The 108,631-nt window shown below is 42.0% G+C and overlaps 2 protein-coding genes and 1 non-coding gene across 3 annotated transcripts; all 3 read left to right on the top strand.

Moving 5' to 3' along the window:
* Positions 1–3,712: 3,712 nt before the first annotated feature.
* Positions 3,713–7,220, top strand: TMEM169 (transmembrane protein 169). The gene is made up of 2 exons (XM_047085124.1): positions 3,713–4,071; positions 6,421–7,220. Exons 1-2 carry the CDS (start codon positions 3,801–3,803, stop codon positions 7,041–7,043), a joined length of 894 nt encoding a protein of 297 aa, XP_046941080.1. The 5' UTR covers positions 3,713–3,800; the 3' UTR covers positions 7,044–7,220.
* A 5,116-nt stretch (positions 7,221–12,336) lies between these two features.
* XRCC5 (X-ray repair cross complementing 5) lies at positions 12,337–103,839 on the top strand. Its single transcript, XM_047083864.1, has 21 exons — positions 12,337–12,417; positions 16,479–16,592; positions 20,051–20,234; positions 21,149–21,197; positions 22,490–22,612; positions 25,626–25,817; positions 28,143–28,257; positions 29,734–29,872; positions 32,855–32,967; positions 37,525–37,587; positions 43,214–43,351; positions 44,396–44,486; positions 46,845–46,978; positions 53,600–53,796; positions 62,322–62,415; positions 64,100–64,169; positions 88,869–88,978; positions 90,912–91,008; positions 93,038–93,105; positions 102,774–102,848; positions 103,613–103,839. The coding sequence occupies exons 1-21, from the start codon at positions 12,397–12,399 to the stop codon at positions 103,625–103,627; spliced, it is 2,202 nt and encodes a 733-aa protein (XP_046939820.1). The 5' UTR covers positions 12,337–12,396; the 3' UTR covers positions 103,628–103,839.
* On the top strand, positions 48,677–48,839 carry LOC124516869 (U1 spliceosomal RNA). Its single transcript, XR_006963255.1, has one exon. It is a non-coding gene; the product is annotated as a U1 spliceosomal RNA (small nuclear RNA).
* Positions 103,840–108,631: the final 4,792 nt, after the last annotated feature.

Here is a 108,631-nt window from a genome sequence, read left to right as displayed (position 1 = left end):
TTTTGGCATTTGAAGAAATATGATATAGAGTCGGCCTTGTCACATGATAATATCAAAGATGCATAATTTTAATACAGGAGCTTTGCTTCAATTTGAGTAGCGCTTAGAGCCTAGTTAGATTTTTTGGTCTGTTATTTTTGCCCCCCTGGCAGAGCCAGCCCACTAAACATTAGGACCATTTAATACAAATGAGAGGAGAAGCCTTGTTACTGAGCATAAAGAGAAACCAAGGAGTGTGCATGTGGGATTGAAAGAGAGGAAAAACTCAGAGACCACTGAAAGAAAATGAAGACTTGGAAATTGAGAACAAAAATAACAGAAAACTGGCAACCTGGAGTCATAGAGAGTGGCCAGTGTCCAGGATCCTGGGGTGGCAGGGTTATGAGTAGAATCTAACAATTCTCAATGAGTTGTTTGTGAACCGGGGAATTTGCTAAATAGTTTTTACCAAGTATAAACAGGTATTTATTTGGTAAATAGTTTAGAAATTTTTCATATTAATAGAAGTTGTTGTTGTAGTCAGATATTTTCCCAGTATAATTACCAATCATATTGGATAACAACAAGGCTGTTTGCCTCCTCTACCCAGTTTAAAACTGGGTTTGTTAAAAGTGCATGTGAGGGGGGCACCTGGGTGGCTCAGTTGGTTAAACATGTGACTCTTGATTTGGGCTCAGGTCATGATCTCACAGTTGGTGAGTTCAAGCCCCACATCAGGCTCTGTGCTGTTGGTTCAGAGCTTCCTTGGGATTCTCTCTCCTCTCTCTGCTCCTCCTCTGCTCTCTCTCTTTCTCTCAAAAATAAATAAATAAGCTTAAAATTTTGGGGGGGCACCTGGATTGCTCAGCCGGTTAAGCTTCTGGCTTTGGCTCAGGTCATGATCTTGTGGTCCGTGAATTCGAGCCCCGCATCAGGCTCTGGGCTGACAGCTCAGAGCCTGGAGCCTGCTTTGTATTCTGTGTCTTCCTCTCTCTGCCCCTCCCTGTTCGCACTCTGTCTCCCTCTTTCTCTCTCAAAAATAAACGTTAAAAAAATGAAAGTGCATATGAGTATTCTGGTTAGTAAAGGAAGAAGAAATAAGACAAATGGAATACCACTATTTTGTAACTCCTGATGAATTGATGGGTCTAGACAGTGATCATCAATGGGTACCAATTTCACAAGAAATGGCCAAATTGCCATTAGGTGCCTTCACATGGTAGTACAAAATGCCCTCTATAACACTGTCTGGCCAAAACAACCAGCCAAAAACATTCTAACATGAATCTGATCAAGCCTATCTAGCTACCAATTTAGAGGAAATACATGGTTCAGAGGAACACCTTACAGGAATGAGATTAGCAAAATCTAGATCATGGCAATCTGCAGGATAAATGACCTGCCTTCTTTAACAAGGAAATGGGAAAGGAAAAAATTGGAGGGTGAGCATATAGACCTGCACTGTCCAATAGAGTAGTCAGTAGCCACATGCGGCTATTTTTAAATTGGTGAGAATTCAATTAAAAAAAAAAAAAAAGCAATTCCCCAGTTTATGAGTATCATTTCTAGTGCAATGCAGAAATTCTAATGGACAGCATTGCTATAGACAAACAATTATAGGATCTGTGTGCATTGCATAGACCTTATTTGGATCCCAATTCTAGAAAATAGACTTTAAATTGTTAAACAGAGAAATTTTAAGTGACTCGATATTTGATGACATTAAAGAATTGTTTTTATTTATTTAGAGTGGGGGGAGGGACAGTGAGAGAGGGAGAAAGAATCCTAAGCAGGCTCCACGCTGTCAGCACAGAGTCTAACGCAGGGCTCAATCCCACTAACTGAGATCATGACCTGAGCAGGAATCAAGAGTTGGATGCTCAATCAACTGAGCTACCCAGCTGCCTCAAGAATCATTTTTAAAAAATGAGGTGTGATGGGGTGCCTCGGTGGCTCAGCTGGTTAAGCGTCTAAACTCTTGATTTTGGCTCAGGTCATGATCCCACAGGTTCATGAATCTGGGATGAAGCTCTGGGCTGTCAGTGCAGAGCCTGCTTGGGATTCTTTCTCTCCTGTCTCTCTGCCCTTTCCCCTGTGTGTGCTCTCTCTCTCAAAATAAACTCTACAAAGAAGCTCTTTTTAAGAAATGAGGTGTGATGATGATATTGTGGCTTTTTTTTTTTTTTTAAGAGAGAGAGAAAGCATGCATGCGTGCAAACGCAGGAGAAGCAGAGAGAGAACATTAAGCAGGCTCCAGGCTCAGTGCAGAACCTGACTTGGGGCTTGATCCCATGAGCCTGGGATCATGACCTGAGCTGAAATCAAGAGTCAGACACTCAACCGACTGAGCCACCCAGGCACCCCTGTGGTCATCTTTTTTTTAAAAAAAGAGTCCTTGTATGTAAGAGGTACATACTGAAATAGTTAGATAAAATGGTGTCTGAGATTTGCTTTTAAATAAATTGGCTATGAATATTTTGATTACAGTTGAAACTAGGTGAAAGGGACAATGAAATTTCATTAAAATTGTTCTCACTTTTGTACAGGTTTGCCTCTTTCTAGAATAAAAAGGTTCTCCATTTACATATGTTTGAAACTGTTCATAATGACATATTTTTGAGTTTCTGTTTTTGTTTGTTGTTGTTGTTTCAAAAAGCATATGAGCACCTAGCTGCCTCAATATGACTAACTGGGAATTTGCTAATTTCCCCCTCTTTAGTAGCAGCACTGAAAACATTTCTCTCCTCTTAATGGTTCAGTGTACCCAAAACACAGGCCAATCAGTGTCTTCTTTAAAAGATGTTATACAGGGGCGCCTGGGTGGCGCAGTCGGTTAAGCGTCCGACTTCAGCCAGGTCACGATCTCGCGGTCCGTGAGTTCGAGCCCCGCGTCAGGCTCTGGGCTGATGGCTCGGAGCCTGGAGCCTGTTTCCGATTCTGTGTCTCCCTCTCTCTCTGCCCCTCCCCCGTTCATGCTCTGTCTCTCTCTGTCCCAAAAATAAAAAATAAACGTTGAAAAAAAAAAATTTTAAAGATGTTATACAGACTTGCCTCTGTCCCTACCTCTCTTTACCTGGAGGACAGAAAGAGGAGAGAGAATGTTAAAAGCGGAAAAGTATACATCCTCTCTACTGGTCTCCCAGAATGTGATAGGACAGATATCAGGAATTTTCTGGGATCTTGGGCCAACAAGAAGCCAGGAGATGCGTGCCCTTCGTAGAATAATACCATGGTAGACATGGTTGGTGATGTTGTGCCATCTTTGGGGAGCTTACTGAAAGTTGCTTTCATCCACTTGAGTGTAGTTGTAATGCAGGTCTCGGCAGCCAGAAGCCTGAAGTACTGGTCCCCGCCATCCAAATCGCCATGTTTGGTGGGAGTGACAATAGTTTTTAACTCCCATTTATCTATAGGGCTTCCTCACCCAACTTCCTTTTACTCAGCATCTGGCTAAACTGAGGAGTTTTGCATGACTTTACAAGGTTGTGTAAATGACAACGTATTATTGCAACACACATACAATTTTATTCACAGGAATCCAATTTTGTGAGAGTATTTCCGCAGCACTCCCAAAATACAGTGTTATGAGACGCAAAGGGAGGAGAAGGCTTCTGCCAAGTTGAGAATCATTTCCCAGACCCCTTTCCATCTCACCCTACTTGCTTCCTGTTGATGGCTTTGCTTTCCTATTTTATGTGGAACTTATTGGTGGAACATCTTTGCATAGCCCCATCCAGGAAGAAGCTCTGTGATGTGTGCGTCGTGAGTTTGCTCAAGCAAGTCAGACTCTTCACAAGGAATAGCGAGACGTGGGGACTGGGATGGAAGAGCTGGCACCAGTAGAAGTCCAGGGACAGCTCCCAAGCCCCCACCAGGGCTCTCTGAGGAAGGCCATGGCCGCTGCCCTCGCCCTGGATGGGGAATCCACAATGGGTCGCCGGAAAAAGAAGAGGAAAGAGTCCCGCCCAGAATCTATCATCATCTACCGGTCAGAAAATGAGAAACTGGATGAGGAGCCTGGGGAATCAGAAGGTGGAGACCGACCTAAAGAAGAGGAGGGGGATGATTTCCTAGACTATCCTGCAGATGATGGTAAGTCTCTGGGGCCACTTACTTAAAGCCACAGGAAGGAATGAGGATTCTCCAGGAGATAGACAGGGATTCCCTCAATGACCTATTTCTTCTTGTTGATACAGTTCTTCTCACAATGTTGCAGTCTTCATTCAATAAAGGGACGGTATTTATTAAGCATTTACTATGTTCTCTTCTCAGTGATACGGAGACCTCTGTCCTTTCTGAACTCCTAGTGTAATAGAAGAGACTGACTTATACACAGAAATTAGTAACACAAGGAGATTATGCTAATTGTTTAATACACATAAGATAAAGAAGCTGATAGTTGACTTTTACAAGAATCGGGAAAATGCAAATTATAACAGCAAGAAGTTATGATATCCCTTTACACATAAGTTGGCCAAAAGTTGGGTAAAATATGATAACATCAATCTGAGAAAATGGATATACTCTCATATACCTCAAGGAGAAATGGAATCTGCTTTACCCACTTTGTAGGGAAGTTTATCAGTATTTATTAAATTCCAAATATGCATATCTTATCGTCTAGAAATTCTTAGTATCTACCCCATGAAACTTATGCCCATAGGCATAAGGATGCATGTATAAGAATGTCTGTTGCTGCTAATGAAGCCGTGGACTGTCTGGATTAAGCATCACCACGCAGCAGTAGACAGATGAGGTATATCTATTTGTGTAGATGCTCTAATCTCTAAGACATAGGCCCACAGTGGACAAGGCAAGCAATGTCCCTGCTCTCATGCAGTTTACCTCCTAGTCAAGAGAAGACAGACAGTGAACAAGTCAGTAAGTAAAAGGTAATTTCAGGGAGTGATATGAGTTGCAAAGACAATCAACCATGGCGATGGTGGAGGGCATGGGGGGAGAGATTGCATGGCTGTGCAAGGGCCTCTGAGAAGTGACATTTGAGCTGATATTAAGGAGCTAGCTATGGTCTTGGGCAGAGCTTGTAGAGGAGGGGGAGCAGCAGGGGCAAAGACCCTACGATGGGAGCACCACTGGCCTATTCAGAGAATGGAGCTATTTCTGTGTAGGGAGTATAGGGAACTGTGGGAGGATGGGCAGAGGTGTTTAAGAGGATTATGCTGGGCCTTGAAATCATAGTAAAGAGTTGGGGGTTGGTTAAAAGTGTAAGGGGAAGTCAGTGGAGGGCTTTTAAGCAAAGGAGAGACACCATCCCATTTATATTTCTAAACAACCACTCTGGCTTCTCTATAAAGAGTGGATTATAAAGGGTAAGAGTGGAAGCTGATGAGAGACTGTCGTATCACTGCAGCCACGACGGCACTAACATAGAGGCCAGGACAGGTGATAGCGGGAGAGACAGCTAGGGAAGAGAGGCAATGTGGAACTTGTTAACGGATCAGAGGCAGGTAGCGAGAGATGGGGAAGAATCAGCAATGATTCCACAGAGAAGTAGGTGGTGGTGTCATTTACTGAGATGCGGGAGATTGTGAAATCCTTAGGTTCTGGGGGAGCAGTACAACTCTTCTATCTGAATAGTCAGAGTCCCGGCCATTCTCCCAGGACCTGCTCTTTAGGTGGGTCCATTCGGTCCCTCTTGCAGTCAGGGAGCGAGAAGTCCTGCCCATACTCTCCCCCACCTCCACTCAGAGACTACTTTCACATATGAAGGACCACAGACTTCCCTGTTTCAGTATCTCCAGCCTCACTCCAGGATGGATGGCCGAAGGATGGCCGTTTAATGGTGGTGGTGGTATGTGGGTGTGTGCGTGTGGAGGGTGGGCATTTGTGATACGGGTGGTGTATGTGTGGTGTGTGTGTGTGTGTGTGTGTGTGTGTGTGTACAGAGCTTGGGTATGAGGGCTGAGATGACCCCAGGCATGTGAGGAAGCCTTTTCTCATGGAAGCACAGAGACAGGGCTGAGAAGGGAAGGGGAGCAGGGTGCCCATCAGTCTATACACACACGATGCCATCTTCACACACGCTAGTAGACGCTCCCAAGCAGTATTTTCACAGCACTTATACACTAGAAATAAGATCATTCTAAAGCAGTGTCTGTGGCAAAGTCCCTCACACCTCTTCACATCACAGAGACTGTGCCAAGATTGAGGCCCAGAGAAGTGGGGAGACAACACTCTCCTGCTTCGCCGTTTTCTCAGGGCCCACCCGTTTGGAGGGAGAGTTGACTGGGGGAGTAATAAGACCAGCGGTCACCTTCCTGAGGGAGGTCCACTCAGTCCCTCACTGAATCACTGACTCTAGGACTGGGCCAGGTGCTATGAAAACAGGAACCCTTGTACCCAGCCCCCAGCTCAGGGGATGACACTGTGATGAAATGCCCACTCTTCTGACCTTGGCTTCACCTCCTTAATGCCCTGCAGGTACGTGGAACATGCCTTTGGACAGCCGCTATGTCACACTAACCGGGACCATTACTCGAGGGAAGAAAAAGGGCCAGATGGTGGACATCCACGTCACATTGACGGAGAAGGAGCTGCAAGAATTGACGAAGCCAAAAGGGTCATCAAGAGAAGTAACGCCCGAAGACAGAAAGGCCTGCCAAATGGGAGTTGACCGTGGGCCCCACGTGGTCCTTTGGACGCTGGTCTGCCTGCCTGTAGTCTTTATCCTCTCTTTTGTTGTCTCGTTCTACTATGGCACGATCACCTGGTACAACATCTTCCTCGTGTACAACGAGGAGAGGACCTTCTGGCACAAGATCTCATGTTGCCCCTGCCTCATTCTCTTCTATCCAGTGCTCATCATGGCCGTGGCCTCTTCCCTGGGCCTCTATGCTGCTGTGGTCCAGCTCTCATGGTCCTGGGGAGCATGGTGGCAAGCTGCCCGGGACATGGAGAAAGGCTTCTGTGGCTGGCTCTGCAGCAAGCTGGGCCTGGAGGACTGTTCTCCCTACAGCATCGTAGAGTTGCTTGAATCTGACAATATCTCAGGCACTCTCTCCAACAAGGACTCCGCCCAGGAAGTAGAAACTTCCACCGTCTAAACTTCCAAGAACTTATTTCCTTCTGTGGTCCCAATAGCCTATATATCATCTTCCAATTCCAGAAGATTTGTTCTTGACATTAGCCCCCTACCCCTCTCAGTTCTGGAAAATTCTAGCCTGCACTCTTCTGTCCTACCATCTTGATGGTTCCAGGAGAGCAGGGAACAGAAAAAGCAATTTATGCCAAAGCGATCCAGCCATGGGTGAATTCTTCTCATTCCTTGCTCTAAAATGACCATCTATCTGGGACAGGAAGCTTAGTTGTGTGTAAGTTCAGGAGCTTGAAGATACTGGTGCCTGGAACCCAGGGGAGTATGTGACACAAGGTGACAGGGTGAAAAGAGAGGCTCCAGGGAGACCAAGTTCACCAAAAAGAAGTAGGATGGAGAGAAACAGGAAGCAGGGCTACCACAGTGTAGCCGGGATAGTGTAGTAAAGATCTCTGTGTACCACTTAGATTTTGATTTAGTGGCATATGATTAAAACCTTAAAATATCTGTAGTTCAAATAAGATGGAAGGTTCTTTACTTCTTGTGCAGAAGTCTGGAGGCAGACCATCAGGGGACCTGATGAAGTCATCCAAATCCCAGGCTTTATTCCCCTACCATTAGTAGGAGGTAGCCCTCTTTGTCCTTGTCTTCAACACCTCTGTGCTGACTCCAGCTCCGGCCATCACACCCACCTTTCTGGCAGGGCAGAGGAAAGGGCAAAGTGCCTATCTTCCCTGTTTAAGGAGACTTCCCAGAAGTGTCACTCAACAGTTCTTGGATCTTATTGGCCAGACCTTAGTCACATGACCTCACAAGCGCAAGAGACTGGGAAATGTCTTTTGGTTGGGCAGCTATATTCTAGGCTAAATTTTTGGGTTCTGCTAATTTAAGCAAAAAAAGAAACATGGCTATTTCGGCAGGCATGAAAGAATCTGCCTCACAGTAATTACTTAAATATATCCAGATCCCAACGTGCTAATATAGTTTTATTTATTTATTTATTTATTTATTTATTTAGGCCTGAATGTTACACAGAGAATTTATACATAGATACTAGCTATATATACTATGTATATGCTATAAATAGATATTAGCAGCTCATGTACTTTGCAATTAGTCTGTAATGTCATGTGGTTTCAGGGTTTTTAGGAAGGAAGAGTGAACAGTTGAATGCAATTGGTAGCATAACTTTTTTCCTGGTAGTGAAGGCAGGACTGGGCAGTGATATTTAATCTAATCTACATATTAACGATTGTGTAGGGAGGGATTGAAAACTTCCCCCAACAGGGATCAGTAGCCCTAAGCATGTAGAAGACAGAGTTAGCTTTCTGTCTTTTGGCAAGACCTCACTTACAGCCTCACTCACTCAGACCTTTCTGGAGTTTAAGGAACAGTGGCTTTCCACTGTGAAGCTTGTGTCTTCCTGGCCACTAGGGGGTGTAAGCCAGATGAATACAGTTTGATAGAATCTGAACCTTTTTTCCTTTTTTTAAGGTTATTTATTTATTTTGAGAGAGAGAGAGGGAGAGAGAGGGAGAGAGAGGGAGTGCATGGGAGGGGCAGAGCCAGAGGGAGAGAGAGAGAATCCCAAGCAGGCTCTGCATTGTCAGCACAGAGCCCAAGCACTGGGGGCTTTGACCCACGAACCTTGAGATAATGACCTGAGCCAAAATCAAGAGTTGGACGCTCAACCAACTGAGCTACCCAGGTGCCCCAAACTTTTTTTTTTCCTTTTTAAATTTATTCTTGAGGGTGTCTTTCTAATTTCAAAGAATTGAATCCCAAGAGGTCAAGCAGATTTTGGAGGTTGGGATCCTCACAAGAACAGCTGGTGCCCATTTCTTGTTCATGTCTCAGGAAGAAACTGTGGAAAGACCTGCCGTGAATCAAACCAGATGAGTCAGTAGTGCCCTCTCACGGAAGGCCCGGGACATTTGCCTAATGTATGGCGAATGCCACCTTCAGAAGAACCCCTTTTGAAAACAACGACAAAAACTTAGCTTCACACGAAACGAAACAAAACTTTGTCCAGCATTTTTGAAAATAAACTTGGTGCTCTCTGGTGCTTTTGCAGAAATGTAAAAAATTGAAATGAAGACAAAGAAAATAAAAATAAAATCTAATTAACATTTGTTCACATAGCCTTTGAATGTCTCTAAAATGGCTTTGAGTGCTTCAGCCTGCAGAAAACGGGTGAGTGTGGTAGCTGTCCTATATATGTATAACCATCTTCATATGGATCCTTATATCTTGAATCTTTCCACTAATTTAAGGGGATTTACCTAAGCCTCCATTAGGAAGTTGCAACCACACTTGTCACATTTTTCTGGGATGAGGGAAACCAATGGCCAAGGCCAAACATAATCATGATTAGGACTAGGGTATAGTGGCCATGGTGGCATGGAGGAGGATGGGGTGAAGGTGAGGTTCAAGGGATTCTTAGATGAAGAGGACATGGCCTTCATCCTAGTTAGGCTCACAACCTAGTGAAACAAATGGGCTTATAAACTGCAATCATTCAAAAAGGGCTCTAACAAGGTTTGTAAAAGCCTAGACTAGAGGCAGGAAAAGTTAAACAGATCTAAAGCGATCTCATCTTTGCTGTTAGCAAATACCTAGAGAATAAATACCATACAGGAACATTCTGTTAGCTCATAGTTATTCAATCTTCATGGTGAATATCAGGAAGGAAGACTATGCTTTCCAACTGCTTTGCAGCCATAATACACTGAGCTGGGTAAACTATAATTGATCCAGCATGATGATATTGCTATTTCTAAACCATCCTGTCTATTGACATTAAGCAACACTTTCATGTCAGTTCAAGTCCAAGGGGGCATAAAACCCTTATTCTGCAGGATTTTCATTTTTTTTAATTTATTTATTCATTTTGAGAGAGAGAGAGAGAGAGAGGGAGAGAGAGAGAATGAGTAGTGGAGGGGCAGAAAGTGAGGGAGAGAAAGAATCCCACATAGGCTCTGCGCTGTTAGCACAGAGCCTGAGGCAGGGCCCAGACTCAACAAACCATGAGATCATGACCTGAGCCGAAACCAAGAGTTGCATGCTTAACTGACTGAGCCACCCAGGCACCCCTCCAGGATTTTCAATATAACAAGATGCTAACTTTTAAAAAGTTTAGATGACCTAAAAGTTTCCTTGTGCCCTTGATGGCCATCCATTGCAACAGCTTCCTGGATGACATAATTCCCCCTCCCCCCTCCCCTTTTAAGATGCAAACAAGCAGAAGTACTAGAATCTCTTATTCCTCCCAGGAAAGGAACCTGTACTGGAGAATGTGTGGGTGTGAGAGAGTGGGGAAGAGGGAGGAAGAGGAAGAGAAAAGAGAAGAACTAGAAACGACATGCAAGACAAAAGCACAGACATTGTTGACACAAAATGAACAAACCTTTTAGAATCTCTAAAAGTAAGAAAGACTTTTATTCAAGCCCAAGTGATGACATGCTCTTTGGAGAATGAAGTTTTTACAGAGATTCATGCTCTTTGGGAATGAAGTTTTTACAGAGATTCATGCTCTTTGGAGAATGAAGTTTTTACAGGGTTATGTACTGTAAGGCACGAATCACCAGCTTAAACGCAAAGGGATGCAGGGAGTACGAGTATTGATCGATAACTCAAGGACAAGATGGGTTCCGTCATCCACAAAGCATATGTATGATGTACATGTGGCAGCCCATAAATCAGGTTACATACAGTCATGCTGACTTAGTAAGAAACCTAGAATGGCTTTCTTTGTCTATCAGGCCTTTCGAGAGTTTTTCTCTCATCAACATGAAGGTTACAAATTTCCTTCACCATAGTGAATTTCCAGTAATTCTATCTACTTGTTACATAGAAAAAAATTTTTAAATATTTGAGTTTTAAAAGAACCCCTTGGGTTTGAACCAAAAGCTTGAAGTGATGTGACATGGGCTGTGAGCACATGATCAACATTTTTGTAATTAAAAAATGTTTTTATTTTTTTCATTAAAAAACGTTTTTATTAAAACACAAGGACCAGACGTGTGGGCAGAAAAAGGTTGGGATGGTGAGGAGCAATTGGTTATATACTTTTAAGTAGGGGGGTAGGTGGGTGAAGACAAAGGAAGATTCTAAAATGGATTTTCATATATTAAAGATGACTTACAGGATCTTAGAGGTCTGGCTATTGTCAAGCTACAGTTGCTTTTTGCCTCTATCACAGCATTGACATTAAGGCAGTTGTGAGTTCCTTGAGGAATGTCATCCTCTGCCTGTCTCAAGTATTTGTTAATGGACTGCAAGTTGTAAGGAAATTTAATTTTACTTACATCTTTTTTGCCTTTGCTCTCCTCATCATGAAGAGCCTCCCCAGTTCTATGAGCACGCTCTGAAAATGTCTGACTCTACTGGCACCAGTGGATAACACTGTCTCCCTCCAGGCCCCTCCTTCCTCATGGTATCCTTATCTTTTCAGCTTCAGTTTCTGCTTATCCCAGGCCCATCTGCAAGAGGGAGAGAATCTGGTTGGATTTGATTCCCCGGTTTGGACATAAGTTTGCAGCTATTGTGCAGATTGCCGGACCCTTCGTGCAATCACCTCTCAGCTAGTTGGTCATTCGGTATAGAAGATCGCTGTTTCTGTGCAAGGCTAAAGCAAGCTGGGCACTTTCTTTTGAAAGGGGCAGTGAGCATGTCAGGCACTGTGACTGATAGCCCCCAGATCTAGAACACCTCCCTAGATTTGCTTTTGGAATTAAACCTCACCTCCTCCCTTCCAAGCCAGCAACACTTCAGACTACTGGGAAATCCTTAGCGGGTGCTATGTCCTGCTTCCTGGCCTGTGCACGTCCCATTTCCTCTGCAAAGAAAGGAATCAATCCCACTCCTGATTGCCTGGAAATCTTCCTTCAGTAGTTGGTTCCAAAGTCATCGCATCTGTTTACTCTTTCATTAGCCCCTTTTTGAAAAACAAAACAAAACAAAAACAAAAACAAAAACGCCCACAACAGGATTTTAGAGAAGCTAGGTGATTTTCTGGATTCATACTCCTACCCAAAGAACTCGAACTCCAGAACTCTGACACTAACTGCTGCAGGGATTACTCTCAATAACGGCAAAGGGAAGCGAATCTTTGACAGCAGCGATCCATCTTTACCTAATTCTAAAGACCTGAGCAGCTCCAGGTCCCCAAGCGCCTCACCAAGGCAGGACGCAAGGTATCTGCGCATGCTCTGAGCGTCAGCGCACAGTTTCCCCGCCTCTTCCAGGCTCCTTGAGTTGCGGCCCTTTTTACGACGCCCTGCCTCCGACTCCGCCGGACCTTTGCAGCGGTGCGCGGGGTTCCTGCCCGGAAGAGGTGGCTGCGGCACCCGCGCGCGGACAACATGGCGCGGTCCAGGAGTAAGGTAGACAGAGCGTGGCCTTGGGTTTTCCTGGTGCAGGGCATCCGGAGAGGGTGGTTCGGAAGCAGGAATCATGGGATCACCGCGGTGCCAAGAATGGGGGAAAGAAGAGGTGATCGCGGCGGCCCGTGGCCGGATCCCGAGGGCCGGCCCGAAGGCTGCGCTGAGAAAAACAGGATTTGGAGTCGGAAGACCTGAATTTGAGCCTCGTCTACTCCAACCTCGCTCCACCTCCTCGGCCCTCCCATCCTCTGACTTCCTCCTCATCACCTCCTTGTCCCACCTGTTCCCCACCCTCTTTCTTTCTTAGTCCAACCTCTTCTCCTCCATCACTTCTTCCAACTCCTCCATTTCTGAGCCTTAGTTTTTATAAAATCTATACGAGAATGAAAGGTTTGATAAGCACCTACCCACAGACTTGGAGAAGTTCAGAGAGGGTCTGTGAGTAAAATACGTAACTTAAAACGTAAAGTGCCATGTTATTACCTCTGTAACAATCTTTCACATTTATCGAAAATTTACCCTGTAAGGCACTGATGTAAATGCTTTATTCTTATCCCATGTAATCTCCACAACAAACCCATGAGGTGAGAACTGTGATTCCCAGTTTACAGTTGAGAAAACTGGGGCATAAAGAAAGTGAAATGATTAGCCCAAGGTTATCCAGTCCGTAAGAGGTGGAATTCATACGTGACCCGAGGCTGTCAGGTTTCAGAGCCCTATCTGTGTTGCTAGAAGCCTGTGACCCTCAGTGTCCCACATTAATAATAGACATTATGATGGAATTTTTAAATGACTTTTTTCAATATAGGCAGAGAGTGGTGGTTGTCTCTGAATGATCACTAGAGGGAGATGTGTTCCAGGGAATTGTTTGTTCATCCATTCAACTATCCAAAGGCTAGGCCCTTTACTAGGCATCCCGTATACAGATAAACAAGATAGGAATTTCAACAACGATCCCTAGTCCCCTCAAGTCCCCATTGGGAAATGTGGATTAAAGCGATTATGAGCATTCGATGCCACTTACCTTTTTGTTCCTTCCTTTCAGTTGCTGAAAATACTGCAGCTCTAGTGGAGCAACTGTTTATGGCAGGTGGACTTGCAGCAAAATTCTCACAGTCTGTATTGTTTCCGTGTGTTAATGAAGAGTTACTGTGTTGCTCAGTTTCCTTTCCCTGGTTTTCTTATTCCTTGCCAGAAAGGAAGTTGGAAGTGTTACACAGACCATTCTTTTGGTTCCGGAAAGAAGTTGCATATTTTGAAGCCCCTTGATGCCATTTTTTTGGATACTTGATTCCTACTAAAAGACTTTTAGTCCTCTTAGAGTTTTCTGGTTTAAAAATAGCTTTTATGAATGTGTATTAGATAAATGCAGCAACATATTTTGGGACTCTTAAATTTTTTAAAGATTCTTATAATCAGGGCATTGAAACTATGGGGTGTAAATTTTGTTGTTCTCAAGGGAAGTTTGTAGTTTATTACCAACTTTTCTTCAAACGTACTGTCTTTACTCTAGAAATCTCTTCATATTAGTGCATTTATGTTCAGTGCTTTTTAAACTAGGGAAAAACTTAAGTTTCCACGTGTTACCTGAGATATAACCAAACTTAGAAATCATCTGTAACTTCTCTGATAGGAACTCATCTAGATTTTTCTGACACTCCTAGGATCAGGAGATCACTGCTTCAGAAAACAGTGGTTCTTTTATTGATCACTTCTTAATGTTATTTTTCCTCTTTTCATAGAGTCAAACCAGTCTTCCTGTAACTTCCATATGTTGATCCTATTCTTGCTCATTCTCTCTGGCCAATTCTTTTATAGCACAGGTGCCAAATATTTGGGCAGAACTATCATGTTCTCCTAAATCTTCTCATCTGGCTCAGATACCTAGTTTTTTCAAACTGTTCCTCACATCACATTTTCTCTAGATCCTTCTCTAATCTGCTTATTTCATGTTCTTTTGTAATTAGTATTTCTCCTAAGATAGGGTGCTCAGGACAGCTCACAGTTTGTCAAATGTGGTCTGATCAGTACAAAGCACAGGTGAGGCTGTCATTGCTAAAGATTGTTAACTCTGGAAAAGGCCTTGGATCTCATCTAGTTCAACAACTGCTTCCTGCCTCTGAATTAACAGTGAGGTTTTATGTGACATTCCGAAGGACTCAGAGCTAATTTGTAATGAAGGTGGGACCTGATGGTCTCCGGTTTGCTAATCTAGTCTTTTTTCACCAGAAGAACTTTGTTTTCCTTCTTTGAATTCAGTACACTGTTGATACAACCTAAAATATTTTGGAGGATGGGATGAGATAGGTGTGGGAGATGTAGTGCTGTAGCCATGTCATACTGGTGACTCATTTGTATAATCCACACTGAAATTGTGAGTTGCTATTTGTTCAGATCTCTTTCAGCTCATATTCAGTTGAATTCTGGATGTCAGACATAGAACTTTACATGTAACCATTTTATTTTAGTTTATTTCCCCTATTTCCTTAGTCCTCTATGTATGTGATTGCTATCTAATGACTAGGTGTCTTTATTTATGTGGTTCCTCTACCTGTAACTCTCCTTATTCACATGATTAACTCCTAAACATTCTTTAAGACTCACCCAAAAACCACATCCAGAAACCTCTTCTGCCTCCTTACTCCTCCTCTATCCCTTCTACCAGTCTTGGATAGATGATCCTCCTGTGTATTCTTTTAGTGCCCACTGCCCACATCTGTCATGGAATATTGTGCTGGTATTATTTGTTTATGTGTCTATGTCCCCTACCAGAATAGATTTGGTGTCTTAGTCTTCATTCTAGATCCCCAGTTCCCAAACTGATTTAAATTGCTGGGGTGTATCATTTTAGTACATAAAGATTGTAGCAGTCTCCTGTTGCCACAAAAATGCTTCATAACAAGCTATCCCCAAATCAGTAACTTACAGAATAAGCATCTGTTCTCTGTTCTCATGCTTGTGGTTCTACAAATCAGCTGCAGTATGTCTGATGTATTTTGGGCTCAGATGGGCTGGATTTAGCTCTGGCCTATGGGTTTTCAGATTTGCTTCCCATGAGTTTATTCTTGGGCTCAGGCCAAAGGAGCAGCAGCTTCCTGGAGCATGCTCCTATCCTGGCTTTCTATCTTTTTTTTTTTTAAGTAGGCTCCATACCCAGTGTGGAGCCCAATACGGGGCTTGAACTCACAACCCTGAGGTCAAGACTTGAGCTGAGATGAAAAGTTGGACGTTTGGGGCGCCTGGGTGGCGCAGTCGGTTAAGCGTCCGACTTCAGCCAGGTCACGATCTCGCGGTCCGTGAGTTCGAGCCCCGCGTCAGGCTCTGGGCTGATGGCTCGGAGCCTGGAGCCTGTTTCCGATTCTGTGTCTCCCTCTCTCTCTGCCCCTCCCCCGTTCATGCTCTGTCTCTCTCTGTCCCAAAAATAAATAAACGTTGAAAAAAAAAAAATTTAAAAAAAAAAAAAAAAAAGTTGGACGTTTAACCAACTGAACCAGCCATGTGCTCCCTGGCTTTCTAAATAGGCTCCATGCCCAATGTGGGGCTTGAACTCATGACCCCTAGATTAGAAGTCGTGTGATCTACTGACTGAACTAGCCAGGTGCCCCACTTGCTTTCTATCTTTTAGAAAATATTAGGGCAATTTTAAAGTTTCTCTGTAGTGGGGAGCCTGGGTAGCTCATCAGTTGAGCATCTGATTTCAGCTCAGGTCATGATCTCATGGTCTGTGAGTTCAAGCCTTGCTCTGTGCTAATAGCTCAGAGCCTGGATCCTACTTCAGATTCTGTATCTCCGTCTGTCTCTCTCCCCCTCCTCTGCTCATGCTCTGTCTCTCTCTCTCTCTCAAAAATCAACATTAAAAAAAAAAAACAAAAGTAAAGTTTCTCTGTAGTAAACATTTACATGTCTTACATACACTAGGTGGAACACCCCCTCCCCCCTTTGCCATGCGTCCCCTAAGTTCCCTAAAGTACAGGTTCTGTGGGTGAAATAAGAAAAGGACATATCTGTTTTCTTTTTTATGACCATTAACATTTTCTCACTCTTTGGAACTTTGTTTCTAGGCAGCTATTGTGCTCTGTATGGATGTGGGGTCTGCCATGAGTAACTCCCTTCCTGGTGAAGAATCTCCATTTGAACTAGCAAAGAAGTTGATGACCATGTTTGTGCAGCGACAGGTAAGTTTCAGCCTGGCCTTGAGCTCGTAACTCATGTTTTAACTGGTTGTTGTCTCCACTTAGTAACACAAGATACCAGCCTGCTTATGATGTCTGGCCCCAGTGTTTGTGGGAATCTGAGGAGGTTTTTTACATATACTTATGTGTAAGTCCAACTAGCACTAGAGCCTGACATTTTTTTCTTCCTTTCTTCTGGCCTCTACAGTAGAAATTACAGTTTTCATGAGAAACAAGACAATGTAATAATCTCTGGAGCCAGGTGGCCTGGGTTTGAATCTTTGCTCTGCCGTGTCATTTACTAACCTGGTAATCTTGAACAAATCCTGTTCCAGTTACCTTTTGCTGGTAACATACTATCCCAAAACTTCATGTCTTAAATGATTTTTTTTTTTTTTTGAATCAGTTCTCATGGTTTGGGGATGACTGGGTGGCTCAGCTGGGCCTCTGTGGCCTCTTGTGTAGGTCCACTCAGATGGTGGCTGGGCTGAATCATTTGAGGGCTAAACTGAGCCAGACGTCTCACATGGCTCACTCCCATGGCTAGTAGTTATGTCTTCTGGTGGTTTTGAACTCAGCTGGGGCTATCCATCAGAACTCTTACATGTGGTTGTTCCATGGAGCTTGGGATTCTCACAGTGTGGCAGCTGGGCCTAAGAGGGAAAGTCCGAAGAAGGAAAAATTTTTTTTCTTCAATTTAAATTTTAGTTAACATACAGTGCAATATTAGTCACAGGAATAGACTTCAGTGATTCATCACTTCCATACAACACCCAGTGCTCATCCCCAGTGCCCTCCTTAGTACCCGTCACCCATGTAGCCCATCCCCCATCTATCACTATCAGCCCTCAGTTTGTTTTCTGTCGTTGACAGTCTCTTGTGATGTGTTTTTCCTCCTCATTTTTTCCCCTTCCCGTATGTTCATCTGTTTTGTTTCTTAAATTCCACGTTTGAGTGAAATGATGTGGTATTTGTCTGTGTCTGATTGACTTATTTCCCTTAGTATAATACATTCTGGCTCTATCCATGTCATTGCAAATGGCAAGGTTTGATTCTTTTTGATGGCTGAGTAAATATTTCATTGTAGATATATATCACATCTTCTTTATCCACTCATCAGTCAATAGACACTTGGGCTCTCTTCGTAGTTTAGCTGTTGTTGATAATGCTGCTATAAATGTTGGGGTGCATGTACCCTTTCAAATCTGTATTTTTGTATCCTTTGGGTAAAGACCTTATAGTACAATTGCTGGATCATAGGGTAGTTCAGTTTTTAGTTTTTTGAGAAACTCTGTACAGCTCTCCAGTGTGGCCGCACCAGTTTTCATTCCCACCAACATTGCAAGAGGGTTCCTAAGAGTGACCTGTCTATGTGGCTTTTTATGACCTATCTTTAGAAATCCCAGAAAGTCATTTCTGCTGTTGTTAGTCTAGCAAGTCACTAAGACCCACTCACATTCAGCGGGGCAGGGATGGGAGGTGGGTGGTAAATGACATTCCTCTCTTGATTTCTGTCCCTTCTACCTGGTACGAGTGCTACTTTTGCTAAGTCCACGAAATTCTTCATTCACTGGCAACTGCTATTCCTCCTGGACACCTGTTTGCTCTGGGTGTTGCCCTTTTCACTGTGACACTGACACCCTACCTGTCATCCTAGATTTTAACAAATTCTGATGACCTGGATTCCTTAATGTGTCAAGAAGAGAATGTTCTAACTCCATTCCTGGTTATAGTAATTTGTATTAGTTGTATTTCAGTAATGCTGCCATGTACCCCAGTGCATAGATTTTTTTTTTTTTTTTTTTTTTTTTTAAAGAAACTGTGCTTTCAGTTTTTATTTTTGGCTCTGCCTATTCCGTGGCAGTGTGGATCTGGAAGGCTAGGAGACAATACCTGATGCCAGTCTCATGCTGCACTCAGAATTGCCTTCCCTCTCCTGGCTGAAGTTTTGTTGTTGAGCAGGATTACCTGGCTTTAATAGGAATCCTTGCCCAGGATGCAAATAGAGTTCTAGCTGGCCTGCCCCATGGTGTGCTGGACATGTTTGAAGCCCAGCAGCTGGAATTTTTTTCTCCAGGTGCAACCGGGGATGTATTTGCAATTCTTAACACACTGGGGAACTTAACAGACCAAACCAGAATGAGGAAAGACACAATTCCATCCTCTGTCTACACAGCACTCTTCCCACTGGTGGAGAAGGCTACGGTTAAGTAGGTGGGAACAAGACTGTGTTTTTGTTAGATCCTGTTTTTTGTTTTTGCATTTTATTATGAAATGTTTCAGGAAGGAGGCAAATACAGAGAATACTGTGATGCAAACCTATTTTCCCATTGTCTAGCACTATACAGTACTCAAGTTTTTTACCATATTTGATTTCTTTTTCTTCTTTTAAATGTTTATTTTGAGAGAGAGAGCGAGCACACATGCGGGGGAGGGGCAGAGGGAGAGGGAGAGAATCTCAACCATGCTCAGCACAAAGCCCAAGTGGAGTTCAATCCCATAACCAAGAGATAATGACCAGAGCTGAAACCAAGAGTCAGATGCTCATCCAACTGAACCACCCAGATGCCCGTCTTTTTCTTTTTTTGCTTAAAAAATAATAATAATAATAATTACTGATAAACTTGCGAGTCCCTGTGTATCCCTTCCCGATCCTCTTTTTCCTTTTTCTTTCTCTCTTTACTTCAGGATTTTCATAGTCCTTACCATGTATATTTAATAGTTTAGGACATAAGTATATTCATAAATATTTACTATTGTATGAAGCTTTCAAAACATGTAATGTTATAATATGGTACATATAATTCTGCAACTTATTTTTTTTCAACCACAATTATAAGATTTATTCATACTGAAAAACATGCACAAATTATTCATTTTTTTTTACTGGGGTGTAATATTGTATAAATATTCTGCAATGTGTTTTTGCATTCTGTGAATGGATGGTCAGTTTCTACTTTTTCTCTGTTATAAACAGTGCTGAAGTGAACTCTCTTGTCCTTGTCTTCTTGAGTACATGAGCAAGAATTTCTCTATGGTATATATACCTATGAATGAAATTGCTGGGTTAGAGGATATGAACCAGTAATTTTTTTTTTTTAGTCCTCTGGAAAATACTTCCAAAAAGAGTAAAAGCTTTTCAAATTATCCATAATTAGTTTTCATTGAGAATTAGAGTCTGATTGGGCTGGAAGTTATCAAGAGTAGTTAACCACTCTCCCATTCTCCCACCTGTAATTCTGTTGAAATGAGAGATGGGACCTATAGTCAACGGAAAAGTCTTCTTAGAACCTGTGAATTGTCATTGTCCCATGGGCCATCTAGCCCAGTATTCTGTTGTTGACAGTGGACCCAGGAACATGCCATAGGGAGGTATGGTTGTATTGCTCCTTGAAGGTTAGGTATCTACTGCCTTTCAGGTGGTAGTTTATGATTCTTAACCTTTGAACATTCTTCTCTAGGTGTTTGCTGAGAGCAAGGATGAAATTGCATTAGTCCTTTTTGGTACAGATGGTACTGAGAATGCCCTTGCTGGTAAGGATCAGTATCAGAACATCACAGTCCACAGACACCTGATGCTACCAGATTTTGACCTGCTGGAGGACATCGAAAGCAAAATCCAACCAGGTTCTCAACAAGCTGACTGTATCCTTTTTCAGCCAGAGAAGACTCTTCAGAAATTTCCTTTAATCTGAGGAATCATAATCCAGTTTGGTGAGGCTCACTAGAAGCCCACCTCTGAGTATATGGGCATTTTTTGGCTCTGAAGACATGGAGATGATGGTGTGTGTTGGGATTTATTCAGGTTGGGTTGGGTATCTGCACTCCTGACCCTCTAGCCACTTGCCCCTTCTCTGCACTAGTGGTACTGAGTGGTTCGGAGGCACCATAAGGGAAAGATACCAGTGGGTATATTTCTGTATTGTTATTTGCAGAAAGTTTAGTGGTGGTGATGGCTGGAAATGTTTGCATGTAAAGAACATATTTGTAGAAGAATGTAGCATTAGCATTCCCTATGCTTTCCTGGATGGAGGGTATTTTTGTGTCCAAAATCAGACCGATATCTAAACTGAGATTTCCAATTTCTTCCACGTGTACTATGATTTTAAGTGGTTACTCTTACTTTTCTAAACCGTAATGTTCTCCCTGATCACTGGGAGGTGCTGCTGTGCTAAGAGTGACTTACAAATGCCACATTATGGCTCAGGTCATATTTAAGAGTGGACTCTAATCACGAAAAATGGATTCTAGATATTGTAAAATGACATCATAATTTTTGTTTCAATGCATGGTAATGTGTTAGATTACTTTGGGCTTATTTTATTTTTCCTGATTATATGTTTCAGGATATATACTGTGATATGTGATTACAGCATATGTGATTATATGTTAGTGAAATAAATGTTGGAAAAAGCACTCTTTGGCAAGTGCTTTTAAATCCTCACAGAGTCAGCCCAGAGTTCACGGTTTCAAGCACTGTGGACTTCACTGGAAAAAAGCTGCATGGTCTTGGGATAAAGGGACTGTTTAGTGATATTTTCTGCCCTTAACTAGCTGAGTCCTGGATGCACTCATCGTGTGCATGGATGTGATTCAACAAGAAACTGTGTAAGTGTCTTCAATTGAAGAGAGGTGGAAATGAGTCATTCTGCAGAAATTGTATGTGTTGCTGTATTCTGTACATGTGTGATTCATTGCTAATCAAGCAGTATGTTTGTGTGGCTAAAGAACCATTTGATAGAATTCAATGGTTCAGTTCAGCCTCTCTTTTTTAAGTTTAAAAAGAGCAAGGGCTATAGTTTGTGGGAATTTCTCTGGGAGAAATACATGTTTGGCTTATTTCAACTTCCTTCCTATTTGACTTAATTACCAGGAACTTTAAAAACTTCTATATGGTATTGTTCATAATCTGACTGAAATTAAATGTATGAAACTAATATAGCACCATATGTTAACTAACTGGAATTAAAATAACTAAAAAAAATAAAATTAAAAAAATAAAATTGTAGTATTAAAAAAAAGAAAAAGAAAATGCCTAGCTCTGACCAGCCACCTGATTCATTATTTAATTATTTTGCCTTTAAAATATGGGTCTTTGAATCTATTTACACCCACCCATTCCTTGACTGTTAGGAAAAACATTAGTACTAAAATCTCAGGCCTCAATTTGTATTTTCATTTCTCAATCTCTGTACATTTTGTGTAAAATCCTGCCAGTAGCCCTGTGAGTGGAACTGAGCCAGCATGTTTGGAAAGTGAACCCTCAGGAGACCAAAGTTGTAGTTACTGGGAGAGTTCCTTGTTTATACTCTGCCTAAGTGGAGGCTGGAAAGGGATCCTTTTCTTTAAAAAAAAAAAAAAAAAAAAAAAAAATTTTTTTTTTAACATTTATTTATTTTTGAGAGACAGACACAGAGCACAAGCAGGGGAGGAGCAGAGAGAGAGAGGGAGACACAGAATCCAAAGCAGGCTCCAGGCTCTGAGCTCTCAGCACAGGGCCCGATGCGGGGCTCGAACCCATGAACCGCAAGATCATGACCTGAGCTGAAGTCAGCTGTCCAACCAACTGTGCCACGCAGGCACCCAAGGGATCCTTTCTAATCACAGTGACCATATATTTAACTGAAGTTAAAGTTGGGAGATCAGGGATTTAATATCCACAATGCTCAAAAATTTTGCCCAAGATGCTAAATGTATGAATTGTAACCAGGCTGACTATATGTTTAGTAGAACTTAACTGAGCATCAGTGATATGTGGGGTTCTAGAATGTAATCACATTTCTTAACTGTATTGAGATTCATTTCTTAGCCTGTCTCTAAGTCCAGTGACCAAGTGCGTTTGAGTTTGTAAGCGATAATTCAGGAGAATGATTTCTTATTGTGATAACTTTCTCTTTTAGAGGAAAGAAGTTTGGAAAGAGGCATATTGAAGTGTTCACTGACCTCAGCAGCCCATTCAGCCAAGATCAGCTGGATATTATAATCCATAACTTGGAGAAATCTGGCATCTCCCTGCAGTTCTTGTAAGATCATGAGAATAACATCTGAAGACCAATCCTGTGCTCTCATAACGCAGGGAGTAGGGCCCCTTTCTAAAGCTCTTGGTTCCCGCAAGTCTTCTGTTTGCGCTCACAGTTGAAATATGTTAGATGACTGACCTCAGCAAACATTCACTGAGTACCCTTAATTCCAGGAACTCTGAGTTTTAATGGTAAGGGGATGAAAGTCACAGTGACACAGAATTTTAGCTCAGTAGTAGATGGTTTGTTCATGCTTCTTGGACTCAAAGAATTCAGGAATCTTTGGAGGATATTCAGTTTATTTCTTGCTTACATAGAAGACTTTATCCAAACAATTACCAGATTGATGGTTTCTTTTCTTCAGCAGTTCCAGAGTACTGTTTTGCGAGCAGTAGATGTTTTTAAGGTAGAGAGGAATGTCAACCTGAGAATTATTTTAAACCTGTAGAATGCTTATTTTTTAACTTTTAAATCTAAAGGATACACACACGTACATAAGATGTAATTTGCTTGTGTGTATTTAGGCATGGGGTATGCAGATTCTGAGCAAAAATGTTCACAAAATATCTCATAATTTGTTGCAAGGCAGAGTCCCTCCTTCCCCAGGCATTTACTTTCTTTATCTTCAATCCCTAACAAGAAAGTTCTTTTTCACCACACTAATCCTTCCTGTTGCATTTGAAACCTGTTTTTCTTGTTTTATTTTTGGTGAAAGCAGAGTGATAATATAGGATGTTGACTTACCAGTCTTCTGAGTACACTCATTTTTCAGACTGAGAGCTATACCAGGAAGCCTCCAGCTCAGAATGGTAAGCCTTCGGCTTCTTTGAAATGCCTGCCGTTGGAAATTAAGAACCTCTCTTGCATGTATGTACCTCTTAAGACTGCTGAGGGGCAGCTCCTTTCTGTAGAACTGTAGAGAAATAGTTCAGAATAACCCATCAGACTGATACTTGTTAAGATAGTACTTCAGAGAAATTAAGTGCTTTTTAAGTGACACTTTTCGTCTTATTGAATTGAGGCTTTCTAAGTACTTCAAAAGCTCTGCCTGGCTTCTGTTCCCTGTTCCTAATTTCAGGATGCCTTTACAGGGTTGAAGCATCCTGCACTTCTGTCAATGTCATTGGAAAAGGCTGCTTTTTTGTCTGAGTAATACTGCAAAGCGTGTTGAAGAGGGAATGTAGCCTTACCACTACCTGCTTATTTGGCTGTTTTTTTTTCTTGTATTTGTGCTTGTGCTACAGATCTCTGGCAAACAAAGTAGAGTTTCTGGTTTTATTGTTTGGTGTAGCCCGTGGATGATTGTTGTAATTGGAGTAAACAGAATACCAGCAGGTCTAAGAACCACCGTGTTCTGAGTAGGCTCATTCCTTGGACCTCATTTTTAGTTTGTTCTGTTGGCTACTGAGAAAGTTTATATCTGGTCAAAAGCATGGTAGAAAGAACTGTTACTGTAACTTCTTTTTCCAGGATAACTTCCTGACTCTTCATGTTCATGTCACTTTTCCCATCTTCCAGGTCTGTTTTTTTGTTTTGTTTTTTTGGTGCAAAAGGGTGTTTTTATTATAGCACCAGGACAGGACCTGTGGGCAGAAAGAGCTGCATCTCTCTTCTAGGTTGTTAATGGAAACAGCCACAGCCTGATGTGAACCCTGTGTCCCATGCCCTGCTCTGTAGAAGCTCTTTATCTGATAGGTCATGCAGGATGTGCGTATCTGTCATGCTGGGTATACGTCGACAAAATTAAACAGGAAGCTTTATTTTAGTTATAGCAGATGAAATGGTAAAGAAATCACCTTAAAATAACCAGCCACACAGAGTTGACCAGTAGGTGATGTTGAGGGAACTGCAAAGGTTGCTCTTTGGGTTTCTGGGGGCAGTGCTGTGACACACTGCGGGTGCAGGAGCCTTGCCCTCTCAGGTGACCGAGTCCTCGCTGCACATCGCTCACTGGCTGTGGCTCGGCCGGATTTTGCCATGCAGCTTCGGCTTCTTTTTAGGAAATGGAGGTAGAAATTTTTATCCACCTAATGTGTAGGATTAAATGAGGTTGTTTACATGAAAACATTTATGAAGTACCATGTAGAGAATTATCATAAAATGCGCTTGGTTGGTTGATTTTTCAATTTGTATATTGATTATTGAATATCTCCATGACTGGTAACCCCATCTAGTAGTTTTAGTCTCATTTCAAACAGAATGAAACACGGGAAAGAATTGGTTTTACCTATTTCCAGCAATTCACTGATGTCTGTCTGGGAATTCTAAATGTACAGTAATAAAGATAACATTAAGTATATTATACACATTCTGCCATTTAATCCTTAAATGAGGGATTTAATCCTTAAATGAGGGATTATTAAAGGTGTTTATTTATTTTATTTATTTTATTTTTTATTCTTCTTCTTTTTGGCTGCCTAGAATATCACCTGCCTTTTTCTAGGAAGCAGTCCTTCCTGCACTTTAACCTCCTGGCTCGAATGAGAGCGAGCATCTTCTAGATCTGGTCCCCAGGTTATCACTGATCCCTGGCTTTTTTGAATTGAGAGTCGAGCATTAAACACGTAGTCCATTCCTCTTTGGTAGCAGAACCAGCAGTGTGTGCTTGAAAGAGCTCAAGGGTGACGCGGAGGGAGCCAGTGAGAGAGTGGAGCCAGCACAGGGGCACATGGAGATGAAATGGACAGTGAGAGGGTTGGGGTGGTCCTTGAGGCATGCGAGACTGCGTCCAGTCATCCGAAGGTCACGTGCCACCCTGCACTTTGAATTATTTGGCTATGTAAACCAAGAAATTCCACTCTTTTAACCAAACCAAGAAGGCTTCGGTCACTCGAAACTGATAGGATATTGACTAAGGGTGATAAGTGCCATTTGAGAGAGGAGGGATTGAAAGCTCAGGTGAGTGGCATGCCCATTTTCTCATAAGCCAGCGAGTGACAGTCACAGGAGGGGAACCAAGTTTATTATTTGGCTTCAGAGCTTGTCTTATGAACAACTGCCGATCTTTTCCTGATAGTTTGCCATTCCCTGTTGGCAAGGAGGATGGAACCGGGGACAGAGGAGATGGAAACTCCTGCTTGGACCAGCATGGACCCTCCTTTCCTCTAAAAGGAATTACTGAGCAGCAGAAAGAAGGTATTCGGATGGTGAAAAAGGTGATGATGTCTTTAGAAGGTGAAGATGGGCTGGATGAAATTTATTCCTTCAGGTAAGAGGTGAAAACATTGATTCTAACTTTCAGTCATAGCCATATAAATTTCTCTTTTGGTCAGAGGGCTCCCTAATTAGCCACTCTTGAATTAGCAGTTATTCTGTAAGAAATATTCTGATTTTTATGGACGAAATGGTGTACCAATCCCTGATCCCCTTTAAGTTTTTTGAGTAGTTAAGGGTATATATGCTCTAATTTGTTTTCCTCAATCACAATTTTAAAATATTTCTTGTGAAATATAATTGACAAACAGTACGTATTGATTTTCTAAATATAGACACCCTTGAAATATTGTAGGTAATAGAATTTTAGAAATTGAATGATAGTTTCCCAAGGGGTTGGCAAAGGAATCAGTGAGGAATCCTGTAAAGTGACGTTTCCTGTCATAACGTGTGTTCTTACTGTAGCATGTGCAAATATATATTCCTAAATTGTTTATTTCAAATTTGGACATGGCTTGCTCTAATGCGAGAATATGTCTTAAGTTAACATATTCATCATGGTATCATAAATAAAAATTGTAAGCCAATATAAATTAATGTTAAAAAAGTTTATTTTCCTGGGGCGCCTGGGTGGCGCAGTTGGTTAAGCGTCCGACTTCAGCCAGGTCACGATCTCGCGGTCCGGGAGTTCGAGCCCCGCGTCAGGCTCTGGGCTGATGGCTCAGAGCCTGGAGCCTGTTTCCGATTCTGTGCCTCCCTCTCTCTCTGCCCCTCCCCTGTTCATGCTCTGTCTCTCTCTGTCCCAAAAATAAATAAACGTTGAAAAAAAAAAATTAAAAAAAAAAAAGTTTATTTTCCTGTATCATGGCAGGGAGGGAAATTACTGTCTGTGTATGTGATGACACTCACAGTTTGAAGCTACTTTGGTGTTGGCTCTTCTGTGAAGATGTGGAGCAGAACTTTGCCATGTGATACAGTAGCCGTTATCCACATGTGGCTATTTAAATTTAAATTCATTAAAATTAAATAAAATTAAAAATTCAGTCAGTCACACTAGCCACCTTCCAAGAGCTTGCTTAATAGCCTATTGGATTGGCACGATTAGAAATAGAACATTTCTATCATTGCAGAAAGTTGTACGGGAGAGCACTGGGCTAGACTTGTTCTTATCTAGACTTCTACTTGGGGAGATTTAAATCTACTGCAAAAATGTTCCATTTGTTCTCAGATGTTATGTATTAGATGCTAGTCTTTAGAACTTGCCCTGGGACAGAATTCAGACCTCATGGTGATTTTAATGTCACTCAAACTAGTGAGGTCCTATGGACAGGTTAGACCTGGTTCAGACCCATTCATCCCCCAACAAATCCAAAGCCAAGGCGTATCATAAACTTTGCAAACAGGGCAGCAAGTAGAATATCTACTGTTCATTATAGACTATTTCTGAAAGTTGGAGCCTCTTGAAACCTTTTTGTCCATAACTCTGAATGGTGTCAGATAATTCTCTTTACCTTTTTGTAGATCTGTTTTCCATCTGTACTAGGAGGATTGATCATAGTCTGGATTATGTGCTTTGCGTGTTTGGTCATTGATTCCTTTCTCAGTGAATACTACAAATTCCACTTATCTCCTCTAATCTTCTCTGCTGTGTTTGATTAGGGACCAGATAAAAATAGAATTGATCTTGACTTCTGTTCAAATGAAGTAGCACTCTACGTTGTGTTGGTACTTCCCAATTCTCCATCCCCATCTATAAAAAGCCTAGAGTTATCCGCATTACCTTAAGACTAAATATGGACTAAATACCTTTATCCCCTGGAGAATATTTAATACTCTCTACTATGTGCATATATATGTGCTTTTTATTTAAGGGTGATTGGAATTAACTAATAAATTACAGAGTTATGAACAGTGATGTTAAAGGATGGTACCTACTCTTTGATATTCTGGAGCAGGGGTTCTTATCCCCAGGGTGAATGGTTTTCAGGGAGTTGGTGAACCCTTTAAATTGTGGGCAGACTCTTATGGGTGTGCTTTTATCATATCCTCAAAATATTCTTGGTCCTGAAAAAAATGTTAACCACTGGCCAAGTTGAAAGAGAAGATTGAGTAGGGGAAGAAAGAGATGCTCTTTTTTTTACCTGTCAGTAATGTAATTCAACTTCTTCCTAAGCCAAATCAGTTGTATTCTGGCTGTCTCCTCACTTGGGGTTGTCATTTTCCTGCTGTCCCCTGCTGTTCCTCCTTATCATCAACGACAACTCCGTTCTCATTCTAGAAAACTTGAGTGCATCATCCAGTGCAAGTTAGTGTTTTAAAATTGTTGCTTTTGGTGTGTGTGTGTGTATATAATTTTTTTTTTTTTTTTTTTTTGGTGAAGTGAGAGTCTGAGACAACTGCGTGTCTTTAAGAAAACTGAGAGGTATTCCGTCCCTTGGCTTTGCACACTGACCATTGGCTCCAATTTGGCTATAAAAATTGTGGCTTACAAAGCGGTGAGTGATACATTCACATTTTTTAAATTTTATTTTTTTAACGTTTGTTTATTTTTGAGAGAGGTAGTGTGAGCGGGGAGGGGCAGAGAGAAGAGGTGACACAGAATCCAAAGCAGGCTCCAGGCTCCGAGCTGTCGGCACAGAGCCCAACACGGGGTTTGAATGAACGGTGAGATCATGACCTGAGCCAAAGTTGGACACTCAACCGACTGAGCTACCCAGGTGCCCCCATACATGTTTTTTCAAGCAATGTGCCAGGCAGGCAAATATGCTTATTTAAGGAACTGACAATTCATGTGTGGGTTATTCAGTACCATAATTACTGCTTCTCTAACTGCTCTCCTTGTTCCTCCCATCTCTATTTAGCTTTTATGTAAAAAAGCATATTAGGAGAGGAAGTTTTAAGAATTGTCTATAATCCAGGTTAATTCCTTCCTGTCTCTTTTTTGTTTCTTTCTTTTTTTTTTTTTTTGAAGGAAAGAAAATGGAATACATCAAGTCATGTCACCATAGTATCATAGCAGAACTGTAGATATACACTAAAGAAGTCCAGAGTTTTGGACACTCAGTCTCACCCAATCCAGTTATTAATGATCTGGTAGTAACAGCATCCATGACGTATCAAAAAATACTGATTTGTCAGGGCACCAGTCTGGCTCAGTCATTGGAGCATGCAACTCTTGATCTTGGGGTTGTGAGTTCAAGCCCCATGTTAGGTGGACATTACTTAAAATCTTAAAAAACATAGTGACTTGTTACTCAGAAATTGCCTTTTGTTATATATGCATGTTTGTACATAAGAGCATGCTTTTAGAAATAAGGTGCATTTGGTAGTTATTTGATGGGATTCCAGTTTCAGTATGAGTCTGTGCTCCATGTTTTCCTGTGACTCTGCTTGCCTTTTTTTCTTAAATGTACAAACTAAATACATAAAAAGATTTAAGTATAGAAAATATACAAAAACATATGTTTATATATTCAGATGTTTTTGTATATTCTAAGACTTAATCCCAAAACACATGCTACACCTGTGAAAACCTTGGATGCACTTCTTTGTTTCAGCTGCCGTCAAGGCCTAGAATAGAATGCAGTCTCATCCTGTTCTTTTTTCGAGTTTCCTTTTCAGATTTCCTTACTGATTTCTGGCTCCTGATAGATGGCTCTCCCTTTCTTCTTTATTGGAAAACTGTAGTAACAAATTGTATGGTCCCATTTTATTAGCCTGCAGGTTTTGTATAAAAAGTATTTATGTACATACAAATACTAATAGGTATCTGGCAGTTACCTTGGGGGGAAAATGAAACATAGAGTTACGAAATAAACTTAAAATTTCCACAATAGGCAAGAGCAAAGCAGTTTAGCTAGAGTAACTGTTCTGAATTTTTTTCCTGTAGAGAGTAGATTTGATTTTCATTTTTTATTGATTAAAATCCTGGCTTTCTTTGTTTTCCCTTTATTTTTCTTTTTGGAAATAAGATTATGCAGGAGAAAGTTAAAAAGTCTTGGACAGTTGTGGATGCAAGAACCCTAAAAAAAGAAGATATACAAAAAGAAACAGTTTATTGCTTACAGGATGACGACGAAACGGAGGTTCCAAAAGAAGACACTATTCAAGGTACGCCAGCAAGAGTTTTCACTTGTGTCTAAGAGAGGTTTTCGAAGGCCAATGTGAGGCCGATGAGGATCTCCATTGTTATTTTTTGGAGATATTTTTCTGAGTACTAGAGACACAACTGTCGGCGGGATCGGTGAGATGCTAGGTCCTAACTAAATGTAGCTCATCGGGACCTAGGCAGGACCGTTCCCTGGAGGGCACCCGGGCACTCCATCTGAGTTTGAAACGCCCAAGGGACAGGAGTTAATACTTGGTTTTATTTATTTATTTATTTATTTATTTTTTAGTTTTTTTAAAGGTTCATTTATTTTTGAGAGAGAGAGAGTGAGTGCACATGCGAGCTGAGCTGGTGGGACAGATGATCTGAAGTGGGCTCTGCACGGACAGCAGAGAGTCTGACGTGGGGCTTGAACTCACAAACCGTGAGATCATGACCTACGCCAAAGTCGGACACTTGACTGACTGAGCCACCCAGACACCCCTACTTGGTTTTATTTTGAAGTTGGAAACATACTAGCTAGGAGAATACTTCTATTAATGTGACTGAAGCAAGTTGTTTTGTTTATTTTACTTTTTATTTCTATGGTGATTAGTCCTCTGAGTGCCAGTTTCAGGCATTCTGGATCTTGCCAGCTTTCTCCTTTAAGGTAATTTAGGGGATCTGGAACATTTGTGTTCATTATATGGCTTTATGTTTGCTGGATGTTTAAAGTTGTACTTCATACATTATATCCATTTGATCTGTATGGCGTGTCTAGACAGCAGCTCTATCCAGAGGGCTTAGGAACTAGCTGAGAGTGTCTGAGTTTTCAAGAGCTAAAACGGCAAGATACCAAATGATGGGTTAAGGTAGAAACTAGAATTTTTAGATAAATTAATTGCCAGGCTTTATGATGCCCAGTATAGTTTTAATTTGCAAAGCACTAATATGCTTGTGTATATTTATATGTGTGGTGGGGGAGAGTGGTTAAGGTGATGGAGATTGCGATTCTTTTCTTCTGGTTACTTATGGGTAGAAAATGTAATTATAGGATCCTGCAGTCCCTACTAATTCAGTTTTGTAGTGTGGTTAAGAACTCGAGTTTTGGAGTCAGACCCGAGTTAGAATCATGGCCCCCTCACTTGCTAATCTTATGATCCTCATATAATGACTGAAAAGGAAGCATGGTTAAGTGGAGGGCTTCTCAGTGATATCAAGTAATAGAGTTGATGTGTTGGGCATACACAGTTTAGTACTTGGCAGTGGTAGCTAATAGCCTGAATTTTCTCTTTTAATCACCACAACAGCCTAATGAAGCGGGCATCCCACTCTTGTTAATGCCATTTTACAGATGAAAGAATTGAGGCTGAAAGACATTCATTAACGTATTCAAAGTCATGCAGCTAGCCACTAGCAGAATCTGAACCCAGGACTGTCCTACTTCAGAGTCTGTTTCTATGTACTCTTCTGAATTAGGAAGGGCTTTTTGAATGACAGGCGGACTAGTTGATGCTTCATTTTGAAATCAACCTGGGGCCGTTTATAGTTTTGAGGCACAGAGTGTCACTGAGGCTGTGTGTTAGGAAGATTAATATCACAGAGACAAGCACCGGTTCTTTTGGATGCAGCAAAAACACCAGCTCTGTTTAGGCAAAAAGGAAATGTATTGGCAGAGCAATGGAGAGGGAAGGGTTAAGCATTGTTTGAGTGCAGAGAGCGCAGTGAAGCTTTTGTCTCATACCTTTGTGTGGTTACCACGTACTTCCTTTTCTTGCCCTGCCCTTTCTACCCCTAATGTGTAGACAGAGGTACTAGCATACATATGCGTGCAAAGGAACATGGTTACATGATGCAGTCTATTCTATATGTCTTGCCATGTACAAAATTTATATACTGATTTACTCTTTCAGTAAATGAACCAGAAAATACAAGGCAGTTTTAATTAGACTTTTCAAGTTAAAAAATTCAAGTAAGAAGATGTCTGATGACAGAAAAGGGTTATGAAAAACATTTGGCTTAGACACCACTCTTAATCATGTGCCATACATTCCCTTGATAATTTTTTGTTGGGATTTTTGTTTTCATCACCAGCTTTTTTTAAAGACATATATGAAAACACAAGTGTGTTTCTTTTTCATTAAATGCATGGCATCAGCAGATTGACAGGAACAGATAAACACAGGATCATAGAATCTACCCCAAACACACAAATTTGTTTCTTGGAGTAAAGATACATGTGCTTTTCTTTCCATTTACCCAAGGCCAGAATCCTTTCATTTTGATGATCCTTCTGTCTCCCAAGCATAGGAGACTGTATACTGAAAGGGCATGACCTTCCCTAGAACAGAGGCCCTGAACAGCATAGGAGTTATTTTTAAGAAACCGAGAGCCTATATTTGTATGAATAACCAAAGTTATTAAAAAGAAAAAAATAATATAATCCCAGAAATGAAGTAAATTTAAATACAGAGAAATAGCCAACTTATCAATTGAATGTTCCTAAATAGAAGAATTTTGGCTTCTTCTATTAGGTATTTGTATGTCTCCAGCATGCATTTTTGAGAACATTTTATTCTGAAAATTTCCTTTGTGCATTTTTCTCTTCAGGTCTCTAGGTTTCCGAATAAATGTGTTCTTGTTATTATGTTTACAAATCATACTTGTACTTTAGTCAACCATAGTTTATCTTTGGAGGATAACTAGTACGTTACATTTGCTACATTCTTCTGGGCTGGATAATCATTAAGGTAACTAGATTGCAGAAGATGCTGCTTAAAGAATGTAATTAGATTTTAATCGTCTCTGTATCATATATGGTGTTTGTGTATCTGCTGCTGCTTTCCCCCACTGGTCACAAGGGGCAGTGATTTGATTCCTGGGAACAGTATAGGGAGGCTTGATCTGGAGCATGCTTGTATTGCTAATGTGCGCGTCAGGCTAATTTCAGCTTGTAGAAAATGAGGCCCCATATGCTTAACAGATGCTCTTCTCTTGTTCTCCAGGGTTCCGCTATGGAAGTGATATAGTTCCTTTCTCTAAAGTGGATGAAGAACAAATGAAATATAAATCAGAGGGGAAGTGCTTCTCTGTTTTGGGGTTTTGTAGATCTTCTCAGGTATAGTACTTATCCTACTCACTGTAAACAAAGTAGATGAACGTTTTTCTTACTCTTGTTTGAGATGGTTTGCTTTTGGTTGGTCCTTTTATTTACAATGTGTATTCATTTCACTTTTAGGTTTTTGCAATGTAATCTGGGGATTAGTGTTAACTATCTGCAATTTTTGAGTAGAGGAACCAAGATATAGAAAAGTTGAGAAATCTTCGGATGAATCAGAGTAGGTTCCATTAAAAGTCACTTCTTAGCTTTGCTGTGGATCATAGCTCACAGTAGCTTTAAAGAATCATCATAGTTCTTTGCTATTGTGTTGCTTTCTCTAAACTGACTTATAATAGAGTATTTTAGAGCAGTGAAGGTCTACTCGGGTTTTGGATGACCCCGGGCCTCTTAACGTATCATTACTTTATGCCAGTCGCCCTTGTCAACATCCAGCAAAGAGGTGTAGGATCTGAAATCCGTCCTTCAGTCATATGTTCTTTAGACCACGGTGCAGAGATACTCAGAACACACAGGGGGAAATGCAGTAATCCACTGAGGGCCATGTGATAGCATATACTGTCCTAGAAAGGGTTTTTAAAGGTTCCTGGATTTCTTAGCTTAAATGTTCTTAAGGTCGGCAACCAGAGAAAATGAAGAAGTGTGTCTTACAGTGTGCCTTTTAAGCTCTGTGGGGATAAAACGATGCTTGTTGGTTCTAGAAAAACTCAAGTGAGGGGCGCCTGGGTGGCTCAGTCGGCTGAGCGTCCGACTTCGGCTCAAGTCATATCTCACAGCTCGTGAGTTCGAGCCCCGCGTCGGGCTCTGTGCAGACAGCTCAGAGCCTGGAACCTGCTTCAGATTCTGTATCTCCCTCTCTCTCTCTCTGCCCCTCCCCCACTCGTGCCATGTCTCTGTCTCTCAAAAATAAACATTAAAAATTAAAAAAAACAACAAAAAAACCAAAAAACTCAAGTGAGAATTGTAATGGAAATAAATATTACCCAGTGTACTGGATTTGAGCTTTTTCATGTTGCCCTGGGATAGAGTCTCTGAGTACTCTGAGTCCCTGAGTGTTAGAATAATTCAGCGAGGGTGGAGAGATGTTTTTCATGATATACCCAAACTGTTGGATACGTTTTTAAACTTCATAAGTTGAAAATTGGGAGTACTTACTGAAAGTTGATAAGATTTTCATGGTGAAAATAAATACCTTTTGGAAGTTGAGAGTTTCTAACGAACAATTCTCTAACAAATTACACTAAATATGCATTTCTTAAAAATAAAAGCATTCACTTTGGGGGCTCTACAAGCTTAAAATTTATGGTTGTTAATGGCAGTGCCTCGAAGTCTTTCCATGAAGTGGAACCTTCCTTCAGATCTGTGTGTAAAAACTGGCTTGTTGGGAAGTGGGTCTGCCTGATTCTAGGTAGCTAGAAAAGACCTATCCAGAACACCAACCCGATATTCATGACCCAAGAAATTGAAGTCACCTGGGCCAAGGTGGGACTGGGAGGCGTATTTAGTTAAATGACAAAGCGAAAAAGAGTGGGCTAAACAAAAAGTACATTTTTCCATTTTAAAAGACTTACTTACTACCTTAAAATTTTAAGTCATGGCATGTCCTCTAAATCAAAGTTGTGTTGTTTTTAAGCCCTAAATTATTTCTATCTTAAGTACAATCTCAAATGGTACATTGAAGATAATCATAATAGCCACCATTTATTTGAGTGGTTATAATATTCCATTCAATATACTATGTATTTTATGTAAATTCCCATTTAATTCTTAGTACAACCCTCCTAGATAGGTGTCAGGATAATATATTTTATACATTTGAAAATTGAGTATGTAATTGGCCCAAGGTCACAGCTGGAAGGTGGTAGAAACTGGTTTTGAATGAGGTCTCTCTGACTTCAGAGCCTATGTCATTAGTCAGTCGTAATCTGACCACCACCAGATGGACAAGCTGATTTTTTGAATATTTTTCATCCCTGCTTTCATCTATTATCTTAACAAATGCATACACACCCTGTTAAGAGCAAGATGTTTTGGGGCACCTGAGTAGCTCAGTTGGTTAAGCATCTGACTTCAGCTAAGGTCATGATCTCACAGTTCGTGAGTTCGAGCCCCACATCGGGCTCTGTGCTGACAGCTTGGAGCCTGCTTCAGATTCTGTGTCTCCCTCTCTCTCTGCCCCTCCCTTGTTCATGCTCTGTGTCTGTCTCTCAAAAATAAATAATAAACATTAAAACATTAAAAAAAAAAAAAGAACAAGGTGTTTTCCATAGCAACTAAGTATGTACCTTTTAACAGACTAATAATTATTTTTAATAAGATCGCGTATTTTTCCATATTCCCTTAACATAAGGGAAACTAATGTTTCTGGATTGAATTGAGGTGAACATTTTAATTATATAAAATAAGTTTTTGGCCTTGGCATTTTTTGGTGTTCTTTTTTTTCTTTGCAATTGTGAAGTTGCAAATTAACTCTTCTCTCTTTTTTTTTTAAAGTTTATTTATTTATTTTGAGAGAGTAGGGGAGAGGCAGAGAGTGAGGGAGAGAGAGAGAATCCCAAGCAGGCTCCTTGCTATCAGTGCAGAGCCTGATGCAGGGCTCAATCTCACAACCTGGAGATCATGACCTGAGCCAAAATCAAGAGTTGGGTACTTAACTGACTGAGCCACCCAGGTGCCCTGCAAATTACTGTTCTCTTAAATTTTCAATTTATCTTCCCCCACATTGTCAGTGTTCTGGGTATCTATATAATGGGTAAGAATTTTTTTTTTATTTAAAAAAAAATTTTTTTTTTTTAACGTTTATTTATTTTTGAGACAGAGAGAGACAGAGCATGAACGGGGGAGGGTCAGAGAGAGGGAGACACAGAATCTGAAACAGGCTCCAGGCTCTGAGCTGTCAGCACAGAGCCCGACGTGGGGCCCGGACTCATGGACCACGAGATCGTGATCTGAGCCGAAGTCGTTCGCTCAACCGACTGAGCCACCCAGGCGCCCCTTTAATGGGTAAGAATTTAATGAGAACTTCCCCCACATGTCTGATTGTCCTTTGAGAAGTCATTTAAGTGCCTTAGGAAAAGATATCATTAACTGTTCTTTAATCAAGAAGCATTACAGATATTTTTTTTAAAGTTTATTTACTTTGAGAGAAAGAGAGTGAGCAAGCAGGGAAGGGGCAGAGAGGGACAGAAGGAGAGACTCCTAAGCAGGCTCCATGTTGTCAGCACAGAGCCCTACATGGGGCTTGAACTCATGAACCATGAGATCATGAACTGAGCCAAAAACGAGAGTTGGATGCTTAACCAACTAAGCCACCCAGGCGCCCCTATTACAGATTCTAATAGGAGGGCAAATCTATATGAACGTAGCAAACTTTTTAGTTTTAAGATAGGATTATTCCTTTATTTCTTTAAATAATGGTTTTCAAATGGAGACTAGAAGCAGAGATGGAGGGTGTTTGAATTCTGTGGGCAAAACCCTCACACCTTTGAGACTCCATCTTCTCGAGCTGCTGTTATTGTAAAAGCATTCAGGTTCTTGGCTTCAGAGGCAGGAGGGCAGAAGAACATTTGAGAAGCACTGCCTTGTATGGCACAGGGCACGTTCTTACAGATAAGCTCCAGGCTCGAGATTACATAGAGGAGAGAGAAACTGATCTTGGTCAGTAGATACAAGCGGTTGGTTACGATAGTAGGCACTCTTCAGTATTTGTTTCCTAATCAGGTATGGGTACAGCTGCTTTGACCCATCTGATACTCTGCCAGAGAAGTAATTGAACTTAAAGGGGGACAGAAGGACATGCAGTACTTATTTTTGGTTTCACTAGTTTCCCTTCCCAGTGCAGCTCCTGCCTCTCTAACTAGTTCTTCACTCTGGTCTCTTTGCAGTTTATCAGGTGCCTCATCATTGTTCTTGGGATGAAGTCTAAACCACTTAACTCTGCAAATAAGAGACTTCTCTGATCTTTCCTAATCTTGCTAATGTAATCTTTCACCTCTCTCCTTGCACCGGGGCACTGCCCTACAGAGGCAGTTCCTCAAATGTGTTACATTTTTATGTCATTCCAGACTTATTCACACTAGTATCCCTGCCCAAGATGCTTGTGCTAGATTTTTCTCTGAGTTCCTGCGCATCCTTTAAGTCCTGACCTCAGTGTCACCATTTGCAGAAGTCTGCTCTGACCCTTCATGACCAAGTTAGATGCTCCGTTCATGTGCCTTTGTGGCCCTGAGTTATAATACTGTATTCTTGTGCTTGTGTAGTGCTGGAGCATAGCACTGCATTGCAGTTAATTTCACATTTGTCTGAGCTCCTTCAGACAAGACTACATCCTGATCAGTACTGTGTTCACAGTGCTCAGAACAGTGTTTGACATATGCTTAGAATTCACATATTTATTGTGTTGAATTGGACCTCAAGCAATAAGTTTGTTCTAGCCCCTGTGAATGTTTTTTACTAAGAGCACTTAGAATAGAATTTCTTAATAACTGTGGCATTATGGCTATACGTGTTACTTACTTTGGATCAAAACCAGTTGTTTTCCTTACTTAATTCTTGTAGGTCCACAGAAGATATTTTGTGGGAAATCAAATCCTAAAGGTCTTTGCAGCAAAAGATGATGAGGTAAGTTGACAGTAAGCCTTTGAGGTAGTGCCACAGAATTGAATTGTCATTTTAAGTGAGTTGTGTGGGGCTATTTGTGGTTTAAAATGACGTTAATTCTTGCAACAGCAGTGGGAAAGTTCACTGACCTTTAACTCTGAAAATGGAGACGTGATAAATGAATTTGTCATAGCATGAGCACAAGGCCTGAGAACATAGTCCTTCAGTTGGAGACCAGGTGAGTATTAAGAACAAAAACATTTGAAAAAATGCATTTAGGTATGGGAGTCTCATGGTCAGATGTTCAGGAGGCTTGGGGTCAGGTTGCCATTTTCATTGTCCTATACACTGGACATTTAGCGCTGGCTTTAGCATTCTGGAGCTGAGCTTTCGTGATTCACTGGACCATCTCCCTCTCTGAGAAATTCATCTGTGCACCCTTTGCTCTTTCTCTGTGCTCTTTTCCCACCTCTCCAAGAGATTCTGTTTTCAAGCTGGTCTGTGCCTGGCTAACAACTCATGACTCTTGCATCCTACTGTCACCTCTGCCCTCTCTGTAAATGGTTTCTACTCAGCCTCCAGGTTGGAACGTGTCATTTGGAGGTGTGATCTTGACTGGAATATTGCAGTCTAGTGTCCATTTAAGGCTACTTAAACAGGTATTGGAGTTCCAGAAGTATTTGCATTTGATGTTAGTCATCCGGATGTACAAGGCTTGTTTGGGGTATGGGGAGGGCAGTGGTATAAGTACTTGATCTAGCCTCTTGGGCCCTTTTCTGCGTCCTCCTCGCTTCTGAGGGTTACCTGGCTGTTGACCTGGTAAGTAGGCATGCCATTCTCAGAACAGTTCAGTTAGGAGAGTTGCTTGCTTTCCCATCAGCACTGAATGGGTTTGTCGTTAGAGCACAGTAGGCATATGTCAATTCTGGTTTACTTGAGAATCCAAGTTTATGGGTTTTTCCTGAATCAAATCCTCTTGGGAATTATGTGTGTCTAGTATACATTGTTGTCATAGCTTAACAGCATTTTTAACTTCTGAATTTTAACTCCAACTGAGCATCCCTTCACACAGACAAAATTCTGATCACTTCATGTGATTGCCAGTATGCAGTGAAGACTATTGACAACAGCTTTGTGGTACGGTCTACGTGATTATCTTGACTTGCTAGCTGAGGGCAGCCTTGTGTCATGTATAATTCCAGTCCAACCTCACACAGACCCCATATCCTTGGGTTACTTTGAGTCACTCAAAGGAAAAAAAAATCCTCTTCTAATGGCAAAGGGCCACTCTGTGGTGTAAGTTCTTGATGTCCTAGTCAAAGAAGAGTATTAACTAATTGGAGCTTCTGAGATAAGCAGAGGAGGAAGGGACATACAATTATGTCATGATGACTTCCAATAAAAGGTTGTATGGAAAAAACTTCCATAGGTGGGTAGGGAAGTAGGAGGGATGACAGACATGAGAGCCTTCTTCCATGCATTAGAGGGTTGTTATGTGGAATGGAAAATAAACTAGGTTTCCTGCCAACAAGTGGTGGTTTTGTTCAAAATGAAGAATCACTTTGTCAACAAGGATTACTACCTCCAAGTAGATTGGTTTCTTGTGAGATGGTTGGATCTCCATTCCTGAATGTTTCCCAGCAGAGTCTTTATTTCCACCAGCCAGATTTTGGGGAGGGAGTTTTGTCAGCATGTGGGTTGTTAAACTAGATGAATGCTGTTGTTTTCCAACTCAAATATTCTATGATTCCGTGAACAATTCCTTTTAAAAATATGTTTTCTCTGGTCATGAACATATAATTATTTTTGTGTATGGAGAATCTACACTTGTACGTGATTTGTACTGTGTGTGGAGGAGAAAGGGAAGAGGAAGAGAAGGAAATGGAGCTTTAGTTGAGTTTCCCACAGGTGTAGCATTGTGTTTACAATGTCACAGTCATCCCTGACCCCATCCTTCCTTCAGTATCCCAGTTGGTTCTGTCAAAGACACCCAGATAGAAATTTGCAAACAAATTAGAAGTAATCTCTTCCTCAGACTCCCATTGTGTTTACCGGTCTATTGGGACTTATTAGACTATACAAGTTCTGTATTTGGTACGTATGTCACTTCCTGTTAGTAAAGAATGTATTAGCTCAGTGAGATCAGGGACTCATCCTTGTTTTTTTTACAGGACCTAAGACATTGTGTAGCAAAGAGTAGGCACTAAGTAAATATTCCTTGAATTGAACTAAAAAGGTAATGAATCTGTCACGAAACCTATAGAGGATTTTGATGAAAAGGTATTGAGGTTACAGGTTTTTAGTGGAGGAAATGAAAATCTACATAGCTAACTTTGATAAAGGTTAACTTTAACATTGAGAAAAGTACAGACAATGTGTTTGGGAGTTATGGAGAGGGAGAGTGAAGCAAATCTAAAATGGAGAGGGTGTCACGTTACTGGGCCGTGAAAATCGGTTAGGAGCTCAGGAGACAGATGTGGAGAGGGCATTCTAGCTAGGAGGAAACTATAAGAACAGAAAGCCACAGAGGACAGAAAGTGCAAGACTAGTCCAGGGGTAATGGACAGACCCCCGAGGCTAGAGGAGTGGGACCTTTGGAGATTCTTAGGGAAGGGACTGACATGATCAGCTCTGAACTGGAGAGGCAGCGATGGAAAAGAAGGTAGATTTGAGAGACAGTGCAGAAGTAGAATTGGCTGAGTTTGATGAACATGTGAAGGTGAGAGATGAGTCAGGTGGTATTACTAAAAACTTTGAGGCTTCTTGTTTGGTTGATTGGGAGATGGAGCTTGTGAAGTAGGGAGCACTGGAGGAGAATGGGGGAAAGATAGTAGTTCATTGTTGGTCATGAACAGTTTGCAATACCTGTGGTCTAACCGTATGAGCTATCTATCGGCTAGTAGGCAATAGAAGCCTGGATTTTAAAGTCTGGATTCAGTTTTAAAGCTGAATATACAGATTCTGATTCATCAACTCATGGGACTGGATAAAATAATCCCCAGGTAGAGTTTCAGAGTGAGAGAAGGAGAGAAAAGCCAAGAACAGAATTTCACGATTAGTGGAAGAACTGAAGAGTTAGGGGAGGAATGACCCACAGAGAAGAGTACTGTTTCTGAAGCCAAAGAAGGAGAAAGTACAGAGAAAAGGGGATGGTTAAGTGCTCCTGAAAGGTCAAATAGAATGGGAACAAAGGATTGACAATTAGAAGGTCATGGGTGACTTTGGAGAATAATTTCAGTAAGGAAGGTGAGGTTAGTAGCTGGATTAGATGGAAGAATAATTGTGTTGTAAGCAGCGAAAACACCAAGACTATTATTTCATGACATTTAGAGGTGAAGGGAACGATCTAGATAGTAATTTATGGAGAGAGGGGGAGAAAAAGAAATATTTTGTTTAGGAAGGCTGAGAGGGGAGTTTATTTGGAGGATAAGGGTATGAATTCAGAGAAGAAGGAAGATGAAGATAAGATACAATAAGGGAGGATCCACATAATGAAGTTTCAGAAGAGGTTACAATATGTCTGACCAAATCAGATGTGTACAGTGTGGCCTTGAAGTGGGTACAGGGGCGCTTAAAAAAATCTGGGGACACCTGGGTGGCTCAGTCAAGTTAAGCGTCAGACTCTTGATTTCGTCTCAGGTCGTGATCCCAGGGTTGTGCTGGACATGGAGCCTACTTGAGCCTGCTTGAAACTGGCTCACGCTCTCTCTCTTTCTCTCTCTCTCTCCCCCCTCCCTCCCTTTCCCTCCCCCTCCCCCTTCCTCCCTCTCTCCCCTCCCCCTCCCTCTTCCTTTCCCCCTTCCCCCCCCTTGCTCTCTCTTGAAAAAAAAACATTAAATTAAAAAATCTGAAATAGGAATAAAGTGGATAACAGTCTTTTTTTTTTAGACCTAGTATAGTTCTTTATTTTTCTTTACTGCCTATTCCTGTGGACATCATAGCGTAGTTCAGTCAAGAAAAGGTATTCTGTTATATACATCTGAATTTATCTGACCAAACTATGAAAAAAAATTAAGGGTAAATCAATACATGATCAATATATATTGAAGAGACTCAAAAGCAATGTGAGCCAGGCACAAATGGTATTCTAGGACCACTGTTTTAAATATGTTCATTCTGGTAACAACTGAGAAGAGTTAACAGAACCTTTTTAATTTCTGGCATGAAGAAGATGCAGAAAAAAGAGGTTAATGTTTTCTATCATATTATCAGGTCCAAATTATAATAATAGTAGTTCCCACTCAGGCTTTAGAAACACTAAAAATACTCTGTATGTTTTCTGTTCAGTCTATATGTTTGATCTAGTTATCAGCTATAGGGTCCCAGAGTAAATTTTTATAAGCACAAAACTTAATCAAAACTCAAATTCTAAATAAAAACGTTACAGCATTAGAGCTCAGAAGTTTGCTGAATTGGATAATCTGTAACTGCCAACAAATAATTTCATTTTTAGTAACATTGCTAATAAAGGTGTGCTATCTGCCAGCTAATAATATAGGTTGTAAGCATGGTGGAAACAATGTATAATTTAAAGACAAAAGGACTTTCTTTTTTTTTTTAATTTTTTTTAATGTGTATTTATCTTTGACAGAGAGAGACAGAGCATGAGCGGGGGAGGGGCAGAGAGAGAGGGAGAGACAGAATCCGAAGCAGGCTCCAGGCTCTGAGCTGTCAGCACAGAGCCCGATGCGGGGCTCAAACTTATGGACCGCGAGATCATGACCTGAGCTGAAGTCAGGTGCTTAACTGACTGAGCCACCCAAGCACCCCTCTTTTTTTTTTTTTTTATGTTTATTTTTTTGAGACAGAGAGAGATGGAACATGAATGGGGGAGGGGCAGAGAGAGAGAGAAGGAGACACAGAATCCAAAGCAGGCTCCAGGCTCTGAGCTCTTAGTACAGAGCCCGACGCGGGGCTCAAAGTTACAAACCGCAAGATCATGACCTGAGCCAAAGTTGGACGCTCAACCTACTGAGCCACCCAGACGCCCCAGGAATTTCTTTTTCTTAAGTGGATAGCAATCTTCCAAGTACAGTTGAACTTTGGACACTGGAGAAGAGTGGAGAGTTAGGGTGCTGGTACCCCATGCAGTCAAAAATCCAGTGTAACTTTTGACTACCTGAAAACTTAACTACTAATAGCCTACTGTCTACCGAAAGTCTTACCAATAACAGCAGTTAATATGTATTTTATATGCTATGTGTATTATATGGTGTATTACAGTGAAGTGAGCTAGGGAAAAGAAAATGTTATTAGGAAAATCATAAGGAAAAGAAAATGCATTTACAGTACTATGCTATAAAAATCTGCGCAGGGACGCCTGGGTGGCTCAGTCAGTTGAACGTTTGACTTCATCTCAGGTCATGATCTCACAGTTTGTGGGTTCAAACCCCACGTAGAGCTCTGTGCTAACAGCTCAGAGCCTGGAGCCTGCTTCTGATTCTGTGTCTCCCTCTCTCTCTGCCCCTCCTCTGCTTGTGCTGTCTCTCTCTCTCTCTCTCTGTCTCAAAAATAAACATTAAAAAAAAAGTCAGCATATAAGTGGACTCGTGCATTCCTGCCCACATGTTCAAGGGTCAGCTGGATTGAGTTCTGTTGGGAAAGTACACACACGTTGGCTTGGTTAACGCAGTGTCTTTCTCCCTAGGCAGCAGCAGTGGCACTTTCCTCCCTGATTCATGCTTTGGATGAATTAGACATGGTGGCTGTGGTTCGATATGCTTATGCCGGAAGAACTAATCCTCAAGTTGGCATGGCTTTTCCTTATATCAAGGATGCCTATGAGGTACAACCCACAGGTCTTTCAAGTTAATTATTTTCCCTCAGTTCCTTTATTCCAAACAGTGCTTCTCAGCTATTACTGTGCATGGGAATTACTTGGTGATCTGATAGTGTAGGTCTGGGGAGGTGCTTGAGACTGTGCGTTTCTCACAAATTCCCAAGTAATGCTGATGCTGTTAGTGTGTGAACCACACCTTCAGTTGCAGTGAAAAAACATAAATTGTAAAAGTAGGTAAGGAACTTATGATTAAATCAAATCGATGAAAGTTAACAATAAACCTTCTGCTTGCCCAATCCAGTGACCTCTCGGTTCTTACCCTTCTTGATTTTTCAGAACCTAATGGGGAGAGAGAGTACCCTCATTTTTACAAATGAAGACTATGAATAAAGGTCGAGGATATGATTTTGTTGTGATCCTTGAAAAACTCAGTTCAGACTCTTAGAGAACAAACAGGCTTGACAGAGGGAGGTGGGGAAGGGAGCGTCTGTACTGAGGAGGGCACTTGTTGTGATGTGGTTGTTGTATGATAAGTGATGGATTGCTGAATTCTACTCCCAAAACCAGTATTGCCCTGTATGTTAACCAACTAGAATTTAAATAAAAATTGGAAGAGAAAAATTCCGTTTATTTAGGGTTCTTCTGTTCAAAATATAGGCCCAGATTCTTTACCACATACTGTTTCTCAGAGAACTTTTCTGGGGTAGAAAAGAGAAACTGGAAAAGAGAAGGCAAAAGTCATGAGTTCACGCTCAACCTTCTAGACACCACACCCTTCTGATTTGTTGTATTGGTCATGCATTTTGCAGATATTCTTTGATAGTCTTTCTTTTAAGTATTTCTCTTATGTTTGATATTCTTTGTGCTGTTAACTTACAGTTGTGTACAACTGATAACAAATCAAAACACTTTACTTACCATGTACCAGACTTGAGTTGTCTGACTTTTGAAATACTTCAGTTGTGCCACCTTCATGGTGTTTGAGACCAGCTTTATATTTTTTCCATTAATTTGGTTGTTTCTGCTTTTACTTCCTTTCTTTCTCATTAGTGTTTAATGTACGTGCAGCTGCCTTTTATGGAAGACTTGCGACAATACATGTTTTCATCCTTGAAAAATAGTAAGAAATGCACTCCCACAGGTGAGTTTATTTCCATTTTGCTCATTAATTGCCTCTAAACACAGACTGTTCTTGGGAAATCACCTGTCTGCAGTCATGGTTGGGACCAGGGGATTTCACAGAGTGGCATTGCTTGGATTCCAGTCACGCTCATACACAGTGATGATGAAAGTGGGGCATGATGAAAGTAGGGGTAGGTTTGCCCTGGACTCTCCAAACACTGTCTGGTTTCCCATTTCTGACTTAGAGTTTGTATCTAGGGAGCAACTTGTGGGAAATGGATGTACATTCTCTGGTTGTGAACCAGTTTGCCCTCTGCTGAAGTGAACTGATGTATAGTGTCAAAGCTGTGACTTCAGTGTCCTACATAAAATATGATGCAACTGTCTTTGAACTGAAAAGTAACAGTGCTGGAGATTAACTTTTCTCTTTGCCTTTTCTTTGTAGTTTACAGTAACAGTTCTAGTCTCCTTGTTCCTTGTTTCTAAGAGTTAACTTTGGGCTTGATGAGAAAAGGACTTTATTAAGCACCTGGCTACAAATGTCAGGGTGCCACACAGAATGATGCTCACAGATACTGTCTTTGAGAGAGCTCACAGTTTAAGGCAGTTGTGTAAGATATCATAGTGGGCCAAATGTGATGAATGTACCAAAAAGAACACAAAAAAATGAGTAGATGTTTTAGTTTGAAAGTTTAAATCTGTGTGTCATTGTAGGTTTAGGGGGTTGTGAGATGAGTCTCAGAAGTGAGTTCTTTCTGTTTTTTGGTTAGATCTGTTAGGAGCTGTGTGCAGTAGAAAAGCCACGAACCAAAGGGGGCCTAGCACTGTGTCTTTACCTTCTAGAAATGAGTCCCTGTGCATCATGGCGGAGCCAGGCATGGACTTGAATGTATAGAAGCCTGCACTGGGTTTACTGTATCATTTCTCTACATCTTGATAATTTCAAATGTTAAATGCATAGACATTTAAAAAAGAGAGCTTTGTTGAAAAATTATCATATAGACATATAAACCATTTACTCAGGATCTAAAATATTCAGTATCTTTCTGCCTTGCTTTATTTCCTTTGTGTTTGTGTATTATTATTTGCATTTTCTCCATTGCAAAATGGATCATTAAACCTGTTTGGCACGTGTCCCAAGTAGATGTTTATGTAGATGCAATTCCAGTTATGTAGAGGTCTTGATAGTAGCTCGAAGTAGCAAGTAACAGCCACTGAACGTTCCCACACACAGGTGCAACCTCCTCCCTATTGCCAGTGGACCCTGCAGTGGTCAGCTTAAGGTGGTGATGGCTGTGTCAGCTTAAGGTGGTGCCAGGTGGTAAGGTCTGAAAGCTCCCCCTGGAAAGTCTGAAACTGAGATAGAAATGTATCGTGATAAATATCTATAAGCTCTTTCTTTTTGTAGTAAAAGGGATACTTGAGAAGGTGAAGAATAGAAGCCTAGTAGGCTTTTTAGGAGCTGCTTATTCTCTTCCACCTTTTGCCGACTGGCTGTGAATGGTCCAAAAATAGCACTTCAGCTTTTAACAGCTGAGCTGCTGTGTGAATCAGCAGAATGGAAGTTACACACGGTAGTTTAGGTAGAAGCGTTTTGGAGAGTGTTGCCTTTCATCCACGTTGCTTTGGACTGTGCCATTTTTGTTGAGTCGGTAGATTTTTATTTAAGAGCAGTTGCTTTCTGTTAGGTATTGGGAGGGAGGTAATGAAGAAGTTGTCGTGTTTCTGCTCTCAAGGGTCTTACAGTTTGGATAGAGTGGGGTAAGACGTGTGCACAGGTGTGCATACAGGCCATATGGTTTGGGAGAGGAGAGAGCTCATTCTGACTTGTGGAGATTGAGAAGGAGTCTACTCCCTCTGGTCTGCCAGTGTCTTCCCTTTGGGTTTTTCTGTCTTCCTATCATGTCAGTCTGATACAAGTTCTAGGAAATCCTGGTAAAGCTTATGCCTTCTCACCAAAGGTATTTTCTTTTCCATGTTTTTCTCCTTCAGATAATTACTAATTTTTTGAACATACTAACTCATTGAATACTGAATATTTTGAGTCACCGTATGGAAGATGGGTTTTGTATGGCTGTGGTGCTTCCTTTGGAACAAACTTTTGCTTTCGATATGGTATTACACTGTGAAAGTTGACCAAATGGTATAGCTAGATAGGACCTAAGAGACCAGCTACTCTAAATAGCTCTTTTTACAAAAGAGAAAACCAAGACTCAGTTTAGTTAAATGACTTGCATGACTAGAGACTATTTTGGCCAGGTCTGGACTGTGTAACTTGCCAGTATTTCTGTATCTGTGAATGGAAAGCGTTTGTTTTAGTGTAGAACAGTGGATGTAATCTTTTTCCTTGGCACTGCTCTGTTTATCCTTGTTTTAGAGGCTCAGTTGAGTGCTGTTGATGCTTTGATTGACTCCATGAGCTTGGTAAAGAAAGATGAAAAGGAAGACACCATTGAAGACTTGTTTCCAACCACCAAAATCCCAAACCCTCAACATCAGAGGTTGTATCAGGTAAGAGAGGGAAGATGAACCAGTCTTTTTTTTTTTTTTTTTAAATGAGTGAAAAATTTTTTAAATGAGTGGGTGAAAAGAGTGTAATTGGCCACAAGCATTTTTGTCCTCTGAGGGCTTCAGTTGCTTTATTTAATGAAAGAGTAATACCTTCCTCTTCTACTGAAAAACATAAAAATACTTTGAGCTGTTGGAGAGAAAGAAGTAAAGTTAAGATACTTGAAAAATTCTTTTTTCTGTAGGAAGGCTAGTTTGTTGGTTTTTTTTTTTCCAATATATGAAATTTATTGTCAAATTGGTTTCCATACAACACCCAGTGCTCATCCCAAAAGGTGCCCTCCTCAATACCCATCACCCACCCTCCACTCCCTCCCACCCCCCATCAACCCTCAGTTCGTTCTCAGTTTTTAAGAGTCTCTTATGCTTTGGCTCTCTCCCACTCTAACCTCTTTTTTTTTTTTTTCCTTCCCCTCCCCCATGGGTTTCTGTTAAGTTTCTCAGGATCCACATAAGAGTGAAAACATATGGTATCTGTCTTTCTCTGTATGGCTTATTTCACTTAGCATCACACTCTCCAGTTCCATCCACGTTGCTACAAAGGGCCATATTTCGTTCTTTCTCATTGCCATGTAGTACTCCATTGTGTATATAAACCACAATTTCTTTATCCATTCATCAGTTGATGGACATTTAGGCTCTTTCTATAATTTGGCTATTGTTGAGAGTGCTGCTATAAACATTGGGGTACAAGTGCCCCTATGCATCAGTACTCCTGTATCCCTTGGGTAAATTCCTAGCAGTGCTATTGCTGGGTCATAGGGTAGGTCTATTTTTAATTTTCTGAGGAACCTCCACACTGCTTTCCAGAGTGGCTGCACCAGTTTGCATTTCCACCAACAGTGCAGGAGGGTTCCCGTTTCTCCACATCCTCTCCAGCATCTATAGTCTTGTTGGGTTTTTTTAAGGCTAGTTTTTTCATAAAGAGCAGATTCTTCTTCATGCCTTTTCTAGGCTTTTCTCCTCTATTTTATATGAATGAGACTTTTCTTTGTTTTTTATATGCAAATAGTAGGAGAGTTTTTTGTGACCTTATAATAACATTAGAGAAGTGTTCCAGTACCACATTTATCAAAAATTTCATAATTAAAGGTAGCATAGAGGTCGCATAAAGAGGGTTAGTGTTAAATTATTAAAGAGTGACTAAAACACAAAAAAACGTAAAATAGGTATTTCTGCATCTTGGACCAAAGGAATTGGAAGGTGGCGACTGGATTAAGGGCAGCTGGGAAGGCTGATAGGCAGACTGACTTGTGCTGAGATAGGGAGTGGATGGACTGAAGGAATGTTCCAGTCCCGGATGAAGTTGCTGGCAGTAGGACAGAGCCCTCTCTGAACCCCACAGAGCTGACAAACATCACAAGCAGCTTTTTGAGGCGAGGTCTTCCTCACTGAGGAGTGGAGGACCTGCTCTTGCAGGGGTAGGGGCAGGGGCAGGTAGACATATGGGGAGGTGAGGGAGAGACAACTCCTTGTCCCTTTTGACCCCTTTCTCAAAGTGACTGACTCAAGTCCGTATCGGGTCCTTATGTAATTTTGAGGGATCTTCTACTCAAAAGGAACTGCCTGTTTTTTTAATGCTTGTGATTCCTTAAGTAGTGAAAACAAATCTTTTCTTCAAAATTAGAATATAAAGCTTAAAAACTTACCTGGCAGGAGAGACACCTGATCACGAAGGTGGTTTTCCCAGGGTGAGGTTTATCTATTGCACTTTGGATGTGCTGACCCCTGTGATTTCCCCAAATGTGGAAAACTCAACTGCATAACTTGTGGTAGTGGGGGACTGTGTTAGCACTTTCCCCTGGTTTAAAAAAAAAAAATGAGAGAGTATAAAGCTTAACATGTAAAGCGCTGACTCAGTGAATACTCTAGTATTCTAAGTGCAGTCAAGTACATGTTACTTGTGTAAACTTCTTTCGTGTTTTTGACAAGTGGACTTCAAGACCTGAAGCCCTCTGTCATTTGCAGGGAAGGGAGGAGGAGACCAGTTGGTGTGGAAAGCTTGCAAAAACATTTGATCACCGTGGTGGGAAATAGACACTTCTAATACTTGGCAGATTTATCTAGGGTGTATTCCATCTGCCTTCAGTAAATGTTTATTGGGTTGATGAACAGATAACAAGCCATAAGCACAGGTATTGTTACCTTTCAAAGCTGCAAACACTGGCAGCTTTGATTTTCACAGTTTGCCAACCTTGCTTTCTTTTGTGGGGGAGAATTTCTAATATGGTTTGTCTGTATAAAGAAATACTATTGCTATGGCGTTTATAAATTGAATTTACTTTTTTTTAACACGTATTTATTAAGTACTTACATTGTGCCGTGAGCTAAAAATACAATAAGCTCACTGCTTAAAGCCGCCCCCCCCCTCCCCCCCGCCCAGAGGAGTAGAGACATAAAACCAATAGGTACAACAGTGGTGGGCACAAAACCATATGGGGAAAAGAGAGATTCTTGCACGTGGGTGACTTAAGGAAGGCTTCACTGAGGAAACGTGAAGAGGACACACCAGGCAAAAGTAGCATGTGCAGAAGCACGGAAACAGGAAGAAGGGTGCTGCATTTGGGAGTCTCCAGATCGTTCCATTTGGCTGGAGAAGAGGCTGTATGGGGACACCATGGAAAAGAGGGCACGGCAGCTCAATAGCAGGCAGGTCGTGAAGAGCCAGTCGCTTGCATGTTGCCCTGTAGGCAGTGGGAAATCACCACAGGATTTTGTCCGCAGGTGGGTGACAGATTTTCAGAAAATAGCTCTCTGGTGGTGACATGGAGGTGCAACAGAGACCAGTTGGGAAACCTGCAGTGGCCCCCATGAAGGCCTGAGTTCAAGCAGTGACGGGGAAAGCGGAGAGGGAAAATGTAAAGGCAGAGGAGACAGGACTGGAGGGGCTGGGTGTAGTTGAGGAATAGGAATTAAAGATAACAGGATCCTAGCTTGGGTGCCTGAGGGACGGCATCACTGTTAATTGTGATGGGGAATATAGAATGAACAGACTGAAAAGGTAGTTCATGTGTTTTTGCAGGTGTTAAATTTGAGCTGTCGTTTGGCTATCCCAGTACACACACCCAGTGGGAAGTTGGAAATAGGGATGCAGAGCCCCAGGAGAGAAGTCAGGACTAAGTATATGGATTTGGGAGTCCTCCCCACTTGGGTAATAGAAGTGAACAAGATCACCTAGGGAAAGCGTTGCGTGAGAAGAAAAGAAAACAAAGTCCTGCACACCAACGTGTGAGTGAATAATTAGGAACAGCCAGAAGAAGAAGGGTTGTTAAAAGACAAAGGAACCGTTCTTATTCTCCCCTTCTCCAAAAAAAAAAAAAAAAAAAGAGAGGTAGAAAGAACTAGGAGAAGCTGGTGCCTTGGAAGGCACAGGGAGTGATCTGTGTGTCCAGAAAGAAAAAGCAAGTTTCATGCTGCTCACTGGTGAGTGATGGTGAGCGAGCATGGTGAAGGGCCTTTAGTGTCTGCATGAAGTCTCTGCTGACATTAAGGGCCCAGCGGCGGTGGAATAGTGGGGTGGGAGCAGGAGAAAGCTCTACTGATGGAGGGAAGGAGAGAGGATACAGGAAGCTAAGTAGGATGGGGGACCCAGGAAGACTTCCTTAACCTCCTTTATAAATGAAACATTCATAGCTGAGAGTGACTCAGCTGGGAGTAGGGGGCAGAAGGAAGGAGAGGTTACCCATCAGTTTGTTGGTGAGGTTAATTTAATTCTAATTTTACAAAGAAATGCTGAAGGGGTGCCTAGGTATCTCAGTCAGTTGAGCATCTGACCTTGATTTTAGCTCCGGTCCTGATCTCACAGTTTGTGAGCTTGAGCCCCGTGTCAGGTTCTACCTCTGCGCTGACAGCATGGAGCCTGCTTGGCATTTTCAGTCTCTCTCCCTCTCTTTCTGCCCCTCTCCTGCTTGTACATGCTCTCTCTGTCTCTCTCTCTCAAAATAAATAAATAAGCATTTTTTAAAAAAAGAAATGCTGAAAGATACACTTTTTGTGTAGAGTTACAACTGGCTTTTAAACCATTGATGCAGGGTTGTTAAAATCAACATGCTCATAACATCAACATGCTCGTAACTTATGAGCTAATCATGTGGCCTGCAGGGTTTTTTTCTAGTCTTTTTCAAATTACAAAAATCACATCAAGGAATAACAGTTGCTTAAAAGACAAATTAATAGGTTTAAGAGTGTAATGTCAGCTTTTCTGCTATTAAAAAGTATTGCATTACTTTCTCATTACCTCAGTTTTTTTAATGAATTGATATTTTTTTGAGTGAATGAATTTGATAAGTATCCCACTTAGTTTTATCTAAAGTACGACCTTTGAAAAAGTAGGAGTGGTTGATGCTTTAGCACATCTCCTGTAGATTATTACCGACTTGCGGGTGATGACACTGTTTGAAAGAACTGTCTAGAGTTCCTACTGGAGTGTTTTTCTGTGGGGAGGTTGTGTAGGATATTTGTCCATTTGTTCTAGTTGTTGTCTCAGAGATGTTGAGTGAGTATCAGCGAGTCTTCCAGAGTAAGTGAAAGGTCGTCTGCTGTGTTGCGTGTTGGGTTACAGCTTACGTCCTGAGGGCTTTCTAAGCTTTGCAGATAATTTAATGACCTGAGGGAGAGCACTGTGAATTAAGAACTGTGCACAAGAAGGTTGGGGGTAGATTCACAGGGTTTGGAGTCACTTCAGTTTCCCCTTTTGCTTCACATTAAATGAGCTAATGTTGCTGGTGCTCAGGGGAAAGTGGAGTGATTAGGAAAGAGGAAAACAGACTCTGAGACGGATTAATATACTGTGGAGAAGGACGAGTGTGGTCACTGTGTTGAGATGAGATGACAGAGCAGCACATCAGAGTTCTAGAAGCCGTCAACTCAGGTGATATTTACTATCTAAGTTTCAGCTTTTTGTTTTTGTTTGTTTGGTCTTTTTAGAATGGAGACTTCCAGCCTAACGTTTCCTACAGGGTAGGAAAACAGTTCATGAGGTGCTATAAATCCTATACCTTGTGATATGAAACAGTGTTTTGAATTGTAAGAACTTTTCAGCTCCCTGGATTTTTTTCTTTAAAATTACCAGTGTGCAAATCGTTTAAAGGTGGGAATAGTAGGACTCGTGTTCTCCAGCCTAACTTTGGGATGATTCTCTAGCAAAAGGAAAGGAGAGGGCCGTGATAGTTGCATTTTGCTCACCTTCCTGTACTCCTTTTCGGAGTATTCACTTTTCTGGGCAGACACCAGCACCGCTACAGGCGGGCTGAGCAGACTGAAAGCGGTACGGGTGACCGAACGGAGGAGGCTTGCTGTCCGGATTTCCACTCATGTGCGCCGCGCAGAACCTGGCCTGGACCCTGGCCCCACTCTTGGTGCTGCTTCCCGACACTTGTGTTAACAGGTGGAGTCTCGGGAAGGAGTACTTTAGTCCTTCGGCCAATACCTATTAGGTGCTTATTGTGTGCCAGGCACGGCTTTTAGTACCTGGAATTCAGCACTAAACAAGACAAACAAGATCTCTTCTTTTAAGAGGGAAGGTTAAATAGTAAGTAAACTACAAAATTGATCATTTTAGATACTGACAAATGCTATGAAAACTGTAAAACAGGGGTAATGATAGAAAATAGCTGGGTGGCAGGCTGGGCGTGGAGGGGTTCCTTCACAGTGTCCAGGTAGGCCTCTCTGAGGAGATCATAGTTGGGCAAAGAACAGAAGGATTAAAAAAAGGCTCAACTCTGTTGAGATCTAGGGGAAGGCCGGTGAGGCAGAGAGTGCGATAAACTCAGGACCCAAAGGCTAGCATGAACCTGGCACCTGAGGGAAACAGGCAGGGCCCAGTGTAGCTGGGTTGTGACGAGCAAGGAGGAAGGTGGCAGATGAGGGAGGCGTGCAGGAGCCGTGGTGTGCGTGACTTCTTAGGGTCACAGTAAGGGCATTGGCTGCACAGAATACTGAAAGTAGATTTTGGGAGACCAGTTAGAAGGTGACTGGTGGCCCACGCGAGGGGGGGATGGTCCCCGGATGAGAGTGCTGGGAGAGGAGATGGACAGAAGTGGGTAGACCGGTGGAGAGGAGCCCAAACTGAGCACTCTGGGGAGGTTTGGGACAGACCAGCATTCTCATCTCTCTCACAGATTTCTTCCTGGGACTCACCGAGCATAGTGGCTCTGTTTTAGCCCCGTTTCATCTACCACACGTCGTTTTCTAAGATTATGCAAGGGGGAAAGCAGTCTTCTGAAGGGAGGTAAAAGGATTCGAGGCCCTTGGAATTAATGTGTTTTAGAGAACCCCACATATTGTCCAGGTGGTGGAAGCAGCAGCCTCTGTTTATAAGATGAGCCTCTGTTCTAGGAGGCCTCCCGCTCATGGTGCCGCTTGGCTGAGATCCGGTTGTAGACACTGCTGGTGTCCTGCAAACCAAGGTGGTCCTGAGGCCACCCTCTTTGTTCTCTTTTACATGTGGTAGGAATCCTGTAGCCCTCCCAAACCAAAGATCGAGGATCTCTGACCAGAAAAGTATAAAGAAATTGTATATGGTGTCTGTATCTGTGTTTTAAAACCCTTCTGCCTTTTCCACAGTGTCTGGCGCACAGAGCTTTACATCCCCAAGAGCCTCTGCCCCCAATTCAGCAGCATATTTTGAATATGCTGGATCCCCCTGCTGAGGTGACAGCTAAATGTCAGATTCCTCTCTCTAAAATAAAGACCGTTTTCCCTCTGACTGAAGCCACCAAGAAAAAGGATCAAGTGCCTGCTCAGAACATTTTCCCAGACAAGTAAGTACTCGATGCAGTTGCACTGGACTTTGGAGTACTTAAGACTGGTGGTAGTCTTAGAGGAGCTCTGGAATTGAGGGTTGCATATGGGTTTGTGGAACCACAAAGGTGGAAGGAAGAAACCTTTTGATGTTTGACCCTTGCATTGAAAATACTGGTTTCTCCTCTGTCTACATTGTAGGTAGATTTTATCCCTACTGTTCACCTGGAATTTAGAGCTACCTCCTGGGTTGTTGATGTTTTGATCGGCCTCACATTCTTGGTGGTTTATGTTTAATGGGAAGGCTAAACAGTTTTTGAACATCCAACACTAACTTTTACTGTTTTTCTTTGTTTCTTTCTTTTTTTTTTTTTTTTTAGGGATCTAACATTTTTTTTTAATGAAATTTATTGTCAAATTGGTTTCCGTATAACACCCAGTGCTCATCCCAAGAGGTGCCCTCCTCAATGCCCATCACCCACCCTCCCCGCCCTCCCACCCCCCATCAACCCTCAGTTTATTCTCAGTTTTTAAGAGTCTCTTATGCTTTGGCTCCCTCCCTCTCTTTTTTTTTCCCCCTTCCCCTCCCTCATGGTCTTCTGTTAAGTTTCTCAGAATCCACATAAGAGTGAAAACATATGGTATCTTTCTCTGTATGACTTATTTCACTTAGCATAACACTCTCCAGTTCCATCCGCATTGCTACAAAAGGCCAGATTTCATTCTTTCTCATTGCCAAGTAGTATTCCATTGTGTATGTAAACCACAACTTCTCTATCCATTCATCAGTTGATGGACATTTAGGCTCTTTCTATCATTTGGCTATTGTTGAAAGTGCTGCTATAAACATTGGGGTACAAGTGCCCCTCTGCATCAGCACTCCTGTATCCCTTGGGTAAATTCCTAGCAGTGCTATTGCTGGGTCATAGGGTAGATCTATTTAAAAATTTTTGAGGAACCTCCACACTATTTTCCAGAGTGGCACTTCTACTGTTTTTGAAGTAGAGTGCTGGGGATGAGAGGGCAGGGTGAAGGTCATAAGTTTTTCAGTCAGAGGTTGGTATCAGAGAATAGCAGTGAGGTTTTTGGAGGAGAAGTGGGAGGGAGGATGAAAACCTGGCTCTTCTTTAGCTTCTCTATCAGGGATGTACTTGGTTACATCAATAGGAAGGGATTTATAGTTTAAGGACTGCAGAATGCTTTTCCTATGATCAAGCTTTCAGGTAGCTAGTACGTTTTCTCCCTCATCAGATTCTGTTCAGAATCTGTATCAGTTTCCATTCAAAGCAAAACAAAAACCATAAGAAGTTGTTCTTGATTATCTGGAATCATTTGGGTGGATAACATTGATTTTACCAGGTGTGGCTTTGGTTATTGGTGACTTTTCTCCCCAAATCAAAATGATCTATTCATTTCTTTACAGTGCCTTCTAAGATTCAGTTTTAGACCTTAATTTTTTTTTCCTTTAATTTCCTTCCCACAGCTGTATATTGACAAAGTAAAGTATATTGTTTGTAAATACCCCATTGGTGAAGTATGGAATAATTTTCAGAAACCTTCACAGGGTTCTATAAATTGTTAATTTAGTGAATTATCTTCCAAGTTGAATGGAAAGCTTTGTGTGTACTGTGACCTTTTAGAGGTTAATACCCCAAGCTTTGCCAGAATTGGAAAAAAAAAAAAAAAGAATCATGGGATTGGTATAGTGTACCATATGCATTCCTAACACATGCTGGAGAGTTTTATGGTTTTTGTAGTCTGTCATGCCTTCTTCTGCATAGAAAGACTCACTAAAAATCCACTTTCCCTCTGCTTTCCTCATCCACCTGTATCCCTCTGGGTTAGGATTGAAGAACAGCTCAATACAATTCTGAGTCCTTTTCTTCCCTTGACAGCCTTGCCGTAGCCTCACTGCAGTCATGTGGCTATTCTCTCTCTGTATTAAAGCTCCAGTTCATGATCTTGATTACCTTCTGGTTGTTGTGGGAAAGAAATGGGCCGTTTTCCCCTCCTCCCGTTGATTAAAATGTAAATTAGCTGGTTAAAAAACACACCACATAGGCCCAAAAGACTGTTGTTCTGTGATTTTGATCCCTGCGGTGATTACACCTTCATCCCTGCTCCTCATGCTCACTCTTTCAGGAAGCCCGAGTGTACGGGCTTCTTGTTCTTTGCTCCCACAGTGGTTTGCGACATAGCCAAGTAACCAGCCCAGGAATTATCTCGGTCACACACACCTACTCACACTCCCATTCTCTACCCTTTCTTCTCGGAAGTCTTACGGGTTTTTAAGAGCTGCAGAAATGGCGTGTTGAACAAATATTTATTGAGGCCCGTAGGTGGGAACTCTTGTATTCAAGAGGAATGACTCCCTTCTGCAGGGATCTTAAAACCCCTCAATTTTAATGACAAGGCTTCAATCAGCTTTAGAGGCGGTCTCCCAAAGGGGGAAAAATTGCTAACAACTGGCTATGTTTTTGTGTATTTTCAGCATCTCCATGTCCCAGGTACATATTTCCGTCATAGAGGTGAGGGGCAAATATCTGTTCAGGAAGTGTCAGAGGCCAAAACAAGAGTTTTGAACTGGAAATCATCAGTTTTTATTCCAGCTGTGTCACTCTTGATCTGATTTTGGTTAAATAATCTCACCTTTAGGAGAATTTCTCCATCTAAAAACAGCCTCATCTCAAGAGATATTATAACAGTGAAATCACAGATATTGAAGCAGTTTGAAGGCAGTAGTCAGAACCCAAAGCAATAACAGCATCATTATCCATTAAAATATGGACTGTTTGAGAAGATCTAGTATTCACGCTGGACCTGTTGAATCCCGAATATCAGGAGTGATTTCTTCATTTGAAGAAGATAAGAGCACCTTGTGACATTGCAGTCCAAAAATGTATTCGTGCCCTTATCGTCTACAGCATTGTTTCCCTTAATGTTGCTGCATACCCCTGAAGTGAAAATGTCATCTCTTGGACAGGGAACTTAAACGTGAGAATTAGGACATTGGAGGTCTAATCCTGTTTGTGCAACTAAACTCATATGTGCCCCTGATGCCTTTTTGTCTCTATGCTCAATAGTCTAAACTTTTCTATTCAAGTCTGCTAAGACTCCTCCCCACCTACCTCCACGACCAGCCGCACCTGGTTACTGGTTTAGACTCTAGAGTCAGACATGTGAGTTGGTCCCCTCACTCTGCAGTGTGACCTTAGGCCCAACTTACTTATCCGCCCTCAGCTCCAGTTTCCTGGTGGGTGACCAGGGATACTAGGAATAGCTCTCATGGAGTTGTCACGCGGGTTCATTGAGTAAGACATGCCGTTGGCAGTTGTGTGTCTAGAACCCGACACAGTGCCTAACACATAGTAAGCGTACAGTGTTTGTGCGGAACCAATTTACAAACTGCTCATCACGTCCTGGGCACATCTGTGGCAACTACGGCAGTGATGAAGATGGTGATAATGGTGTCGTGGGGAAGAGCGAGGCCCGGTAGGTGGGGATGCCTCAGTTTTCTGGCCCATCTCCCATATATCTGTTTTGCATCTGCCTTCACTTCCTCTTTCCTGTCTCAGTGGAATGGGGTACATCATCCTGTCCGAAGTCAGACTTTTGCCTGTGTCCTGAGATGCCATCTTTTGTCTCATCTGGTACCTTCATCCACTAATAATTTCTTCCCTCATTCTGTATTTTTATCTTCTCCCTCCATACCAGCTCCTTTGTCCTCCCATGTTAACATCGTATTTCTTTTCTCTAAAACAAAATACAGTCATCCCCTCAGCTTTCTCCCTCAGACTGCTCCCTGTTTCCATCTTCTTTCCTTCCGTGAGCTAGGCTTATTGGAACAATAGTCCACACTGCTGCTTTTCCCAGCTACCACCACTTCCCTGAAACCTTCGGGAAGGTTTAACTTCCACGTCTCCAGATTTTCCTTTCTAAGCCTTTGCAGCTTCATCTCAGATTCCTCTGGGGTCTGCTTTCTTCCCCCCACCCACCTTAAATGTTGTTCTGTTCCGAAGGACTCCTCAGAAAGAGCTGACGTGTATCAGACACGGGTACGTGCTGAGTGCTCCACATGCGTTACCCGTGTCGGCTGTCTTGACCGTCCTGTGGAGTAGATTCTTCTGTTAACCTCCTCTTAAAGCTGAGGACACCGAGGCTTAGAGAAGATAAGACACTTGCCCAAGACCACAGCGGGTTAGGTGTTGGAGAAAGGATTTCCATGCACACAGCCTGACTCCAGAGCTTGCCTTCTCAATCATTAAGCCTTATCGCCTTAGCAGTGTGTGTCCTAAGACCTTTTATTATTTTATGTACATGTCTTCAAGAACTACCAAATATCTGCCCACTCTAATATGTTTCCATCCTGTTTTCTGGACCTCTGAGGTGTCTATAGATCCCTCAAGTTCAGTGTGTCCAGAAATGACTTCATCATCTTCCATCTCCTCCCATGCTGCCTTCAAAGCCCTGTTCATGCTGTTCTTCTCTGTTTCGGTGACTGACACCTAATTTCCAGGGAGTCAAACCTTTCCTTTACTTTGCATGTCTGATTGGTTTACCAAGTTATGTTAGATTTACCTCAAATCTCCTTTCGCCTCAGGTTAGTATAGTGGCTGATAGCATTGATTTTGCAATCAGGTAGAGATGGATCAAAATCGAAGTATTTCCTTTCAGTGGTGGTTAAAATTGGCAAGCTGCTCAGTGTTGAGTGGCAGTAACAAATACCCACCTTTCAGGAGGCTGTATAGGAGAAGGGCTGGGAGTACAGAATTAATTGTGGACCCCCTTAACTAATGTGTGCTTCTAGACAAGGTCAGGCCCTTTTGAACCTTGGTTTGTTCATTTGTAAAAGGTCAATAATAATAGCTAATTCATAGTGTCATTGTGAAATTTAACTTTTTTTTTTTAATTAAAAAAAATTTTTTTTAAGTTTATTTTGAGAAAGAGAGGGAGAGAGCATGAGTGCACACGCACAGGTTGGGGAGGGGCAGAGAGAAGGAGAGACCGAATTCCAAGCAGGCTCCATGCCATCAGCACAGAGCCTAATATGGGGCTCAAAATCATAAACTGTGAGATCGTGACCTGAGCTTAGATCGAGAGTCAGACAATTAACCGACTGTGCCACCCAGGCGCCCCTGAGGTATTTTAAGTATGCTTAGCATAGTGACTGGCAAGTGGCAAAAGTTAAAACAAAAAAAAGTTAGCTCTTATTAGCATCTCAAATTGCCACTGCTCTTCTGTAGGCCTCAGTTTAGCCTGCTTTCTGAGATGACCCCTTGACTGATTTCCCTCATTCAGGTCTTACCTGTTTCCAATCCATTCTGCATTTGCTATCTGAGTGATTTTCAAAAAAACAAATCTGATCACATTCCTTCTTTGCTTAAAATTCTTTAATGCAGTGTTCCTTAATCTGTGTGTGTGTGTGTGTGTGTGTGTGTGTGTGTGTGTGTGTGTGTGTATGTGTGTGTGTGTGATGGACCCAGTTAGTAATCTGGTAAAAACTATGAACCTTCTCTTCAGGAAAATGCCCTAACAAACTAAATTTTGCATGTAATTTCAGGTAGTTCACAAATTCTTGTCACTATCCTTGGACCCCTGAGTAAAAACTTGCTTTAGTGGCTTTCCATTAGCATCAGCTTAAGATCAAACTCTGTTACACAAGTGAGAAAAGCTAGATAAGCAGACAGAAAAGAGGCAACTGTCCATAATCCAGCTCCCTAGAGAACCCCTTTCTTTCCTCACAGTATCTGTGTCTATGATTTAGGTACAGTAGTCCCACTTTACCCACGGGGGGACGTTTCAAGACCCCCAGTAGGTGCCTGAAACCATGGATAGTACTGAACACTATACATACTATGTTTCTTTTCCTGTACACACATATATCTGTAAGAGATTAACAACAATAACTAATAATCAGCTAGAACAATTATAGCAGTATACTGTAATAAAAGTTCTGTGAATGTGGTCTCTCTCCTTCTCTTTCTCAAAATGTCTTGTTACACCGTACTCACCTTTCTAGTGATGATGTGAGGTGATAAAATGCCTATGTGATGAGATGAAGTGAGGTGAAGAATGTAGCTGTAGTGACATAGTATTAGGCTACTGTTGACCTTCTCACCATAAGTCATCTGCTTTCAGACCACAGTTGACGGCGGGTAACTGAAACTGTAAAGCAAAACCATGGATAAGGGAGGACTACTGTATTTCCCCACCTCCTATCTCACTACTTCCCAGCCTGCCCCTCCTGCCTCAGCCCAGGACAGCAACTGGCTATTCTCTCGAGGATATGCTGCTTGCCACAGTAGTTTGTTAATTGCCTGTTTACATATTCATCTTTTTTATTTGGCTGAATTTCCTAAAGTGTTGATTACATATTAATTTTTGTACATTTACGATAGAGCTTAGCGGCCAGCACATAGTATTAGGTAAATGTTTGACCAAAAAAATGAATTAAAAAATGTATACAGATTTACAAAAGACAGTAAGAAAATGAGAAAGTACAATAAATTATCCATGGTTCCGATATCCACATGCAGTAGCTGTTGACATTTGTATGTCTGCTGGAGTCATGCGTAGATAATTTCTGTCCTCCAGAGCTCGGCTTCTTCATAGGTAATTTTGGGATGAGAGTCTTTGCCCTTTCCCACCACTGAGAGACATGATTAGTTTAATATTTGTAAAATTCCTAATAATGCTATTAAATGGTTCAATCTTGAGAATATTAACCGTATTCAAATTTTTACTACTTTCTGCTTATTGCCTTTACCTGCCCAGTCCTGGAGGATTGATATATATGTCTCTTTGTCCTTCCTTCCCTAGAACCTTATTTTGGAGGGTTTAAGAAATTCTTCATGCAATTCAACCTTGCATTCTCACAGAACTTAGCATAGCACTTTGGATATCTCATACTTCTTTTCACCACGGTCTAAGTTAATTTGTGTTTTTGGAAGACAGTAGATGAGTAGTTGATATGCTCATGGTACTTTTCATCATAGTGTTTTTCTAAGGAGCAAACAGAAGACCAGAGACAGGAGTCACTTACTAGACTTTAAACTCTATGTATAAAAAAATTAATATACCTTCAAAATCAATTCCTTCAAGAAGGTGTAAGAGTCCAGGGTTAGTCAGTGGGAAAAGTGAGACTGGGATCCAGGAGCACCATGTTTTCTGTCCCTTGGGAAGAACTGGCAAAGGTGAACTGAATGGCTGTGACTTTTTCTTTAACAGACTCAAATTCTGATGGAATTTCATGCTCCCTTGGGCTTGTGCATTTTTCCTCCATTTTTGCCATCAAGGTTTTGTGTTTATTTCTTATTCTACGTGGTGGACAGAACTCTGGATGACTCACCCCTTTTAATGTTTCCTTGTCCCCATCCTTTTGTCTTCTTTTCTTTACTTCTCAAAGGGAAAAAGGCAAGTGGCCAATGGGAAAGATGTCAAGTAATAAAAAGTTTCAGTTCTTGTTTGTGAGGCTGTAACGATTGCTTCGGTCCTTTTATCCCACTGGAAGAGGAGACTCATTATTGAAATATCATTGAGTAAGCCAGCTCATACCTCATTTTTCTTTGTTTTTAGAATAACCTCTTCTTCAAGACTCATTCTCTGAAGTTAGGGCTTTTGAACGAAAACACCTCACGCTTAGAAATCCTAGATCTTAGTTACTAACGTCCCTCCTCCTTCAGCCATTTCTTGACAGCTACTTTTGGCCCAGATTGATTATTTGTCTGGGAGAAAAGTCTTCATATCTCTATATGTTCATCAGCTTATGGGAGATTATGGGCAGAGTCTTTGAATTTGATTTCTTCTCCTTTGCAATTAATTTGTCCTCCTCTTGACTTTAAGGCAGGCTGTTGAAGCCAGCCGGTTACTTGAGACAAGATGTTTGATATAAATCCTTGGAATCCTCTTTCCCTTACCACACAGATGCTGGTAGACTGTTAGCATATTGCCCAAAACAGAATTAGGTTTATAAAAGAACAAATTAAAAGGCTTTTTTTGAAAGTGGTTTTTTATAGTTTAAGACTTCTCTAAGAATAAGGTCTTACATATTTAATTAGGGATTGTCTAGTAAGTTTTGACAGCTGTGAGTAGAAGCTTACAAAGCTCTCACATCCATGATGGAGAAGATGGGATAGTAGACCCAAAGGTCGTCTGTGTCCGTGGAAAGCTAATAGCTATCGATTCCGGGACAGAAACTAGCAAATACTTTCTGAAGGGCAAACGGGTCTCTTCGTGAAACGCTGCATTGCCTCTCCCTGTGCTTGCGGTTCATCCTTGGTGGGGGCCGCATGACGCGGCTGTGGATTATGACTTCTCTGGTGCCGTGAGGCACAGCCAGGGCTGCTCTGCTCCCGCCAGGCCGGCAGGAGTCCTGGGGCCGCGAGAAGGAGGCAGGCTCTTCTTTAAAGAGGGAGTAAGTGCGGCTGTTCATTTTTGACACATGAAAAATAAATGTATACTTTACACGTCAGCCAAGTCTGGGTTTCCTGTTGTTTATTCTGTTTTTGTGGGGGGGGGGGACAAAACCCATTTATTTCTTTTCCAGCCATGAAGAGGGACCCGCCTCTAAAAAACTGAAGACTCAGGAAGGGGAAGCATGCTTTAGCGTCTCCAGCCTGGCTGAAGGCAGTGTCACCAGAGTAAGCAGAACTTTTCCAGGGCCTTTTGGGAAGGTTGGGACTTGGGGCAGATCGCATCAGTTTTTGTTAGTCCTTTAATAAATCACTTTCTCTGGTCCTTTCGGTATATGAACCATACACGCCCTTCCCACACTGCTTGCTTTATTGTCAGGGAGTTTCCTGTAGAATTCTCTATATGACATGTAGTACTTAGAGCACTGTATAATATGTAGCACATGGAACAGCTTAAGTGGTAGCCCTTTTTGTGGAGCTATTTTGGTTGGCTTTATTTTGCAGCTTTCTGTTTAGTTAAAATGATAGGATAAGTGGAGGTTGATGGTATGGGTCTTAGGCTCCAAATACGTAAAATTTAAGAGCGTAACTCCTCTATTTCTTTTCTAATGTACAACTTCAGAACAGGTCTTATAAGGTTAAGACTTCCCGAACCAAGTATCCTTTGACACTGAGACCTTTTTTTAATGGAAGATTTTGGAACTTGGATACATTATGTTAAGTGGCATTATTTTTCATTAGTGATTCTTTTTTTTTTTTTTTAATGTTTATTTTTGAGAGAGAGGGGAGAGAGAGACAGAGCATGAGTGGGGGAGGGGCAGAGAGAGAGGGAGACACAGAACCCGAAGCAGGCTCCAGGCTCTGAGTTGTCAGCACAGGGCCCGATGCGGGGCTGGAACCCACGAACCACAAGATCATGACCTGAGCCGAAGTCGGATGCTTAACCGACTGAGCCACCCAGGCACCCCTATAATCAGTGATTCTTAAAAGTTGTCCCTCACTAGTCAAATACACTAGGCAGGATAGATAGCATTAGGGCATGCCTTTTTCCAACCTCAAAAAGAAATGCTGTCAGGAAAACTAAACATCTGAAAATTACTTGGATTTTATTTCAGTGTTTTATAGTAAAGGGAAAAAATCATGACCTTATTTGTTCTGAGAGCTTTTCTGACTGCTAGCCCAGAGCAAACTGGAAACTTCAGTACATTTTGTACCAAAGTTTACCAACCATAATAGAACCCTGTTGTCTTCTCCCCTGTGAACTGAGTGAAACATCGGGCCTATTAAGGTTGGCAGTGGAAGGTTAAAGACCCACATGTGATCAGGAAGTGCCATCTAGTGTGGCAGAGCGTTTCATCTTTGAGACTTCCCCACATAGCACTGTAGTAAATCTTTACACAACATCTGCTTTTACTTTGGGGGGACACGTTCAGCTTGGGCATGTTTGTATGTTCTACCAAAACTTCAGTGCCAAGGAGTCAGCAAACCGAGCAACCGGCTGCTATTTCTCATGTCATCTGCAGCGGGGCAAATCTATTCTGAACTGACCCCGCACTGCAGAATCCTCCCCTTCCTAATTGGCTGGGTGTCTGGACGTACCAGCACTGTGTCACATAAAGCTTGTAGCTGAGTTGGCTGGTGACTTGGGTTGTAATACTGCCGACCTCTCTGGAAAGAAGTCATCTTGCTTCAAGAGAGGTGAGTACAAGTACAGACAGCGGCTCTTTGGCCACAGGAATCTGCTTGCTTTTCACAGGAGCCTGGAACTAGAAATGAATAGAAAGGGCCTTGTCTTTGTCTTTGGGTTTATTTTGTAAAAGCACACTTACCACATTAAGCCATCTTGTGTTGCCTGTGGTGCTGCCAGAAACAGAAGCGATCTTCAGGTTTATTGTCTGTGCCTGTATTCTAGGTCGGAAGTGTGAATCCTGCTGAGAACTTCCGTGTTCTAGTGAGGCAGAAGAAAGCCAGCTTTGAGGAAGGTGAGTGATAAGCCACTGGTTATGCATTTAAGAGAGATAATCAGGGTAATGGCTTTATACTCTGGATTGGGAAGTGTAGTCCTTTGTTGGTATCCTTTCTATGTAGCAACTTCCTTTCCTGGTGGACCTTTGTGACTCTCCGTTACTGGGGAGCTCACCGAAGCAACATTCTGAGCACTGAAGCAACGCAGGTCTGCCCCAGCAGGAAAAGAACTAACTTGTAGGTCTTTCTGTTAAGAAAACTGTTGGCCAGAGCCTTAGAGCTTATGGTTCCACTTCATTGAAGTTCTTTGGGGTCTTGTGAGTGAGCTTGGAATAAAACAGTTTTGTCATATCTTCCTATTTTCAGTGACCCATAGTTCTTGTTCGAAGCCTAAGGGTTTGAGCTTCTTTATAGAAGTCCCAGGTTACCTTGCTACTACCCCTAGATTTGATCTTTCTGAAATCGCCTACATCCTCACAGTCTTCTTTTGATGAATTGTAACCAAGAATTCCATTTAGGCTGGGACTAATATTAAAAGTTTCCCGGAACGGACAGAGGGTCCGGGACCAACATTCATTCACTTGGTGGTGGTCAAGTTCTTGTTCATTAACTCTTTAAGGAGTAGCAGCTGGCAGTTGTAACCCTGCTGGTTTGTGTCTACAACAGCATTGTATTCATTGTTGCCTTTCAGAGGCAGACCTGTCTGTGAGCTGCGTTTCTGCGTGTTTATGCTAATGTGTGCACAGAACCTCTTTTCCTACTTCTTGGCCTTTTAGGGGCAAAATGACTCCTAAATGTTAGAAAACTTTATACAGTCTAGTTTAATCATCTGCAGTGCCTAGCATAGGTGTAGGTTACTTCTTAAGGGTCTGAGGATCCTAGCAAGCTGCCTGGATGTGCTGTGCTCCTGCCCAAAAGCATTCGTAACCAGCTGAGCCCCAGAGCGTGCAGCCTACTAGACCACGTCTTGTTGGCAGGAACGTCAGAAGGCCAGCTCAAGAGAATTTCCGGAGGAAGAGGAGCTTCGTGGTCATGATAATCTATGTATGTCTTGTGTTTTGAGATGGGGAAAGAGCTTTTTGCCCTGTTAAGAACCGCTATATAGGAGAAAATTCGCTTTTGAGTTTAATACAAAGCAGAACTACACCTAAATAGAAGAAGGAAATTAAAGTTAAAGTGGCAGCTTTGTGGAAGGCTTGGTGGAAACTTCTACTTTTGGGATTTCTCTCCTTCATACAGGGGACGATCAAAGGAAGCATTCACAACGTCTTAACCAGTGCTGTGTTCTGCTTGGCTGCTTGGCTGTTGTGACTGTGTTTGGAAGAATGCAGTGACAAGTCAGCCATCGTCTATCATGATTATGTTTTTGCAGAAAGATGGAGGCCTTCTTAGCTTTTGATTATAGGTTGTCAGTTACCTTGGCCAAAGTCAAAGGACCTCCCTTTAGAAGTGACTGGTCTTGCTGGCTGGTATAGGCGTGGTCTCTTCAGGGACTAAATCTGGCATCATCACGATCGTAAAGGCAGCCACTAGTGTCTGCTGTGTTCAAGTCATTGTGCTAGCATATTCTATATATAATAGCATATGCTGAGCTATTATATTATTTGTCTCATTTACCCCCATAGCAATCTTGCAGTCATGTGAGCAAACGGAGAAGATGGTAGAGCTTTGACGGCTGGTGCCAGAATTTTCTAAGAAAAATAATTTTTTTAATTGGGAAAAATATCTTGATAACTGCTTAGGGTAGAGGCTGAGTCTCTGTCCCCAGGCTTTGGTGGTTGGCCAGTCAGGCTTCAGAGGAGAGGGAAGCTACTAACATCATAGAAGTAGAAAAACTGGAGCTAGTTCAGGACAGGAGGGGATGATCCGAAAGTGGAAGAGAGGAAGTGGAATGGGTATTTATATAAGGACACAGCATTCTACGTTGTGTTCCCAGCTCACGACTGCACATATTTGGTGTCAGTAAAACTCAGGAATCCTTGGTTTGAGTGTTCTATTTGGGGAAGCTGGTGAAGAGGCAGGAGTTTGGTCTGGAATTACTTCAGGTAGAGCAGAGAAAGGACCTCAGGGCATTAGAGACCAGAGCCTGAAGAAGTCAGGAGAGAGTAAATTCCTAAGAATTTGCTCGCGCATCGGGAAAACCATGTTTCGCAGGCCATGGGATTGGGGATTCGAAGCAGTCTTGTGAAAATAACAAGGGCAAGTGACCTCTAGATGACATACAAGTTACAATAGGTATCATTCTCCCCACTTTACAGATTGAAAACTATAAAACTAGAAGAGATGAACTTCCCTCCAGAGCAGTCAGGGATTCGAATCCCTATCGTTGTCAAATACTGGATTTGTCTACTTAGCTGACTTTGTCCTGATTGCTAATGCCCTCCTTTCCTACGCATTTTTGTTGTTGTTCAGACATAATAAGGTCATGTATTTTAAACCTTTGCTCCTTTTATGTTGAATGTGACTGAGTCCTGGTGAGCTGCTGGTGTATGGTGGGGTCCCTCTGTTCCTCTGGCTAGGACTCGGTCAGTGAGAGCTCTGCAGTGACCTCACAAAGGCAGACTTTCTGCAGGGCTCTGGGAAAATGGGACTGCACACTTGTCAGCACAGGTTCTGTTTTGTGGTCCTAACCTGGCTTCCCTTTTGTCCTTCTGTCCTTGCTTCACTCTCCAGACATTTTGTTTGTTCATCACTTTTCCTGCCTTTGTTCTACATGGTCTACCTTTGTTCCACATCTCTACTAAGCCCCTTCGTGAGTGAAGACTCACTTCCCTTGAAGCCGAAAGTCATCCTCCAGACTTGAAGCTACCTTTCTGGTATTGACCTCCTCCATCCCTCCCAAGGATCTGTGCCAAGGGTCAGGGAGAGAGACGCTCTTCTCTTTCCTCCAGTAGATTTGCTTTTTAAATTCAGTTGCCGAAAGCATGATCAGTAATAAATAGTAAGGTTGTTTCACCCTTAGAACTTGACCTGTTCATCTATTATTATAAACTAAAATGTGGGTATTTCTTTCCATCTGGCCTAATAGTGTGGTCAGCGTGAGTATTGTGACCCTGTCACTTTGACACCAACAGTCTGCAGTAGGCATCTACACATTTGCATATCTTCTGGCTTTCCGTGTGAGGGATATTTCTTGTTCTAAGCTTATTGGCATAGAGATGACACTGAACCCCGGGAATGTGTTCTTTCCGGCTGCTGATACTTCTGTAAGCTGTCTTTGATTCTCAGGTGCCCTTCTTTTTCTGGTTCCTTTCCTTCTCCACCCCACCCCACCCCACCCCACCATTCTGTCACTACAGTTTTACAATAGAAAATTTCTTGACCACCATTGTATACATGGTAATCGTTTCTCAAAGGTGAAAGTAGTTTCCCTCACACAGTTCCTAAGTGCATCAGTGCTGTCATCCGTGGTGTCTTTTATCTGTTAATTGTGGGTTAGTGGAAGAACCTGAGGGCACAGAGTCCTCAGAGACTCCTCGAATCCGGGTTATCCACTTAGGTGAACACCCACCTCCACCAACTCTTGGAGGAACACCATGGATTTCGAACTCCCTGTCCCTTCCCTGCTTTTACTTAGGAAGAGTGCTAAAGTGGCCAAAAGATAGACTGCAGATTAGAGGAGGAAAAACCACATTACTTAGGCCTCCAAATAATTTCTTCGTGCTTGAGTTATGTCTAAATTTAGAGGTTCCTACTGAATATGAGATACGATGTCAAGTAGCTTGAATGTACCTGGTGTATCAAAAACAGGTTCTCTGAGGACCTTATGAGTCAGAAAAGATAGATCTGTGGAGACAGATAAAAGGATGGAATGTAACTGTGTTCCATGGACCCTGTTTATACCCCTTCGATTATAGGTTTTATGTTAGGCTTCTGAGGAGTGACAGGGTGGTGTAGCTCTGATCCACCCAGTGGAGTTCACAGGCCATGGTTGTTGTAAAAAACAAACCTGTCAAGAGGAGCCATTCTGCGCAGAAATGGTGGACATTTAACATTGCATCTATGTACAGTAGATGTGCACATACCCATTTGATTAGGTAATTGACTAGAATCACTGTATTCTCTGGCAGTGGAGGCCTTTCGTTTTTCTCCTGTTTCCTCTCACTTTGTTTGAACTACTTTTCATCCTCAAGCTTTCTTGCCTTTGTTCTTACTTCATTCTCCTTTAGCAAATAGTATCCTTTCAGTTTGAAAGGGTGTTTCTTAAAATTTATCAACACTGGTTAGAATGTGGTAACAATTGGTGGCAAAATTACAGCATTCATAAAAGCCAAGAGACAGTTGTTTTCAATTCCAGTTTTGTATGGGATAGCACCACCTGTGTGCACAGCAGGTTACTTATGTGTGTTATCTATCATGAAGCAAGCCCTGAATTCTGGATTCCCAGGAGTTGAGATCTAGGAGAAGTTTCCTGGGTGTTTGTGTGTGTGTGTGTGTGTGTGTGTGTGTGTGTGTGTGTGTGTGTGTGTGTTGTAATGGGTCTGATTTATGTAATCTTGGGTATGGATTATGTAACTTATAGCTCTTTCCAGATAAACATAGGAAGATAAAAATATAGCCTTTTTTTGTTGTTTTACACAGAGCTGGTAAATTTAAGGAAAATAACTTCTGTTGGATACTCTGAATGTCTTGAAAGAAGGATACTAAATACAAACAGTAACTAAAATTGTAAACATCTTCAACCCTATAAAAATTTTCTTTTTTTTTTTTTTTTTAACAATGTGACATACTTTCTTAGTCCTTTCCCAGAACAACAGTGATGCATCTACTCAGGAGAGAAAACACGTGATTGTGGGTTCTAGAGGGGTCCGTACTTTATATTTTTTATTCAATAGGACACTTGTTCTTCACTGGGTTCCCTTGTGACTTGTTTAGTTTTAAATTGTTAAACCCCAGAACTAGACTGTCTGGGGTTATTTTATGTCCCATTTATCAATAAGAAGAAGTCTTACTTGAAAACAAATATCCATTTATTTGGAAGTGGAAAGGGGATTCGCCATAAGGGTATGTTGGTATTTGACACGGTAATTATATAATATCAGTGACCTGGGAGTGTCTCCTGTATCTTCCTGTGGGCCAACTGAGGCCCAGAGTAGTTGACTTTCCACAGATGATTGCAAATGTGTGGAAGACACTGGATCTTGCGGCTTAAACTTCTTCATTGGCTGCATACATTTCATTAGACGGCAAAGCTCTGCCCCGGAGTTTACATTTAATATAAAATTCATCAGCGAAATAATTAAAACGAAAATCTTGAAGACTAAAAGAAAAAAGAAAAAAATACATGGCACACAAAGCAAAGACCGTCGTGGACACATAACCACTTGGAAAGTGTTTTGGCTTTTCATGAACTCTCCCTAAAAGGCTTCTATCCATTCTTCCTCAGCTTTCTAAATTCTTCCAAGTTCTTGTCCATCTGTGGATCAGAAGATGTCTAATGACAGGGTATGGTTCTTGTAAAATGTAGCCTGGCTCTCCATTAAGAAAGAGAGCCAGTGGGTAGCATAAAAAGAACAGGCTGTTTGCTGAGGGTGTGTTCTCGGTGAGCACTGGGACTTCTTCCTGAGGGCGTTAAAGGGGGTCTATGTGTGCTATACGACAGCGTCCCTACTCTCAGCATTTTGTTCTGTCCTGTGAGGCAGAAGGTGCATGCCTTAAGCCTGCTGAGCATTTTTTCTCCTTTTTATGTCAAACAAGGAAAGGGTATTTTTCCCTCTGGCTGGAAATGTGGAACCCACATAAACGCTTTGCCCTCGTCAGAACAAGCAGATGAGCAGAGTCTGGTCTGAGGCCTGCATTTAACGCAGGGGGCTGCATTTGACCCCCGGGGGCTGTCCTCACGGTAGCCAGGCTCTGCTGGAAGGACGCAGAATTAGTGAGGAATTAGTGACGGGTGCTTCGGAGAAAGCTTGCCTTCGGAGTCCACCCTTGCCGTGAATGCTAATGGGAATGATTTGTGAGGCAGAGAGCAGTTGAAGTACTTACTCAAGGCACCTCAGTTCTTTCTCTCAACCTCCTATAAATCCTGCGCTTCTCGCTTGCATGGTGGATGATTGTCACGCGGGGCATTGCACTTGCTTCTCCTTGAATTGGGCCGTCCTCAAGATTGCTTCCTAAGCCCAGCTGGTTGAAGAAGAAAACTGATTTCAGATTGTGCTGATGTGCAAACTGCTTTAATCAATGACTTAAAGTGACTGCTCGTGGCAAACAACAGAAGCTCTTAACCAATTAAGATGTTTAGAGAAGGATGTTAGGCTTTTGTTAAAATAGTCACTAATCAGCTGAAATGTGTTAAGAGGAGCCTAGAAACAGCTTGGAGTCCCACTTAAACGCAATAAAAGTGTTTTGGCCCTCCCCTTTCAAATTGCAAGCCCGAGGCAAAAAATATGCTGACGCAGAAAGAAGTGGCAAGTATAATTTGATACAGTTAGTCCTGTCTGTTATGCACGTCTACATAAAACTTTTAAACATGGCGTGCTTGTTGTTTTTTAGGCTAGAGAAGGGGGGTGGAATTTGGTTCAGATGTGGAGCACAGTTTCAGTGGGGCTTGAGAATATCATCAGCATAGATGCCTTTGGACAAAGGAGAAAAGTGAACTTCCTTTTTTTTTTTTTTTGCAGTTTCTTATGACATGACAGAGAAAAATCTTTAGTTAATAGTTCTGATTAAAGGCCCATTTGTAGCCTGAACTGTGCCTCCCCAAATTTATATGCTAAAGCCCTAACCTTTAACGTGCTGGGATTTGGGTACAGGGCCTTTGGGAGGCCACTAGTTTCAGATGAAGTCATGAGGGTGGAGCCCTCATCATGGGATTGGTGCCCTTAGAAGAAGAGACACCAGTTTGTGCTTTTTCTTCTCTCTTCTCTTCCTGTCTTTTCTCTCTGCCATCTGAGAATACAGTGAGAAGGTGAATGTCTGCAAGTCAGGAAGAGAGCCCTCACCAGAACCTGACCATGTTAGCATCAGCCCCAAGAACCGCGAGAAAATTAATTTCTGATGTTAAAGCCGCCTAGCCCTTGGTATTTTGTTATGGCAGCCTGCACTGACTAATACAGGCCCATTTTCATTTCCTTTGTCCGATAAAACTGCTGAAATCTGGTACTTCATCTCTTTGTGTCTTTCGGAGGTAATGAGAAGAGCTGAAACACTCAGGACAACCCCTGTGGGCCATTAGAGTCAGGAGCCGTTTCTCACAGGAGAACATCTTTTCGATAGCTCCCTTGCGTTTGGAATCTAGCAGTGTTTCCTTGGGGGCACTGAGGATAAAATCTGCTCTCTGAGCTTTAGCAGTTACTCTATTGTGGAAACTTAGTGTCAGCATCCCCTCTGTCTGTGGTAGATCTCCACAGATCTCCTAGCTAAATTGTACTTACTTTTGGTCGCTATTTTAATAGTGTATTGAAGTGTAATTTTCTACCATAAGATGTACTAATTCTGAGTGCAACTCCGTGATCTTTTTGTAAATTTCGAGTTGTATGATCATCACCACAAACCAGTTAGAAAGTTTTCCCTCCTCCCAGAAAGGTCCCCCTGACTATTTGTAGTCAATTCTTTTCTCCTACCACCACCCCAAGTAACCACTTTCTGTTTCTAAAGATTTACCTTTTCTGGAAATTTCACATAAATAGAATCACTCAATATGCAGTCTTTTGCATGTGGCTTCTTTTAGTTAGCATAACAGGGTGTTTTTTTTGTCTTTTTTTTTTTTTAATGTTTATTTTTGAGAGAGAGTGAGAGTGAGCACGTACAAGTGGGAGAGGGGCAGAGAGAGAGGGAGACACGGAATCCAAAGCAGGCTCTAGGCTCTGAGCTGTCAGCACAGAGCCGGAGGTGGGGCTCAAACCCACAAGCCATGAGATCATGACCTGAGCCCAAGTCGGACACTTAACCAGCTGAGCCACCCAGGCACCCCAGCATAACGTTTTTGAAGTTTTTCATGTAGTAGCATATATCAGCAATTGATTTCTTATTGCTGAATAATATTCCATTTTATGGATATGCCACATGTTTATCCATTCATCAATGGATGGATATATTCGGATAGTTTCCAGTTTTTAGCTATTATAAATAACGCGATGAACATTTGTATACAAGTCTTTGTATTTTTTCAGGGTGCCTGGGTGGCTCAGTCGGTTAAGCGTCCCACTGTTGATCTCGGCTCAGGTCATGATCTCATGGTTGGTGAGGTTGAACCCCATGTCGGGCTCTGGTGTGGAGCCTGCTTGGGAGTCTCATCTCTCTCTGCCCTACCCCCACTTGCACATGTGCACTTTCTCTCTCAAAATAAATAAGTAAACTTGAAAAGAAAAATAAGTCTTTGTGTTATTCATTTTTCTTGAGCAAGAGTAGAATTGCTGGGAATTTTGTGTTTAACTTTTTAGAAATAGCCAAACTTCTTTCAGAGCAGCTTACCATTTAACCCTTCACCAGCAGTGAAGGAGGGTTCCACATTCTCCACATCTTTGGTGACACTTGTGTTGTCTCTTTTCAGTTATCGCTATTCTAGTGGCAATGTGTTGATATCTCTGTGGTTTCAGTTTGCAGTTCCTACACTAATGATGCTGTCCTTTTTTCAAGTGGGCATTGGCCATTCGTACATCTCATTTTCTTTGGTGAAATGTCTATCAAATCTCTTCCCATTTTTTAATTCAGTTAGCTTATCAAGATGTGAAGAATTCTGTATACGTTTATCAGAGAGTGATTTGCAAATATTTTCTACGGTCTGGTTTATCTTTTTAATGGTGTTGTTCGAAGTGTAAAATTTTTAATTTCGATTTTCTAATATATCATTTTTTTTTCTTTTAGGAACTATCCTTTCGCAGTCTTACATAAGAAATCTTTGCCTAGCCAAGTCACACAATTTTTCTTCTGAAAGCTTTAGGTCTGTAATCTATTTTGAGTTGATTTTTGTAAATGGTTATGAGGTGAGTATCTAGATTGATTGATTTTCATAGGGTAACCAATTATCCCAGCACCATTTATTTGGAAGACTATTCTTTCCCCATCCAGGTGCCTTGGCACGTTGTTGAAAAGCAACTGACCATCCATGTGAGAGTTTATTTCTATACTCCTCAATTCTTGTCTGTCCTTCATTGATACATTGTTACCCTTATAGTAAGTTTTGAAATACTATGTCTTTTAATTTTGTTTTTTTGTAAAATAGTTTTGACTAATCTAGGTCCTTTGCATTTCCATCTAAATTTTAGAATCAGCTTTTCAATTTTCTGGAAAAAGCCTGCTGGGATGTTGACAGGGATTGCATTGAGTATATAGAATAATTAAGGGAGGATTTCCATCTTAACAATATTGATTTTTTTTAAATCCATGAACATAGGATATTTTTCCATTTATTTAGGTCTTACTTTCTCTCCATAGTGTTCAAGTCCTGTACTTCTTTTGTTAAATTTTTGCAAGTATTTAATTCTTGTCAACGCTAATTGTGAATGGATTTTTTTTTTTTTAGTTATTTTTTGGCTTGTTTGTTGCCAGTATAAAGAGATAATGGTTTTGTTTATTGATCTTATATCCTGCAACCTTATTAAATTTCTAATAGTTGTTTTTATATACTCTGGATTTTCTGCATGCAGGATGATGTCTGCAAATACAGGCAGTTTTATTTCTTCTTTTCTGATTTGTAGGCCTTAAGTTTCTTTTTCTTGATTTTACTGGCTAGAACATGCAGTACAATGTTAAAATAGAATGATGCAAGTGAATATCCTTGTTCTTAAAGTCAAGAGGAAAGCTTTAAGTCTTCTTAGTATGATGTTCTGATTTTTCTGATTCATTTTATCAACTTGAAGAAAGAAGTCTTTTCTCATTCCTAGTTGGTTGAGAGTTTTTATGATGAATGGATGTTGACTTTTGACAGATGCATTTTCTATATAGAAATGATTCTATGGGTTTGATTCTTTACTTAATATGCTATATTAATATTAGTTGATTTTCAGTGTTTTTTTAATAATTTTTTTAATGTTTATTTATTTTTAAGAGAGAGAGAGAGAGACAGAGTGCAAGTGAGGGAGGGACAGAAAGAGAGAGGGAGACACAGAATCCAAAACAGGCTTCAGGCTCAGCTTCCGAGCTGTCTGCACAGAGCCTGATGTGGGGCTCGAACCCACGAACTGTAAGATCATGACCTGAGCCAAAGTCAGACGTGTAACTAACTGAGCCACCCAGGTGCCCCATTGATTTTCCGTTGTTAAACCAGGCTCGCCTGCAGGGATAAATTCCAAACAATCATGGTATATAATTCTTTTGTATGTTTCTGAAGTCATTTCGCCGATACTTTGTTAGGATTTTTATTTATATGCCCATAAGGGATACTTTTCTATAGTTTTCCTTTCTTGTGATGTCTTTGGCTTTGATATCAGGGAAGTACAGGCCTGATAGAATGAGTTGAGAAGTATTCTTTCTTCCCTGTCAAGATTAGTACTTATTTCTTTTTTAAGTATTTGATAGAATTTGCCAGTGAAACCTCCTAGGCCAGGGTTCTTTGTGGGAAGCTTTCTAACACTGCATTATTTTACATATTATAGGCTCAATCAGATTTTCCATTTCTGCTTGAGTTTGATGTACTAATTTGTGTCCTTATAAGAATTTGTCAATTTCATCTAAATTGTTTAATTTATTGGTCTAACATTATTCATATTATTTTTCTCTTAAGTTCTGTGGGTTGATAGTGATGTCTGCTCCTTAATTCTTGATTTTGGTATCTTGTATCTTCTCTTTTTCTTAGTCTAAGTAAAGATTTATGAGTTTCACTTATCTTTTATAGAAGACCCTAACTTGTGCTTTTATTGATTTTTTTCCATTTTTTTTTTATTTCATTGATTTTTTTTTTTTTTTTTTTTTTTTTGCTCTTTCATGGTCTTTATTATTACCTTCCTTTTGTTCACTTTGGATTTAATTTGGTCTCCTTTTTCTGGTTTCTTTTTTTTTTTTTTTTTTAATTTTTTTTTTTTTCAACGTTTATTTATTTTTGGGACAGAGAGAGACAGAGCATGAACGGGGGAGGGGCAGAGAGAGAGGGAGACACAGAATTGGAAACAGGCTCCAGGCTCTGAGCCATCAGCCCAGAGCCCGACGCGGGGCTCGAACTCACGGACCGCGAGATCGTGACCTGGCTGAAGTCGGACGCTCAACCGACTGCGCCACCCAGGCGCCCCTCCTTTTTCTGGTTTCTTAAAAGCTTAGAATTTTGGGGCGCCTGGGTGGCTCAGTCGGTTAAGCAGCCGACTTCGGCTCAGGTCATGATCTCGCGGTCCGTGAGTTCGAGCCCCGCGTCGGGCTCTGTGCTGACAGCTCAGAGCCTGGAGCCTGTTTCGGATTCTTTGTCTCCCTCTCTCTGACCCTCCCCCGTTCATGCTTTGTCTCTCTGTATCTCAAAAATAAATAAAAAACGTTAAAAAATTTAAATAAAAAAATAAAAAAAAAGCTTAGAATTTTGATTTGAAAGCTCATTCCTTCTCTAACATAGGTATTGAAAGCTATGCATTTCCTTCAGCAGGTTGTTTAGCTGCACACCCTAAATTGTGATGTATTGTTTTTATTTTCATTCAGTTCACATGCTTTCTAATTTCTTTTGTGGTTACCTCTTAGACCCTTGGATTATTTAGAAGAGTGTCTAATTTGCAGACATTGGAGACTCCCAAATTTCTTCTGTTGTTGATCTTTATCTTAATTCCATTGTAGAACATATTTTGAATGGTTTCAACCCCTTTAAATTTATTGAGACTTGTTTCGTGGCTTACACTATGGTCTGTTCTGACACGTGTTCCGCATGCCCTTTAATGTACATTCTGTTGTTGTTAGGTCAAGGGTTCTGTATATGTCAGGTAGGTCAGTTTGGATGATAGTTTGTTCAAATCTGTATCCTTGTTGATTTTCTGTCTAGTTGTTCTCCATGATGTTCTGAGTATTGGAAGTTATTTCCCTTGAGATTTTGTGGACTAGTGAGACCTTTATAATTTTTGCCTCACCTAGCTAAACAAAAATCTGGAGGCCCAAGCGAATCTCTGCAGAGTACCAGTGAAGAAAACTTGTCAATTCAAGTAATACTATTTTAAATAAAGGTCTTCAGGTATTGGAGTTTTTTTTAAAAATAAGCTTAGATACAGGTACCACAAGATTATGTTTGTGTTTCATAACCCTCTGCTTCATGAAAAGAATTCATTTACTTTAGTAATGACCGACTTAGTACAGGAAGAATTGTGTAGATTGAAGAACTTGTTAGAACACAGGGACGATTAGTTCTAAGTAATGAAAGCCAATTTACATTTTAGTGACAAGAGGTACTATAGTACAAAGTATATATAGTATGTAAGTATTAGGTCAGCATTTTTAGATTTGGAAGGTTTATAGGTTCATTATTTCCTCCTGTCATTTGTTTCTTTTGGGTGCCATTTTCTCAAACATGGGTTTATTTTGTTTGATTCTTTATTCGTTTCATACATTGAGAATAAAATATATGGAATAACTGAGGTTGGATTATCTCCTCATTATCTCCATTTCTAATAACTCGTAGATGGACTATAATGAAGTCAACAAGACTTATACATTGAAATTTTAAATGTATGGGATGATAGGGAGGGTTGAATATACACACCAAAGGTAAGATTTGCCTGCAGTGTGGGGGCTTAGGTGGCTCAGTCAGCTGAGCTGAGTGTCTGACTCTTGATTTTGGCTCAGATTATGATCCCAGGGTCATGGGATTGAGCCCCATGTTGGGTGCCACACTGAGCATAGAGCCTGCTTGAGATTCCCTCTCTTTCTCCCTCTGCCCCTCTTCCCTGCTCGTGTGCGCTCGCTCGCTCGCTCTCTCTCTCTCTCTCTCTCTCTCTCTCAAATAAAATAAAAAATAAAATAAAAATTAAAAAGAAGAATTGCCTCCAGCAAATCTGGTTAGTCTTTCCTGAGTACAGTAGGTAAAATTAAATAATTTGAAGGCCCTTTATTATACAACCTTCTAAGTACATGAATATAAACAGAAAGAAGAAGGTGCTGTAAAAAATAAAAAAGAAAGAGATTGTGAAATAGTATTCTGAGTTTCACTATCAGCAAATGCCAATCTATGAAAAATGTCTATGCATTTAGGACCCACTAGAAACAGGACCAATTGTTTATTGCTCCCTAGATGTCTCCTCATTAAAAAATAAGTACATGCTCAATTGGAAAAAATTAAATCGTAATGTAGTAGTACATAAAGTTAAGAAAGTCTCCTCCTTCATCTTCCCCCCTCTCTTCCAATCTCTCTCCAAACCCACGTCTGTCTTACTTTGTCACTCTCTCCTCAAAGGAGTAACCCTGCTAATCCTTGTTAATGTTGTAGTCAAGATGGTTAATATTTTAGGGTATGGTAAATTGGGGTTATAGTCATAGATAGTACATTTTGGAGAACACCCCCCCCCACCCATTCCTAGTGAGATCAAGCAGCATGATCTAAGAGGAGAAAAAAAGAGCTCACAGCAAAATGGGATGGTGTTAAGTCATAGTAAGTGACAACAACAGAGATGCCTGCATGCATACGGTCAGGGCAGTGTGGGAAATGGTCTCTTCTCCACCCGCACCTGCATGCATCTCTTAGCCTGTTGCTCTTTGTGTATTTCTCCTCTCCATAGAGCTTTATTTTAGTCATTTTTGTCTCTAAAATTAAAGTGAAGGGTGGTGATAAAAAAAGTTCTAGACTGTCCATTCCTCTTAGTGATAACCGGTTCTAAAAATGCGGTGTGTGGGTTTAAATTGAAGGAATGCAAGAAGGGGCACCTGGGTGGCTTAGTCGGTTAAGCACCCGACTCTTGATTTCCACTCAGGTCACAATCTCACGGTTTGTGGAGCTCTGCATTGGGCTCTGCGCTGACAGTGTGGAGCCTGCTTGGGATTCTCTGTCTCCCTCTCTGTCTGCCCCTCCCGATCTGTCTCTCAAAAATAAGTAAATAAACATTAAAAAAAAAATTAAATAAAAAAAGGAACACAAGAAGACATCTTTATTCTTTAGAGGATTTAGAGGAGTAAACCAGTGAGGCTGAGGCCATTTGTTCATCCATGTAGCAAATGGCCGGTGGCCTACTGTGCACTAATCATTGTGGCATAACACAGACTGGAAACAAATACACGTCAAGTGGTGATAAGCACTTGTGTTACTTTCCAAGGGCTCTGTGACAAAGCACCGCATATTGGCTGGCTTAAAACTACAGAAGTTTATTTTCTCATAATTCTGGAGGCTGGATATCCAAAGTGGAGGTGCCGGGAAGGGAAGGTTGGTTCCATCTGAGGGCTCTGAGGGGAATCTGTTCCATGCCCCTCTCCTACCTCATGGGGACAGCTGGCAGTCCTTCATGGTCCTGGGCTTGTAGATGGGCCACTCCGGTCTCTGCCTCCTCCTCTTCACAGGGAGCTCTCTCACTATGTGTGTCCACATTTCCCTCTTCTTATAAGGGCATCAGTCATACTGGATTAGGACCCATCCTTATGACCTCATTCTAATTTGATTACATCTGCAAGGACCCTGTTTCCAAATAAGGTCATATTCTGAGCTTTCAGAAAGGACATGGATTTTCAGAGAATGGTATTCAACTCGTGACAGCACTATAGAAAAAAATCAAAATGGAATCGTGGGATAGTGAGTGCTGCGGTGAGATGGGCTTGTGACTTTATGTAGAAAACAAGGACGGGTCACTTTTGGGGTGTCATTTGAACAGAGAATTGAGAAAGATGAGGACAGAGCCTGCTAGGTATCTATCGGGAGAACTTTGTAGACCAAGGCAGCAGTATTTTCCCTGGGAGTAGGAGCCTGTTTGGCTTCATCTAGGAGCACCAGGGAGGCCAGCGTGGCTGGAAGAAATAGGAGATGAGATCAGGGGGTGGCTGGGGTACATGTCACATAGGGCCTCCTAGACCTTTTGTTTTTACTCTGAGTGAGGTAGGAAACCACTGAGGAGTTCTAGGTAGAGGTGGATCTGATTGACTTGTTTTACAAGTGCCCGGGCCATGCTGAGACCGGCAAGGTGGAGGTAGGCAGAGGAGTTGGAAGGTTGCCGTAGTGCTGTGAGTGAGAAGGAGTAAGAAGTTCAATTCCTGATAGGCTCTAAAAGTAGAATTGGTGGGTTTTACTGACCGTTTAAGTATAGGTTGTGAGAGAAGGAAGCAAGTCGAGGATGACTCCCAGGCTTTTGGCCCGAGCACCTGGAAGAAATTGCGGTTTACTGAGAGGGGAAACACATGCTAAGTTGCTTATGCAGGTGTGGAGTGTGGACTTCGGAAAAGAGGCCTGGGTTGTAAACCTGAATCTGCAGAAATCACTAGAGATGTTCTCTGAAGTCATGAGACTGGATGAGTTCCCTGAGTGGGGGAGGGGTGTGGCACAGGTGGAAGGGGTCACTTTGATGCACAAATAGTTCATCCAAGGCAATAGGACACAAGGCACGGTGTGGGTACAGATGCAGGTGGGTGACCGATTTGAGGAAGAATTCATAGACTAGTTTGGCGTAACCTGAGCCAGAAAAGGCCGGACAGGAGAGAGCCCAAAGCAAGGCATCTCAGGTGATGCAGCGACCTAAGTGCATCCTGGTGCTGTGGGTGCTAATAGGACTTCCCCAGAAATAAGGCTTTTCTGATGCTGTTACTTTGCCTCTTGAGTTTACTGTTGATGAGCATTTCTGACCACTTTGTACCCATTTCTAATTCTCTTCTAATTTCTAATCATTTTCTGGATCTGTCTCCTTTCCATCCTAACTACCACTGTCATAATTCAGGCTTTCATTACTTCACCATTGGACAGTTATAGCATCCTATATTAATTTATTTTTAAGTAATCTCTACATCCGACGTGGAGTTCAAACTTAAACCCTGAGATCAAGAGTCACGCGCTCCACTGAACCCGCCAGGCACCCCCAGATTTAGCTTCTTACGAAAGCACAAGATTTGATTAAGTGTCAGCCCTTTTTAATCATTCCTCATGTCGTTAAAAGTAGTCCCCCATCTCAAGGCTGCCCACAACCTGGTTCCACTCTGCCATCCCAGACCAGTCTTCTGTAGGTCCCCTCTGCGAACTCTGTTCTCAAACCAAACAGTATTCCTGTTAATATGCTTGTGATACTGGTTTTCCTGCCTCTGTATATTTGCTCATGATACCCCTTCCACAAAGAATGTCCATTCTTTTTTGTCACCCCCAAATCCCACTCTTAAGAGATGCTCCTGATTTAAGAGCCAATATATCCTGGGATACCTGCGCCCAAGAGTAGTTTTATTACAGTATGACACATCATCAAAGGTGCCGCTGTTAGTCTACTGTCAGTGGAACAGATAACCTCCCTCTGTTTTTATGTTCTCTAAGTGCTGCCGACTAAGTAATTTTTTTGTTTCCGTTGTTGACTTTAATGAAGCAGTGCTTGGGAATAATAACAATTTTGAGTTTTTGAATTACAGCATAAGTAATTCTCAAAGTTCTTTGGACCGATTCATAAATCTTAGCCCCATCAAAGAAGTAGAGAAAAATAGTATCTGTGTATTTTCAGCTGTGGAACATTATACAGCTTTCTTCACAAAATCAGAAAGAGGGGGGAAAAATGAAAAAAAAAAAAAAAGGATCTAAGTGGCCCTTAAGAAAAGATAGCATATAAACACAGGGCATCATCATTTATCAGTTTTTAGGAGGATATATCACATGAAATACCGTTGTTTTAAAATTTCTGGTCCTTGGTGTGTCCTTTTAAGAGTGACTCAAATTCTTGAGGCATCATAAAACGTTGTGGGCCATCCCCCTCCATTGTCCACAAAAGCACATTCAAGCAGACTGCCTGCTTCTCTTCCTTTCTGAGGAGTCTGACTCACCACTCACTGTATCTCTTCAACTGATACATGGTTTTCAGTTCCATTCAATTACCAACTTTTAATTGGATCCCATTGCCAGATTGGTCTCCTGTTCCAGAGTGTTTCCTCTTGGCTGCACTGTTACTATGGCTACTTGGTTCCTTCCACTTATTTCCTGCATTAGGGTCATGACATCCACTCTGGTATGAAGCTAGACAGATACTGTGAAATTGCTACGGTACCAAACACCGTCATCTTTCATTCTGCCTCCCTCCTACTGCCCATCTGGAATGGGATCAAGTCTACATGGTAAGGTTATCAGTTCTTCTGTATCCCTTTTATTTTAGTCAGCATCACCAAGTTTTAGAGTTCTAGAACTTTGGAAAGTTGCGGAGACCCTCTTTCTCTGCCTTCTCCACTTCCTAGCCCCACCCTAACACGCACTTCCAAGCATATGGCCTATATGTTTCATAAAGGAGCCAAAGACATCACTTCATGCAAAGGTCGATGCAAAGGTCTTCCATGAGCTTTTTTCCTATGTTAGCATCATGTCCCAGTTTTGGACTCTAAGTGCGCTCCATTCTGGAATTGGTGAAATGAGTTACGCTAAAAAGTGGACATTCTTTGGTCTTCAGCAAACTTCTGTATGCCCTGTAAACTTGTGAATATTAATTGACAATCTTCAGGTTTCGTGGGATATGTTCAGTGAGTCTTTAATGGTTAAGTTGAATGTTGTTAATAAAATATAAAAAGACCATAGAATGCTGTGGAACCCCTCCCTTTTGACCAGGAAACTTAAAAATTTTGCAGCTGACTTGGACATAGACCTGCTCTTACACCCAAGTTATTTAAGATGAGAAATATTATTCATCCAGAATGAAAAAGATGTGTCATAATGTTCTCTTACATAAAGGGAGTTTACCACCAGTGGGCTTGCTGGAACCACTTTTCTAGTTTCTCATTAGCTCACACCAACACCTTTTTTCCAGAGGGAACTAAGTAAGACCAAGAGACCTTCAGTGTTATTCTTCCTGTGGCTATAAAGTGGGACTCAGAGTTAGCTCAAATAAAAACAAAAATAAAATGAGAGAGATCTCCTAGTCTGCAGGAATGGATTCTTGACAATACAGACTTTGCATTTACTCTGCTCCTTGTGCCTGGGGTTTTAATTTAACACATCAATGAAAAGCCAGCATTTAAAGGGGGGAGGGAACCCAGCAGGAATTACTTTTATTAGTGCAATTTGTAAGAAATTACTGCATTTAATGAGAAAATCGTTAAGCATGAAAAAATGGGCTGTGACTGAACTTGCAGAGCTTAAATGGTGAGGTTTTAATTGAGTTTTTTAGTTATTGGTAAGAAAATAGTAATAATAAAAAAATCCGCCAAGGCTGTGTCTATACTGTGGAGGTGGTCAGCATTTTATATACCTTCATTCAATTTCTTGTGCCACTGGTCATGCGTAATACTGTGGCTGTCGTGGTCTTTGTGTCGGGTCCACCGACTGTTTCTGCTCTTAAAAGGGAGGCAGGCAACTTCTTCTGCTTGCTCCGTGAGGAATGCTGGGGCCAACAGTCTGGTAGAACAGTTTCTAACATGGGGAAGGACAGGGAGGAGGCAAAGAGCAGTACAGAGCTGTGTCTACTCCACAGCCCAGCTGCTTAAAAATAAGACCTTTGAGAGGCGCCTGGGTGGCTCAGTCAGTTAAGCATCTGACTCTTCATTTAGGCTCAGGTTATGCTGTCATGGTTCGTGGGACTGAGCCCTGAGTCCAACTGGTGCTGTTCAGCACAGAGCCTGCTTGAGATTCTCTCTCTCTGTCTCTCTCTCTCTCTCTCTCTGCCCCTCCCCCCCTCAAAAATAAATGAACATTAAAAAAAATAATAAGACATTTGAAAGTCATTTTCAGGTTCATAAAGCTTATACTTTTTTCCTAGTTTTCAGTTTCTTTTGTTGCCACTCAGTGATTTCATTCTCCCCACCAAAAATACTTCATTAGAACACCGGGGTGGCTCAGTCAGTTGAGTGTCCAACTCTTGATTTCAGCTCCAGTCACGATCCTGGGATTGTGAGATCGATGATGGTCATGATCCCAGCGTCGTGGGATCAAGCCCTGTGTTGGGCTCTATGCTGAGCAGGGAACCTGTTTGAGATTCTCTTCTTCTTTGTCTCTATACCTCTCTCTCTCTTTCTCTCTCAAAAAAAAGAAAAAAAGAAAGACCACAAAACTAAAAACAGGAATGCCAGACCTAACAAGCCAAGGAGCATAAACATTCAGAGCAAATTCTGCCTGGGGTCTTAGATCCAATCTCTTTTAGAAATAAAGGCAGAAAGGACATTTAAGAAATAAATCAGCGTATCTCTTGTCATTTAGAGGAAAAATGTTTAGGATTCCTTTTTTTGTACTTTTCAGAAGTGCCTTTGACTTCTGTGAAAGGACAGAGACAGGGAGGGGTTGTCACCACCAGTTCCTCTGGTTTGTTGTCACGGGCCACACAGCTGTGTGGAGCTTTTTGCTGTGTTTCACCGTGTTAAACCTGAAGTACAAGGAAATGTATGTAGCTCTAAAGATGTTTCAAGTAGAAGTGAAAATCTGTTTTTGTGTGTGTATGTATAATTTTTTGTAGAAATATGCTTTATATGTATATATATACATATATATATATACATATATATATATACACACACACACACACACACACACACACACATATATGTATGGATTGGGAAAAGCTTTAAATATACTTAGGAACTTTTTCAATAACTTTCAATTGAATTTCATCGTATCCTCTCTCACTAGAAAGAAGGAAAGAAAAAAAGCCTGTACGTTTTACCTTCCTTTATTATTTAAAGAATACTGTATTAATTTTGTGTCTCCAGGAAACATCCAGTGCATAATTGGGGCATCCTCCTCTATGGGTTCCTAGTAACCCTGTGTCGGATGGCCCCTAGACCCACTCCTCATCCTTCCCCTGTGCGCACAAGATCTGGGAGTTGGGGGAACAGAGCCAGCCCCTCGCGGGTTGCCTTTCCCAGCTTCCATGTCTACTGACTTCCTACAGGGTTCAGCCAATAGGAGACCCTGGTGGGAAATTGGTGGGAAGCAAGGCGGGAGGGAGAAACCGGGGTATTTCTCCCTGTGTTGGGCAGCATGGCCAGTCCTTGGCTTCACCTCCCATAGGACAGGCTCCTGAGATTTACTTGTTACACCCCTGTCTTCTCTTTTCTTCCTGCCACCCAGCACTACCACGGGTGCTAAGGGCTCCTTGCTGTTACTGATTTCTGGGTTACAGCACCATTCGCAGCTGGCTTTACAGCTTCTGGTCACCTGTGTAACAGTTGCCGGCCTTAAATTTCCTTTGTGAAGTATCCAGTGATGTCTCTTCTTCTGGTTGGACCCTGACAGACACATAGACTCTACCCACAATGACCAATTTGTATCCTATAGTAAAGAGACAAAAGGAAGCCTATTGGTGGTCCGTTTCAGTTTCAGTTGCCTGTATTAAAACACAGACTCCTTTTCTTATCAGGCAAATGTTTCTTGCAAGTTTCTGGCTTAAAATGGTGATTGTATTTATGTGTGGGTTTAATTGGCAACAGACTGGACTACTTGCTTTGAGTTTTATTTGCTGATAGATATCATTCTTTTATTCTCTTAATTACTGACCTGACCATATACTTATTTAAGTGCTTAATTTGTATTACTTTTTAAATTTGTTTTATAAAGATGCCACTGTCATTGACTGTGTAAATCTGTTCTCAGCATTTAAAAATAAATTAACTGCCGACTTCTGTAAAATGTGCACCCCTTTAATAAGTAAAATTCACATGAGGCATTGAGATAGTAAGGATTGAATTGAGAAACATCCTGAATGATGCCTGGGTTGAGCAAAATCATTTGAGATGGTTTTACAGTCCTTTATATATAATGTGTGACAGATGAGTGATCCTACTGCTTTTTTAGCTCTGTCCGGTGAAGGGGAAAAAACCCACAATAAATGACTTTCTTTCACTCTGTGGGAAACATCTTTATAGAGAACAGAGGTAGTAAGCAGATGTCAAGTCAGGGGCTGACAAGCACATGGCCCTGGGTATTTGGGCCCATGTGACTGTACATTAAGAAGGGAGGTGATTCAATTTCGGGGATTTGGGGTCATGTTGAATATTTTCTCTGGAGAAGGAGAACATACGTTTCAGATTTAAAAAAAAAACAACAACAAAACTGGTTTTTTTTCCCCCATATGTAACACTTTTGTATCTGGATTGCATTTTTAATGTAACAGTGAAGTATTATTGAGACTAATTTTGTGGATCATCAGTCTGTACTTATGTAAGATGCTGGCTTAATATATAATGCCCATGTTTAAACCTCAGAATCTAGAACATTTTGATTTTGAGTACTCCTTGAAATAAATGACGACCTTTGTCTAAGATGGATGGCCCTTTCAATGGCCATCCTTTATATTGGCTACTAATGAGTATTATTGAGCCTCTGACTAATTCTGGAAAGCATTTTGGTGAATTAAATTGGGGCTCTGATTTCCTGAGTATGAAGACTGACAGGCCATTCCATACCCTGTAATTGATGTAAAAGCAGAGAGGAGCACCCTGATGATGCACATTTTCCTTATGTGGTGCAGGGAGCACAGGAACTTCAAAAGCATCATCTAGCCAAAATAGAATTATTTTTGTCAGCCATTTCTGCATTCTATTAAAAATGGTAGGAAAATGTGAAGTGCCACCAACCTTTGGAAGGGGAGTGAATCTCTTGTCCAATGATGTCCCCATCCTGTTCTCATACTCAGTATGTTAAAGCATCATCCAGCGCAGCTATTTGCTGGTGTTAAATGGTTCATTATAGTCAGTGAACCACAAAATGGTCTGGATAGAAGGAAAGAACTCGTAATCGTGGGCCAGATGCACAGGCCATGGAACTGATGATGCCTAGAAGGGCAAAATCTGATTCTTTGTATTCACTGGATTTATTGCAAGTTTGGGTATGTTTATCTCCCTGTGTTCCTGAAGTTCCTGGAGGAAAAGGCAGGACAGTCTAACATGTAAATAAGAAAACCCAATCCACATAGGCCCACAAGTACATTAAGAACTTCATTCTTAAACAAAAACTAGGTATTGAGACTCCTACTTCCTTTTCTTTATATCCCTTCTTTCCTGTATCGTTACTGCAAATGGATTGTTGGCTTTTGCTTTTGCTTTATTTTAGTCTCTTGAATACTTTTTTCTATAAGATAGCAACTCTGTGTATGCGTGTTCCATCTTATGTCAAGATAAAATGGGTCAAGAAGCTGTGTTTTTTGCAAAGCAGTTCAGTCCATATTTAGTTGATACATGGACTCCCGGGTTTAAGGACTCCCTAAGCTTCAGTACCTAATCCCTTGTGCTTTTTATACTCTTTTTCTTGCAGTCTTTATAGAATAAGTTTGGACACGGCAGACAGCTCTCCTCTTTAATCTCTTAGCATCTGTGACACCGTACCCTCCTGGTTTTCACTGTCCCCCTCACCACTCCTTAGCCTCCTCTGTCAGCTCCCTTTTCTCTCTCCGAGCTCTAAATGTTGCAGCTCCTTAAAGGCTTGGTCTTGAACTCTTCTCCCCTACACTTGTTACAGACTCAAGCACTGTCCTGCCTCAGGACCCTCACATGTACTTTTGTCTTGGACCACCTATCCTCCAACCTTCCCCTAGCTGATTCTTCCTCCTTTTTCTTCCCCTCTTCCTGTCTGGACTCCATGTGTTGGACCATTTCCTTCTCTTCAGACATACCCTATGCTTTCCCACCTCTCTTCATACTTGGGCTCATTCTGTTTTCTGCTGTATCATGGCCAAATTCTGCTTTTCATTGCCCAGCAAAAAAGCCATCTCACTTCATGAAAGTTTCTTTTAATTAGTCACCAAAGATTTTTAAAAATTCACATCAGCTGATATATTTCCATACCAGTCATAGTCCTCTTCGCATTTACCTCCTATTATTTTTATATATGTGTTGTGTCCCCATTAGACTGTAGAGTCCTCAAAGGCAAGGACTTTATCTTCAATTTGATTGTGTCTTCCACAGAACACACTCTAGAGTCTTACCTATAACACTTATACAGTAAATATATATTAGGTTAAATTAATGAAAATAATTCCTACATCAGGCAGAGAAACATTGACATCATAGCTCGCTAAGGCCCCTGTTCCTCATTTCAGAAGAAATGAGAGACATTGAGTCTCTGAGGATTACTACCTCTGGCCTTTGAAGGCTCTTATTTGTGCCTAGATACGTAACTCTGAGTGAACTTTATGTCATTTTTATCAGAGCAAGCAGACTGCTGTAAATGGTATAGGAACTATCAAACACTTCTGTTACTTTGCCTTTCCAGGCTGAAAAAGGAGATAACTTGTGTTGTTTTGAGTTCCTTGTTGGTTTTCTGCTCTATTAATCAGGGCTGTATTATTTACCTTGTTCAAAAAGACCCATCCAAATATCCTTTTGCTCCTTTGAATTGTTGGGTATTAATCCACTGCTGTGGGATACATTGGTAAAGATTTCAGAAATTGCAGAGAAGTGTTTCTCTAATCCCTCAAGTTTGTAAAGTACTTTATTATAATAGAGATCATAATCTCCTAGTTGGCGGAAGAGGTGAAATGGTTACTGGGAATATTTTTCTCTTGTTGCATAATTATTGTATCAGGAAACACTTTGTCCATTTTTTTAATCCTTTCCATATGCTGTAGGTCCCTTAGGAAATACGTTGATGGCACTGAGTTTCATGTCTTTCATAGGGCATGGAGCAGTGCTCTGGTCACTGTAATTCAGTTAGTGACCTCAAGCCTTCATAGACAAGCCTTGAAAGCACGCTCTCATTAGTGTTTGTGTACATAGCCGTTCACAACTCTTGTTGCTCACAGTTGTGAGGCTGTGATTGTGGCAGCGTGCAGTCTCAGAGCACCTTGACCGTTCAGCATAAATTGCCAGCCCAGCCCGCCGGTGAGTGGTTTCAGGGCACAAGTGAGAGTGAGCCTTTGTGCCATCACTGTGTACTTCTTGGTTTGTTCTACGCCAGCCACCAGTCATAAGAGGCCATTTGAGTCTGCTCAGCGACTTATATCCCCTGATGACTTTATGTTTCTGTTTTCCTCTGTTTTTTTTTTTCATATTAAAAAATGTTTGTTTGTTTGTGAGAAAGCCTCAAGTTGCAGCCTATCTGACAAACGGTAACATTGTTAACGTATTTCCTCTTTCTGTAAAATTTATGACTTGCTTGCTGACAGTTACTGTTTATTAAGTATTCATGGCTTGTAGGGTGCTGAGCAACAGAGAATATTCAAGTTCGGCTAAGGGCAGAAGATAACATAGCAGGGATTTCTCATTCTAAAGGGATATTATTAAATTAAGACGAGGGCTGATCTTTTCTAATTTGACCTGCAATTGGTAGAAGACGAGGCGTCCCTGGCTCATTACCCTTCACTGTCTGGCACTGTTTGACATTTATCGTGGGTGGAATTGGGGGAGGGACTGGAGGGTCTATGTTCTGTGAACATACCAGGAAAGATAGCTGGGAACTGCCCAAATGGCCCCTAAATTCGGGGGGGGGGTGGTGATAAAAAGCAACAATTAAAAAAAATTTAGTGTTTGTACCATAAGAACATTTAGCTGTAATTCTAAGCATTTTAGAAATTAAATTTTATTTCTTGACAGATATCATTAAGTATTACCCAGACTTTGAAATACAGACTTTCAGAATCAGCATTCTGCATCTCCTCTCCCCCATCCCATCCAGCCTCTCTCAAAGAATAGCTTTTGTGCATACTGGCCATGAGGCCCTGGAGCCATAATACGTACTTACAGGCACTCTCTCTAACAAGCATTGCTCAAAATGAGGAAAATGAATTTATTGTCTTATGTTTTAGCAAGTCGCCAGCTAATAAATCAGATCGAGCAGTTTTTGGATACTAATGAAACACCGTATTTTATGAAGAGCATGGACTGCATCACAGTGTTCCGGGAAGAAGCCATTCAGGTAACGCTGTCCTCACCTGTCTTCCTCTTCCTAAACAGTTGGCCACCATCACAGGGGACACAGCGCCCCACAAGCAAGCACGGCCTTTTGGAAATAACTGTCCTCACTGAGAATAGCAGTGTTTGCCAAGAGACGCAGAAATGACTGAGTCATTTTACTCTGGCCGTCATTTCTGAGGGGGCACAAAGATGTGTGTGGTGAATGCGATGCTTAGTCCCTGAGAATTAGCTTTTTATTACGGTGAAGTCCATGCTGCATGACTCCTATTTAGGGAACCAGGAAAATTTCCACTGTAACCTCTCATGGCCCACTCATTAAAGGACCAGTTAACTGTTTTAAAGAAACTGATGGAAAATATATATTGGTAGGATTATTGAGAAGGATTTTATGAAGACAGGAGTAGGGATCTGGAATGCCAGGAAAAATGAAAAACACTGAAAGTTAATTCACTTACTAGCACACCCCACTTTTTGTGTGGGTTTTTTTTGTTTGTTTGTTTTATTAGGAATTTTGAAAAACCATTGTAAAAATTTTCCAAATTGTTTCTAGGCTTTTATACAGAAACTCTAGGCAAGAGTGAGCAAGTTCAAATTAGAAAGTGTATTTTTAAAATAGATGTAGTTGCAGTGTATATTAGTGCTTATATGGATGCTTATTAAATATTTGCTGAGTGAGTGAACAGATTAATTCCTGAATTGTTTAGGTACTTAACAAAGAATGATACGAAAATGAGAAAATTGTTAAAATTAGAAGATTCAGGAGTAGGTGATCCAGTGCCCTACAGATAAAAGACAAAATTAGGGCAAAGTGGAGTCCATATGAGACTAAGGATGCCCCAGGTGGAGGAGGGTCTGGTAACGTGGGAAAAGGTGATGAAAACATTGCTTTCCTGGCACTGCCCCCAGGCAGGCGGAGCACCCAGTAACACTTCTGAGCACCATTGTCACTACGCACCCTTGAAAGTACCAGGTCACTGGCTTTCTTTCTTAAGAAATAAAAGATTGTGTTTTTAAAGTGAGGGAGAGATGAAGGAGCATCCAAAGAGACTCAGAGACCCATCAGCCACTCTAAATGTAAAGACCTTTTTTAGCTGCAGAACTGCAAAATACACAGACACACTAAAAGAAAAAAGGTTTTAGGGCGCCTGGGTGGCTCAGTCGGTTAAGCGGCCGACTTCGGCTCAGGTCATGATCTCGCGGTCCATGAGTTCGAGCCCCGCGTCGGGCTCTGTGCTGACAGCTCAGAGCCTGGAGCCTGCTTTGGATTCTGTGTCTCCCTCTCTCTCTCTGACCTTCCCCCATTCGTGCTCTGTCTCTCTCTGTCTCAAAAATGAACAAACGTTAATAAAAAAAAAAAAAATTTAAAAAAAGAAAAAAGGTTTTATAAATGGGAAGATGTGACTACTGACTGGTTATTTACTCCTAATTTTTCGGTATTTTTTTTTAAAAAGAGTCCCTCTCTATATTTTAGATACCGCATACAGAAATATTTATAGATGATGTAATATGCTTGACGTTTGCTTCCAAACAACCCCTGGGTTGAAGGAGAAGGTAGGAGTACAGATGGGACAAGATTGGCTAAGTCGACAGGTGTTGAGGCTGGGTGATGGGTATATGAGCATTGATGGCATCATCCTATTTTTGTTTGAATTTGTCTATATGAAAGGTCAAAAAGCAAAGTACCAGGCCACCAAAAAACCTGTGTGGCCCTACGGAGTTCTGTACCGTCCACAGATGGAAAGATTCCTGGTTCCCAGTGAACAAAGCTGAAATTCGAAATGCCATACCCCATTTCCCATTTCACCAAAGAAGAACATGACATATTTTTCTTATAAATAATGGTGGTTTCAGTATATATAGCACTTTGTCCTGGGAAGGACTTGTCTCCGTGTTTGCTCCAACCTGATGCCCCTCTACCCCCCCCATGCCTCCAGGTTTCGGAAGAGCAGTGCTTTAACAATTTCCTGAAAGCCCTTCGAGAGAAAGTGGAAATTAAACAATTAAAGCATTTCTGGGACATTGTCATTCAGGGTAAGGTGTCTTTTGTCATTTGCTCCAAACATGTATGCTGTTTTTTCTAAATATAAATGTAAATTACATTGTCTGATGTGTTATGTGGCAACCTGATGACTTTCCATGTGGATTTGGGAAATGCTCAGTATCCAGTGAATGAAAAACCTTGCTTAATAAGCATAAATAAAAAGTGATAAATAATAAGTCAACACGCAAGTCCTGTCTTCAGCTGTGTGCAGCATGGCCCATTTCTCAGATGGTACCTTGCTGTTTGTTGGAAGAAACCACGTGGGCAAACACTGCCCCCTTTCTCAGATGCTTAGACCCTTCCGTCCTGTCCATCCTGCCGGATCCACAGCACTCTCATTGACCTCACCCACAGTTTGCTCTCCTGTGGCCTTTCATTAACATGTTCTTGGCCTTTCTACTCCAGCAGACCAGCATCTTCATGCACCACAGCCGCTCCCTCACATTGGACTGGTGCAGACTAATCTCAGAAAGAAGACAGCACACACTCTTCCAGTGTTAGGCCTGATGTTTGATTTCCTTCGTGCACTTTGCCCTTTTTTTTTTAACCTGACTTGATTTTCTTTCAGAACTTGATTTTCTTTTCAGGTAGTATAAGATATCACCTGTTAAAAATATCTGTTATGAAAACAATCGTGTTGAAAATTATGAAACTTTCCACTTGAAGTAGGGCCCTTGGATGAGTTTCAACCTGTGTTTCTGTGCAGATTCTGTGAAAAGGAGTTGCGGATCTATCTATCCAGCTTCAAATGGCAGCTTCTCATCACTCAGGAACTATCTTCCTGACAGTTCATTTTTCAGCCCTTTAGCTTCTAGACTGGGGAGCAGAAGCCATTAGAATAGGTGGTGAATGGGGCTTACTCAGATCACTTTGGTGTCTCTGCTGCTGACCTGCTAGATGAAAGAGATTGTTTTTGGTATTGATTGATTGCCTCCAGCATATTGTTTACTGAACAGAAACTTATAGGACATACACAGGGTACATATTTACTGAGAGCTTATCTCCTGTTGAGAGAATACACATGACCTGTGCCATTCCTAGGTACAAATGGATGTTAAATGGGCTTTTCTTTCTTTTTTATTTAAAAACAATTTTTTAATGTTTATTTATTTTTGAGAGAGAGAGATTGAGTCAGAGCACGAGTCGGGGAGGGACAGAGAGAGGGAGACACAGAATCCAAGTCTGGCTCCAGGCTCCAGGCTCTGAGCTGTCAGCACAGAGCCCAATGTGGGGCTTGAACTCACGAGCCATGAGATCAGGACCTGAGCTGAAGTCAGACACTTAACTGACTGAGCCACCCAGGCGCCCCATGTATGTGCTTTTCTGAACGTGTATCAAGATAGCATCAACTCTTTGAGGCAGGATAAAATCTTACAAAGAAGAGAGAACCGAAGGGTAGATTTTCTATTCTTGATTTGCTCTCACTGAGCTAAAATTGACGTACGTGCTAAGTGGCAGACATGACCATTATAAGAACATGTTTCCTCCCGACCTTGGGCCTCTTGCTGTTCCGTCAGTAGCCAGTAACATTACCAGAAGTCAAAATGTCTGCAGATTCTCATATTGGATACCTAATGGATTTGGGCCAAAGTATAGTTATTAGGTTATTTATTTACTGAACTTACACCATGCACAACACTGAGGGGAATATAAAGGTGAATAAAACCCTGTCCCTGCCCTGGAGAAAAGTGTGGTGTTTTAGGAGAGAGAAAATATGTACACATAGTTACACAAGGTAAGATGTGATGGGAGCCATTTCAAAGGTGTAAACAAAGCGATGTGAAAATTCTCAAGGAGAGATTTAATCAAGGAAGGCATCATAAGGCAGGCGGCATCCACAAGCAAAGTAGGAGAAAGGATAGGATGCAAGGAACAACAGTTTTGCATTTCCTACAGAGAAGTGCACCTGTATAGTTTTAAAAATCTCCCATGCAAAGATGGGAGCGGCATGGTAGAAAGGAAGGTATGATTGGGATTGATTCTTTGCACTTGGATTTCACTCTGTGAATTACTTTTTAGATGGAATTACTCTGATCACCAAAGATGAAGCCCCCGGAAGTTCCATCACAGCTGAAGAAGCCAAAAAGGTATTGAGGAATAATACCCTGTCTGTAGATGAATTATTGTAATGGATATTTTCTGGATGTGCATTCTTCCTTGAAGATTTTAAATTTTAAGGGTAACTAAATTAGGGTCCCCATTCTTTATACAGCCAATCGGCAGATTCCTCCAACTGCCCCATCTTTGTGGCTGATACTGTAAACTCGTTCAGTTTTCCATAGACTGCAGTAATGCTTCTAGAATTCACTTGGAACCGCAGCTTTATTGACTCTAGAGCTCCTAAAGTCCCTAGTGCATACCAAGCTTATTCTGGGCCTTGGTAAAGGCTCTGAAATCCAGGTCATCCAGTGATTCCCACCATGGCCACACATTAGTCACCGAGGGAGCTGTTATTTAAGAAATTTGAAGGGGGCACCTGGGTGGCGTAGTTGGTTGAATGTCTGACTCTTGATTTTGGCTCAGGTCATAACCTCAGGATCATGAAATTGAGCCCCGTGTGGGGCTCTGTGCTAAGCTTGCGAGCTGCTTAAGATTCTCTCTCTGGCGGCACCTGGGTCACTCAGTCAGTTGAGCATCTGACTTTGGCTCAGGCCGTGATCTCGTGGTTCATGAGTTTGAGCCCCATATCGGGCTTGCTGCTGTCAGCACAGAGCCTGCTTCGGATCCTCTGTCCTCTCTCTGCCCCTCCCCCACATGTGTTTTTTCTCTCTCTCTCTCTCTCTGTCTCTCTGTCTCTGTCTCTTTCTCTCAAATATAAATATTAAAAAAAAGATTCCTTCTCTCCCCCTCTACTGCTCACATACTCTCTCTCAAAAAAAAATTAAAAAATTAAAAATATTTAAAAAAAAACCCAAAAACTAATGACCACGCCCCACCCCCAGAGATTCTGTTAGTCTGAAATTGAGGTCCTGGGCAGGGTTTGAGTTCTTAAAGCCCCTCAGGTGATTGTAGTACATAGACAGTAGAGAAACCCTAGTATTCCAGAGTAAGACAAAGTATTCCAAAGGTGTTTTTTTAATAAAAGACCCCATGTATTGACATAAATAGACCAGGGTCTCCCTGTTTGTATCTGATTCAGCCATGAATCAAATATATTGAGTGTTGAGTTTAGTAATCTTTCATTATACCTCAGGTCTGTGGTGAAATTTTTTTTTAAGGTTTTTTTTTTTTTTAATTTTTTATTTGAGTGTGGGAGAGAGCACGAGTCAGGGAGAGGGACAGAGGGAGGGAAGGAGGGAGGAAGGGAGAGAGAGAGAGAGAGAGAGAGAGAGAGAGAGAGAATGAGAGAATCTTAAGCAGGCTCCACGCTGAGCGTGGATCCCACGGCCCTGGGATCATGACCTGAGCCAAAATCAAAAGTCAGATACTTAACTGACTGAGCCACCCAGGTGCCCCATGAAATTTTAATATATTTTAATAAAATTAAATAGGGTTTCTCACAAGTATGTGTTTCATAACATTAACTTCAGTTGCAGTACCTGACTGATCCAGCCCTGCTGGCACAACACCCAGCAGCTGTCAGTTACTGTGCCTGGCCCCTGCCATCTGCTGGGCACTGCGCTAGATAAGACAGCACCCTGCCCCTAAACCATCAGTTACAGGGTTGCAGAGGAAGATAGTAGAGATTCAAAAAACTAACAACACACGCTAAGGGAGAGCTTGATCTGGGCTAGCAGACAGGAATCTGTTAAGAGAATGGCAGGAACAAGGCTGGAAGTTTTCATCTTATGGCTAAATTCAGGCCAAATTTAAAAATGCCTTAAATTTTCAACTCAATAAAGGCATTTGGCAGAAACCATAGTATTTTTTTGGGGGGGAAAGAAGTTAGAATCTGTTAGAATCTGTATTAAGCACTTTGCCTGGCAAAAGCATTTTGTTAAAGAACATATCCGGTCCCTGCTTTCAGGAAGTAAGATCCTGAAATTTTAGAAGCATACCCTAAGATGCTGATTTTTGTCTCAAAAGAGGCTCCACAGGGTCTGTACCCTCTTCCACCACAGTCAGTACTGTGACTATGTCCGTACTCAAGAGTATGTCACCTAACTGCTTGGTTTGATTTCTGTTTGTTACTTTATACAATGGCATGATATTTCCCCCTTGAACTAGAGTGTATCATTCAGTGCTCTCCAGAGAGACCAAACCAATAGAATATATATATGGGATATATGGGTGTGTGGGGGGTGGAGGGGGTTGGGGAAAGATTTATTCTGAAGAATTGGCTCATGAAATTGTGGGGACTGGCCAATCTGAAATTTGTCAGGCAGGCCAGCAGGCTAGAAATTCAGGCAGGATTTCTGTGTTACACTCTTGAGGCAGAATTCCTTCAATTGATTGGATGAGGCCTCCCAGTATTACCAAGGGTAATCTTTATTTCAGGGCAGCTGATTGTAAATGTTAATCACCTTCACAACAACATCTAGACTAGTGTTTTGCACACCGTAGCTGGGCACTGTGGCCTAGCCAGTTGACACAAAAAATTAGCCATCACTTAGCATGAAGGCTTATCAATCAGCTTTTGCTAAACAAGTAAAGTAAGTCAAGACAAATCGTTGCATTAAAAAAAAAAAAAAAATCTGTCATCCAGGTGAGAGTTGAGTACGTATTACTGTTTTTTATTTTTAAAAAAAAAAAATTTTTTTTTTTCAACGTTTATTTATTTTTGGGACAGAGAGAGACAGAGCATGAACGGGGGAGGGGCAGAGAGAGAGGGAGACACAGAATCGGAAACAGGCTCCAGGCTCTGAGCCATCAGCCCAGAGCCTGACGCGGGGCTCGAACTCCCGGACTGCGAGATCGTGACCTGGCTGAAGTCGGACGCTTAACCGACTGCGCCACCCAGGCGCCCCGAGTACGTATTACTGTTAATGAAGAAAGCAGAGAAGCACAGATCTGAAAAGGGAATGTTTCCCTCCCAGCAGTGCATCTTAAGCAAAGGTGTCATGGCTAAGTGAATCCAGAATAGTAGGGAGGAAAGAAGTCTAAGAAGGGATGGTGTGCTTCTTGCAAGTTGTCTGAGGCTTGTTCTGTGCTGCAGATGAAGTATCTTCTTTGGAACTTAAAAGGCACAGAGCCTAACCTTGGGGAATCTCAATGTCTGATCATTAAGGTGCAGAGAGGAATTTCAGTTAATGACTAGGTGTGGGGCGCTGTCTGTCCTTACATGGTTTCAGTGTCAGCAGAGCTGATTGCAGTTGGTTGTGAGTTAAGACAACTCTGAAAACTTCCCATCTTTTTGTTCCCCAAACATTCATTTTGTTTGTCAGGGGGAAAACTTAATCCTTGTATTAAAAAAAAATTTTTTTTTTAAGTTTTTTTATTTATTTTTTGAGAAGAGAGAGAGAATCCCAAGCAGGCTCTGCACAGCCAGTGCAGAGCCCGATGCAGGGCTCGAACTCACGAACCCGTGAGATCATGACCTGAGCCGAAACCAAGAGCCAGCCGTCTAACTGACCGAGCCCTCCAGGTGCTCCTGTGTTAAAGATGTTGTTAAATGGCACTTGTTGCTTGTGGGAGAGAGAATGCACATACAGAAGATACTGGGGAGAATCACTGAGGAAGGGCCTGGCTCAGGGAAACTGGCTTTTTGTGGTTTCCAAGACCTACTGCAGCAGGGCAGGGAGGGGGAGCCTCTTCTGACTATGCACTGCAGGATTTATATTGCCTACAGAGGGAGTATTAAGTTTGGACACTTCCCAAATAATCATTTAAGGAAACTGGACTATAAGAGGTTGAAGGGCAGTCCTCACAGTCCATTTCAAGTCTGCCAAGTTACTTACCATAAGTCACTTAAAGTTAGAAAGCTGTTAAATTATTATTAAATGTTGATGATTTGCATGGGATGTCTGTTTGAAATGAAAATTAAACCCTAACTTTACACTTGCATATCTTAAGGAAAGCCATTTCCCTCTGGTATATTCTCGAAAAGTGTAGATTTTAAGACTCTTTGAGAAATCTAGGTAAGTCAGTCCTGCTCCAGAAATAGAAAGTTCTTCCATGATGTAAGTTTAGATAGTCACTCTCTTTTAAATTCACTCATAGCTCTCATTTCATTTTGAAGCCTAGACTATAAACATGATGCCTCTTTCCCCCCAACATTTGCTTTTATTGTCACTATAATTTGCCAGGTCTTTCACTTAACTTTTTCTGTTTCCTTTTGTGACTGTCAGACATACATTCTCATTTGATGTTGTTGAGCCTTCAGATAGCTCTCATGTCCACCCCTCAAGGCGTGGCTCTGTGGGGGGTGGCGTGCAGCTTATGCCCGGCCGGCACGTTCCAGGAGCATTGGGAGGTTGTTTGCCCTGGGACCACCGGCAGTAGCACACCTGGACTTGTGGAAGGTTAGGATAGGCTGACTCTTCATTTGAAGTTTGTCTTCTTTATCAAAGACTTCCTTTTTTTTTTTTTTTTTTTTTTAAATAAGTTTCTTCTTGCTAACCTATGTTAGAGTTAGAACAGTGGTTCTCAACCAGGAATGATTTTGCTCCCCAAGAGACATTTGGTATTGTCTGGAGTCATTTTGGTGGTTACAATGGTGGGTATGGGTGCTACTGACTCCTAGTGAGCAGAGGCCAGGGATGCTGGGAAACATCCTGTGGTTCACAGGACAGCCCTCTAACATAAAATAATTATCTGAGGGCTCCTGGGTGGCTCAGTCGGTTGAGCAGCCGAGTCTCGATCTCAGTTCAAGTCATGATCCCAAGGTCATGGGATTAAGCCCTGCCTGCATCAGGCTCCATACTGAGTGTGGAGCCCGCTTAGGATTCTCCTTCTCTCCCTCTGCCCTTCTCCCCTGCTCGCTCGCTCTCTCTCTCTCTCTCTCTCTCTCTCTCTCAAATAAAAAATTTAAAAAAAAAAAAAAAGAATTCTCTGGCCCAAAATGTTGAATAATGATGTCGGGAAGCCCTGGGTTAGAAGAATTAAAACAAGCCAGATCCTTAACTAAGGCAGAGGAAGTTGGCTTACGTTGTGTATAATTTCATTCAGCTGGAAAGAATTCTAATGATCTTCTAATGGAGTTTTTATTTTTGAAACGTAACGCTTACAGGGAAACCTAATACATAAAACAGAGAAGGGTGGTGCCTCTCAGTTGGTGGACAATGAGTGTGGCAGTTTGGGATTACCCGTGCACGGGGGACTTAGAAGAACACGCAGGACCTCAAGGAACAGAACCTGAAAAATACTAATCCAGTCTAACCTCCTTATTTCATAGATGAAGAAACATAGGGCCCCAAGAAGTAAAATAACATGGCTGAGATCTCTTTGTAAGTCCCTGGCCAAGAGTCCAGTTCTAGGACTGGCCCCAGTCCTTCATTCTTTTTACTCCATACTAAGAGCACGGAGGGGAAAGAGGATTTCTCCCCATGGCTTTGCTTAGCCGCCTAATCTAGCCTTCTCTTTTGTTGTTGACATTTACTGATTTTCCACTTTAGCATCATAGACGATAGGAGTTTAGCAATCTGGTCATTTTACAGACTCCATCTAGAGAGGTGACATTGACTTGCTTAGTGTCTCCTAGCAAGTTCATGGCTAGCAGAACTGAGTAGAATCTAGAGCCCCGGAAACCATTATGGTCATCTTCCCACCACACCATGGCGCCACCGCTCCATGCCTCCAGCCACATCTACGTACAGGAAAGATGCTCGTGTCCCCTCTTGCAAGAGTACACCCAGTTTTCTGTGTGTGAGTTTATGAGAGATCTCCAAACTTGTGAAGGATTATAAGATAAAATATGTGAATCATTTCTTAAGAACAGTTTTCTTTAACTGCTGTCCCCTGTTGGCCCCATGACAATTTTTCCTTTGCTCTTTTCCACTTTTCTTTTCTGCCTTAAATCTCTGGTGTAGTTGTTTCGTATGCTAATTCAAAGAAAAGCAGTAAGGAAAATACTACAGTTTTATCTTACATTTGTTTAGAGCTTGATACTTTTAATATAAAGTTTTAAAATTTTTATTGAAGTGGAACACACATATAATAAGTGCACAAAGCTTAAATATGCAACCTGATGAATTCTTACATATTCACATATATGGGTACCCACCACTCAGATCAAAATATAGAACATTTACGTTACCCCAGAAGCCTCTTTGTACCCTTCACATTCAGAAACCCCTGGTCCCCGGGGTAACCACTATTCTGACACCTGTCACTTGAGCATAGCTTTGCCTGTCCTTAACCTTTATGATTCATCCATGATGTTAGAGTGGTTCATCCTTTGTTATAGCTGTGCTCCCTTTTACGGTTATACCATCATTTATTTATCCATTCCCCTCATGGTGGGCATTTGATTGTTCCCAGACTTTGGCACTTATGAATAAAAACGCTATGGCTCTTGTACATACACGTCATTTGGTGGACATATATCAGGTACACTCCTAGGAACTGAACATAAAAGCTACATATGACAAGGTAGGTTTGCATACTTTTTTCCATCTGAGGCCCACCACAACCCGTGAGATAGAGCGAGCACTAGTATTCCCTTTTGGTTTTGGGGGAAATGAATTATAGAAAGGTCAAGCGGCTTGCCCATGAGGCTGAGGTTAGCTAGGGTTACGGTTATGTTCTCCCACAGCGGGTTGCCAGATTTCTCTGCTGTGCAATATGGCCTTTGTAGCACGATGTAAGATACACAGGGTATAAACTCACATGTATGTCCTTTTAGACAAAATACATGCAAACAGACTTGTTCTTCCTGATGCTTTTATACATCTGGATTATGGGTGGACTGGATAGTATTGGAGTCAGCCCGCTGGAAGCCATGTGAGTTTAATTCAGGACTGGTCAGGGTCTGAGCACAAGCTGATGATTAGTTGTTAGTCTTATGGAGGGGTTAGACTGGTTGTTTCCATACAGACGTTACTGACTCCATTTCCCTGCTGTGGCCAGGATTGTATTTCGGTGTGCTTGCAAAACAACAGTTTGTCCATTTCACAAAGCTCTTCAAGTAAGGACACTCTTTCTTGGTAACCCCAAGTGAATCCTGGTGGTTTGAGGAAGGATGAGTGTGTCACACAAGTATCCTTTCTATTTATTCTCAACCTGGCAGCATTGCAGAGGGAAAGAACACGCGGGAAGATGAGAGTTGGCTCCTGCCCCTTCCTGCTGCGTTCAGAGAATCTGTTGCTTTTATTGAGAAAGCAGGCCAGTCATCGAGTTCTCTGCTATATCTCCAGCTTCCCGTCACACTGCACAGCCTGCAAATTACTTGCAGTTAAAAACTCTGATGAAGAGGAGTGATATGTGTAAGGGATCAGCCTTGCCTGGGGCTTTGGGGAGATAATGGATGGCAGCCCGGCTTTTAGCCATCATTCGCTTGCGCAGAAGTATGAAGCAGATCTGTCAGGAGAATCACTTGCAGGTGCTTAGCACGTGCTGGAAATGAGAGTTTGCTTGCTGGTGCTCCTCTCTTCCTAGGAGGTCGGCCTGGTCTCAGCGATGGGCCGTTTGTGTTTAATTGTATGCACTGCAGTCGTACTGTGCAGACAGCCCTGCCTTCATCTATCTGGTAATTGCACCATAAAAAGGGGGTGTGCAGGTGAGGAGGGATGGAGTTTGGAGCTCTTAGAGGCTATGTGCCAGAAAATGTTAGGGGTTTTCTAGACTGGCAAGTACCTACCACATATCCGGTCCCTCAGGGTGATAAAGGGTATGGTGGACTGTGGAACTGCTGGGCCCTGGGAGCGTGTCTGTGTCCGGCAGGTGCTGCTGATGTGTGCCCCCCCCCCAGAGGTTTCTGGAAAAACACAGCTCTGCTCTTAACCCTCTTCACCCAAACTGGGCAAGTCTTTTAGCCATGCATTCCTAATGTAAGAACTATCATGCAGCTAAGTGGTAATGCATAGGAGAGGCAAGGAACAAAGTAAAAACCATTTTTAATGATGGTAATTAGAATCATAATCTAAGGTATCTAGGATATCCTAGACCTCTTAGAATCTAGGATAGAGCAGAGTTTAATCTTTAGACATACACCATATGCAGATACACGTGTGGTGGTCATTTATCTGTACTTGGCCCTCAGGTATCTTAATAATCAACTAGAATAAATAAAAAAGAATTAATGGTACAGAAGCTCCATTATAGTTCTACTTCAGACTGTATCCCCCTTTGCTAGCATTTCCCATCTCTTATACCACTGATGCCCAGCACTGAACATGGTCCAGTTTCAGGTCAACAAAGGGCCATGGAAAGATCCATGAGTGTCCTGAGAAGGAATAAATTCCTGAGTCTCTCAGTCAAAACTGAAGTTAATGAGTGGTGAGTGGTTTTGACTGAGGAAAAAAAGTCCAGGACAGAGGCTGAGTCAAAAGCAAACTGTCATGGCCATGGCCATGGTGCCAGTTCTGCAGATACAGTGTCCACCGATGCCGTCTTATGACCCGTGTGTGTGAGTTTCTGCACTCGAGGGATGGCAGGATGTGCAGCACTGGCTTCCTGACACTTGCTGCACATAGCCTAATATTTCAGGGTGACTTTGGCCTTATGCTCCATGCACACTGGCCTTGAGGAGTGCAGGCGGGAGAGGGAGGCCCCACCTTTAAAAACGCTCCTCTGGGTTTGGCTCTGCGGCCATTTCAGGGACTTAGGGTACCAGGAGATGGAGCACCCTCTGGGGTTAGATAAGTGGATGACAGACCCCAGCTCTCAGACCCAGTTACTGCCTGCCTGGAAGAGAGGAGACCCCACTGCTCTCTCCTAGAGGGACGGGGAGAGAGCAGGAGTGTTCAGATGATTTTCAAGGGCACCCAGCATTCTTTTAAAATCTGAATTTCATCCCTAGATCCTTGCAGACTTCGATTCAGGGCACTTGCTTTTCTGTGCATCTGCCTTTCAGAAGTTCCAGGTCTAGAATACTAATGCTGAACAGAAGCATGCATTAGAAGCTTTCTCCTCCACCTTTGTTTTTCAGACGTTTTCTAACCAATTGAAGGATTTCCAGGAAAGGAATTGCACAGCCTCCCAAGCTCACCCATTTTTGTGTTTCACATCATTTACAGGAAGTCCTTCCTTTTGTCCTCCATAGAGTTGAGGAATGAGATTCTAATTGTTGAGTTCACACACTTGATTCTTATGCTCCTTTCAAAAGAGACTAAACGTAATCGTTCCGGGAGTTTAGTTCTTTTCCTTATTTTAGAGAGAGACAGAGGGACAGCATGAACAGGGGAGAGGGGCAGAGAGAGAGAGAGAGAGTGAGAGAGAGAGGGACAGAGAGAATCTTAAGCAGGCTCCAAGCTCAGCTCATAGCTTGATCCCATGACCCTGGGATCATGACCTGAGCTGAAATCAAGAGTTGGACACTTAACCGACTGGCCCGAGGAGCCCCAGGTTTGGTTCTTTTCTTACCTCTAATGAGCACAAAAGTCCCCTGGGGAAGCAGAAATGGAAATGTCCGCAATGCCTGACACGGGACCCTCTGGTGGGGTCACTGCCTTGGCAAACCATGTCGTTTTCTCCCTCTTCACAAGAACTTTCTCTTGGTGACTAATTAATGTGAGCTATTCAACTTAAAAATTGGTGCTCTTGTCCAGGGCCAAATGAAGGAGTATGCATCAAGATGATGCTGCTTTGAGACCACTGCAGTGAGACTTTGCTAAGCAAGCCTTCTTAGGTCTGCCTGTGACACCACCAGCAGACTGTCCCCTCCATCCAGAGAGGCAAAAATGTCATTTTGGTGTCATGCCTGGCTTTGTATTCACAGTTTCTGGCCCCTAGAGAAAATCCAAATGAAGACGCAGCAGCCATATTTGCAGAAGGTGGTGACGTGGATGATTTAGTAAGTGCTTTTCATCTCTTCCAGGTGTTCTCCAGATCGGACTGGTCCGAATGTAAATACAGCCACAGTGCTGCCTATCATAGGCCTGTTTCTTATTTGAGTTTTAATTGCTGACACACCAGAAGCTCCCTACACTATTATTTATTGCCGTTATAAATTTAATCAGATAGGTAATTTCATAAGGAAATTCCCGTGCTCTCTGGTTTCACTTATATTGTTCATTCAGTTTAATCCTTTCTCGTGAAGGACTGAAAAAGGGCTGGTGAGGCCATTCCTTTAGTAGCAAAATGTCATAATTTACTGAAATTGCTCTCAACCAAAATAAGCAATATAGCATGCAATTTGTGTGGGTTGACAAATAAAAACAGCCTTTTAAAAGCCTAATTCTTGAATATTGTCAATTAACTTAATGTAAACAAAATCAGCTGAGAGGCATCTGGGGGATTTCTGGACCTCCTCACGCCTTGTCTGGTTGCCTGGGAGGCTGGGTCAGTCTTGCCTTTGTATCCATCCTTCATGTGGGGAAACTTCCCACCTTTTAGCCTCACACGACAGCTAATTCCAGTACAAACTTTCAGTCTGTTTGTGGAGAAGTCTTCAGTGTTGTGACCACTTACTGGGTCTTTAACTCCTGAAACAGCACTGAGTTAGTCCATGTATGCCACCAGTGAAGAGAGCCATTGTCGTTAAACTCCTTCTCACCAGGGAAGCAGCGGTCCGTGGTTGGCCTGGCTCCTTTCTAAAAGTGTTCTTCTCATTCACAGCTGGACTTGATATAGGCCGTGGCTGTGTGGGGAATCTGCGAGAATTGTCACCGCTCTCACGCTGGGAGTTCTGTCCAGAGGAGGCCATTCAAGGGAACTGGAAGCTCTGGGGATGGTCTCTGTAGGTTCTGCGGAAGAGAATCTCCTAATTCTCTGGAATGAGTAGATACAACTATAAGGGGTCATTTAGAGCCTATACATGTTTATAAAGAATTGTTGTTTTCTGATCAGTGTATTATTTCTTTTGTGGTCTTTATGATCTCGGTATATTTATGCATGTGCTTTGAAGTTTTTGGAAAACCGATTTCTTCCTGACCTGGTATATTGGTAAGGATCGCAGGCCTCGTGGAGCTTCACCTCATGTCATTGGTGACCTTCTGAGTCCTGTCCTGGAGGTGCAGCCCACTGTCCGACCCCCCAACAGCTTATGCTGGTCATAGAGTGGCGTTAGTTCCTTACCGCCAGAAAGGTGGGTTTGGGAACTCGTGGCTAAGGGCTGACTCTTTGTGTTTTTATTTAAGCCTTTCATCCCCACATTACATCAGCTGTATGTGTAGGTGGTTTTCCTTGAGCAGGGTGGGAGGGGGGCACAGCTTCCCTGCTCACGAAGCTACGGTGGTGATCTCATGAAGAAATGCTCTTCTGGTCCAGCCTCTGACAGATCCGCCAACCCTGAAACAAAACAACGGGGAAATTCACCCCCTGTAATTAGGATTTTATCGTTTTATTACTGCCCACCTACAGGTCTCACAGAGACAAAGTGTGTGTTCAAACACTTCCTTAATTTCCCATTCTTTTCCAGAGTCTCCTTTCCTCTCTCTCTGGGTGACGTTTCCTTTCCCTAAACGAGAAAATAGCAAAACCCTTACTTTTCCAGACCTCATTCCTTTCCTGAGTTCTAATTCCTCCTCCCTTGGTGTCACAAACCTTGTGACGCCCAGTCTCCCCATACCCTCAGCACTCCATAAACGGTCACTGTTTCATTTCATTCTGCAAAGGTGGTATTGAAGGCATAAATGACTCGCCCCTCCCGTGGCTTGCCACTCACTGAATCATCTGCAAAAGAATTTTTCAGTGCCAAGCGGGGAATTAGAGACCCTCTGTGCAGTGCTTGAAGATGGATCTCCCAGCCAGCTGAGGTGAGAGAGTAGTGGTTTCCTCTAGGCCTCGGTCATCCCCTCAGTACTCTGCACATCTTGACATCCAGGAACCCATTTGAAGCAAGCCCAGTGAAGGATGCCGTCCGTACCTTCCTGTCTAGTTGGATGGTTGTAGCCCGGGGCACGTCTGTGACTTGGACATAACTGAGACGTGTCATATCCAGAGGGGAAGCTTTGTACTCTCAATTCTACCTTATTCTCATCAGACCCTCCTGGCGGTATGAATCAGTTCCGGTGTCGGGCCTGATAAGAAACCCTCATCTCTGGCAATTTGGGGAGTTCCTCTTGGAGATAGTCCTTCTGTCAAACCAGGAGAGGTTCGGATCAAGTTAGTCCTTTAGATCTGCTGGTACTTTCTGATCTGTGTTGTACATGGTGGGATTTTCTGTGCTTCTCTAACCTCACTTTTACCTAAATTGTCTGAATATGTGAAGAAAGAAAGAAATTAATTTAACAGGCTAGGGAGGGAAAGGACTAAATTAGTCACGCGGTTACGAAATCCACCTCCTGTAGGCCCAGAATGCATGCTGTGTACACTTGGTCAGAACGTACTCTTTTGAGTGAGGGCACGCATGATGTTTTGGACGAACACACCAAGATCCCATTTCCCTGAAATCAGTTTTGCAGGTCTGTAGAACCCCCAGGTTTTCCGCCAGCTGTGGCCTGGAAGAGCAGCAAGCAGCGCATCATGGTCTGCGAGCCCGGGCTATAAGCCTCAGATGCCTAACAGTCCCGCGAACGATAGGCTTGTATGCGAATCGGCGGTCAGGGACTATCATCCTTGTCACCTTTGATCTTCAGTGTCACTAACATTTGTTGACTTCTAGAGGGAGGAGTTAAGGTGGCCGGAAAGTAGGGGGACCAGGATTTCCCTTGTCCCTCAAACACAGCTGTATCCAGGTCAGATCCCTTGGAACACCCAGGAAATCAAGCTGCAGAGTGGCGGAAGGATCTCCACAGGTGGAGGGAGACAGCTTGTTGACTTACAGAGGAGGTAGAGGTAAAGGAGGGGGGGCTCCCCTTCACCCCTCGGTCACAACCCAAATGCCCCCTCAAGAGTACATACTGCCCCCCTGTTAAGAACCACCTTTAAATGTTAGAGTTTGATTCCTTGCCAATTAATTTACATATAAAGTTAGACTCTTCGGAAATTATTTAGAAAACCATGTTGGGAATAGACAGTTTTTTAATCTAGTTCCTGGTGCTTTTAAAAATAAATGCACACATATGTATTTCTGTTTTGAATATGTACAGTGGTAATGACTGTCTTTGTAGCTGATTTGATTCAAGCAACAGATAATCTTTTTGGTCCATGGTCTCAGCGTGGGTAGGGGAAGGACGCTAGACCATTACAGATCCTGAAATCAGGTTCTGCCTCTGCTGCTTGCCGTGTGGCCTTTGTCAGTGTGCGAACCTATTACCTGCCTTCCAGGCTTATTAAGGACAACGTGCCTGTGAATGTACTCTGTAAACTACAACATGCTTTAAAGAAATAAAGCACCGTGGTATTAGGAAAACCCAAAATAGGGGCCATGGGCAGGACCTTTGAATAGGTCTGCTTTCCTGTCTTTGTCTTTTTCTTTTAGAACCCTGAGTATACCAGTGCTAACTTTCATAATTACCTACTGCTATTGGACTTAGGCTTTCTTTCTAGTTATTACATGAAAATTAAGGTCTCTATGTGATCAAGGTAGGGGGTTAGGACCCAGGGAAGTGTTGATGGTTTTGATAAGGTGACCACGCATCCCAGTTTACTTGGGAGTTATTGTCCTGGCATAATGGCTTCCTGATAGGAATTATAGATTATATTGTCCCCCTAGATTTTGACCATACTAAGCTAGTATCAAACCCAACTCATTCCGAGGAATGACCGTATCCTGCCTTGCCAAACACCTCTTTCCTGTTAATGCCCTGCTGGAGCTAAACACACAAAGAGCAAACAGCAAAATGGAAACCATCGTAAGGAGAGCAGCTTGGGGCTTCAGCTTATAGCCTGCTTCCTACATCTAGATCTTGTCACCAGCTGGCTGTCAAGCCTAGGACAAAGTAAGAGCATCTTGTGGGGACTACTCAGAATAGGCTTTGGTTTTCTTGTCTGTCTGGCATCATAGAGCAGAAGTAGAAATACCCGTGGAGGTTAGTGTATGTATAAGCTATTAAGGGTTTAAATGACCCTGAGTAGACACGGCTCAGTCACCAGTCACATTTGTGAGTCCTCCCTTCCTCCCTCCCTCTAGCAGGCAGGAGAGAATCAGGAGGGGGATAGGGAGGGGGGGCTTCTTCCAGTCTATACTTTGACCTCCATATAGGTCAGTCCACCTAATCAGCAGTTACAATCCCTACCTCGGTATTGTTGGCTTTCTGTGGTCACCTTGGAGAGGAAGGAAACACCCCTTTTCTCCATCTGAACCTAACTCTGGACTAGATTTCCTTCTATTCTTTAGAAAGACATAATGGCATTGTGCTTCAGAGTGTCCCTGGATGTTCGATACTCAAGTGCTTATTAATCCTCATGTCAGTAACACTTGACAGCTCTGTGGCCTTAGCAAGTCCCTTAACCTCTAAACAACAGAATAGCGAAGTCACTTGTATTTCATCTGTGGGAAGGGTGGCCCGGGAGAAGCCAGGTCAGGACCTGACTGAGATCCTCTCATTCATAGGGGGGATTTATATCTATGGCTTTGCAGGGATGGCTTGAATATTAGGAACACATGCTGCCTGGGGTAGAGATGAGGCAACCCAGGTGCAAGCCCCATTCTCAGCCTTACATGTTACATTTCCCAGGCCCATCCACCTCTGCAGCATCGTAGATGGGTAAGGGCTCTGACAGGCCCTGGAGGATGTGTCTTGTATCATGTCTTAGCTTGGGTGAGTCTCTGGTTTTCTCTATGCCTTCTTAACCATCTCATGCTGGGAATTATAGTAGCCCTCGCAGGGCCAGGGTGAGGACCCAGGAGCAGATAGTGGGACGGCAGGATGGGGAGAGGCCTGTAGGAGGAAGATGACACCACTGAGGAAGCTTGAGGAACAAGAGATGTGATGGTGGTAGTGTTCTTGCTAATTGCCACCCTTTCTTTTGATGAGTGTTATGTTATAAGTGAGGGGAGAGTTTTAGAGGCAGAGGTGGGTGAAGAGAAAGATTGCCCACCTAGCAGGGAAGGGGAACTTCAGGGATTAGGAAAACACAGGTGTGTATGAGCATTTTATTCTTAGTTCCATCCTGTGTGGGTCTCCCCTCCAAACACTCAGTGAAATACTTCTCACTAATGTGTTTGAAGTTGGTTATTTTAGAGGTTTCACATGTGCTGTGAACTGTGTGCTTCAGGGACGGTAAGGGTGAAACAGGATGACCATGGGGAGTGTAGTCATCTCTGGATTACATTGATTCCTTAAAGTGTAAACCTGAAATCAGTCAAATGTAGGTGACCGTGAACTCAGCTGCTGCTTAGGTAACAACATGACCCCCGTGCCTTGATTTTATGGCCCAAATCAAACATCTGTAGCTCCCCTTTCAGAAGCAAGAACAAAGATGAACTCTGTTCTTCAAAGTAACTGTAGATAACAGCTTGGCAAGGAAAGCACGAAAGGGTAGCATGTGTGGCACATCTGTCATTGCTCACAGTTCTAAAGTCGCATTCCAAGCTGTTGGGTTTGACTTGATTTAAATGGGGGAAATAGGGGCAAGATCATACACCTCATCAAAGATGCATACACACATTCCCTGTGGTCGCGTGGCTTTTGTTCATCTCACAGGATGCTGTGTCTGTTCTGGTGTTAAGACTTTTTACACTCTATGGAAAGATCTCCAGGGATTTTGAAAACAGGAAAGAGATTCCTTTCCCCTCTCTGCTGGTCTGCC

This window comes from Lynx rufus, unplaced genomic scaffold (genome assembly GCF_022079265.1).
Source record: "Lynx rufus isolate CCGP_SWC_20201006 ecotype Redwood Valley unplaced genomic scaffold, mLynRuf1.p SCAF_2, whole genome shotgun sequence".
NCBI lineage: Eukaryota > Metazoa > Chordata > Mammalia > Carnivora > Felidae > Lynx > Lynx rufus.
Note: the sequence above shows the minus strand (reverse complement) of the source record. Positions and strands in the feature narration are given on the sequence as shown.

What these genes read in the sequence shown, in the direction of transcription:
- TMEM169 (XM_047085124.1), top strand. Translation starts at nt 3,801, where the DNA reads ATGGAAGAGCTGGCACCAGTAGAAGTCCAGGGACAGCTCCCAAGCCCC. An exon ending in AGACTATCCTGCAGATGATG is followed by an intron (nt 4,072 to 6,420) that starts GTAAGTCTCTGG and finishes AATGCCCTGCAG; the next exon opens with GTACGTGGAACATGCCTTTG.
- XRCC5 (XM_047083864.1), top strand. Translation starts at nt 12,397, where the DNA reads ATGGCGCGGTCCAGGAGTAAG. An exon ending in AGGTTCTCAACAAGCTGACT is followed by an intron (nt 20,235 to 21,148) that starts GTATCCTTTTTC and finishes TAACTAGCTGAG; the next exon opens with TCCTGGATGCACTCATCGTG. An exon ending in TAAGAAATGCACTCCCACAG is followed by an intron (nt 44,487 to 46,844) that starts GTGAGTTTATTT and finishes TCCTTGTTTTAG; the next exon opens with AGGCTCAGTTGAGTGCTGTT.